Genomic DNA, 144,179 nt, shown 5'->3' with positions numbered 1-144,179 from the left:
GGAACAATCAAACAGCATGCGGTAGTCAAAATCTAGGGAGTTCTGTCTCCATGCGGCTGTCTCCCTGCCACAACCAATTAATGCCTTCCTATGAGCTGGCTTGGTGCATAGCAGCAACCATGGGAGTGCAGTAGGGTAAGCCCCTCACCAATGGGCACATGATGTTCACGTTGCCTCCATGATCAGTCGGCATTCAGGCAAGTGTATGTGTCAGGTTCAATTTCCAGGGGCCTTGCCCATGCCAAACCATCTGGCGGCGCAAGTTGACTGTACATACACTCCTGGAAATGGAAAAAAGAACACATTGACACCGGTGTGTCAGACCCACCATACTTGCTCCGGACACTGCGAGAGGGCTGTACAAGCAATGATCACACGCACGGCACAGCGGACACACCAGGAACCGCGGTGTTGGCCGTCGAATGGCGCTAGCTGCGCAGCATTTGTGCACCGCCGCCGTCAGTGTCAGCCAGTTTGCCGTGGCATACGGAGCTCCATCGCAGTCTTTAACACTGGTAGCATGCCGCGACAGCGTGGACGTGAACCGTATGTGCAGTTGACGGACTTTGAGCGAGGGCGTATAGTGGGCATGCGGGAGGCCGGGTGGGCGTACCGCCGAATTGCTCAACACGTGGGGCGTGAGGTCTCCACATTACATCGATGTTGTCGCCAGTGGTCGGCGGAAGGTGCACGTGCCCGTCGACCTGGGACCGGACCGCAGCGACGCACGGATGCACGCCAAGACTGTAGGATCCTACGCAGTGCCGTAGGGGACCGCACCGCCACTTCCCAGCAAATTAGGGACACTGTTGCTCCTGGGGTATCGGCGAGGACCATTCGCAACCGTCTCCATGAAGCTGGGCTACGGTCCCGCACACCGTTAGGCCGTCTTCCGCTCACGCCCCAACATCGTGCAGCCCGCCTCCAGTGGTGTCGCGACAGGCGTGAATGGAGGGACGAATGGAGACGTGTCGTCTTCAGCGATGAGAGTCGCTTCTGCCTTGGTGCCAATGATGGTCGTATGCGTGTTTGGCGCCGTGCAGGTGAGCGCCACAATCAGGACTGCATACGACCGAGGCACACAGGGCCAACACCCGACATCATGGTGTGGGGAGCGATCTCCTACACTGGCCGTACACCACTGGTGATCGTCGAGGGGACACTGAATAGTGCACGGTACATCCAAACCGTCATCGAACCCATCGTTCTACCATTCCTAGACCGGCAAGGGAACTTGCTGTTCCAACAGGAGAATGCACGTCCGCATGTATCCCGTGCCACCCAACGTGCTCTAGAAGGTGTAAGTCAACTACCCTGGCCAGCAAGATCTCCGGATCTGTCCCCCATTGAGCATGTTTGGGACTGGATGAAGCGTCGTCTCACGCGGTCTGCACGTCCAGCACGAACGCTGGTCCAACTGAGGCGCCAGGTGGAAATGGCATGGCAAGCCGTTCCACAGGACTACATCCAGCATCTCTACGATCGTCTCCATGGGAGAATAGCAGCCTGCATTGCTGCGAAAGGTGGATATACACTGTACTAGTGCCGACATTGTGCATGCTCTGTTGCCTGTGTCTATGTGCCTGTGGTTCTGTCAGTGTGATCATGTGATGTATCTGACCCCAGGAATGTGTCAATAAAGTTTCCCCTTCCTGGGACAATGAATTCACGGTGTTCTTATTACAATTTCCAGGAGTGTATATAGGCCATATGGTTGGAAACAGCAAGTAGCCATATTTCAGTGACCTGTCTGCCACGAACAATAGTGCACAAGAGATAGACATAGTGTATACGGCTGGAGCAGTGGATGGTATAGTGCGTGAAACTAACCTTTTGCCACGTACATCCTCCCACGTGTCCACGAGGTGAAGGTCAATTGATTGATGAATTGAGGTGGGTTATGAGACTAAACAGTGAAGTCATCAGTCCCACGATTACAAAGTTACACTCGGAAGACAGACGGTCTGCTAAAAGTGGAGAGGACTCAAACTATACAAAGAGGAAGCTAAAACACACACAGTAGAAGATATAAAAGTAAAGCCCAACTCAAAAAGCTGGGAAAACATAAGAATAAAAGAGGGATCTTTGCAAGGGAGAGTGGTCATGGGTTCCAGACTGAGAAAACATGGATAGAGGCCCCAACCACAACCATCCTGCTCTTGCTCCAGGTTTAAAGCAAAACCTTATATGCGAAAATAAAAACCACTTCCGTGGAGGAAACTGAGGACCAGTTCAACATCCATGAATCGTCTGCTAATATCAAATTTAAGGAATGTGGAAGACTAGACTTAGTACGAAGAGCCAAAAGAAGGGGACATTCCACCAATATATGGGTTACCATCAGTGTGGCTCCACAACCACATTGTGGAGGTGGTTTGTTTCACGAGAGGAAACAATGAGTGAGCCTAGTATCACCAATGCATAGATGGCATAGATAGTTGTCTCCTTTCGAAACGTGCAGAAGGAAGAGCGACAAAATGCAGCAGAGTTTGTTACTGAGAGCAGTAGCGCAACCACTTTTGAGCAAAGAGAGATTTGATATAAATCCGCATATCTGCAGCTGGAATCATGAAAGGAAATGGGGTAAGTACCTGCTCCTCTAGCCCAGTTCATTCCCCGGGATGCCCACATGACTTGGACTCAGAGAAAGACAACTGAGCAGATGGCACAGCCAAGGGCAGAGAGAAGGACATGGATAACAGAGACCAAAGAGTGAAGGAGTAGCATCACTCGATAGTCAGCAGGATGCTCATTGAGTCAGTATCTATTAAAACACTGCTGAGGGAGGCCTGAGAAACAAAATGGATGGTTCTTTGAATGGCTAGGAGATCTGCTGTAAACACACTACATGATCCTGGCAATAAATGGTGTTCTAAGCCAGTAGGAGACATGAAAATGTATACTGCATTATCGATTACCTTAGAACCATCAGTGTAGGAGATGGTAGCACTCTGGGACTCTGCAAGGATGGAACATACAAGACACCAGAAAATCATAAAAGCAACAGACAGGATCCTGGAATAGATCGGTTCTTATCCATGGTCTAGGAGGCACCATCCAATGGGGTGTGTGGGAGGAAATACTCGGGGCGCATTCCAATGAGTGGAGATCCTGACAGAGGGAAGTAAGATGCATTCCAACTGGCAGTCTCTCCCATGGATGGTTATCAGGAAGGAGACATATTTTGTTTGCAATGAGGATACAGTACACAGGATAGTCAAGGAATCAGCGTATGCCGATTGCTTAAGAAACCAGGAGTTAGCTCTGTCATATTTGTAGAGAGGAATCCAAGTTCTGTGAAGAGACTGTCAATGGGACTAGTATGAAAGGCACCAACAACGAGACATATCACACAATGGTGAACAGGATCAAGTATTTTTAGAGTAGAGAAATCTTTGAGCCACAAACCTGACTACCATAAACTAGTCTGGACAAGACCAGAGCACAGTGAAAATGCAGAAGAGTAGCAGAGTCTACACCCCAAGATGTGTGGGCCAGGAGGCAGACAGCATTTAGCTTCTGCAAACATATAGTCTTTAGGTGGCAGAATATGGGACAGCCATGTCAGCTTTTTATCAAAAATAAGGCCAAGAAACGGGACTATGCTACGATATCGAGGAGCTGGTCGTCTAAATAAAGTTCTGGATCTGGGTGTACTGTAAGTCGACGGCAAAAATGCATAACCTGCGTTTTGGAGGGAGAGAACTGGAAGCCATGGGAGGCGGCCTACACAGAGGACCATCAGATGGCGCCTTGGAACCTGCGCTCAGCAGATGCTACTGAGTGGCAGCTGCACCAGATGCAAAAATCGTCGATATACATCAGGGTAACCACAGGCCCAACACAGGTTACAAGCCCATTGATGGCTATGAGGAATAGTGTGACAGACACTTAACACAGAACCCTGTGGGATACCATCTTTTGAATCCAAGGGGCGCTGAGTAAAGTGCCAGTTCGAACCCGGATGAGCTGGTGGGATACAAACTTGTAAATAAAAATCGGAAGTGGGCCATGAAAGCCTCTGCCATGGAGGGTATCTAAAATGTGATGGGGCCAAGCCATGTCGTATAACTTATGTTGGTCAAAGAAGAGCACAACAAAGTGCTGGTGGTTGGTAAAATCCTGAGTAAATGGTCAGTTGGAGATCGCCCTTCTCAAAAGCTACACTAATACAAGGACAAAACCCCGAGATTTGAGTACCCAGCATAATCAGAAGCTTTCCATCCTCTCAAGCAGTTTACAAAGTTCATTCATCAGGCTAATTGGGCAGTAGTTGTCGAGAGACGTTGGGTTCTTCCAGGGCTTAAGGATGGGGATGATTATGCTGTGAGGGGAAGGCACCTGTGAGCCAAATGCAGTTGAAGACCCTGAGGAGATGTTGCCTCTGGGTAACGTCCAAGTGTTGGGTCATCTGGTTGTGGATGGAAACTGGGCCAGAAAGGATTCCCATTCAGTGAAGGATTCATTTTAGGGTTCAGTGTGGTGCAGGTTAAAACAGAGGGGGTCCTGTTCAACTCGGTGTTTCTGTTGGAGAAAGGTAGCGGGATAAGAAGAGGATGCCCATGTCACCACAAAGTGCATTGTGAGGGGTTTTGCAAGGACCAATGGATCAGTGCACAGAGTACCTTGGAGTCTAAGACCCTGAACAGTTGACTGTTGCTGGTGGCCCAGAAGGCTACAGAGCTTTGATCAAACCTGTGATGAAGCAGCCTACGTCCCCAGGGAGGAAACATAGCACTCCCAGTATTCCTTTTTACTCTGCTTAATAAAGTAATGAGCCTTAGCACAGAGATGCTTCAAATCGAAGAAGTTGGTCTGCAAAGGATGTCATTTAAATCGTTGCAGTGACCATTGGCGGTACTGGACAGTGACTGCTACGTCCTTGGTCCAGCACGCAGAGACTCCCTGCACGACTGCATCTATGCAATTCGAGAGGGAAGTGTTAAGGTGCATAGTAGATGTATATCAAGGGCAACTGGCACTGTGGAATGCCCAATGTGGGGGCCTGTCTGTCTGGCGACGGCAGGGAACGATAGAATCACCAAAAAGTGGTCACTGTCGCAAAGATCATCATGGAGTGACCAACGAAGGAATGCCACTAGAGCAGAGGAGGAGAATGTGAGATCAATAGCAGAAAAGGTGCTGTGGGTGGCACTGAAGTCGGTGGAGGAATCATCACTGAGGAGACACAAATCAAAGTCTGTAATAAGTTGGTCAATTAGGAGACGCCTACCCATTGAAGTGGAACTCCTCCACAGGGGGTGGTGGGCACTGAAGTCCCCAAGGAGGAGAAACAGGGGTGGGAGTGGCAGTATTAAGGTAGATTGTTCAACATAAGGAAGGGGTCTACCTGGAGGGAGGGATACAGTCACTAATGACATCAGAGCAAACTAAAGTGCAGACCTGTCTAGATTCTACCCTGGGGCTGGCACGGTTCTGACAGAATGCCCAATAACCACGAAACATTGGAGAGTTATCATCACAGAAGTGCGATTCTTGAAGAGCAAAGCAGAACTCAGAATGCAGAATAGGAGGAAAGAAGACGCACTATTTCCGATAGGTGACGATAGTCCATTGCAATCCCATTGTATTATCGTAAGGTGAGAGTTCAGGTTAGACATAAACAAGCCGAAGGTCAGCGATCAAAACCGACAAGGATAGGGTGACATCTGTAAATAAGACGTCAGACTCAGGTTGCGAGGGGGGAGATGGCACCTCCAGGGGGCACTAGGGGGGGGCTTATCTTTTGGAGGTGGATGAGGACAGGGCACAGAGGGAGTACAGGCATCTGCAAGATCTAGAACTGAAGAGAGCAGGTGACCTTGGGGGGGCACAGATGGTGCATCTCATGACTGAGTTGTAGGTAGCACACATCCAACCTGAGAGATGCCAGGTGCAGTGATCCTTGGGGATGGGGGGCAGCCTCTCATTTGCAGGTGCTGAAGAAGGGAGACACTTCTTCAGCCATGAAGGTGGAGTGGCTCCTGGAGAGGGGAGGTCGTGGGAAGGGGAGGGGGAGGGGCACAGGACTGGGGAAGGAAGAGGTAGGAGGGGGAAAGGATGCAACAGAGGCCAAAGCTGAAGAAAGAGACACTGGATGGAGTCGCTCATATTTTTGGCAAGCCTCAGCATAAGACAGGCGATCCATGGCCTTGTAATCTGGGATGTTCTTTTCCCTGTTGTAAGTTGCGCAATCTGCTGAGCGAGTGGAGTGGCGCTCATGACAATCGACACACATAGATGGCAGAACACATGGCCTTCCCTCATGGGGTGGGTGCCCACTGTCACCACACAGAGGGTTTGCTGTACAGCAGAAAGACACATACAGCTTGACGTCACATCTGTAGCACTAATAGTGAGCTGCTCTGGGAGGGTATGCCCCTCGAAAGCAGTTGTCTTTGCAACCCTTCTGCACATGTCGAACACAATGAACACTGCCTCACTCCAGATTAGCCCAGAGTTATTCATCAGTTTGCAGGACGAGGTCCCTATGAAAAATCACTCCCTGGACCATTTTCAGTGATTGGTGAGGTGTAATAGACACTGGGTCATTGCCAAGACAGTCACAAGCACAAAGAGATACAGATTTGGCAGCAGAAGAAGCTTTGGCCAACAGCAGGCCTGACCACATCTTACTGAGAGACTCCACTTCACCAAACTTGTCCTGGATATTCTCCACAAAAAACAATGCCTCTGTTGCAATGCATGTGTCCCCATCTGTCTTAGTATGGATGAGGTAGTGGGAAAAGTGTTTCATCCCAAGACAGCATGCCTGGCTCTCTTCCCATGGTGTAGACAGGGAAGGGAAGGCTCCCAGACCATGTGAAGCCAAATTTTTGCAGTTTGATATGCTTCAAGTGTTAAGCATCTGCCCCAATATCACCCACTCTGATCAGGGCGCCACCCAGCCACAGAAAGGGCCACCTAGCATGACAGCCGTTGCTGGGAGTTCCAGTGCTCCAGGAAGACAAGCAATCACTCCTTGGCATACATCAGGGGGGAACAGCTCAGGTGTCAGTAGTGTGTGCCCCGTGCTTTCAGGGGGCTCAGCCAGATAACAACCCCACCACACAGACTGACTATACATGCTCGTGATCTGTAAGGGTGGACAGGAGCTGTGATGAGGAAGGAAGGGGAGAGTGGAACCACACTGTTTATTCTAGGGAGGGAGTTCTGGCTCACACTAAGAACAGAAAATTTACAAGGGGAGGTCAAACCTATAGAGGGGACCTAAACAGCAAAAAGGATGAAAAATAACAGGCAGGAGGAACAAAATTGCAAGCAATTAGGGAACTAGGTAGATAGCCAGATTGACATAAATCAGAATGCCGAGGGAGGGGTAGGAGGGGGCAGCGGGGAAGGAGCAAGGATAGGGAGGGAGAGGCATGGTGGAGGAAATGCAACCAGAAAAGGAAGAATGGGCTACAGTAGCTTGGATACACCATTCTCGAACTAACGAAAGAATCCTGATCCCTGTGGAGGTAGGGGGGAGGGGAAACGAAGGTTTGTTATGATGGTGGAGAGCGTTGGACATGCAATTTAGTGTGGCAGTTGGTCCCTCAGCACTTGGGTGGAAGATTAGAGCCTTCTGGTGTCCCAAAAAAAGGAGTGCGACTGCATCTGCGAACAAAGCAGACCTTTCATGACGTCATCCCAATCCGGAGGGCGCATATATATTAACAATTCTGACTTCAAAGTGAGCACCAAGCCTCTCATGTTAGGGAGAAAAACAATGTCTTCAGCAATTAGGCCAACACAGAGGCAGATGCGTGTGGGACATAATAAATGTATCCAAAAGGACCTCTTGGAGGTGGACAATGTCCACAACCACTGCATTCATTGTCAGTTTATAATGTGCATGGATGTTATTGACATTGGAAGTCATCAGATTTCTATGAGGAGGGTATTCAAAAACTGGTACAACGTTATGACAAGTGCCTCAATATTGACGGAAATTATGTAGAAAAGTAGATTAAGGTACAGGCTTTCATGTAAAAATAAAATTATTGAGATATCTTAGCATGTCTTTTTTTAATTTCAAAAAGGTACTTACTTTAAAAACACGCCTCATATAATGTTTTCAGTCATGGAAAAGTGTATGCTAATGACATTCTGTGGATCCACGTAAAGATCATGCCATATAAAGTTCTCAATTTCATAAGAGCTTAGTCATGCATATTCTGCTTGGAATGCGATCTTGATCGTTGTCCAATGGTAAGAGTGTGCCATGGCTCTCTCAAAAGAGGGACTCAATACACAAAACGATGGCAAGAAGTAAACAACACACGCTCAAGCTCCACAAAAGTCAGAGCGCAGCGGATGTCTGCACATCACGGCTGCACAAGCCGAACTGTCACTTGGCCACAATGACTCGTATGCTTTGATTACATTATTCCTGTTTATTCTAATAGAGAAGGACACAGATTGATTTTATTGCTGAATGATGCAAGCGTAACCTGTTAATGCAAGAAAACTTTTGAAAGGTTTCCACTATCAAACTTCACAAAATTCCTTTCCATTGTTACTTAAAAGTTGTAAACGTGTTTCGATAGTTAATAACTAAACTATTTTCGGGAAAAAGTCACCAGTAATTTCAGCTACCACTCTTGTAATATACGTAAGCAGAGCTGACATTTTGAAATTTAATGATTTTTTAAACTCTTAATTACAAAAAAATAACAGATATTTTGTGAAAATATTGACTGAAAATGTTTTTTATAATCATTCACAGTAACAACACAAACCATATTTCTAACCAAGGAAAATGATCTAATATAAACTCACTTTCCACTCAGATGAGTACTGGTCATTCTTTAGTAAAATATAATCACTAAATCCGAAACTAAAACTACTTAATAATTCTAAAATAACAAATTCTAGCTGTAAATAAATCACACCAAACTGAACGAGTGGCCATACCACTGAAAACGACGTCACAACCGAGACTACCCTACCACACCAACCAGTATGGACAATACAGAATATGGCTCTGAGCACTATGGGTTGAACAATACAGAATAGGGCCACTGGTTGGCCCACCTAAAAATTATATGCCTTTATTTGTATATACATTACAAGAGGTACTGTGGCTTTGTACTTTTCGAAGATATACTTTGGCTAAAGCAGATCTGTGTGATGCCATACTGGATTTCATCAAGCGTGTATTTGGTGTGTTTTATATTATTACCACATTATAAACTTATGTCCTAAAAGTACAAATGCTGTTTCAAAAAACTAGTATACTGAGAATCCATCGAAAAGGTACAATCTACTGGTATTAAATATCAGATAATTAGTTATTGGCATTTAAAATTTCAGAAGATATATAAAACAGGTCAAAGTTTCAAATTGCTGCTGATCCACTGTGATGTAGTGGGTAACGTCTGTAATAGTAGAGAAAGTGGTTGAATTAGATGTTTGATTGTTTTAGTTGGAGTCCTGCCATCCACAAAAATTTTATTATTCACTCTTATGATTCGGAGATCTTCTGGGACTTGTCACTATCAAAAATTTACAAATTAATACTGAAACATGGAAATGCAAGTGAATATTCAAAACATGTAAATTTTTTGCTAAAAACAAACTACGGCCCATCATCAGAACAAAAAACATAAAAAAGACTGACACATGTGAGAAAGAATTAAAAGCTGACTTATTCTCACTGCCAGTCGCCTATGAAGTATAACTGAAAATTTACAAGCTAATTATTTTAGGTGACTTCTTTCCCAAACAAGAATGTCCTCCAATTAAGAACATAAGCAGACTAAATACATTCTGGTACTAGTTCAGGCATTTTTCTGCTGGCGTTTCAGTCACTTTCAAGAGCAAAGGAAGTTTACATTCCTGGCGATGAATTGTAATTTTTCGCACAAATCATAACATATTTCACACAACCAGCATATTTATTTAGCAGTGGAGGAGCTTCACCTTCAGTACTTTCCATAATACATACCACTATGTAAATAGCTAGAATGTAGTTGACAGTTTCTCACTTTCAAAGCAAGAAAAAACAGCAACAGTTATTTTTCGCACAAATTAGAACCAACTTCACACAACAAGCACACTTATATAGGCTTAAGGGAGACTCTTAAGTACTTTGCAAGCTATATACCGCTATGTAATTAACAAGTGTGAAGTAGGCAATGAATGAACCACCCGAACACATTAATATTTCCCTTTTTCATTCGCCTGTGAGAATGGCTGCCACAGTCACGACGATACCCTGACAACAGAGACATCTATTGATGTTTTTGAGAAAGTCAGAGTATATCTTTGAAAGGAGCGGAACCACAGTACTTGTAGTGTCATATACAAATAAAGGCACGTCACTTAATGTGGTTTCACACTTGTCAGAAAGCCACCGTCACGTTTTTGAGCGTTTATGGGCAAAGGAATTCCTGAGCTATCTCACTAAACGGTACACCAACGTTGTAAGAACGTTATGGAATTACAGCTGGTTCATAAAACATCCACCAGTGCACGTATAGATGCCTACTGAGTATAAAAATTTCTTATAGTTCGACAATTATCTACATAAGGAGAGAGTACCCTTAGTAGCCTATGCCGACTTTGAATGTCTTCCAGTTCCTGTGGTAGGCTGTGAGGGAGACCCAATGCCTCACATACTACCTTCACAGAACTATGCATACCAGTGTAGCAGCAAGCATATCAGGTTATGCATTCATGCGACTCAAGTCTAATTACTTTACACTGTACAATGAGGAAGACTCTGTGAAATGGTTGCTCACTGAAATGCAAGAACTTGTGAAAAAAGTGTGATTTATCACACCAACGTTTGTATAACAGGCACACAGGAAGAGAAGTCGTTGTATGAGAAAGCAGCTGATTGCTCTATTTGTGGGCTGCCATTAGCTAATAAAACTACAAAGCTACGTTGGAATCATCTGACCAGCAAATTCCGTGGCGTAGCTGACCTTAATTATAGGAGGAGGAGGAGATTAGTGTTTAACGTCCCGTCGACAACGAGGTCATTAGAGACGGAGCGCAAGCTCGGGTGAGGGAAGGATGGGGAAGGAAATCGGCCGTGCCCTTTCAAAGGAACCATCCCGGCATTTGCCTGAAGCGATTTAGGGAAATCACGGAAAACCTAAATCAGGATGGCCGGAGACGGGATTGAACCGTCGTCCTCCCGAATGCGAGTCCAGTGTGCTAACCACTGCGCCACCTCGCTCGGTCGACCTTAATTATAAAATATAATGTCATATACGTGTTTTTTCACAACTTAATAGGGTATGTTGTTCATTTCTTTATTGAGACCTTCGCTGGTTTTAGTTTGTAAAACGACTAGATTGGTATCCCAACTGAGAGCACAGAGAAATGCAGTTCATTTTCCAAGAGAGGTACCAAGAATATAACGCTGCGTTTCCTGGAGTCTTTACAGTTCATGCAAGCACCACTTCAGTAATTGTTGAGCCCATGTGTCAGGAGGATATGCATCTCACCCAAACCACATATGTTGCTGAAGTGATGACAGTTTCAGCTCATATGAAGAAATGAGTGTTAATGGTTCAAATGGCCCTGAGCACTATGGGACTTAACTTCTGAGGTCATCACTCCCCTAGAACTTAGAACTACTTAAACCTAACTAACCTAAGGACTTCACACACATCCATGCCCGAGGCAGAATTCGAACCTGCGAACGTAGCGGTCGCGTGGTTCCAGACTATAGCACCTAGAACCGCTCGACCACCCTGGCCGGCTGAGTGTTAATGTATGAATATCTGAATTCAACAGAAATATCTCTACATTCTCCAGTAACTTTACAGATGATGCCACAACGAATTTAATATATAGGCAAAGCAGTGTGTATTTGGTGGGACTTCACTATCTCTAATTTGGGGGATGTGCAAGTCTTCATATGGTCATGATTGTACGGCTCCATGCAGAAGTGTTAGAACAGTTCTGGAATGTTGCGACGGGGTGGTAAAATAATAAAGAAGTGCGGTTGCAGAGTTCCCACGAAATGTGCATATACAAATGTTGGTTAAAAAATGTTATTGCAAATTTTGGCTCTCACGTAAGTCTCAGTGGATGATTTCCACACTTGGTGCATTAGTACACTTCCACACCCGAGCATTTGTAATAGTTTTTGAATTAATTATTCACTCAGACATAAGTATAGTTTATGCTAGGGAACAAAATTTAGGCGATTATTAAAGCAAAATCAGTCTTTTCACGACACAGTTCAATCACTATTTATTGGCGTTGTCCTTTTCTTTCATTCAATGAAATTAGCCCTGGTGAGAGGGTTTACAGTTTTACTTTAATAATAATTTGACTCCAAGCCCCCACTAGCAGTAATGTAGGCTGCTATAAACGAAAGTTACTCAATCAATTCGAACAGAACCACAAGTCCCACTGTCCTCTTTGCTCTAACAGTTTTGGCGCGAAATCACAGTTCACCACATGTTCTCTTACGACGATGTATACCTCGTAAATCGTACTCACACAAATAATCGTAGCACTTCCAGTTCACCAAATAGATACTTGCACTATTAAACAATACTCTTTGTCGAAATAAATCGGCACGAAAAAGAATACTCAAACGACCACATAGGCCACCCTCCAGTGGGGCTCGCTCACCATCCACCCTCCAAAACGACTGACCCCTGGCCAAGATGGCCGCTCGCTTATATAGGCTCGGATGTCCAACCCATAGAGTAAATATCTCTGGAGTGAGCATTCACATGCGCAGAACAGATTTTGTGTTGTCAACTTACATTGCAGGCCTGGTCACGTGTTCTCGCGACGTCGTGTGTTTGTTCGTATAGCACTCTGTATGTTTTGAATGTCACTACATCCCTAGTACATACAGATTCTTTTTGCACGTGTCGTGGATTATTTATATATGTTGCGCAGACATTTTAACAGTATCCATTTGATACCGGGAATAAACCAGCTACGTAAATTTTAAGGGCAAGTGATATTGCATTCTGCTTCTTTGCGATAGGTGTCACAGTTTTCAGTTTGATGCGGCACTTTATAGTATTACAGAGCCTGACGTACATTTTTGCAGTGATAGTCTTGCAAACCGACTTGACAGTACGCTAGTACTTTTGCAAGTGTAAGAAACTTCAACATCGCAGCGCATCAGCAATCGTTGGTTAATATATTAGAAAACTAGAAACCCGCCTCGATTGCGAAAAAAGCACCTACTGTTAACCTAGGTTTCGGCGTAGATAACTACACCTTCTTCAGAACAATAAAACCCACAAGTGCCTAAGAAGACCATTGTCAATGATTAAAAGAACACCATAGCTATACATTTATAAACGAAAGAAAGGAAAACACAAACAGTACATATGTACGAAGTCAAAGCCACTACTTAACTTAATGGTGTACGCTCCACCTCACACAGGCCTATGTTCGATGGTCCATGACCCGCCATAAACTTTGTATATATGTACTGTTGGTGTTTTCCTTTTTTTCATTTATAAATGTATAGCTATGGTGTTCTTTTAATCATTGACAAAGGTCTTCTTATGCACTTGTGGGTTTTATTGTCCTGAAGAAGGTGTAGTTATCTACGCCAAAACCTAGGTTAACACTAGGTGCTTTTTCGCAATCGAGATGGGTTTCTACTTTTTTAATATTTTGCAAGTGTCCGAAAAACACCGAATTTGCCTCACATTAGCGATTATATCCCTGCTAATTCGTCCTTTTTTTCTGCTATTTCGCGTATTTATTTTCTCGTTTTTGCGACCTAAAGCACAATTTTTCTTACTGGTGACACTTTGAAGTGTTTATTTAACGCATTTCATGTGTTTGCTCCCAGTTTATTAAATAAATAGTAGACTGAGTAAGAAGGGGGAAAAACGGCTATCGGAGAATAAATGCACTGTAAAGCAAATACAGTTGGTCACGTAATAGTCAACCCATATAACACCATTAAGGGAAGTGGAAAGTGAGACAAATGAAAGAGTTTGGGGACATGTTTACTAATATTTTACGCTTCTTAATCAAATGGCGAAGAAAATAAATTAAAGGCAAAATACACCAAAGAAGATGAATGTGTACTTTGATTAGCTACACTATTGTGTTTTATTTGATTTGTGCAGAAAATGTATTTAAGCTGAATGCAGAAACTGGTAGTAGGTGCTGTGGAAAATTAAAAATAGTTGGTATAGCATCTACCTTCAGCCACACACATCCAAATTTTTCTCTATCTAAACATTCCTCTTCAAAGTGTTTTGAACATACTTGGGAATATTTTGTGGGGACAAAATTACTCCTCCTTATTTTCTGGAGCCACATCTTTACTCGCTGTTCATCCTTTGGGAAACTAAAATATAAAACACACATAATCATTCTCCATGTCCTAAACACACTTAACATGGTCTCCTACTGTAACTTTATAGTACACAAAAAGGTTTGGACACACATATTATACGAAGACAATTACATACCCCCACTCTATTGAATTTATCTGTCTCCCATCTTTCAAATCTATATACACAATCGACAAATCACTGATAAGATGGTTCAAATGGCTCTGAGCCATGGAGGTATGAGGGGGGAGATGCCATGACGTCACAAACTTGAAGCCGACAGAAACCGAGCTCCGCCATTGCAGTTTGGTCAGAAGACTCGTTTCCGATTGTGCTACTGTCTAGAGCTGCTGAAGGTTTTTTCATTTTAAAAAGCCGGTTTGCGTTGTTTACGGGTGTACTAACTGTTGGAATAGTGCTACCAAGTTAAAAGGAATCACGTTCCATGCGTAAGTGGCCCCGTTCGTAAAATATTGTCGTTTATATTCGTGAGATGTGCGGCCTTGTTTACGTTTTGTGAAACTGTTTTCTTCTTATATTTCAGATTTCCGACCAATGAAGCTCGTAGGGCTCTGTGGGTTCATATGCTTATTTTTCTTGACAAAGCACAAACGATGTTTGTATTTACAAATGAAATTTTGTATAAGTGTGTAAACGAGTAAGAAATATCATCCGGTATGTAAACTAGCATAGCTTTTGGGTTATGCTTTCAGTTTACATCGACACAAATACAGTGAAAGGTGATTTGAGTTTGAAAAGAGCTTTGTACACTGTTATTTTTCATCATTCGAAGTTCGTATCCAAAAGAAACACTTAAGTTAACGAGACCAAATCAGTTGTATTGCTGGGGCAGAAACGCATTAAAAACAAAACGAAAACACCTGAAAAAGCTATTCTGACGTTGTGTTATGCATGTAAACATTGTAACACTCATCATCTGAAATTATTTCGCAGACATAACGTTAAATATGAAGAACACGCAATTCTAACAAGAGCTCTGTCACTGTTTTGACCAATCAAACATGGCGGCCCACTGGCTTCAAACAGACGTACAGCAGACGGCCATAGTGCCATCTCCCCTCCTTATACCTCCATGCTCTGAGCACTATGGGACTTAACATCTATGGTCATCAGTCCCCTAGAACTTAGAACTACTTAAACCTAAATAACCTAAGGATATCACACACATCCATGCCCGAGGCAGGATTCGAACCTGCGACTGTAGCAGTCGCGCGGCTCCGGACTGAGCGCCTAGAACCGCTAGACCACCGCGGCCGGCAAATCACTGATAAATGAATGGAGGATAGTATTTGCTGAAACAACTAACCATTCCCTTTCCTGTTCCACTAGCAAATTTACGGGAGGAAGTGATTGTTTGTAAGCTTTTGTATGAACCATAATATCTATTATATAGTCATAAAATCGTAGAAAAATAGGTCTACGGAATCAAGCCTTAATTATAATGCGTCTCGAAATTACCCATGAAAAGTTACTATCCCTCCTTTCATATATTTTTCTTTGCATCTGTAGCAACAACAGTAATTCACCATCGCTATTACACTATCAACAGACGGTGAAAACACAACAAAAACTCTGGTGATTATAAACTTCAAACTTTGAGGGAAGCGCGCGCGCGCACACACACACACACACACACACACACACACACACACACACACACACAGCGAAGTCCCGAAAACACGTGACAATCCTGGTTTAATATTGACAACATGCGCAGAACGCAATGCTCACTCCAGAGATATTTACTCTATGGTCAAACCCCCTGGTTATTTAATTACCAATCTAACCAGTTAAAGTTACGAATTTTGATACATACATCCCTCGACATCATCGGAACCGCGCTAAAAAGTACATCTTATTTACTATCTTACATTAATTTCTAGAATTATTCTATCGCCCGTAAATCACGTTTTAGTTTCTGCAAAATTTCGCCACTTAGCGCAAATTTGTTTGTTGACATCTGTGCTGCAAAGTTTTAACATAGAACTGCATATAGCACCGTTTTTAGATATAATCTATAGCGATCTACACATTGCGCTGCTCAAAGTCTTCATATTTATAATAATTGATTAATTATGGGCGATAAATGTTAATAATAATTTGCAAACAATGAAAACTACTGCAAGTTAAGTGTGTAGTATAACTGAACTAGTTTAAAATACATGTGATGCCACCCAGAATATTATATAGTGTCGTTCTATACGTCATGAATTTTCTATTGAATTTTATAAACAATTTTCCCTCAAACTTTGTTTATTGCTCTTTACGGGCTTAATTATTTATGAATCTTAACTTATGACTATGACACTCGATCAGCTATGACGAAACGTTTTTAATGAGTGCTCGCTCCTCCCTGTAAGTTGTTATTTACTTTTTGTATTAATCTTTCAGTATTCGTGACATTAACCGATTTTGAGGTTACTATAACTGTTGCGTCTCGCGACTTGAAATAAAGATCGATCTTTCAGAAGGTGCATATTGCTGACCACAATCTACTGCCGCATCGCTCTTCACCGTAAGTTACGTAGTTTTCGCGTAATGTGCGAAAAACCAAACAATGTCCCAAGCTGCAGGCCATGTGGCCACCCGGCGACCACTGCGAATCTCACGCGGGCGCGCCACGCGCTTCCGCGAATCGCGCACCATGTAGCGCGCTCGCTCTCCACAAAGCAATCCTTTCATACTAGAAATATTAATCTAGTAACGGGGATTTGTACTGTCACAATGTACACTTGGCAACATGCTATATGGATCCCACATTTTATGATTCTGTACCTGGTTTAATGTGGGACACCATGCTTATAAGAACAGCTGTCGAAACTCTAACTTCTGACCACTGTAAACACGCTTTTTTTACAATGTAGAATTTGTGGAAGACTTTGCCAATGTGTCCATAAATGAGGCGTACAACAAAACATCTGCCAATCCAAGTTACATCATGTACTTCGGTGTTAATGATTTATACAGCCCATCTTGCAACACACTGAATCATTTAGCAATTAATTGATTACTTCCTCAAAAATGATATGAGTCCCAACATCTATGACACCATCGGCAATGCAGCCTACACATTTTGCCGAGCTCCTTCACGATGCTCTCAGAAGGATTTGACAGTGGGTGATGAGATGAAATAAAAATTGTTTGTATTCTTCTACTGTGCAAAGCTTGCTTCCAAACTACTGATCTGAATTGTGGATGATTGTCATATATCACCAACTTTGAATCGAAAATGGCACAGAAACGCTCATACAGCGTACAAACTGGTGGCTTTCCTTAGCAGTATTAGTGAAACAAATGCAGCAGATACTACTAAAAACTACAGAACTAGAAAAGAACAAAACGTAGGAATAACCTTGAGCAGTTCTTGGAAGAGGACCAGAGAGGTTAACTGCAGTGAACTCTTTCAATCTTGACAGAATAATTGGAAGTAAAGATGCATGATATGACACCACTGATGTCTTGTGAAAGGGATACATGAATCCAAAACCTTGTGAAAGTGCTCCACTGTATTAAGAAAGTAACATATTTCACAAAGTTTTCTTACACAAAATATCATCTTTCACCGAAATAAACCTGCTTAACTGCAATGTTGTCTCAATTGATCTGTTTCGCCTTAACCTCTATCTGGTCTGTATCTCTATCTTATTGTTTATTAACGTTTTCAAGTACATCCATAATGTAATGATTCAAATCAGACTCAGATGCAGTGGTTCATAAATGCTGCGCACAAACCAAAACCATTTCAACCAAACAGCCCTTCTCTTCAGAATGGTGCAATTTTATTGCATTCTCCTAACGAACAAACATGAGTCCTGATGCTCACATCTTCGCAACAACATGTACTGAAACTATAACACAGATGACACTGGTGAATTGCTAGAACTCAGCAGCTATATCACCAGAGCTGCACATGACCACGGCTAGATAAACAAATAGAAGTTATAACCACCTGTTGCATGCATAGCCATCCAGGCAGTGGCATGCCTAGCATTTTTCAACTTTCACTTGACAGTCCTTGGCAACACATTCATACTGATTTTGCTTGAGCTTTCTGAATCACAAGGTGACTAATTAACATTGAGACATACACCAAATACCTTATAGTCATTCCAGTACTTTCAACTACTAATGCTAACACTATCAAGGCACTGGTTTCTATCTTTTGCTTAGAAGGTTTGCCACATACAATTGTTTTGGACAATGGTCCACAATTTTGTCAGAATTTCAATAATTTTGCCAGAAAAATGGAATTCAACATATCTGAATGGCATCATTCTCTCTTTATTTGAACAGTGAGCTGCTATTGCACTATGCTTGCTCACTATGCTTTGGCAGCAGAACTCTTACACGATCACCACCACCAAACCACGCAGCACCTCTTTTTCTCTCAGCACTCTGTTTCCAATGCTAAGAGCACAGCAAAGTTTCACACAAAAGGAAAAGATTTCTTTCATGTCTCCAACAAGTCTCACAACTATGAATCCAGTGGTATCACTCACACATCTAGCCATGCTAGTTATACCACTCATAGCTCATCTGGCAGGTAAAACAAAATTTGTTTCCATGATTATTGTGGTCCTGTTGTATATTTCACGTTCTCAGGTGCATCGCCTGCAATCTGGCCTGCTGCCTCAGAGCAGCCACTGTTGGTCTGACCCCTGCGCACATGGCATTTTTCAATTAGTTTCTGACGCAAGTCGACCTCTGCCCACCTCCATAGCTGCCTCCACAGCTGCTGCCACCTCCACAGCCACTGCTGCAGCTGCCACACCAGTCACCATTCACAGTGATGGCAGTTACGGATATCGAGCCTGCACCTGCTGCCCAGCTTTTTGCGACCTTAAGAGCATCCTCCTGTACTATTGGATAGCTGTCCTACCTCTGCTTCTCGGCAGGTGTTCCCCGAATTTCACAAGACAAATGTGTTGTGGATTGACTGGTACCACTGCCATACTATCACATCTGACCCCATCAGCAGCACCATGGCACAGACCTCCCCCCAGTCACCTGCACACTCACTATGCGATGACAGTCCACAGTTTTGGTGGTGAGGAATATGGTATCAAAGGCATCTTCATCAGCAGTATCCGGCACGTCATGCACAGTTACGCAAGTGACAGCACCTTTGAACCCCTGCCAGTGCGCTGTTGGGCAAGCATCATTTATCTATGGCTCGCTGTTCTCTCTGTCAGGTGGAACCACACATACATGCCATCACAGGACATTAATATCGCGTGGCCACATTTCACACAACTCCGAGTGGCTGGTGCATCTTTGAAAACATCTGCAGTTCAGAGCTCACTCCTAGATCTAGTGCATCTATATTCTTATCCACATTAGTGTGAGACTGCAGTCAGGACAACACCGCTTCATAGCATGATGCTACATAAGCATTACTAATATTCAGAGATTTGTGTATTAGCTTTCAACATTATTTAGTTGTATAAAGAACATTACTATCATTTGTATGTAACTCGGCACCACAAGAATCTACAGCATTCAGAGTCATAATTCAATTATTAAGTGCGCATGGACTAAATAAATATACTATTATGTTACCTTTTTGTAGATGCCTGACCAAATTTATTGGTCACCTCAACTACCGATACAGTTTTTGTGAGCATGATTAGCTTTTTGCAATCAATAAAAGCTTCACAGTTTAACTGAGCATCTAAATTTATGGCTGGGCCTCATATCTATGAAACCAAAGGGGCAACAACTCTTCAGTGGCAAACAATCACCTTAACAGTCTTTGATATCTTCATTCTTTGGGACAATTTTGTAGATTTGGAGCTCTGATCTTCCATAGCCTAAAACTGTTTGTGACGTCTGCGAGAAGTCTCATCTGAGAATAACATCATACCTACATTCAGTTTGAACAGCAAATTCGAATTACTGCATTCTGTGACTACATGTTATTCTTGCAATACATGTCCCAGTTGGCTGGACATATTTCCCATTTGTGACCTTCAGTATAATCACTTATGTATCTTCTTTAGCTGGTGGCAATAAGCATTTGACATTACATAAAAAGAAGCCTCTGAGTTGACTAGTGCTGGGCAGTGTGGTTGTTGATGAGATTTCCTGACAGCCACCTGTGATGGCTTCACTCCAATAGATCGTTGCCTTCCACAGTTTTCCTGAATTCAGCAGCTACGCATGTGGCTAGCACCTCTGTACGATGGCAATCATGATGATTGGCTTCTTATGGTGTAGTAGTCATCGAACACTCATTTTCTTTCTGTGCAGTAATGTACATGTGCAAGGCATCCTCAGTGGAAACAGGCTGACAGATTGTACTCCATCCTCTAAATGTCTGTTCTTCTGTGTGGATTTATAATTGGCAGAGGAGGTAGTTGTACCTTTGCAGATCAGATGTTGGTTTGTCATTTGACAGCTGTGGCATAAATCTGTGTAGATCTTCTTGGCATGTTTAACTGGTGCTAAACATCAATATGCACCTTCATCGACATTCTCTTTTACTTCCTGATGTATGGTGTCAGCATTCATAGCCACTATCTCTGGTGTACTGTCTCACCTTTCTAGCTTCTGTAACTCTTCTCTTATTACCTGGTGTATGAGAGAGGCGAGGAAATAGTGGTCTTCCATAACTGCCATAAAGACCACTTTTGTGAATCAGTCACATCACTTTCATCTGACTCTTTATGCCCTGGCACCACTTCCTGAATTATTCTGATGTGGCATCTTTTACCACACGACCTTGGTACAACTTCTGCCACACTTTTAATCAGACTTGAGATTTTGTCGCGGATTTACAATGTTGCAGAGGGTCAAAACATTCTGAATGTAGAACTGTGTTGTTTCACTCTGATACTGGGCCATTCCTCATTTGTTCTTCTGTTACTTGCTGTAGATACTGAAAATTTTTTTTCTTCAGTTCAATCTAGAATTTGCCTCAATGATTGAACTTCTCTTTGTTGTGCTCAAACCTCTGTTGCGCTGCTGTGTCATCCAAGCAGAAGTACACATTTGCCAAAAACATCATATAACATTACCTGTGGTATTTGGTGAGTCAGGAAAATCCTTTCAGTAATTTTGTCAGGTCCTGACCAGCTTCTGCAGAAAACACCGATGGATGCCTGTATGCAGCTGACTTACTGCTGGTTTGGAATCCACTGGTCTCCTGGGCATACAGATCTGCTTTTACTCCAATTCCTGTCCCTGTAGGCAATGGCTTTTATGTTGAGAAGTATATGCTCTGAAGTAACTGGCATCTCTGCCAAACAATGTCACAGTACAGTTACAACAGAGTTCGAATCCGAAAGCAGGGTAGTAAATGAACTACAGCACTTCACACTGACAGCACATTTAATACAAACACCAACTTACAGCAAGAACACAACTGAATTCTTAGACACAGAGTGTTGCTATAAACCAACCATAGAATATTCCAAAATATGCAAATATTACAAAAAAATGAAGTTCTGAGGTTGTTTCACAAATAATAAATGCTCTATGGGTCAGGAGGATAATCCCTATGGTGGTGGGAGAATTATGTTGCTAGTGTAATAGCCAGGTTTGTCTGTCGTGGTTGTGTTGGCAGGCCCAAAGAAATTCCTTCATTCAAAACAGTTATAGTGATGGAATCAAATCTGTAAAGGCAATAATTGGCCTCCGTGACAGGCGGTCATAGCTGCTGAAACGTGATGGCATTAGTAGTTGTCTGCCAGGAGGGTGGCTTGTGGTGCAATGGTAACTGGCAACATTGTGCTGCAATCAGCACAGCAGCAGAGTGCTCATGCAAGGCATGGGTGACTACTGGTAATGAGCAACATGACGTGGCCTTGGCTGCTAGTCTGCTTTCATAGCATGGACAAAAACACATGGAAAAGCTAGGTTTAAGCTCTGGTGTGAGACATGGTTGAAAACAATGACGTGCACCTGCTCTGAGTGATGAACAGCAATGAAGCACGTCCGCATGGGGCAGTGGATGCCGAACAGCTGGATGGCATAAACTTGAGCCCACACACGAACAGAGAGACAGCCATCAGCAGGTGGTAGTCATCAAGCACGTGTCTTGAAGGCACGAAAGTGCCAAGTAGACTGCACACACACACTGCTCAGGCAGATACATGCAGCCAATGGCAGCAAAGTTTGATGACAGTAACTGGCTGCTTCACCTCATAATGGAAGCAGACTTCTTCTCATGACTAGTGACTGGCAATGACTGTATAATTCGGCGTACAGTGCTTAACTGAACACTATTGAGACTGAATTAAATGATTTATATACAAACCAGGCTTGTTAGTGTTTTTTCAAATGGCAGCACTCCTGGCCTTTGAGTCACAACAGGTTATGTTGGCCACACATAATCATTGGGAAATAAAACTTCATTTGCCCTGTTTTTTTCTGTCTGGTCAGCTCCTCAAATAGCCCTGTCAGAGCTGTGAGATGACACAACTTTGGCTTTCAGAGATGCTGGCTGGTGTTGTCTGCATTGTCAGTGTACTGAAAACATGTCCATACGTCAAACTGATGTGGACCTCCCTCCTCATGATGTCATCCTGCTGAGTTGATACAGATTCTGTTTGTTACACCAGGTGAATCCGTGGTGCTACACTTCTTTCCCCTTCGATAAGTCCAGTCTTCAGATTGTGATCAGTTTATAATTCTAAAGAAAATTTCAATACTTATTTCATATCTATAGAATATTCTCCACTACTCTCTTCTCTAGTTCAGCACAAACTCATTTTTAATTGGCTGTTTACTGACTTAAGCACTATTCCCTAATACACTGAAGAGCCTGCCTAATATTGTGTAGGACCCCCGTGAGCACCCAGAAGTGCTGCAACACAATGTGGCTAGGACTCAACTAATGTCTGAAGTAGTGGTGGAGGAAACTGACACCATGAATACTTCAGGGCTGTCCACAAATCCTTAAGAGTACAAGGAGGGGGTTGACATCTTTTCTGAACAGCATGTTGCAAGGCATCCTAGATAGGCTCAATAATGTTCATGTCTGGGGAGTCTGGTGGCCAGCGGAGATGTTTAAACTCAGAAGAGTGCTCCTGGAGACACTCTGTTACAATTCTGGACATGTCGAGTGTCACATTGTCCTGCTGGAATTGTACAAGTCTGTCAGAGTGCACAATAGGCATGAATGGATGCTTATGTATGAGTCACCTGTCAGAGTCATATCTACACATGTGAGAGGTCCTATATCACTCCAACTGCACACGCCTCACACTATTACAGAGCCTCCACCAGCTTTAACAGTCCCCTGCTGATATGTAGGCTCCATGAATTCATGTGTTTGTCTCCATACCCATACAAGTCCATCTGCTCTATACAATTTGAAATGATAATCGTCCGACCAAGCAACATGTTTCCAGTCATCTACAGTCCACTGTCGGTGTTGTCGGGCCCAAGCAAGGCATAAAGTTTTGTGTCATGCAGTCATCAAGGGTACATGAGTGGGCCTTCAACTCCAAAATCCCATATCGATGATGTATCATTGAATGGTTCACAAGCTGACACTTGATGATGGCCCAACATTGAAATTTGCATAAGGGTTGCACTTCTGTTACACTGAATGATTACCTTCAGTCGGCACTGGTCCCGTTCTTGCAGAATCTTTTTTCTGGCCGCAGCGATGTTGGAGATTTGATGTTTAATGGGATTCATGATATTCACAGTACACTTGTGAAATGGTCACATGGGAAAATCCGCACTTCATCATTAGCTCAGAGACGCTGTGTCCCATCGCTCCCTGTGCCAACTACAGCACCATGTTCAAATTCACTTAAATCTTGATAACCTACCACTGTAGCAGCAGTACTGATCTAACAACTGCACCAAACACTTGTCATCTTATACAGGTGATGCTGACAGCAGTACCTTATTTTCCTGTTTATGTATCTCTGTATCTGAATACACATGCCTATACCAGTTTGTTTGGTGCTTCAGTGTATGACCCAAATCTCTTGGTAACTGACATAGTAGGAGCTCAATCAATCAGGCAATTTTCAGCTACAGTATATACAGGTTACACAAAGCAGAGTCCAATCCATGATGGTACCAGAAACTGAGACATTCATTTTAATAATTTTTCTGCATCGCTCATCGTGGTATATTGTCCTACACATGCTGGAGCATCTGCTTAGCAGTCATGCATCCTACACGTGTAGCTATAAGTTCACCGATTTCTCCCATATCTCACCCAATGATATTACTTAATTGAATTATCACATAACAAATCAGTAACATAATGTTACAAAACTTTTTCCTCTTAACAGATTTTCTTAACAAATCATCCTCAACAGCAAATGGTTCCAGTCAATCATTCTCTCATGCTAGGCCTTTCTCCTCATTTATCAGGTGGATTCTTAACTCACTGATTTGGTATAGTGTCCGGAACTTTGTCTTTGCAACAAAAGTTTTCTTTACATTCTTCCAAAGAACACATCCCTAAAACTACACTTACACAAAAGCTATATGCAGTACTACTGCACAAAAGATATTAGTTGGTAATTCCACTTACGTCTCTTACTTCAATGCAAATTACAGACTAACTCCTTTTTGCAATGTTTCATTGTACCTTTGCTCACCCAATGCAATCTCCCTGTGTCCTATGGCACTTGATCCCATGAATTTAGTCTTGATTACTGTATACACATTTTACTTCATTTTACCCTCATCGCAGAACCGGGTGGCCGTGCATCGATGGCGGCCGTCTCTCTTGGATGAAACAATGTTTCCCCGCGTTCTGTTGTGCGCAGCAAAAGATAAATTTGCAGGCAATGTTTTCTCTTACTCTCAATACCTATCACATATTAAGTATCAACTTTATGATTCCCCAGATCCTGAGGCACACATTCGCATAATGATTCAGTCATGTCAGTCCAATCAATGAGTCTTACAAGCATCTTTCCTCTTTGTTCTCTTCTTCCCTCCCCCCTTTTGTAGCGCTGACACCTTCACAGTTGGCAATGAATCTGCTTCCCTCAGAAATAAATGCATCCTTGGCACTTCATTACCCACCACACCATTTACGGCATAACTAACATCATCAATACTTCCTATTCACTCTCACAACATCTATAACAAAATTATAACTTGCAGTTATACCATGCACACAGAAAACTCAGCGGTGCACTGCCCCGCACATCTGGCCTGCGCCCCATGACCTCTACACAACAGTGGAGTAGATACCACTTCATCAAAATCAATGTCACCCATGTTACTATTCACACACTCATTTACTTCAGTGCTGCACACATTTGTTTCACATGACACCACACATGATTCAGGCTCTGCATTTTGCACATGTTATTGGAACTGACAAACACACATCCTCCTCAACTTCTACAACATTACTACTTTGTGCATCACTTAAACTCATACTATTACCTTATTACTTTCTTTTCTAACCTCCTGAATCTCACCACATACTGGCTATTTCTTATCATTGTAGAAACATACTGGTCCTTGTTTTGAATCAGTCACTCATCATACTGTGTTTGCCTCTTCGCTGCATAATAAGGAGTAGCTGAACCAAGCAAAGCCCTGCTCCCTTTGACAGCCTTTATTTCCTCAGATACATTTGCACTGTTTTCGAGCTACTTAAGCTGCTAAAATTGGCACTATTTTGTCCAAGGTAGACCCCCCCCCCCCCCAAGATATTTATATATTCATACTAACATAGTTGACCTTCTGTCAATTACACAAAAAACAACAAATGACAGAGAATGTAACAGGAGAATGAGGACGACAATTCAACATGACATTAATATTATCTTAACATTTATTAATGTAACTTAATCTGGCTGCTCATGAATACTACTTACCCCTTGCTCACAACAAAACACTTTTCATAATCCAAACTGTACATCATCATACAATTTTCACAATCCTCAGAACACCATCTGACTAAACTTTCCCCAGACTGCACATATGAACACAGTTAAGTGTCTGGCAAAAGACACTGACCTACCATAACCATCATAGTAAAAATTAAATAAATAAAAATAAATAATTAAACATTGCCCTCACTATACAGTATGTTGTGATGTGAGTTGCACTGAGGTGGCAATGGCCACTTATGACACCAAAACGTAGGGATGCAGATCTGAACCCTGAGGCACTAGGTGAATTGGGCTGCTGGTATGTCATAATGTAGCACAGTTCCCCGCTGAGTCATACCTGTGGTGGTGGTGGTGGTGGTGGTGGAGGTGACGGTGGCGGCAGGTGTAGAACGGTGACTGGTCAGATAAAGTTTCCTGTTGAGAAACTCCTTTATTATGGTGACAGTGATGGAATCAGAAATGAAGAAGCATATTTGTCCTCTGTGATGTATACATATGGTGGGGGTCAGCAGATGTCTGCTGAGACATAGGCCTATTGTGGCATCAGCAATTGTCTGCCAAAAGGTGGTTGTGTGAAACGATGGCGGCTGACAGGACCATGCTGCAATCAGCATAGCAGCAGAACACTGATGCAAGGCAATGGAGGCTACTGACTAAGGACAGCATGATGCAGCCTCAGCTGCTGGTCCACTTTTGTAGCTCACCCGAAAACATTGCAGCAGGTGGGGTTTAACTGCAGACCACAGCATGACTTATGACAATGGCATGTGCCCACTCTGGGTGATGAACCAGCGATGAAATGTGTCTGCACAGGATGGTGACACATGATCAACTGGATGGCCCAGACTTGAACTCATGGCCCTCTGGGAAGGTGGCCATAAGGAGATAGCAGTCACCTATCTGGTGACTCGAAAGTGGGAATGCATCAGGCAAGCTCCATATGGACTCACATCAGTCACAGGCCTGCAGCTACTGGCAGAAAAGTCTGCTAGCATCTCCATCTCGGACTGCACTCAGACTTTGTCTTGTGACTAGCAGCTGGCACTTGTTGCATAGCTGGGCATATTGTGCACAACCGAACACTATTGAGCACAACTGTTCAGTAGACTGAGGCTCTAAATTGGGCTCTGGCATGTAAGTTACAACAAGCTGGGGTGGCCAGATGTGATCTTTGGCAGACTATGTCCTCATCTGTTCTGGTTTTACCATCTGGCCAGCTCTTCCAAAAGAGCTGCTGGGGCAGTGAGGTGTTACAACTTTCACTTTCAGCAAAGTTTACTGATGTCTTCTGTGTCACTAGCATTCTGAACACATGCCCTTGCATACTGAAGACACCATATTATGCCGTGGCGCTTACTTATCAAGAAGATGTGCTTCCATCCTCATGAAATCATTCTACTGTAGCAACACAATAACCTTTTGTTACTTGAGGCGATGCCATGGTGCAACAGTATTAAATAAGAAATGTCTGCCGGTAATACGATGTGAACTGACAACTCAACAGCATGCCAACCAGCAACGCCACTCCATGTGGCATTACTATTGGCGTTCAAGTGTTAGCAGTATACCCATGTAAATGGAAGACAAGAACTAGTAAATTAGCAACAACTAAAGAGTGGAACTAGCAAAGGAACTGTCTTTTTTTAAACATTTTAGTTCATTAACCATTCATCACTCATTCCAGAAAGATGTTCAAAAAAGGTCATCCTCATTTCCATCCTTGTGTTTGTGTTCTGACCTACTACTGCTTTTTCCCACTCTATTTGACCACTGAGTGACAACAGTTGGTATCAGAAATAGTCCTCTGATGATGTGACACACTTCAACTGATGTTCGAATTGATTGTCACGTCAAGAGTTTGGTGATAGTGGAGCCAAGCCTGCTGCCCTTCATGGGAAGATGGCTTGACTGTTGCAGAGTTGTAATTTCGTCAACAAGAGGCATGGGATGGCACTATTTATTTTTGAGTTTTTGTTTGACTGTGAGGTTTGTAGGGAGTTGATGAGTTTTTTTTACCAAGTGTTTTACTAATTGCTACAGGTTTCAGAGAATACTGTATTTTCTTGTGAGCCTAGTTCACTCATTGTTTCAAAGTATGTGGTAGTGATGTTCATTGATAGCCCTCCTGGCAGAATGCTAAGATGAAATAAGTGTATGACAGTATTGTATTTAAATGTCTGCATCATTGTTTTAGGTTTTTCTCTTGTGTTTAGTTTTGTATAATTCTTAGTAGGTCAAAAATGTCATCATTGATTCCAAAGGATGCTACTCTGGAGGAAACATTGAGAATTTTATCAGCTGCAAGAGCACTTTTAATGGAAGGTAGTGCAGAGTAATTTGCGAGCATTAGGAATATGCTTAGCAAAGTAAAGACTATAGGTACAGATTGTGCAGCTGTAGAGGAGGAAAACACGACCAAAGAAGAGAGAAAAATGAAAACAGTTTACTATAAGACTCCAGAGTTTGCAGAGAAATTGTGAGTACTGGTTGATCAAAAACAGACCTTGAAATGTAAGGAACACAAGGAGGGAAAGAAGGCATAGAGAGGAAGCAGAGAGCAGGAAGCAGGAATTACAGATGAAAAGTGCTAGTATTAGACAAGACATGTTTGGAAATTCTTGTAAGTTTACTTGTGATGCAAAGTACTACCATTGTGATGTAAGAGAGGGTAGTGAAAAGGTATCAGTGCCAATTTCTTGTGAAAATGCAGTGTCTGAAATATCTGATGCACCATATGGAAAAGTGTGTGCTGTATGGAAGTAAAAGATCCGTGAATAGCAATATAGGTGATACTGATTCAGGTGAAGTAATATCTACATTAATAGGTGATAATTGGGGCCACCGAGTTATAAGGGCTCTACAATGAACTTGTGATGTCACACTAGCTGGCTTGTCTGCCACAATTCTCGAATGTTCAGCTCCATGCAGGGCCCACAGGAAATCAATATTTAATTGAAACGGTACCTGATAAAGACCTTCACTTTGTCATGTGCTATCGAGAACATCCAAGCAGTTAAACACACAGTCAAGAATTACTAAATTATCTGAAATAGTTACTCACTCCCTGCCGGATACAGCTGCTGGCTCTCTTAAGACCTGTAGTGACACATGCTGTAAATTACTTGCCACGGTCTGTATTTCTTGTAAGCCTCAAATGGTTCTGAGCACTACTGGTGGTGGTAGTTAGTGTTTAACATCACGTCGACAACGAGGTCATTAGAGACGGAGTGCAAGCTCGGGTTAGGGAAGGATTGGGAAGGAAATCGAACGTGCCCTTTCAAAGGAACCATCCCGGCATTTGCCTGAAACGATTTAGGGAAATCACGGAAAACCTAAATCAGGATGGCCGGAGACGAGATTGAACCGTCGTCCTCCCGAATGCGAGTCCAGTGTGCTAACCACTGCGCCACCTCGCTCGGTCCTGAGCACTACTGGTCAATGTTGGCACCAACGTCATGCCACATCAATAACCTCCCCATCATTCATGTACTGCTTTCTGCAGAGTTCATTGGTCCAAACAAATGGAACTCGGAAGGTGTGAGATCGGGGCTGTTGGGTGGATGAGGAATGACAGTCCAATGAAGTTCTTTGAGCTCCTCTTGGGTGTGCAGACTTATGTGAGGCCTCACATTGCCACGGAGAAGGAGAAGTTCATTTGCATTTTTGTGCCAACAAACATGCCAAAGTTGTTTTTCAATTATCTGTGGATAGCACAACACACTTCCAAGTTGTTGCACCATGAGGGAGGACACGAACAGAATAATGCCTTCAGAGTTCCACAAGACCATCGCCACGATTTTAATAGCTGAGGATGCGGCTTTGAACTTTCTTTTGGAGGAGAGGTGGTGTGGCGCCACTCCATGGATTGCAGTTTTGTTTCCAGTTCAAAGTGATGAACCCATATTTCACTGCCTGTGATTACATTCAGCAAAAATTGTCACAGTCCACCTTGTAATGCACAAGCAATTCTGCGCAGATGGTCCTTCATTTCTCTTTATGGTCTTCTATTGGGCAGTTAGGAATCAAGTGGGCAAAAACCTTTGTTGAATGAGTGTGTCAGCACTACCAACAGAGATGCCCAGCTATGCAGTGAGATGTTTGACTGTGATTCAGGATCACATCAAATGAGAGTGTCTGCACATTCCAACATTGCTGGAGTCACAGTTGTCTGTGACCAGCTGGAATGCATGAGACTTGACAGGTTTGCATGACCTTGTTGCAATGATGACAAAATCATTGCCCAATGAATCGCCATGCTTTTGCTCAATGCCAGGCCTCTGTAGACATTTGGCAGGTGCCTATGAATATCTGTGATCCTCCAATTTTCCGTCAAAAGAAATTCAATCACAGCTTTCTACTTTGAACACACCTCTTTTACATGTGCCAATTTGAAGGCTATGTATAATGTCACCACCTATCAGAACTTCATGAACCTGTAGCGGCTGAAGCAGGAATATACCACAATGCTTCACAAAAAAGTCCACATTATTTCAACTGAAAGTGGCAGAGGAACAAAATGTGTTGCATTAATTATTTTATACCCCTCATACATGTGCCACTGATTTTTGTGTTGAGCAGAGAGAAACTGCTGATGGTTATTTTAAGGTAGATAATAAGGTGAATTCACAGGAAACTATTGATAATTTAATTGTATTGTGAATGTTATGGATAACGAAGTAGTACAGAGACATTTATTTCCAAAGTACACAGATTCATGACCACTTGTGGTGGCACCGCTGTCTCCAAAGAGGTGAAGGGAGATGAGAGGAAAAGGGGAAAAATGCTTGCAAGGCTGAAGACTGAGCTGACAAGACTGAATCTTTTCAGGAACGCGTGCCTGACGATCAGAGTAAATTTGATGATACTTGCAATTTTATATGAAAAATAGGTAAGAGAAATCATTATGCAATGTTCTTAAAAGCACAGTCAAAACTGGGGAGACATTTATTCAGCCAAAAGAGAAAGCTGAAAGTGCAGCACAGACGCGAGGCTCTATTATCATGGATGTCACATACATAACCGCTTATGGCATCACTAAGATTTAGTGCACATGGTAAAGTGCTGAAGAGCACAAGAAAGTTGGTTTCAAAAAAGAAAGGTATAGGAAAGCATAGAATGGCAAGGCATAGTCAATCTGCAAGTAACTGTAAAATAAGAGACGTAACTGGAGCTACCAGTCACTGTCATAGTATTGCAAGTAATTATTTTGTTCAGTTTGTTTTAAGGTTGTGTGTTTTCAGAAAATGTAAGGGAAACTTCTGTGTCCAAATGATTTAATAAACAGAGTGTTATGAAACCACTTCATAGGGTGTAAATTTATTATAGCTGGTAAGAAAGGGAATAAGGGACAGTGGGCTGCAACTGTAAAAAAAAAAAAGGCTCAGCAAGAAAAAGCTTCAGAATGATAATATGGAATTAGGAAACAATGGATGTAAGTCAGTTCCCACACACAACAAAGTTTTGCACAATTATATAAGTAGATCTAAAAAATAGTGTAGAAGATAAGCAGAGGCAAAATTCAGCGCGAATTTTTTGAAATAGAGAAGAATGTTGCACAGCAGAATAATTTTATTGGACAGAGTAGGTTATTAATGGGCTGGTGTGTCAATCGTTATGTCAACGCATCGTACCACCGATGCAACAGACCGTGTAACGCAGAAACATAAGCACGGCTATGCTACTTAATGAGGCACTGAGGTACCATCATGTAACTTCACCGGCCGAGGGCTGCTACAAAGTCAAATATAGACAGAAAGTACCAAACTCAGTGACCCTAATGAGTTATTGAAATTAACACAGTGAGGCATGGAGCACAGATGGGTCCGATAAATGGGGACAAATACACTCATACAAGCAGAGCTACTACGGCATAGTTGCAGGCTCAACCAATTAAACAGATAGGCTTTTGGAGCTCAAGAGCGCATTCTGTCATGCCTCCATTCCATCCGTGATGCTAGAACCAGAGAGACTGAGTTGAGTTTCAATGAAACCACAACACACTGATCAATGATGCCCAACCTGCTACTTGCTGGTTGACTTCAACACTGAGGGGCTACTAACCTGATACATACTACAGCTGTGGTCTGCCACTGCTGTCTACTAGGACATCGTGGATGAGGAGACTGGGTAGCAGCCAGCCCTCCTCCACTACTGGGCCATCACAGATGATCTGCAAGCTGCCATCCCCACACCAACTAAGTGAGAAGTGACCACACAGCCTCCTGGCCAACTCATGAGCATCTGTTACAGTCTTGGCCAATCCCTGATGGGTGACTAGATCCTAGTCTTCATGACAATTGGCATCCTAGACCACAGTCAGCAGTCTCCACCTTGGTGCATGACAAGCTGTTATTGAGAGCAATAAAGTGGATGCCGCACTGGGTCATTGCAGTATGTTTGTGCAGAACACATTCCTCACACAGCTACTGTTGCCAGTACAGGATACAGCTGTGGCACTGATCTGTAGCAGTGGCATCATGATTCACTAATGAGTCATCACCATTTCTTCACAGCATGTGTGCCTGCACCCATCCATCACTTGCAGTTCTGATGTCAGTTATACCTTTGTGAACTCTGTTTGACTAATAAATTTTGTTACAAATAATGCTGTATCGCTGACATCTCCAGGCAGGCACTGGACCATTCACTCTCTCTCCCTTCGCTTGAGCTCCTGATCACAAAGCAATACCAAACCCTAGGTCAGTACATTACATAAATATATAATATTTATTGTTAAAACTGTAGTTATTTGATTAATCCTTACATAAATACAAAATTCTACAGTTTATGATAGGAAGTCCACTGCTTGCTATGTCAATGGTATTATTAATGGCCAACAATAAGGATGTATATTGAGATAGAATTATTTCATAGGGTGCATAATTACACAAACAACATAGTTGTGGCATGCAGAATATGTACTGGAGCCAGTGATGTGTTTCTTATTTGTCTTAAGACTATACTTGTACTGCAATATTGGTTACACCAGTTTACAGCATAAGCTACTTACTGTGAAGGAAACAAATTACATTCAATTTGAAAAATGAACCGAAACCAAGAGATCTCCACCCACTGTACAAAACTGTACAAAACACAGAAATGTTTGTTGATCAAACTTAAACTGGCAATATCCTGTGAAAAAACTCCCACAGAGGCTCATTTCGGCATTTATCGCTCTGAGAATCATTTCCAAAGTATGCTCTTTAGAAGGTGCTATAATGGATACTTTGGACACTTCCAGCCCTTGTAGCTTATGGATTGTTTCTCTGGGTAAAAATAATAATCTATTACATGAAAATCTTACATTACAAAAAAAGTCTATTTTAACCTTGGTACAAAATTCTCAAGGGCAAATGGCAAGCACCTATTTAAAAAGTTGTGTTTCCTTACGTATAAAAATGTGTGTTGAAGACAAGGGATAAACATGAAGATCTGCAAACTAATTGTGACCACAATAGTTAAAACACATGCAACTCCATGTAGTGTGGGCACGAACACCTCATACTCGAAGACGTGTGAATCACATTAGTGTCATACTTTATAACACACTGCTAGCATACATAAAGAAGTTGGAAAAGAAATGGAAAAAGAGAAGAGCTGAAATACTTCTTGCTGAGGAGTGTTTAAGAGAGTATGTTAGCTTACAGACAGACTCATTTATTGTTGTGAACTTTTTAATCTGTTAACAGATGTACCATCTATGTAATGCACATCTTTACACGTGAATGTTTTGGTTGTTGGTTTCCTGTTTTCTGTTTCCAATGCAGTGGACTACACCACATTCGCGATGGGAAACTGTTGCAAGAATAGTTGTAAAGGACATAGTATTGGGACATGTCAAATGTGTACATTTTCAGAAGGATAATACAATATTTTAGTGTGTTTACATTATTCAGAAGTGTAATATAACAAAGTGTCATGTACTAATGATTATCGTTGATTATACTTCTTGTGCTTGATGCAAGCTACTTGTAGACTGGGCACATGTGTTTTTTTTTTCCAAATCATTTACCAAGTGAGTCTCTCCGGCAGTATTAGACACTGGACTCATATTTGGGAAGAGTGGGGTTCAAACACCCATCTGGCCATCCTGACTTTGGTTTTCCATTGTTTCCCCAAGTTGCTAAGGTGACTGCTGGGACAATACCATCAAAAAGACTACAGCTGACTTCCTAGCTTTTTCTCACCTAAACTGATACTAATATGTTTATGTTTTATATATGATATTATTTCTGCACTGTATTTGACAGGACCTATAGTGACAGGTGGTCAAAGAATGAGTGAACGAATAAAATAGAAATAGTAATTTTCAAATTATTTTTACAGAAAATATACAACAGTTTTTCAAAATATGTGAAGCCACAGTAAGTGAATCAAAATCTAATGAATTTGTGAAAAATATATTTATTGTTCGAAAATATGTAACTGTCAACCTATAAATAGTCTTTTTCTGTTTTGAAGTGACTTTATTGCTCAGTGGTTGCTACAAGATGACAGGCTTAATGAAGCTATTTTAATAACGAACTTCTAGCTACTGTGGTTGTTCTTAGTCTTGAGAAATTTTACTTCTGTCCGTGCAATTATAGTTCGAGACTGCAACGCACAACACTCAGTAATTTGGAAGTATTTGTTTTTTTAACAATAAAGCCCCTACAGTGATATTATTTTCATCACTTTGGGATGATTCGCTGCCACAGATCTAAATGAATGTTGTTTCCATTCACGTAGTCTGAACAGTGAAGACATGTTAATACGATGCTAGTTTTGTGAGAAAAATGGAGGACCTCACAAGAAGATGTGAAAAGATTTTTTTCTGTCAGTAGTAGATAATTTACTTCAGAACATTTCATTACTTATAGTTTCTAAGAGAGTGTTCCAAAACATAGTTTGATAAAATTCAACAACATTGTGCATCCTCAAAAGAATTTTTCAGAGTTATCAACTCTCTTAAAAACACATGTTCCAAAGCTTGCTACAAAACTAGTATGTCATGAATAAAATGCAGTACGGTACAGATCAAGCAGTCGTCGTGCTACACAGAGCTGAAATATTGTAACATAGTGGTGGAAGTTGCCGCTGGCTAGAGTCGTGTCCTTTGGAGACCTGGAAATCCTCCAAACACAATGCTGTTACAAAAATAATGGATTAGAAGAAACCAGAGCTGGCAGTATGTGACAAGGGGTAAGCTTCCATATGGAGGGACTATGTGACCGAATGAAGGTTGGAAGACATCAAGGGTGACAGGAGTTCCCCAGAGGATGCAGAAACCTCAGTAGGGATGCTAGGAAGCTTCTGGAAGGAGTTGAGGTCAGGTGGACAGCAAGTGATTGTGTCGGAGGCATGTCATGGAAGCCTATATAAATGACAGCTTAACTGGCCTGAGAGATTCTGTCTTAAGGCTCCGCCTTCGACGCCGTCTCTGTGCTACTCTGCCACCTGGATGGAACTTAGATTTTCGCGGCACCTAGTTGCACAGGGTAGCGATGCCTTACTCAGTTTTCTCAGTGACTCATTAATATTTGCAGTACCTCCCAATCTTGCAGTACATCATAAACCTTTACTTGTATTTCCTTTTTTAGAGATATATTTGCTCTGCATACCATCTTCCCTGGTCTGAAACCTTTTCAACTTGCAGCTCAAACTCCAGAGAACTATGAGTTGGAAGAGCCCATCTACTTTTGGAAACTTAACATCAACTCTCCCATTCCTGATCTGATCGCAGGAATTCGCAAGTGCAACAAGTAGTGAAACAATCAAATGGCAATCTGTTGAACTTTTTAATATAGAAAGTTATTTATGTAATTAACTTCTCATTGTGGTATTTACCAAGACAGATTTTTAAATACCTTTTGCCAAGCCACTTCACAGAAACATTAGTAAAAAATTACTGATCCACCTAATTACTGCTAGCATTTTCAAACAGTTTCAGGAATATAATGTACAACAGAAATTGAAGAAATTCAGCATAGTAAAATATCTTTGGTACTTTGGATTACACATTTGAACATTCTGGTCTAATCAGTTGTACAGTGCCTTCTCATTATATTTGCATGAATAAAATATACAGTTCAGCACGAAAGACGTTCATCCTCAATTTTGTTTTTAACACAAAGTTATCTGACGCTTTGTCTTGTGTGAATTTGTAAATGATGGTTCCACTGTTTAGCTGACAGTTAAAAAACTGATGTGGCAGGGTCTTCTTTTACTGAAACACCCCTGATATTCTGTACATGGGCTGTCTAGAGTTTTCTGACAATTTGGGCAGACTTTGGGTACAAAGTGACAATTCTTTGTAAATGCTGACCGTCTGCCATTTTATTTAGTGGGGGTTACATGGTTTTTATATTTTGATGGTGTATACTTCCTGTGAAAATGGAAAACTTTCATGGCACATCCCCAACCAAAAATAAACTGCATCAGGACATCAAAATGGGCAATCCAACGACTGTTAATGCATTGCCTGGTTCAACCAAGATCTAAGTAACTTGCAACAGAAATGTGCTTTTAGAGCTTAAGTAACAATGAAGCAATTTCTGCATCATCTGTTCTCAAAAAATTGAGATAGTGAATGTTAATTATGTATTTTGACTTAATAGTAATTGGAAAACTAAGTTTCATAGACATGATCCTCCCTGGTTCCTATTATTGAAAACAGATTATTGTATCTGAAATAGATTTCTGTTTAAAGTTCTGTGTCATACTGAATTTGTCAATAATGCAGTGAGTGTGATACATTATCATTCTACAGACTAGTGTGACACCCATTCTGTCATGCTATCAAACCACAGTGTCACATCTAAAAAAGTTACAGTTCCATATGAAAAATTTCTGACTATCCACAATATAGTTTTGTTTTAATTCTTTTAACTAAAAAATGCACTATCTTTCAGCAGAATTGGCACTAATCTCAGTTTCATTCACCTTTGCAGTGAATGAAACTCAATAAGTGGGAGTGCAGCTCAGTTTTCATTAGTCTGTATCACACTTTAGTATGAGTACTGCATGTCATGTGAAACAGTTGATGGATGGATGGATGGATGGATGGATGGATATGGTGTTATGGGCGCTCAACAGTGTAGTCTTTAGCGCCCTAACGGAAACAACAACGGACGAGTGTCACTAAAATGCAGCAAGTGCAGAAATAGGATTAAAATTATAGGTGAAAGTCTACAGAGGCAGTTTGCACGTCAACAGTAGCAAAGAGGAAAGCAGCACATAATGAGGAGAACTGCAAGAGAACGGAGGGGAAGGGGTAAAATAAAAGACATAGCGCATGTTTGGAACTGGCCTATTACAAGAATAAAAAAGGAGTGGTAAGCCACTCGGCAACACACTAAAAATTCCAACCCAAAATTCTTGGCTGAAGCCCAGAAACATCACAGTACCTTAAAACTTTCTTGACACTCGCCTCGTCATCGGCTAAAATCGAGGGCAGATCCCCACAAATATTAACTTCCGCCCTGACAAAACGATATAAATCACACTCAACTAAAATGTGGCGTACAGTGATTCGTACGCCACAGGCATCACACAGAGGGGGTTCCTCTCGCCGTAGTAAAAAGGCATGCGTAAGAGGACAGTGCCCTATGCGAAGACGTGTAAGGGTCACTTCGTCACGCCTAGGTGACCGGCAGGAGGAACACCACGGCTGGATGGTGGATTTCACCAACTGCAGCTTATTTTCCCTCACCGCCAGCCATTCCTTCTCCCACAACTGCATATACTTCCGCCGGAGCACAGAAACAACACCTTGCAAAGGAATAGAACATTGTGTCACATCCGGTAACCTGCAGGTGTCCTTGGCAGCTCTGTCAGCTTGTTCATTTCCCCGTATGCCCACATGCCCTGGCACCCAGCAAAAGGACACTTGCTTGCCCTGTCGTTGGAGGATGTACAGTTGGTCGTAAATCAGCTGTTCCAACTTCTCCGCTGGATACAGGTTTTGCAGTGACTGTAATGCGCTCAGTGAGTCAGAGCAAATTAGGAAGTGTTTGCCCTGAATAAACCGTATCTGCTCCAATGCCTTCAGGACCGCGTGAAGTTCTGCGGAAAAAACAGTGTATTCCTGGGGAAGGCGAATCCTGATGACACGGTCGGGGAACACGACTGACAGGCCAAGAAGATCCCCCTGTTGGGATCCATCAGTGTAGACTACTGTAAAATCATGATGCCTGTCTAAAATGTTAAAAAACAAAGATTTGAAAGTAAAATCTGATGTACTGTCTTTCTTAAAATTTGCCAAATCTAAAATCAGTGTGGGTCTCTGGAGGAGCCAAGGTGGATATCTGCTCCAACCTCGATGTGAAACATTAAAACTGGCCACACCCATCTCTAAAAGGCAATCCTTTGCACGAATCCCATAGGGCCTTGTTGCTCGTTGCCGGTTGCGAAAAAGCCTTTCCAGTGGAGGCCGAGCAACAGTGTGGTATGCAGGTGTGTATGGTGTGGATAATGTTTGGTAGGCCTGGCGCACCATTAGTAGACGCCGCCGGAGGTGAAGTGGCAGTTCACCTGCCTCTGCACAGAGGCTCGGTATGGGGCTTGTTCTGAACGCCCCAGTGGCCAACCGAATCCCCTCATGGTGCACCACATCCAACAGCTTCAAATAAGTGGGTGTTGCAGACCCATACACCGTGCATCAATAATCAAGCCGGGACCGCACGAAGGCTCTGTAAAACCGGAGCAGACAAGTCCTGTCTGCTCCCCATGTGTGGTGACTAAGACATTTTAAAATAGACAGCGCCTTAAGAGACCGTTTTTTCAGTTCCTTAACGTGTGGCAGCCACGTAAGCTTAGAATCAAAAGTGAGGCCCAGAAACTTCACCGTGTCTTTAAAATTCAGAACGGTGTCCCTCATCCTCAACTCAGGCAAGTCAAAAATGGAACGAGAACGGTTAAAAAGAACACACACCGACTTATCAGTTGAAAACTTAAAACCACTCTTCTGTGCCCATTCATCCAAACGTTGCAGAGTGAGTTGCAATTGACGAGTCGTCGTTGCAAGGCTTGAAGAAGAGCAAAATACAGAGAAATCGTCCACAAACAAGGAACACTGCACAGGACTTTTCACAACAGACGTAATATTGTTAATAGCAATAGCAAAGACCGTCACACTTAAAACACTACCTTGAGGGACACCGTTCCGAAACAGTTGAAAAGACTGAAAGAACGGAAATAGGTGTAAAAGGATGATTGATCATTTTTCTACAAAACTCTATTTTTTTCCACTTTAATAAGAGGTAAAATATACTGTATGCTAAAATAGATACAGGTAGGGCAATATTTCAGCGCCTACATGAATGACATAAAGAAGCTTCTGGGATGTTTGAACACGAGTCTTATGTGAGCAACGACAGATGAAGTTTGTCTGACTTGTGATTGTGGCCTGCCGTGTAGCCTATAATAGAAATAAAATTATAAATCAAGCAATCAATTAAGTCGTCACTAGTGCCCCAGCCACAAAGGGGTTGCAACTGCAGAACACGGTGAAAATAATGAAGCACAACAGAACTGAAGAACGCTTAGCTGTAGTTCGTATATTCCTTGCCCAATTTCGACAGGTGTCAGCAAAAATTAATCTCTTTTTCTCTGTCCTTGCTAAAATTGTCTTACATTCATTGCGATATGTTATATGGCTCACTTGATGAGTAGAAATAAACGCTCAATTTCATGTAACTTACGTCTTGCTACTCTCTACATGAATAAAACAACTCATTCTATTGCTAAACAGTTTTTAAAACACATAATCTGCACGTTTTCCACTGAGCATCAAAGACTGTCAACGTTTGTAAACAAAGACAATACATTTTTCGTGAACACTTTGAAAGGTTATACACAGCGCGCAAAATAATGGTGAAAATCAATACCCAAAACACGTCGTCAAACTCATCAGTACCATGTACCTAAAGCCACTATAATCAAAATACATTGTAGCTATGATGCAAAACAATGTATGTTAAAAAATATACACAAAACCATAACTTCAGAATTTCACAGTTATGGATTTTATTTTCGTCTGCTGGTTTTGCGCATTTCGATCAGCTGATTTTCGCGATACTCATTTGTTTATTTTTCAAAACGATGGAAAAAAATGTGGAGTCTGCGCAGTTTCGTGGCCGAGCGTATGTAGACACATTCAATCGGGGATGTGGTATCCCGAAGATATGACGCGATTTACGAAATTTTGAATGACATGTACCCAATGAAGAAGTCATTTCACATCTTCTGAAGGTTTTGGAAACCCTCGGATAGTTTTCTCATACCAACCTTCTCATTTATGTCGATACTTAAAAATTATACTTGTTTTTCGAGCGGAAGGACATGAAATTGGGCTCTGCTCATCGACTGTAGGATAGTGCGGCGGCCATCTTGCAAATGAACAAAGCCTCAGCTGTATAGAATTTATTAAAATATTTGTTGTACATTTTCGCCTTGTGTTATTCACTTGTATATTTAGACTATGCACGAATTATTGTCCCAGATGTTTACTTAGCTATGGCTGCTACAAGAAAGCTTCAAGGTAAGGGATAAACCTCCTTTATTGCTAAATATATGACCTCTTCCCGACCTGTTTACAGTTTCTTAACGTATGTATAGCGTTGTTTTCACCAGAAAAACTCATTAGGTTGTCGTACCAGGCTCACAAGACTCTTGTGACCGATAGCATCACATAATGTTTACAGGCGAATGTTTTACAGACGCCGGACTGTGGTTTGTTTTGATTGTTGTTTATGTGGGGTTCCCCGTGATGTTATTAATGTGTATGCTGTGAACGGGAGTTGGCGTCGTATTCTGTTGTGAAGTTTTAAGGAAATAAATGTGCTAAACGTGATACACGGTCAAACTGCGTGTTCCTGGCAGGTTGTTTGTTTATTCGCATGAGGTTATTGGAAGTGTTTATCTGTCATAGAATGTCATTACAACTATTGCATGAGATTTCATTATAAGTAAATGTTTTGATTGTGACAACAGCATGTGTACATACATTAAAGCTGAATAAAACATTTTTCAGGAGAAATTGATAGGTGTCTCAAAAAAGTGACAGAAGGAGTTGAAACCTTTGAAGACATTTGGCAGAAGGTTCACAATGCCACCAACAGCAATCAGAAGGAGAAGTATGAGGCAGATCTTAAGAAAGAGATTAAGAAGTTACAGCGGCTACGTGACCAGATTAAGAGTTGGATTGCCTCGGGAGAAATTAAGGATAAAAGCACACTTCTGGAGTTTCGCAAACTGATAGAAACGGTTAGTGATATCTGAGTGTAGTGGAAATTATTTAGTTATTTCACTAGCGTGCATTCACATCAAAGAGCTCTCCCAAGTTATCGATGAGTGATGGCTTTCAGTGGCTGAAATAATTGCAGTGTTTTGACAGCTGCATTTGTAAATTAAGAGGAATCAAAATGCTGTTTGGTGAGTTCCAACATTTTATTTCAAATTTTATTGTGGTGCAAAATTAGAGATTTTGTGTTGACAGAATAGCTTTTGTGAATCCTAAAGTAGATCCAGAAGGAATTGTTAAATAACAGTTCCTTATGTTCATATGTTAGTCAGTTGCATATAACTCTATTTCATACAATTTCGTTTTTCACCATCTATTCAATTACTTATAACAAATTTCGTAACTAAAGCATCTTCCCAAGTATATTATAAAGCATATGTATGCTACTGATTCTATCTCTCGTTCATCAACTTTCTTAAGCACATCCGTATATTCTTCATATCTCTGTATTCATCAAATAGTTTTTATAATCTTTGGCATTTTCATCATACACATGAAATATTATGCAATTTAAGCATAGCATTGATTTTTTCACATTGGTGTGAATTTTGTGTAATACAAACTGACCTTACAGGAATACACCAAAGCAGTTTCAAACAATTGGTTGAATTTGTCACAATTTTCAAATTCATTGAAAAATAGACTTAAAATTTGAAGTAAAACAGTCTTCATCTACTTATGATAAAATGTTATTGTTTACCTCACTAATACACACTTAAGAGGAAATGCCTTTACTTCACTTGCTGCAGTGACTTTCATTTATTTTTACTGTGGGCTACTTTATCGGACTGCTTATGATTGTTTCGCAGATCATAAATGTAACATCCAGTGAGCTTTGTGTTGTATAAGGAGAATATCATTAATGGGGCAGATTCTTTGTAGGCTAGTTGGAAGTTGTTCCTTTGCCTTATACTATTTCATCAAGAGATTTTTGTGTGTGTGTGAACAATATTTCAATTTGACAGCTCCTGATTTATAAATACGTTTGTTAGACAATTAGGTTGAACAACATGGTGCAGCAGTAAGACACTGGCCTCGTGTTCGGGAAGATCTAATTTTGATTTCCCATAATTTCTCTAAATCGCTCACAAGACGAATGCAAATCATGTGTAAGGCAAATGCTGGAACGATTCCTTTGAAAGGGGGCTGGAGATTTTCACAATTTCCCATGATTCTTGCTTGTACTTCATTGCTAATGAGTTCATCATTGTCAGGACATTGACCCCTTATCTTCCTTCTTCTTGGTAGGTGATGCATTTGGAATTCCTCTTGTTACCTATGTATTGCAGTCTTCTTTTCAAGGAAGAAATAAAGGCAATTTGCATGCATTTTTGAACATTCATTAAGTGGCCCTTGTCATTTGCAAGTTTATATGACAGTTTTATATTTTGGATGTCCATTTTGAGCTGAAATAACATTTTTACGTTTGGCTCTCACAGCAAATGGAAAGGTTCAAGGTTGTGGAACGAGAAACAAAGACCAAAGCGTATTCCAAAGAAGGTTTGGGAGCAGCACAGAAGTTGGATCCTGCACAAAAGGAACGGGATGAGACAGCTGCATGGTTAGCAACTTCAATTGCTGCTCTTAACCTTCAGGTAAACATATCAGTTACACATTCCAGTTACAAATAAAGAATACTTTTGTTCCCATATGGAAATTCTGACTTACCATTCATTTGTATAACTTTTTTTTCTAGTTGGATCAGTATGAATGTGAAATCGAGTCTCTCTTAGCTGGCAAAAAAAAGAGGCTTGACAAGGATAAACAAGATAGGGTAGAAGAGTTGAAAAGCAAAGTAGAAAAGCACCGGTATCATATCCGGAAACTTGAGACGTTGTTACGAATGCTTGATAATATGTCTGTGGAGGTTAATCAGGTAAACAGACTATCTGTGACACGTGTAAGTTTATTATAATTAAATTGTCATTCACATTGTGTCTTGTATAATTTCAGATAAGGAGAATAAAAGATGACATAGAATATTACATTGAATCTTCCCAGGAGCCAGATTTTGAAGAAAATGAATATATTTATGATGACATTAGTGGTCTAGATGAAGTTGAACTGACTGGAGTATGTATTTAAGAAATTCGCATTTCTTCCTTACTTTTCTTTCAAGTAATGTAGTGTCTCACATCTTTCAATTTGTTTGTTATAAAAGGCGGGACTGCCATCTTCCGCGACGACTGATAGCAACAACAGCAATGACACTGGAGGCACTCCAACTTCCACCACATCAGGCAATTCACCAGCACCTTCTCCTCCTCTTAGTACATTGCACAATCATTCCAGTGATAGTTCTAATGAAGACAAGAAAAGGGTTAAGGATGAGGTTTCTGCAAAGGTATTGCAACAACATATATATGTATTTATTTGTTTTGTGTGTGTGTGTGTATGTGTTCTTTATGATTGTAAACTGTGGATATCTGTCAATTTGAGTTCCTGAGTCACTGATGAATTTTTACAGCCTCTGAAACCAACAGCAGTTAGAGCCAGCAACAATAATTCCTTAATTAGTTCCAGCAACTGTTCACAAGTTGCATTAAAACCAGTCCTAAACTCTAGTACACCTAGTAAACCTGTATCAGGTATGCACAGTGCAATTAATATCGTCAAGTAAGGGCAGAATATTGAAAGGCAAATCATATTTTTGTTACTTTCTTTTTGTGTTCCAGGTTCAACACCTAACAACAGTTCTCCAAGTTCTGGGTTGAGTAATCATGTTAGCAACTTTGCTGCAGTGGCTGCAGCAAATACCCAGTCATCCTCCGGTACCAGCAAAGTTTCATGTAAGTTTTGCAATTATTTATGGGAATTTACCACATCTCTAAATGACTGGCTGCATATTGACACACAGTTCTGCTATTGTTCCTATGTAGCACTCACTTTGCTTGAATCTTTGGTTAATAATAAGCTGCCCTTTTGAAAAGTTCTGTTTATCACATCTTCTTTTGTAATGTATAAAAAAGCTATTAAAACTAGGAAACCTGAATTGTCAGTGGAAGTCGAGATCAGGGCCGGTGGAGGTGATGACGTTGCTTCTCTAGTGTTCAAAGTTTGATAATGTGTCAGTGTCATGTAGCCAATGGGACAATACTTTCACATAATGGTGAAAGGTGAGAAAATTAATTTCTAGCACCAAATTAGAAACCATTCTCTTCTTCACTGTTGTCTCAAAATATTTGACTTTTCCCCCCCAAATATGTCATGAATTGCAAGGTTGTGGTTAGTTTAGAGTGTGGAAGTTCACTACATGTGAAAGCTAATAATGTCGATTTTGGTGACAAACGAATCTGGGGATTAGCTCAAGGTCCAGGTTGAAACAATAATTTTAATTAGTTTCTTGTAATATGGGCCACAGCTTCTATAATTTTTTTAATGTCATCACCTTTTTTTCAGCATCAAGGAATCTTTGGAGGTACTACATAGGGTAGTAAAAGGCAGATTAATGGGTGCTTTAGAAGAAATTGAAATGTATAGTACCTGCAGAGAACAACTGCAGTATACACTTGATGAACAAGTAAATCTCACAAATAAAAATTTTCTCGGTTGTTTTAGACATTTACTCTACATATTGTAAGTGCACACTCTTAGAAGTGTGGTGTGTAGTCTACTCAGAATCACAGTACGTGCAATGGAACATTGACTAGTATCACTAACTAGTTGTTCTTTGATGTGCATATTATGTTGTTATCTCTGCCTAATGTAAACCTACATTTCAAAATTAGTAATTACAGTATACAGATGTCAAGAAACTACAAAATTGGTTGTGCATGCTGTTAATCCCACTTTAAATCATCCTCATTATGTTGTCTATGTTGAGTAGAAGCTTTAAAATGGCTTAATGCCAAAGTTTCTGCTAAAATTGCAATTGTAAAATAAAATTCTGAATGGTGGAAGCAAGATGATGACATTTTTTAAAAAATAAATGATAGGTTTACTCAGAGAAATTAAATTAATAATCTTTGTTGCCACCTATGTCTGTTTATCCCAAATATTTCATAAATTACAAGGTTGTGGTTAGGTTGGGAGCTAATAGTACAGTTTACATTAAGTGAATAATCTTTGTTGTCAAAATATTTGCCTGTTTCTTCTAAATGTGTTAAGATTTCGGAGGTTGCGATATGTTGATGTGAGTATGTGACAGGAGTCCTCCAAAACAACACATCACCTGTTCGCCGCTCTCTAATTGGCTGTGGAGACCCAGAAGCAAAAACATCCCGTATTTCCTTCCCATCATACATCATGGTGAGCACTGACAACATTGTTGCACAAAATGCTTGGTCCTGATCTAGACATGTATCCAAATGGCATTCAGAAAGCCATTTTGAAGTTCAGTCTGAATCTTCATATAGAGTTCCACATAGTCCGTCTCCTTCAAACATTTTTAGTTTTTCTCTTATTATTTCTGAATGTTCACGCCTTTTTCCTGTCCCTGAATCCAAGTGTCTTCTTTGTAGCTGCATATACATCGCTTACATCTCGTAAAAGCAAGGCAGTGAGCAAATTGAAAGTCAATTTGAATATAATAGTATTTAAGTAGGATTGATCTGTTGGAGGTGCTATGCCTGCGTGCAGTTCAACCAGCCAGTTCTTTCTGAAACACAATATATTCACTCTTTTGCATTAGCACAAAGCAGAGGGGGAAAAAGTGAAGTGCCAATGAAAGTTTTCAGTTCAGGATCAGTTATGTACCATTTGCCTGTATAATTTATCCCCCCCCCCCCCCCCCCCCGGCCCCCCAGGCTTCTTAACAATCGCACAGATGCATATTACAAATTAATTGAATGCTGTGCTAGAACTTTAAAGTGAATTCCACACTGGGCAAAGTGCAAGTTAAAGTATTGTTATCTGTACAGAAAATAAAAAAAAAGCTTATATTTGACTGCAGTAGCCTGTGTGCATTATGACCAGATACACTGCTTTACCCTCGGTGATTGTCAGTTGTCATTAATTAGATTGGTGAACTGGTCCATTGCAGTTCCCATATAGAATGTAGTACAGTATAATGGGAAAGTCATTGTCGATATTAGAAGCTGCTTACCTCTGGAGCCATTAGAGGTGCGTTCCATATGGAAACAGTGTTTGTCTTCAGGAACTGAGTCAAAAAACTGCATCATTCACATTGATTATTACCCATTGCCACCAGGAGGGGTGCTGGGATGGTTAAAAAATAACAGATTAGGCGAACAGATGAGTAATATTATGGGGGCCGGGCGGGGAGGGGGGGGGGGCAGCAGTGGCTAGTTTCCTTTCCTGCGAGTCCAGAGGTAGTGGTGACAAGTTCCTTTATTGAGTTCTACACCACACTGTTTTAAATCAGTTTACCAAGAGTCATTCACATTGTTGAAGCATCGGTTAAGTCTGAGTGCCTGTTTTTATAAATTTCTACATTTATGTGAAGCAAAAGTTATAAACATTGACACTCTAATCAGTCTGTTGCTTCTCTATCAATGATGACTGGTCACTTGATTCAAAACAGCATCTAGCCAAGGCATCTCATAAGATAAACTGTCAGTAATGTGCCTTTGCTTGCAGGAAGGCAGTTCCCTGTGATTACTTTTGTGTGTATCGTCTCAGTTTTGTAAGTGTGGGAATGATCTCGAGCAAATTATTTCTTATTTCAAGCACACCTTAAAGTCGGTCTTTCCTGTCACAGATAATATATTTATCTGCTAAACCAAACCTGTTTGTTGATCTGCTTTTTGTGACCTGGCTCGCACTCATGACACAGCTGGGAGCAGCTGGTGCAAACTAATAGTGGGGAAAGGAGGGGAGGGCAAATCAGAACAAGACATCTCAGCAAAAGAAACAGTTGTCAAGGAGTCAGATTCTACAGCCAGTAGTGTCACATTATATGGAGATGTATTGCTGCAAGGTGGCTCATTAATGCATGTTGTGGCAATTTGTAAGACAGTTGTATTAATAAGAAATGACAATGAAATTAATTTGCATCTCTCTTAATATTTTGATGAAATGGAGAACAAGGGGCAGCTAAGTACAAAACATGATATTCCATATGATTGATGCACCACATGATGAGTACCGTTTTAGGATGAAATTTACATTGACGTAAACTTGTATTTTGTGACAATTTTATGTGAACATTATACATAAAAACACAGGATGTCAATGGATATTACTTATTTTGATTAAGTAAAAAGCATCAGTGTCTGGTATCACTTTTTGAGCACTGCTATTTTGAGGACAAGCTTCTAAGTTGAATTCTACCAGTAGCCTCTGTGAGAATATTGTGTTCTCACTATTGCAGAAAAGCTTTCACATGTGTGTAGATCTGAACACTGACATAATCATAGCTGCAGACATGTAAAATAAAGGGCATTTATGTTCAGGAAACTTCTTGTACAACTTTGCGAGACCAAATTCATTACGAAACTTACACACTACAGATCTATAAGTTCTAATTGTAACTCTGTTTCCATTTTGTCAACTTCAGTTGAAAAAGTGAAAAGACATTTAACTTGTCAAAATCCTGGATGAGTCTCAGATTTGTGGAGATGATCAGCGAATTTCTGATCAGTGAATTTCTTTTGATACTGTTGAAAATTGGTGCTGTCCTTGGAGCAGTGGCATTGTCCATAACCTAGGTGGCTATTCTACACAGAGTGTTTCATCTCAAAGCCCTGAAGGCAGTCATACTTCTGTGAAACTAACAAGTTTTTATATTACAATGCTAAATTCAAAACATACATATGGTGCACAGTTTCGCTAAGGAAGATCACATCTGCTCTTCACCATTAATTTTTCAATTTTACAACAGGCTTACCACTCCATAAATATGTATATATCACTCTGTAGTTGGAAAAAAAAATCTGTCAAGGGCTTCACCTCAACTCGGCCAGTATGTTTCACTGTGATATTGCACATTTCCATAACTGCTTTCCAGTTTTTCCAAAAAGGCTCTGAATTTGTGTTGTTTGAGAGCATAACTATGGATGAAATTTTGTTGTGCGAATCATCACGCTCATCACTTTCTCATATTAACTGTCTTACACAATAATACTCTTGATGGAGACTGCAGTGTATTGCAGAAATGTCATGTGGAATGAGTAACAGCCTTAGCATCTCTCTTAAAAGGGCCACGAAACCAATGTTTCAGCCAACCACAAGGATGCTGTGCTTTTGGAGAAGCAAAATCCTTATGTTGCAGACCCATATTATCAACACTACCTTGTGATAATACCTGCCCCTGTTATAGTGTCTTTCCTGCAATCAAGTCCAGGTCCAGTAACTATTCTGTGATAGTGAGGATATTATGTACTCAGCAAATGCAAATTTCTAACTGAGCAGTATCAGAAACATCTGTGTGCTCATTTGAGTACTGAAGAAAACTCAATAAAATCTTTTGCAAGAACCATTACCTTACATTATTTGCTATTCCTTTAATTATACATCAAATCGGTGAATGAGAGACTAAGCACCCGAAACTCCTAAAGTCTCTCTAGGAGATGCTCAGCTTCAGATACTAAAGATGTCTTTATAAACTTGCCTTCAGATGAAACTACACAATTCTTTGGCAAAAGTAATATGGTAACTTGAATGAACTACAGATGCAATTTTTGAGTGTTTTTCCTGAAAACAAATGTATATTTTCATCATGCAAATGTTGGGGAAAATTCAGACATGTATTCCCCTGCTCCCATTGATGAATATTCACTTCAGTCACATTGCTTAACAGTACTTTCTTCAATTTTTGCACGTGCACTTCTCACTCTTTGCCGTCCAGATGTCCACAATCTTTTGTATGGAAGATATTGTAATGTCATTTTAAATTGAATTTTTTCATTGTGTTCAGAGGTTTGAAGCACACTAAGCATTTCAAGAAAGTGTTGTATATCATAAACATATGTAAAACTGACATGTTGTACATTGATGTTGGTGTGTTTGATCTTCTCTTTGAAGTTCCTGACTTGATCGTGTTACTTTGCTCCAACTTAAAAGGAGCTACCCTCCACTTTAGGAATTGCATCATAAGTATATACACTCACCTCTAATGCTACCACAGACATAACTGTTGTCATTTGTCTGAAGACAGCCCATTGCCTGTATTCCTCCTGTGCTAAACCTCATTTTTTATGTAAGTGCTCACTGTCTAAATGGTGAGCAAGTGTGGTTGCTCTTGCTCACATAATCATCTCCTCAATAGGCCTGTAAAACTGTGATGGCAATGTGTAATGCTGGATGCTGTTTATGGCTGGTTGACAATGGTGCTGCAAATATGATGGTGGAGGACCAGCTAAAGATGATACTGTCAGTAAAAACCTTTTTTAGATCTTCAGCATATATGAAAAGGAATTACTTTGTAGGTTGCAACACTCACGGGTATAAAAGTTGCAGGTATGGATGGGGTGAGAGTTGATATTGATACCAGTTTTAATGTGGAAACTTGATCTTTATGGAAATATTGGAAACATGAGAGATTTGTTTATCAGCCATGGGAAATCTGTGTGTGTTTTTTTTTTTTTTTTCCCCAAGGTATAACATACAGAAATGGATTTGGGAGAAGGTAGTAAGTCTCTCAAGGGATGAAGAGAGAGAGTCTGAGTCTGTACCAAGAGTCTAGATCTAGTTATTGATCATTGAATCTCCAGCAGGAATTTAGCTGGTTAACAATAATTCTTGTTAGCCCTCAAACAAGAGCACATATGTAGATATTGCACAAGAGTCTGGCTGTGCTGTTGAGTTTTTTTATACACATGGTGTGCAAAGAAAAAGTAATAATTAGTAGATAAGTAGTCTTGTTTATGTGAAGAGCTTAGGTTTGAAACTAAAAGGTTGTGTTCAGTGGCAGCAAAGATACAAATACCTTTGTGTCTGACAAGGGAGCCGCACAGTGGTGAACAGGTGATGAGATGGGCACTGTGGATTTGCTTGGGAGGGTGTGATTGGTGCCTTTAATATGAGATGGTAGGCAGCAGCAAATGGCTGAAGATTCTAGTCCACAAAGGCTGAAGTCCCTTGAGTGAGAGTGAACTGACTGATTGCAATTAGCTGTACTGGATTTTTCAATTTTAGGAAACTTGTGAAAGTTGGGGTGTGATGACTAGTGGGATTGAAGTGATTGGCAATTGTGGGTTAAAGGTTTTAGTATTGGTTGGTGAGATTTGGGAATTGTTTTGAGATAATTGATGTCTTTTATTGTGTGAGATCACTGTTGTAAGATTTGATGGTGGAGGTATCTGACACACGGCAAAGGCATTCTGCTACACTTAAGTGCCCCAGCTTCATTTATCCAGTAAAAAAATACTGAAAAAGGTAGGGATAGCAACTCACTATATAGTTGTCATCAGGAACATAAATAGCACTGAGAACTTTATTAGCTTTCAGGCGAATCATCCATCAGAACCAACAGAACAATGGTCAGGTGCACACACCTGGAGGACTTCATTGTCCTAGCCAACTACATTGTTCTGACACTACAGCTTGACCCTGTCCTGTAATGAACAGCCATGAGTGCTGCACCAGAACCCCAACAAATTTTAAATTTCTTCAACTGTTTATATTATGGCCACTTAAAAAGCTGTTCTCACTTTGCAGTACTTAACATTATTCATTTCTGTGAAATATGCACAGTTCAAACAATGGAAAATCCAGGATGGAATGTAACAATATTATTTGAAAAGAAAAGTTGCTACGCACCATATAGCGGAGATGCTGAGACTATGTATCTCCGCTCTGTGGTGAGTAGCAACTTTCCTTTTCATAAATATGCACAGTTAATTGATAGCTGCTGCTTCAAAGTATTACCAAATCTGCCATAAGAATTGCATCTACCAGTAACCATAGAAATTTACATGATGGATCAGCCCTCCTTTGTAGAGGTTTAGAGGGCCAAGAAATTACTACTGAAAGAACATGCTGTGATTAACAGTTACAAACTTGTAATGTGTCCACACTATTGTACTCCAATTTAGTGCCTTTAGCAACACCTATGAATTGAATACCAACTAGAACATTTATGACAGAGATGTTATGTTATCAAGTAAAGTGTTAATCAGTATTGTGACAAACTTAATGTGGAAACAGCTATTTAAACAGTTGATTAATTAACTTTTTTGGGAGTCTGCAACTGAGTTAGGTATCTGTGAGGCTGAATTAGTGACTGTAGAATACTACAGAGCTAGCTAACTGAAATCAATAGTAAAACATAAGATTTTAAGTTTACTTAATGCCAGTACATGATAACTATTTACTCTAGAGTAAAGTTTTAGATGCGTTTCAATTGACATTGGATTTCAACATCTGTTATGTAGCAGAAAAGCTATCATAAAATCAACGGCATAAAATCATCCTGGATTCAGGCTCTGACAGATTTCAAACAAAAATTTGAGGGGTAGTAGTGGCAATTAAAGGTGATAATTCTGGAACATATTGCTCTGTAGGCTTGTAAATAAACACACAGAAAACAGCTGAAAGTTCTCAAAAATTGTGTGGTGCAATTAAATTTTACAGTTGAGCAGGTGAGAAACATCTTTATTCACTTATCCACATTTTTAGATCTGTGTTTCTCTGTTGTAGTTCAGTCGTACTTAATAATTGAGGACTGCAGCTGTAAAAGCTTTACAAATAGGAAAAAATACCATTGACGGACAACAAGCAAGAATCATCTTCAGGGGATAAGTTATTCTAGTTCATGTTACCCCAGAATTTAACACCGAAACTACGAGAGTGTACTGAAAAGTAATGCCTCTTAATTTTTTATGTGAAAATTCTTAGAGCTTTTTAAGCAAAACAAATTTTAGTAACATTCTACGTCATTATTCTTCATGTCTGTATATTTATTTCTCAACATTGTCAACTTGGCAACAAACACATTTTTCCCAGTGATAAATTGGTATGTTGACACTAGCGCAAAGAATGTTTCGTTGATGTAGCCATAATTTCAGCTCTGCTTGCACTGCTTCAAATATATCAAAGTGAATCTTCCAAAGGTGTTCTTTAAGTTCTGGAAACCTTAGCTCTGTCATATAATTTGAGGTTAGCATGTTGTTTCCTTCATTACGAGCACGGACAACCCAGTGTTGAACATTACTGATGCTGATACAATTATCACTGTACACAACTTTCATTCGTCTATGGATTTCAGTTGGAGACACGTTTTCTGAGATTAGAACCTCAATTGCAGCACACTTTTCTCATGCGTTGACATAATTAGTTACGTGAAAGATGACCAAGTAATATGCGTGACAAGTAATACGTCAACTGCTATTGAGGACAGAGTAAAAAAATTTGGAAGCGTTAATTTCAGTGCATCTTCATGCCAATTGTATACCCAGCATGATATCACAGTTTTCATTGTCTTCCTTGTTGACATTAAACACTAGTACAGTTAGAGGAAAAGGGTTAGAGGAATACCATCTTAAGTACATTTGGTTCAGAATTAAAAAAAGTTACTGACAGCGTGTTGTTTACAGCTACCTTTGCAACAGCCAATCAGTGAGTGAGCTTCGGTGCCTTCTATTCTTTTCACTGTTATCATTCTCTCTCCTACATCGGGTACCTGTTGCCTAGCCAGTTGCACATTGTGCTTGCAACTGGTAACATAACAGTTGTGATTCATTTGCATTGTTTCTCTATGCAGATATTTATTTCATCGGAGAGAATCTCCTAAACTAGTTCCAAAAATGCACAGAACAGTGCTGCTTATTACCATCCTGCTAAGCAAATCCAGTGCAGCACATTAACTGACAGTGTTTGAATGTATCCACAACAGAAGCACCCAGCTGTTGTTGCCACAATCAGATTGTGCTCCCCCCTCCCGTGCTTGACTGGCAATCACTTTGTAGCTTTCCTAATAATGCGCACTACGGAAATGCTGCTGGTAGACCTTTACCACGTTGTATGCCCATTCACATACTTCAAAATGTGTGATGTTCTGACTGTACAATATGACTTTCATTGTGTGAGGCATGTATAAACTAATTCTAAAGAGCATTGTTAGTAGCAATCTAGTCGCCATGTTTGCCAAGTTTCTTCGCGGATTTACATCAATAAGTAGAATGAACACGGGTCACTATTTCTGCAAAAGTTGTCAGGTTTTTAGTTGATGATATGTCAAGTTCATGATATTTCCATAATATGACACACCTGTACCATGAATTGCCAGTGTAAAATGATAGCACATAAAGAAAGGAAAAGGTATACTGCTTTATCTCAGAGAAGTTTTATTTATTATTTAAAGCTACAAAATAAAATGTTGTTTTGCAGGAGAAACTACTGGCTATGTGCATATGGCATCCTGAATTATAGTTAGTTTTTTGTTACATTGACCCATTATTATCCTTATATGGACACATTCTGAATTTGGCCTCATTTGCCTCTTTGGTATCTTCTGACAAATTCTATTTTTTCTCCACTTATAGCGCATAATTCCGAAAATGGCAGTGTCAGCCAGTCTTCACTGGGCAGCTCTCCTCCAACACATCACCACCACCATCACCACCACCATCATCACAACCACACAGCAGGCGCGGCAAGCAGCAGTGGAGCTGTTGGGAGTCAGGCATCCCAGTCTGTCCCGCCGCCTACACTGCAGCAACAGCAGCAACCGTCCTCATCCTCGACAACTGTCACTAGTGGCAAGCAGTCACAGCAGCAACTGCCACAGCAACAGCAGCAGCAACCGCAGCAGCAACAACAACAGCCACCACAACAACAGCAACAACCACAGTCACAACAGCAGCAGCAGCAACAGCAGCAAGCTGTACAGCAGCAGCAGCAGCAGCAAAGCCTTGTTAACTCTCTGGACCAGCACCAGCACAATGTCAGCAGTTGTAGCAGTAACGTCAATAACAATAACTCATCATCCCCACCATCTTCGGTGAGCAGTGCTCCATCTCCGCTGCCAGCTCCAGGAACCTCGACTCCCTCCCCAGCACCATCGCATCAGGTGCCGACGCTCAATGGACCCATTTCTGCAAAGGTATGTTCAATGGATAAGCTATCTCTTGTTACTGTTTGGCAACTTTTCTAAGTGATCAGGTCTGTGGAATACAGGTAATCACTTCACCCTTCACCGGCACATGAAAAATTTTAAGTATATTCGTATATTCCAGATTTTCCGCAGGGTACTGTCACTGTTGTGTATATAGTGGTGACTTGAAAAGATAAATTAGAGACACTGTTAAGTCCATATTTATAGAAGATGGTTGCGGGGCCTTGGCTATTTAATATAAAATGTCAAATGAAAACACATTCAGCCATCTAAATTGCCAGTTTTATTTTATGTGTGCAACAAGTTTCAGCATTACATTACACCATCTTCGGGCCCCCTGACTGATGTGTAGGAAGAATCCTACCTTCAGTCACAGGTATCCGTAAATTTCTTTGTAGCACTACAATCCCTGTGATTGAAGAGATTGCTGTGCTTAGAAGAAATTTGCGGATACCAGTTACTGAATGCTGGCCCCTATTTCGACTGGACAAGTGGTGGGATTCCTCCTACGTGTCGGTCACGGAATCTGAAGATGGCATAATGTAATGCTGAAACTTGTTTTACAAATAAAATAAAACTGGAAATTTAGACATTTTATAAATTGGAGAATCCTTTAAAAGACATCAGTCATTTCTCACATACAACCACTGGATCAACTCTGAAATGAATCGTTGAATTACAGTGGTCAGTAGACTTCATTTAAACCTTCAATCTTGTTTTCTGTGGCAATTGTTTTTTCTAGTCTTCTTTAGATCCCGAAACAAAACTTACATCTGCCATCATCTCTCGCATACTTCCTGATTCTGCAGATTCTCTGTTACTATAGGTTACTTGAAATTACTCGTACATGTTAATTGATGTTGGCAAGTACAGTGTTGCGACTATCACGTGTCTTATGGCTGTAGACAACAAGATCAAAATGTAAGGAAATACTATTTAAATTAAAAGAAACATATGTTGTACACATACATACATTCATGAACATTGCCCTGAAATGGACACACACTACTCAACTCCGAATCACTTGGACTTGAAAAATTAGCTGAGCTGCTGGAAGCAATTGTAGTTCTATTATTCTGTCTTCAAGGAAACATTTGTAATTCTGTACTTTGTCAGCTGTTTCCTTTGTGTGCATTACAAAAGGCCTCCATTCCATTTCAGTAACAGTATTTTTTTCAGCTTTGCTCATAAAAAGGGTCAATCAATCAGACAGTGAGGTGCCTGCCATAGTTCTCAGTTCCACACTGTGGCATCATCCTGGTCAAATAAAAGGCAGGCACCGGTGATAGACTGCTCTTTTCTGTGGCGGGTAGTTGGCGTATTGCTTGCATGAACTTATAGCCAATAATTCTATATCATAGTTATTCCTATGCAGAGATTAGGCTTAAACATAGTAAGAATACAATACCATTCTGGAGGATCTTTTAATAAAATTCTTGGTTGTCTAATTATTTATCCTTTCTATCTTTTAACTAGATGCTTAATGATGCACTACTGAGTAGTCAAGATTTTTGTCCAGTGAGCTTGCGTAATGTTTTGGATTGTTCATGAGACATATGAAAGTAACTGGATAATAATGGGCAAAATCACATTCTGCTTGCATGAAAAGCTCACACACTATTTTACTGAGCTTTAAACTTTTTGTTTCACTTGCAACATATCCTTTCATTTGTGCCAAAGAGTACCGTTTTATTAAAGATTAATTAATAAGGAGACAGTTAGGCCTATATGACATATTGTATGTATTTATAAGCGGCATCACCAGAACTCTGCTTAAGGAATTATGACTTTGAAGTGACAAAGAGTTTAGTTAGTACCTCTACTCTTTTCAGTATGTTGTCAGCAGTTAGTCGGTGTTGTTATAGCTGAACAGCATTCCTCAGAAGAGATGAAACGTCATTAGGAATTGTGTAAATGTACATACACTTCACTGGTGTGTGCTTCTGATGCGAAGTGCTTGGGTTTCTGTCCAGATGACAATGTTGAGATACCACATTATTTTTTCTGGTTAGTGAACATTACAAATCAAAAAATCTTCTCGTAAAGATGATGAATACATCATTTGTCAAAATGTCTTCTGGTGAAGATGATGTTTCAAATTCATTAAAACATCATAGTATCTTAACACTGCCACCTGACTGGGAAGTTGAGGGCTTTTCATCAGCATCAAGAAATTCCTAAACTTGGTAGCAAAGAATTTATAAACTGATCTAAAAATTGTCAAGATTGACAGCAGGGAATAAAGTCATGAGACGTATCAAGATGCAAAAGAGTAATTCTACCACCTGTGCTACTGGGAAGTAGCATACTCTGTCATCAGTCCAACGTTTCTTCACATGTTGTCGTACTTTTACAAATGTATTGTTAATTCAGACTGTATCCTTCAAATTAATGTTTCGTGCTTCATTTAAGACTTTGCCTTGAGTGCAGTTAAAAGAACAACTCACTGTATTGACATTGTCTGGCCTTAAATACTTTGGTACTCTAAATAGAGACTAGTGAGAAACAGCCACAACAATTCTGTACTGACTTCAGAAAGTTCAGAATTTTACAATGTCATGTGGGCTTACCTGAAGTGAGTGCTCTCTTTGATGATTATTGAGCATAGTCTCTTGTGAGGAGGAATGCATATAAGCTTCTGAATAAATTTCTCTTATTAAGTAGCTTATCTAATAGCCAGGATATTATTATTATTATTATTTCTTTCTTTTCTCAGATGTTATGTCTGGTCAAAAATGGAAAGTGATGCGGACCTTGATCAAGTGTGACTTCCTTTTAACTGTTACATTGCAGACCCATACACATTCCCTGATACACTTACACAAGGAATAACTTATCTGAAACCTAAAGATCAAGCAGACACAGCAAACCCAGCTAAATATCGCCCCATAACATGCCTACCAACAATATACAAAATATTAACTTCAGTCATTACACAGAAATTAATGACACATACAACACAGAACAAAATTATAAATGAAGAACAAAAAGGCTGTTGCAAAGGAGCACGAGGATGTAAAGAGCAACTGATAATAGATGCAGAGGTGACATATCAAGCTAAAACTAAACAAAGGTCGCTACTCTATGCATACATTGATTACCAAAAAGCTTTTGATAGTGTACCCCACTCATGCTTACTACAAATATTGGAAATATACAAAGTAGATCTTAAATTGCTACAGTTCCTAAACATAGTAATGAAAAATTGGAAAACCACTATCAGCACAATCATACACAACAAAATAAATGAAAACACAACTATGGAAGAGTTACAACTACCGGTTTATATAGGAGCACTCACTACACTAAATATACACACTAGGCAGAGATCAGAACCAACCAACACACATAAGAAACCCACAAAACCAGCATGGCAACACAGGCTACAGATCAGAATAGAAAAACTGAGAAGACATCGGACAGCTAACACAATTTATAAGAAATGAAATGTCAGAAAAAAAACCTAAAAAGGTTAGGTAAAATCTCACAACAAGAAGCGATAGAGCAATTAGATGAAAAGAAGCAGAAATTATTATTATTATTATTATTATTATTATTATCATTATTATTATTTCCACCCTCCTACCTACCTCAGCTTTTTACACACATCAATTGTAAACACTGATTGCATGGCTAACTTGAGGGGTCCCACATGTTCTCTTTCTCTCTCAAAGTATTTGCACTCATTGCAGAATTGGTGCAACAGTTCCTGAAGGCCAATTCCTTGTCCAGCTTTCTTCCTTGTTATGTCTTGATGCAGAATCCTCACTCTTCCTCCTCTACAATTTTGTGTTACATCAGATGTAATAGACACACTACAAACAACATTAAAAATAAGGTACTGTATGAAAAGCAAACCAAATGATTAGAAGACAGTACCGGTGTGTACACCACACTAGAAAGCTGTGAACGTAAACTGATGCTTTGCTGTGAGGCGTTAACAGTGGTGAACCGTTCGTGATGGTGATGAGATTATTGACTGGAGAAAATCAGTTCCATGATGTGAATCATTACAGGCCAACTAATTTTAATCTTGGAAAAAAAAATTGGTAATAATAACGATGAGCTAAAATGTGAGAGAGAACTGATATGCTGTATAATTCTGCCGTGAGAGTTGATTTTTCAAATTTTTAATTGTTGTATAGAAGTAGTCATCAATTGATTATATAGATAAGTCTGTCAAAATAGCAAGTTCATAGAACTGACAGAGCACAGTTCTTAGTAGATAGCAGCTGAAATTTTGAGTGAGGCTGTGATGCATTTCATTGTGCCGCCACCCCCACCTATAAGTACTTTTCACAGTGGTGTAACTGACAATAATCAGAAAAATGTGCATCTTTTACTTCAGTGAATCATCACATTCCTGCAGAATAAAAATAGTCCATGAGAGGTAGTATAAAAGTCAACCTGTACTTATCTTTTAATGGCTTCAGTCATCCTGGGGCTAAAATACATTTATCAAAACTTTGGAATATGGGATCTGTGTTTTACTTTGTAACTAATTGAATGCTAAGTATTTGCTATTGCTGATTTATTTCACCATTTTCTAGATTGCAAACATATTTTTGTCACAATTTTTATCACATAGTAATTTTTGCATTTGCATAGCTCTTCATGTCTGCAACAGTCACAACCGACAATGTACGTATGCCATAACTTCACAAGACAGATACGATATGTGAGTTAATCAAGCAGTGCGATAACCACAACCACCTTTCTACACAGACTGCTTCACGTGGCATCAACAAATGACCAAAAATCATAATACACCACAAATAATTTTCAAAGAATCGATATTGATCTATACTGTGACAATTTTGTACATTAAAAAAAGTAGAGATTCATGCATTATTCTAAAATATAATTTGCATTAAATAATAATTTTTCACCAATTTCGTTGAAGTTAAATGTAAAATATCTGGATGACTAGTTTTTTTCTGAGTATATTGTTTATTTAAAAAAAATATCAAATGTTTTGTAAGAATCCATTAGTGTAAAGAAATGGGAATAATTGATAACTACAGTAAAAAAAAGGCTCTCCGGCAAACGCTGACAACTGCTCTGCTCAATTATCGATGAAAAGTGATATCGGGTGATTCATTAAGAGTGAGACTATCATCAGTAGAATCAATTTGGAAAAGAGAGAAGTACCCTTGGGTTGTTAAACATCCCGAAAAAGTTGCTTTTTCATTCAAGCAATTCCTCAGTAGACTTCACTAGAGTTTACAGATTTGTTCCAGGTACAACCATAAAAAATTGCAACCGCTGACTACCAAAACAGAAACTTACTTTGGATAGAAATAACACTTCACTAATTAAAGCTTCAGGCAGCACAGTAAATACCAACAAACAGAAAACTACTGAAGCATTCAAAGATTTCTTTAAATGTTTTGTGTAGTAGAACATAGAAAAGGGGTCATAATAAAATTAATGCCATGTGATGTATATTAAACCATTTGAGATGTGAAGAAAGAAAAGGTCTCAGGATATGGCACTGTTTCTGTAGAAATGATTAAAGCCAGAAGTAAATGGATGTAAAACGAACTTATAAAAACTGTTACAGAATATCTGCAGAGAAAGATAATTTACTTTAACTGTATCAATGCTGTAATTATTATACTTAACAAGAGAGGGTACATATGATGCAAGAAAACATAGGGCTATCAGCCTCTGATCCGTAATTTTCTAAATGTTCACTAAAATTAGCCCAACTGCATAGAAAAGAATGTTAGATTTTAATGAATGTAAGGCGTGAGCTGGATTTAGAAATAGATGATGGATAATTTGCAAGTCGTGAACAAAATAATAGAATGGAACAGTGAAAAGCCCAGGATGGAATGACAACAATATTATGGTAATAATACAGTGTTACCCACAATATACATGAAATGTTGACTTGCATATCTATGTATGTTTACTATTTTATAAGGAGGCCTTTTGACAAAAAGTTTAAATATGTAGCTATCTTTTCATTGTGCTTGCCTAATACTGAAATTGTAGCAAGGACCATAGAGTATGAAGTGCCCTTTTTCCTGGGATTTATAGATTTTGAAAAAGCTTTTGACTTAATTTCAACTAAATATGTGACAACAACCCGTGAAAAACAAGCTATCCATTCTTCATTGAAAAAGGAGAACAAGTTACTGTTAATGGCACAACACTTTGTTGATGTTGTGTTGTGTTTCTCTAGTACCGATAAGCTTAACAACTAATGAAAGAATGTGGCAGAACCAATTTGATGGTAGGTGTTTATATCGGTTATCTTTAGATGAAAATAATGTCTGATCAATGCATTGAAAAGAAAACTGTGCAAGTAAACAGTGATGTCACATAACAAGTTAATGAGTTTTGTTGTATATATGGCAGTTTAAGATAATGACTGGATGGAACAGCAAAATAAATAAATGGAGTGTAAAAAATTACCTAAGGTGCTTTCAGTAAACTAAACAGAGTTTTTTAAACCAAGCTTCATGCAGGTCTGAAATAGAAAGTTTACAGTCATTTGACTTGAAGCAGTAATATGTGGCCTTTAATAGACAACCTGAAAGGTTTTTCAGTGGGCAGTGAAAAGATGGATGTTAATAATTGGTAATAATGACAAGTAAATAAAAAAATGGAAGAGACTGCAGTGGAGGACATATCTGTGTTGTTGTTGTTGTTGTTGTTGTTGTTGTGGTGGTGGTGGTCTTCAGTCCTGAGACTGGTTTGATGCAGCTCTCCATGCTACTCTATCCTGTGCGAACTTCATCATCTCCCAGTACTTACTGCAACCTACATCCTTCTGAATCTGCTTAGTGTATTCATCTCTTGGTCTCCCTCTACGATTTTTACCCTCCACGCTGTCCTCCAATGCTAAATTTGTGATCCCTTGATGCCTCAGAGCATGTCCTACCAACCGGTCCCTTCTTCTTGTCAAGTTGTGCCACAAACTCCTATTCTCCCCAATTCTATTCAATACCTCCTCATTAGTTATGTGATCTACCCATCTAATCTTCAGCATTCTTCTGTAGCACCTCATTTCAAAAGCTTCTATTCTCTTCTTGTCCAAACTATTTATAGACCATGTTTCACTTCCATACATGGCTACACTCCATACAAATACTTTCAGAAACGACTTCCTGACCCTTAAATCTTTACTCAATGTAAACAAATTTATCTTCTTCAGAAACGCTTTTCTTGCCATTGCCAGTCTATATTTTATATCCTCTCTACTTCGACCATCATCAGTTATTTTACTCCCTAAATAGCAAAACTCCTTTACTACTTTGTCTCATTTCCTAATCGAATCCCCTCAGCATCACCCAATTTAATTTGACTGCATTCCATTATCCTCGTTTTGCTTTTGTTGATGTTCATCTTATATCCTCCTTTCAAGACACTGTCCATTCCGTTCAACTGCTCTTCCAAGTCCTTTGCTGTCTCTGACAGAATTACAATGTCATCGGTGACCCTCAAAGTTTTTACTTCTTCTCCATGAATTTTAATACCTACTCTGAATTTTTCTTTTGTTTCCTTTACTGCTTGCTCAATATACAGATTGAATAACATCGGGGAGAGGCTACAACCCTGTCTCACTCCTTTCCCAACCACTGCTTCCCTTTCATGCCCCTCGACTCTTATAACTGCCATCTGGTTTCTGTACAAATTGTAAATAGCCTTTCGCTCCCTGTATTTTACCCCTGCCATCTTTAGAATTTGAAAGAGAGTATTCCAGTCAACACTGTCAAAAGCTTTCTCTAAGTCTACAAATGCTAGAAATGTAGGTTGGCCTTTCTTTAATCTTTCTTCTAAGATAAGTCGTAAGGACAGTATTAATCCAAACTGGTCTTCCCCGAGGTCGGCTTCTACCAGTTTTTCCATTTGTCTGTAAAGAATTCGCGTTAGTATTTTGCAGCTGTGACTTATTAAACTGATAGTTCGGTAATTTTCACATCTGTCAACACCTGCTTTCTTTCGGATTGGAATCTGTAATGTATATTAACTGGAGATTGCTGGCCTATGAAGACATACCGTTAAATTTAATGTCAAGTATTATAACCAATAACATTAAATGGCAAAAATTCTCAATGGAGAAAGTATTCCATTAATTTTTTTTCCTTCATTCATAAAATTAATAGTGTGATATTTTCTAAAGGAGGTATTTGTGGTAACTTGAAGTGTCAGAGAATACATGGTGTTTATAAATGAATAACGGGGTTTTAACATTTTATAATATTTATTATATTAAACTTACAGTTATAAATGATATGTCAAATGAAAGAGCAACTCGAACAGTTTTACCATGACCCATATAAATGTTCAATGTGAGCACCATTTGTCACAGGCACACATAAAGTCTATAGTCAAGTTCTTCCCAAACGTTGGTAAGTGTGTCTTCAGTGATTGTAGCAACAGCTTTTTCAATCCAGTTTCTTAATTCAGGGAGGTCTGCTGGTAGCGGAGGCACGTACACACAATCCTTGATGAAACCCCAAAGGAAAAAAATCACATGGCGTTAGGTCGGGTGAACGTGGAGGCCATGCAAAACAAGCCGTGTCATCGGGCCCCTTGCGGCCTATCCAGTACTTGGATACAGTGAAGTCTAGTGGATTGCGGTGGAAACATTGTGCGCTGCACATGCGCACTGGTGCCAAACACAACTGTTTGAGTTGCTCTTTCATTTGACATATCATTTATAACTGTAAGTTTAATGTAATAAATATTATAAAGCATTAAACCCCGATATTCATTTATAAACACCCTGTAATTTTCTGATAGCTTCTTCCCGTAATATTTGAATATTTCTGTGATAATCCTGTCCATGTCATAGTAAAAGTATTTTTCCATCCATTCATTTTCCACAGATACTAAAGAATGTGGAGCATTCCTGTGGCTAGGTCAGAATGACAGAGTTCAAATCTTGCAAGTGTGTATCTCAAAGCTGCTGACTTATAAAATTCCCTGCTCCAAAAAAGAGAGAGATTGTTTTCCCCTTCAGTCACCAGAATGTTGTGCAACCTATGTTTCAGTTAGTGTTGTTGGTAAGGAAATTATAGAACTACAGTTTGAAAGTCCAAAATTCAGCCCCCACTCCCCCTCAGTTTCATCAAACTTGCTCATCATTTTATAAGCTAACGTACTTTTCTATAGCATGTAATTTCAAGCAAAGGAACTTGGGTATAAATGCATCCTAACCAAAAAATGCACTACTCCACTGCAATAAAAAAGTATGGAGGTCAAAGTTCCATTGTCATTGACATGTTTTTAAAGGATGCATCCACAAGATGTTTGTACTGCCTAGAGTATCAGTAATTATATCATTTAACATCCCAATACTTGATGTAGAACATTTCAAAACTTCCACAGACACCCTACTACTTGGACATGATTTGTCAAAATACTTTGTTTCATTCCTTGAAAACAAATGCCTGAAAAACCATTTGTGATCTGTAGATAATATCAAATTGATTGTGACAAAAAACTATGAACATTGTCTCTACTGAAGACTGCTAACATTGTTATGAAGAGTGCAGCAACATTAGATTCAGTGCATAAATTTCAGTGGGGTCCTCTTTGATAACTACCAAGTATGTTTGATCTTGATTTCTATTAAATATTTTTTCTGTGTTATTACTTTTGGAGCAGACACACTACATACAAACCTACATCTTCTTTCAACACGACTTCTATACATTAAAAGGATAGATTGCTACTTACCATATGGAGGCGATGTTGAGTCACTGACAGGTACAATAAAAAAAACTGCTAAATGTATGGGCTTCCAGCAAAAAGGCCTTCTTTTAAAGTAGACTAAACACATGTAGCAATGTATCCTTTTCATACTATTGCCTTTATTCCATCCTGTATTTTCCACTGTTCGACATCTATAAGTCATATATTATGTAGAGTTGGAGGTATTGACTGTTTGTAAACTATGAGGATCTTCATAAAAGGCAATCACCATAATGATTCATAACAAATCAGTGATATAAATGGGAATTATGGCAGAACACACAGTTTTGAGAGACTTCTGGGGTATGTTGCAGATATCAGTCTTAACAAGTCGTGTGAAGCTATTTCAGGGCAAGTAATTTGATTTCATAATTGCAAATGAGACAACAGAGACATCTCTGCAAAACAGTCAACGTCACAGTAAATGGTATGGGCACTTAGTGAATATGAACACCCACACCACCAAGAGACTGTAAAATTAATTAATATTAGATATGAGGATGGTAAAGATTGTAAATTATTGATAAGACGGCATCTGTTAAAAAAGAATAATTGTTTTTTGAACAGATATAACCTTGGAAAAGCTTCATTACTTTTACGTAAGGGGAAAAAGAAACTTAAATGACACTCCGCTGCAACATGCAGCTGCATCTGTGATGTAATTAGACAAACTCAGTGACAGCACTATGATAATTATGTCAACAGACTTGTTTCATTTAATGTTTATCATATGATGGTGGTACAGAAATAGAGGAAATCTGTCATTATGAGGTTTAATGCACAAGTCAGGATTGTTGAAGTAGGGCAATGCTACCCGAGTGTTAGATTTTACACTCGCAGTATAACTTGTGTTGCTTAAAGTGTCTACAGTTAGGCCTAGCTTAAACAGCCAAGATTGTGTAGTTTGTTCTGAACAAAATAGTAAAACTCTAACTGAAAAATATGTAGATCTTGAAACTTAGAAAATGTTAGTATTGCCATTTTTATTTGCTTCTTTTGTGAAAAAATAATTGTCATCTCATTCAGTCCGTAAGACAAACAACACTAAGAGTGCCACAGCAAGTGTTGCTGTCTTTTTACTTAATGCTTGCAAAGGCATTCCAAGAAATACTAACACTTCTCCACAAATAAAAGTAACAATTCCTGCATATTTAAAAATATACATGAAATAAAAATTGAAAGTAAATCCAAAAATTGAATTCATTACCTATAATTATAAACATACATGATTCGTGTATGACTTCTGCTAGAGAGCAACACTGCAAGGTTACCACCACACCTGATTTTTTTTAGTGGAATTTAAGCTAGAAAAAATGCAGCAGGAATTTTTGCAAGTGGCCCAGCTCCATAGAGCAGGAAGAACTGCTGGGCATTGGCAGTCATATAGCTTGGTACACATGCTGGAGAATCAACTTCTCAAGAACTGTGATGGTCAGCATTTTGTTAGGCAAAAATTCTGTTTTCACACTGTGTTTATTACCAGCATCGTTGAAGTCAAAGACAGCAGCAAAAATGGTGAGTCCACCATATAATTTAGGAACAGAAGGAATATCATGATATTTATTCTTTATTGTTGAATGTCAGTCCATTCGAAAAATTGTTATCTATAGTGTAAGCCTGAGTCTCTCAGGATGTTGGCACCAGTCCACATTCATGAGGTTATTTTTAAAGTTTCAGACTCAATTTAGGAGAGCTGTAATGTCTGCTAAAAATCCTAAATCAACTACCCATTCAGGGTAATCCAGAATGGCCCCAGACGTCCTTTGTCATACAAAAACTGAGCCTTGGCAGGGTGTAGTCAAAAAACTTTGGAAATCACTTTCCCTTTGCTTAACCAGCGTACCTGAGTGTGGTAGGGAATATCTGGATATTCCTCTTCAAATAAAATCAAAAACTCTTTGAAGTGACGATAAATGAGCCTGTGAGAATGAACGTATGTCACGTTACACACCACTGCATTCACGGCATTTTGGAGACCAGTAACTTTTGCACAGAGAGTCTCTTGGAATGCCAAACAGTGAACGGAAGGTAAATTTGGCACGTTAAGCTTTTTCCTTAGCGGACCAATAAAACCTTTCACCTTACCACTCCTTGCTGACACCCTTTGCGTGATTGTGCAAAACAACTTTTTCCAAGTGAGTTGTACTCCTTCAGCTACCATTTCAGCCACTTCTAAAATATCTGCCCCTGTAGCAGTGTACTTCATCGAAAGCATATACAGGAACTCTACCGTTATATGTAAATCATCGTCCCCACGATACAAAAGAATGGCTAACTGATCCATGTCATTAATATCCTTGAATTTCTCAAGTGCTACAGAGTACGCTAGGAAAATTTCAGTTTTGCATGCTAATTGTTCACACAAATTGCCGTCAGTTTCGCTGATTTGCAGAGAGAGTGTCATACTGGTAAAAGTGGTCTTCTGCTATATGCGGGAGCTAATGTGTGGTTTGTTGTCCAGCAAAGTCTTCTTTATTAATGGCTCTTCCATAAACGGCTTCCCAGCTCTTGCTAAATATAGGGGAACTTCATAACTAGCTCTAAGAGTCATTTTGCAGCATCCTTTATCTTCTTCACCCTAAAATGGAAATGATTGTATGGCATTGTTGGCCAGGAGGCCCCATTCAGGGGAGTTCGGCTGCCGTATTGCAAGTCCTTTTTAGTTGATACCACTTCAGCAACTTGCAATTCAATGATGATGGACCCACAACACCCAGTGCCCTGCCGGGACTCGAACCTGGGCCGCCTGCGTGGTAGGCGGTAACACTAGTGCTGTGCTACGGAGGCGGACTTCGTCACCCTAAATTAGTGAAGAAAGATTGTGTTTGAAATAATAAAAATGAAAACGAAAATGAATATACATTTGAGAGGAATGTAAATAAACTTCAGTTTGTTTTGCAGGTCTGTTAACCAAAATAAACATGCTACAGTACTGGTAGAAATCTCATTCCTGGCTACAGAAGTCTCTTCTGCAAGAGTTTGCAACTTCTGTAATTCCTTGTCTCTGGTGTCTTCTATAATAATGTGATGTAACATCGCTAAGCGGTTCTAAGGCTTCCATTCAGTTCCTTGTTGACCAGTCTGGTGTGCCAGTTGAAGATAGCAATACGAAAGACAGAGTTTTAAATTTCACGTTCACGAAAGTGTTTGCACAGGAGAATCGTGAGTATCCAACCCAGCACAGAGTTCCAAGCAAGTGGAAGAAATGCAGGTGACTCCAGTATATAAGAAGGGAAAAAGAACAGACCCACAAAGTTACAGACCAGTATGCCTAACTTCAATTTGCTGCAGAATCCTGCAACATATTCTCAGTTCGAATATAAATATAATGTTTATGAATCAGCCTTGTTTTAGAAAGCATTGCTCACGTGAAGCTCAGCTTGCCCTTTTCTCACCTGACATACTGAGAACTATGGATGAATGGCAACATGCAGGTTTCATATTTCTAGATTTCCGGAAAGCATTTGATATAGTGTCCCACTGCAGGCTGTTAACAAAAGTACAAGCATGTGGAAGAAGTTCACAGATATGCGAGTGGTTCGAAGACTTCTTAAATAATAGAACTCAGTATGTTGTCCTCGATGGCAAGTATTCATTAGAGACAAGGGTATCATCAGGAGTACTCCAGAGAAGTATGATAGGACCACTGTTGTTCTCTATATACATAAATTATTTGGTAGACAGGGTGAGCAGCAGTCTGTGGTTGTTTGCTGATATGCTGTGGTGTGCGGTAGGGTGTTGAATTTGAGTGACTGTAGGAGGATACAAGATGACTCAGACGAAATTTCCAGTTGGTCTGGTGAATGGCAACTAGCCCTAAATGTGGAAAAACGCAGATGAGTAGGAAGAACAAACCTGCAATGTTCAGATACAGTATTACTAATGTGCAGCTTCACACAGTCAAGTCATTTAAATATCTGGGTATAACACTGCACAGCAATACAAGGTGGAATGAGCATGTGAAAACTGTGGGAGGGAAGGCAGATGGTAGACTTCAGTTTATTGGGAGAATTTTAAGAAAGAGTTGTTCAGGAGACTGCTTATAGGACACTGGTGCAACCTGTTCTTCAATACTGCTCGAGTGTTTGGGGTCCTTACCAGGTTGGATTGAAGGAAGACACCGAAGCAATTCAGAGGAGGCCTGCTAGATTTGTTACTGGTAGGTTTGAACAAAACTTAAGTGTTACGGAAATGCTTTGGGAACTGAAATGAAATGTAAATCCCTGGAAGGAAGGCGGCATTCTTTTCAGGAAACACTATTACGAAAATTTAGTTCGCGCCTAAGGACCACGAAGATAAGACACTGAGGTGTACATAAAGTCGTTTTGCCCTCGCTCTGTTTACAAGTGGAACAGGAGGGGAAATGAAATTAGTGGTACAGTGTAACCTCTGCCATGCACTGTATTGTGGGTTGTGGAGTATCAGTGTAGATGGAGATGATTTCACTATACTTTTCTGAATGCAATTTGCTGTAGTGTTTTTCAGTAGATGATTTTCTTACACATGTAATTACTGTACTGCAGATTAGACATTTGGCTTTATTGTCACAACTAAAAAAAAATAAGAACATTCCCACTCCAATTTACATGGATGTTCAAAAATTTTTCTTTTTTCAGACTGGGTTGTTCCATTATTCTAGTAACTGTCTTGCAATTATCTATTTCAGCATCTAATAAGCCATCTATCAATGCACTCAACACTGCACCATAGTGAACAGGAATTGTTCTTTTCTTTTCTGCTGGTAGCTGTGACAAATAGCAATTACTGTGTGGAAAACTATGTGTGAATGAAATTCAAATTTATTCAAAGCAAGTGATTTAGACAAAGGAATTTTAGTAGAATTATTAAATTTTCCTTAATTCAAATCTCTTTCAAACTTTCCTACCCGTACAACTCTTCTGTGTGTATTTGTGACCAATGAAGCATTTGCCCTATGTTTCCATACAAAAGCTTCACACTTCCAAAAAAAGTTTTCAACCACAGATCATCAAGAGCTCGGTGTTCTGTTGAAGGTGTTTTAGCATTTTAGCAAGTAAATGGTGGATTTTGCAGCAGCTGATAAATATGATTGTTGAATTTATTGACATTGTAGTTACAATATGTTGTGTACTTCACAATTATGAGAGGATTGTGGACAGGTACAACCGACACTAACATGTCCGTAATAAATATGTTTTCATACTTAAACTAAAGGCAACACCAACAGGATCATTTTACCGACCCCCCCGACTCAGAAGATATAGTTGCTGAACAGTTCAAAGAAAACTTGAGTCTCATTTCAAATAAGTACCCCACTCATACAATTACAGTCGGTGGTGACTTTAATCTACCCTCGATATGCTGGAAAAATTATACGTTTAAAGCCGGCGGCAGGCATAAAATGCCTTCCGAAATTGTACTGAATACTTTCTCAGAAAATTATTTTAAACAATTAGTTCATGAGCCGACTCGAAGCGTAAATGGTTGCAAAAGCATACTTGACCTTTTAGCAACAAATAATCCTGGCCAAATAGTGAGTATTGTAACGAATACACGGATTAGCGACCACAAGGCAGTTGCTGCTAGGCTGAATACCGTAACACCTACAACCATAAAAAAGAAACGCAAAGTATATCTATTTAAAAAAAGCTGATAAAAGTGCTCTTAATGCCTTTTTAAGAGACAGTCTTCACTCCTTCCGATCTGGTCATGTAAGTGTAGAAAAGTTGTGGAATGTTTTCAAAGAGATAGTATTGACAGCAATTGAGAGATGTATATACCACATAAATTAATAAGTGATGGTACTGATTCCCTATGGCACACACAACGGGTCAGATTGTTGTTGCAGAAGCAACGAAAAAAGCATGCCAAATTTAAAAGAGCGCAAAATCCCCAAGATTGGTAAAGTTTTACATAAGTTCGAAATGTGGCGTGTACTTCAATGCAAGATGCTTGTAATAATTTCCACAATGAAATTCTGTCTCGAAATCTGGCAGAAAACCCAAAGAAATTTTGGTCATACATAAAGCACACCAGTGGCAAGACGCAATCAATACCTTCAATGCGAGATAACAATGGTGGAGTCACTGATGACAGTACCACTAAAGCAGAGTTATTAAACACGGTTTTCCGAAACTCCTTCACGAAAGAAGACTGTAAATATTCCTGAATTCCAATCAAGAATAACTGCCAAGATAAGAAACATAGAAGTAGATATCCTCAGAGTAACGACGCAGCTTAAATCACTTAATAAAGGCAAGGCCTCCGGTCCAGACTGTATACTAGTCAGGTTCCTCTCAGAGTATGCTGATAAAATAGCTCCATATTTAGCAGTTATATACAACCACTCACTCGCAGAAAGATCCGTACATAAAGACTGGAAAATTTCTGAAGTCGCACCAATACCCAAAAAGGGAGGTAGGAGTAATCTGCTGAATTACAGGCCTATATCACTAACGTCGATTTGCAGTAGTGTTTTGGAACACATACTGTATTCAAACATTATGAAGTACCTCGAAGAAAACGATTTGTTGACACATAGTCAGCACGGATTCAGAAAATATCGTTCTTGTGAAGCACAACTAGCTCTTTATACTCATGAAGTAATAAGTGTTATTGACAGGGGATGTCAAATTGATTCCATATATTTAGATTTCCAGAAGGCTTTCGACACCGTAGTAATAGACGGAAAGTCATTGAGTAAAACAGAAGTAATATCCGTCATTCCACAAGGAAGTGTTATAGGCCCTCTATTGTTCCTGATCTATATTAACAACATAGGAGACAATCTGAGTAGCTGTCTTAGATTGTTTGCAGATGATGCTGTCATTTACCGTCTAGTAAAGTCATCAGTTGATCAAAACTGCTTGCAAAATGATTTAGATAAGATATCTGTATGGTGCGAAAAGTGGCAGTTGACCCTGAATATGAAAAAGTGTGAAGTTATTCACGTGAGTACTAAAAGAAATCAGCTACATTTCGATTACGCGATAAGTCACACAAATCTGAAGGCTGTAAATTCAACTAAATACTTAGGGATTACAATTACAAATAACCTAAATTGGAATGATCACATAGATAATATTGTGTGTAGAGCAAACCAAAGACTGCAATTCATTGGCAGAACACTTGGAAGGTGCAACAGGTCTACTAAAGAGACTGCGTACACCATGTTTGTCCCCCTATTCTGGAGTATTGCTGTGCGGTGTGGGATCCGCATCAGGTGGGACTGACGGATGACATCAAAAAAGTACAAAGAAGGGCAGCTCGTTTTGTATTATCGTGAAATAGAGGAGATGGTGTCACAGGCATGATACGTCAGTTGGAGTGGCAATCATTAAAACAAGGGCGTTTTTCGTTGCGACGGGGTTTTCTCATCACCAGTTTTCTCCTCCGATTGTGAAAACATTCTGATGGCACCCACCTACATAGGGAGAAATGATCATCACGATAAAATAAGAGAAATCATGGCTCACACAGAAAAATTTTAAGTGCTCATTTTTCCCGCATGCCGTTCGAGAGGGGAGCGGTAGAGAGACAGCTTGAAAGTGGTTCATTGAACTCTCTGCCAGGCACTTTATTGTGAATAGCAGAGTAATCATGTAGATGTAGATGTAGAAAAGTACAGCTTTTCAATCTACTCTTATTCTAGCTATGCATCAGTGCCGTGGTAAAACTGCTGCAAGGAATAAACTTAAATCGTAGTTTCTAATTGCAGTATTAAGATAAACTTGCTTTTTAATATATGTGAGGTAAAATGTAAAACCTTTTATGGAGTCCGTATCTGTCAACTTTCTTTCTTTTTCCCAGTTCCATTCTCCCGCAATAAGTCTTGCAGTACTTGCTAGCCAATACTCGTTTTTGTACCCTTGTTTTTATAATTTGAGCACCTTATATTGTAAATAAACAGTTTTGTAGCCCCATAATTAACATCTCCCTGCCTACATAATCTGTATTGTACACCAACACTGAAATGTGATCGGAAGCATGCAATGCACTGAAATTTACGTGAAAAACTGCTTGTGTGGTTGCTTAGGCAACTAGAATTCCTGCACAGAAATAAGCCAGGCCACAGTGTACTGTGCACAACATTGAAGACATGCCCCGCTTGTGCTGCAGCTGTGGCACAAATTTTGGCTCCATGTGGGCACTTCCACTTATATGCCAAAGACCTATTTCTGCCACTTTTTTTAGGTCAAATCCTGCTGGAAAAAATTGTATTTTGACTGTATCCTAAAGTCTATTGGAAACTGTTTTGCTGCTTCTTGCTCACCACTTTCTCAGAAAGAAATTTGGGAAGATCAACATCACTATTAAAAGGTGGAAATGGAGGAACTAGAAATGTTAGTGTCACTGAAAGGAATTGACAAGAGAGCCTGATATTTAAAGTTCCTTCAATGCTGAGAGCCTGCACTGCCCACAATGGAGAAAATTGGTCGACAGTTTGGGTAATGGGAAGATATTTGTGATTCATTCCAATCCCCTTCAATATGTATCATCAATATTCTGTTCCTCCCATCACCCGCACTTACAATATATGATGAAACTGCTGTGCTTTGCCATTGTTATGAAAATGTGAAAAGCAAAGCTCTCAGGAACTTGTTAACCAACACTCACACCCTTTCCTTTTCCTTTACACTTTTTAATTTTTGTGTTGCGTTGGATTGCAACACTGCTCAACATTGTGAGGTAGATGAATTTAAAGCAAAATATAAATTATATTGTCTTAATATGTGCCATGTGACCAGGGCCAGTTTGAGAATGTTTTTTCACACAAGTGACTTATCATCTGGTGTTCTCTCTACACTTTTCGCAGAAATGTTGCATTTGAGCACCTCTCTCATCTTGGTGCCCCAAGGGCTCACTACTAGTTGTGATGTGTCCTGTATAGAGACTTACTGTTGTGGCACCTATGACATCCCTCTAGCTTATTAATTCAAGTGGCAGCTTGCATCAGTTGGGCCTTTAAATGACTGCATGTGAGACACATTGCAGAAATGTAAATACTTTAGGACTAAAGGAGGCCAATCATAAAAAATCAGATGCATTCAGTAATTGATGGACACACACAGAAAAGACAGGAAGCAGAGAGTGAGGTTTGGGGTGGGTGGCCAGCAGCTCAGAGCGAGGCAGTTGGTTCTCCGGCTAGGAATGCAGGAGGCAAGTATGGCAGGTACACAGACTGGACACGTGATCACAGGTGTTAGAGCAGTGCATGCTGACGGTAATGTGTGGCCGTGAATTGGGAGGAGGTGACAGGATGCAAGAGAGGGGAAATTATTGGGTGGACGATGTGGGGGCAGATTGAGACCAGGACGGTTACGGGAGCAGAGGATGTGTTGCAATGATAATTCCCATCGCCGTACTTCAGAGAAGTTGGTGGTGGAGGGAAGAATCGAGATGGCGTGGGTTATAACACAGCCATTGACATTGATCATGTTATGCTCAGTTTAATGGCGTGCCACCAGATGGTCAACTTTGTTCTTGGAAACAGTCTGGCAGTGGTCATTCATCCTGGTGGACAGCTAGTTGGTAGTCATATTAATATAAAAGGCTGTGCAGTGTTTGCAGCAGAGTTGGTATCTGACAAGATGGATAGTGTGGCCTCTGATGGGATAGGGTAACTTATGAGAGTATTGGATGTGTGTAGTGACATGTACCAGTCAGCCAATCTAGGGTTTAAAGTACTGAAGTAGGACAGTGGACTCTTATTATTAGAGAGGATGTCTATTGATGTAGATTTTCATGATTTCTTTAAGTAATTCAGTTGATTGTCAAACGGAGGAAGTAGAAAAATGTTCAGGACAAGACAAGAATACAGCAACATGTCACTTAAAAGTGAAATAAAAAGGAAGTGCAAAAAGAAATAGTTGTCAGAAGGATTCATTCTGCATATAAAAAAGTCGGAAGTCTTTGGTGAAATTAATAGCAAATGCCTCAGCATTAAGAGTGCAAGAGGAATTCCACTGTTAATTGCAAAAGAGAGAGTAGGTAGTTGGAAAGAGTTTATTGACAGCCTCTACAAAGGGGAGAAACTGTCTGATGAAGCGATAAAAGAAGAAAGAGGAGTCGATATGGAAGACATAGGGGATCCAGTATTAGAGTCTGAGTTTAAAAGAGTTTTAGAAGACTTGAGATCAAGAAAAGCAGGAAGTATAAATAACATTTCTTTGGGGAACTGGCAACCAAACGTTATAATTTGGGTTGTAGAAGTTATGGTTCTGGAGACTTACCATAAGACTTGAGAAAAAATATCATTCACAATCCCAAAAGTGGGAAGGACAGATAAGTGCAAAAACTATCATACAACCAACTTCACATCTGGTACCTCCAAGTTGCTAGCAAGAATAGTGTACAGAAGATTGGGAAAAAAAGTTGAGGATCTGTTACATGCTGATTACTTTGGCTTTGGGAAAGAGAGGAATAATTCTGATGTTGTGCTTCATAATGGAGGCAAGTCTTGAGAAAAATCTCAAATTCATAGAAGTTGTCAACATAGGAAAAGTGTCTGCAAATGTAAAATGATGCAAGATGTGCTTACGAAAATAGGTGCAATCTATTTTTTAACATTTGGTAATATACAATGTGTACAAGAACGAGCAGGGAACATTAAAAATGGAAGGGAAAGAACAATAAGAGTGTAAGACATGATTGACGCCATTTGCTCCTCCTGTTCAATCTACCTATATGTCAAATAAGCTACGATGGAAATAAAAGAAAGATTAGTGGTGAAAGGCTATCAGTGGTAAGATATGCTGATGACATTACTATCCTCATTGAAAGCAGGGAAAAGTTGCAGGACCTGTTCAGAGGAAGAAACAGTATAGTGGGCATACAACATGGATTGAAAGTAAACAAAAAAAAGATGAATCTAATGAGGAATAACAGAATTGAAATCAGCCATAAACTTTGCCTAAATATTGGGAACCACAAAGTAGACGTAGTCAACCTTGGAAGCAAAATAACACATGAGAAACAGAGCAAAGAAGGCATAAAAAAACAGGCCAAAAGATGTCTCCTAGTATCAGATGTCAGACTTAATTTAAGGAAGAAATTTCTGAGAATGAAATTTGGAGCACAGCATTGTACGGAAGTAAATTGTCAATTGTGGGTAAACCAGAAAAGAAGGAATTCAAAGTGTTGGGGATACGGTGCTTTAGAAGGATGTTGAAAATTAGGTAGACTGATAAGATGGGATAGGATAATTTTATTGAAACAATAATGTGATAAATGGTAGCTTGGACATTTTCTAACAAAATTACATAGAAAATAGGGTTTTTCTCTATTAATGGGTAAAAATGTCATATCAGTGATGACAGCTATTTAATGTCAGAATTGGATACTAACTTTTCAGCATGGATAACAGTGGCATACAACCTATTTTGAAGTAACAGCAAATTTTTCACATTAAGAAATGAGATCAGAGACGTTTTATGTCCACTCACTGCCAACCTTAATGATTAAACAGTATTGTGCACAGTAGCAGTGTGGTAGTCTTGGTTAATTGTGTTTTCCATTGCTGCTAATGGATATCTTTGTTAGAAAGGTACCATTATTGAACTTCTAAATATGTTATGTCATTTAAATTTTCATTGAACAAAATGTTTCAGCATTTGTCATGGGGGGAGCATTTGTCATGGGGGGTAGAAGCGGAACAAACTGTATCCATTGCAATTTAAACTCAGCATGTAAAGCATACTAACATACAAAAATATTATTAGTAGCGCTATAATTGTTTTGATATTTTTTTCAAAAGCCATTGGAAGATTTTCTGCAAGAAAAATCTATAAAATTATTTATCAAGTCACAGTTCATCTCACTATGGTGCCCCAGTGATGAACACGTGTGCTGTGAAAATGCTAAAGCCTGCAGTGACTGCTGCCAACAGGGCTTGGGAATTTGAAACTGAAGGATTTTACGGTTCCAAAAAATAAGTGTGTATGCGTGTGTGTGTCTGTGTTCCCCTTTTTTTCCTCCGCTGCAATAACAGACTTCATCATAGCATAAAGATACAATTTTGAAATGTGTGTGGAGTGAAAAAAGTAAGGGCAAAAAGGATGAAGCAGTGGAATTTGCCAATAAAGCGGCAGTCTCCAGTTAGCCGCAGCTTTTTAAAACTGCAAAAAAGTGACTGTGGATATCTGCCCGAGGGGATTATGGAACAAGTTTTGAAGCCCAACAGCACTCAGCGAATTGGAAAATAAAGATTTTCAGCAGTGGATGAACAAATTCATTGAAGGTGAGCAGCATTTTTTTAAACAGTAAAAATGTAGTTTGGTCTTCACGCTATTGAATGGTAAAACTTAATATTTAATAAAGTAATGTTTTACTCTAGTATGGTATCAAGTTGTTTTAAAAGATCAAATAACTAATTCCTTTTTAGGTGCTGGTGACATGCCAATACCACATGTGTAAACACGGGGAGACTATTGTGCCTTCAATACAACAATGGAGCAGCCGACTGAAAGAGAGTCATTATGTTAGCCAACAAGACCACTGACAGAAGAAGCTGTTGTGTTTTCGCGGTGTTGTTGAGACCATGCTGAAGCTTTTTGTTGCAAGTATATGGGTTCTCAGGCAAACTCAACGCAACATGCTCATGCAATTTTGGGGGCTCTTCAGGGATAGAAATACTGCACGATAATGTGAAAGCCATAGTGAGTGAATGACACCACTGGAGAAGATGGCGCCAAAAAGTGCACTTTGCATCCACTGATGGGCAGTCCACACAAAGTGGAAATGCAGGGTGCACCACCCGCCACAGTGGAGGCGAAACAAGAGGCACATGCCCTGCCCACAGCAGAGAAGAAGACCAGGTGGGACACAGACATTGTGGAAGGCAGTAACAGCAGTTACGCAACAACGCAGCTCCCAGCTACGGATTCAGCGAGAAGTTGCAACATCGGCAGCCCGATTGCCGTGCTCTCAAGAATTTTCGACCACGTGGTAGTCAAGATCAAACAGAGGACACACACACACACACACACACACACATGTGCGCGGAAGCTGCGTAATCAGTCGGCCTGCTGACTGCCACCTGCTGTGCCGGTGCTAGAAAAGAAACCACCCCAAAAGTTTCAAACCAGAGTACAGCCAGAGAGAGATGCTATAACTGCATCCAACAAGTGTGGGACTCACAAGACCTACGAGGCTGGCGGAGTGTTAGAACTCGAAGGCTGAAGGGAACTCCATGAAGACTAATGTGCAGTAGTGAATGACAGTGCCAGATACATGAATAAATGTATCAACTCTTTGGAAACAATCAAAGGTGGTAATTTAAACCATGTTTGTCCCAGGGTACATAAACTGAATCTTATTGTGAACTCTTTATTTATTCCTTCAAAGAAACTTACGAAGTTGAACACTGTGATAACCAATTTTGAAAAGTGCTTTGTTGAACTTCAGGAAGAGCATCAGTTGTATTTGCATCTTCTGAAAGAAAAGAACAGAATGCAAAGATTTCCTTCTTTCAGTTTTAACATGCTGAAACTCGTGGCTCTCCACAGCTACTTCTGTTTGTGGTACATTTTGAAGAACTGATGTAACTCTTCCTCAGAGGCAGTTTCTGGGAACAGTATAATGAAGACAATGAGCATGTCAAATCATTGTCAGATGATGAATTGAACTTGATTCTTGGTGGAGGCCACGTTCGTTAAAAACTTATGACTCCCTTCTTAGTGACATAAAAGTATCTCATTTTGCTCCAGCTTTATTGAAAGCTAAAACAGCTTAAAGAATGTTTCAGTGCAAGAAAATTTTTGGTGATGAAACAAATTTAATACTAAAAAATTTAAAGTGGCAAGTGCTTCATGCAGAAGATAAGGAGGGATTGATGCAAACTTGTTTCATATTAAGACGAGGTTGTCAAGTCCCATGGTCACACATCCAAGCAGATCAGACTTATAAGCTTTAGAGTCATGTTTAAACACATGGGCAACAAGCTTGAATCCCATTAATGTAAACATGACAAGGCTGTTGCAGTCTGTACCTGGAATGGCGTGTCTCACAAGGGAACCTCCCCATCGCACCCCCCTCAGATTTAGTTATAAGTTGGCACAGTGGATAGGCCTTGAAAAACTGAACACAGATCAATCGAGAAAACAGGAAGAAGTTGTGTGGAACTATGAAAAAAATAAGCAAAATATATAAACTGAGAAGTCCATGTGCAACATAGCCAACATCAAGGAGAGCATGAGCTCAGGAGTGCCGTGGTCCCGTGGTTAGCGTAAGCAGCTCCGGAACGAGAGGTCCATGGTTCAAGTCTTCCCTCGAATGAAAATTTTACTTTCTTTATTTTCGCAAAGTCATGATCTGTCCGTTCGTTCATTGACAACTCTGTTCACTGTAATAAGTTTAGTGTCTGTGTTTTGCGACCACACCGCAAAACCGTGCGATTAGTAGACGAAAGGACGTGCCTCTCCAATGGGAACCGAAAACATTTGATCGCAAGGTCATAGGTCAACCAATTCCTCCACAGGAAAACACGTCTGATATATTCTATACGACACTGGTGATGGCATGTGCGTCACATGACAGGAATATGTTGTCGACCCATCTAACTTGTACACGTGGCGAATGGGTAAAAAGATTCTTCTACCTTTCAATGTTTGTTTAGGTGTAGCGTCCCCATACTACAGCCCAGTTACCTCCCATTGGACGGACGGACAGATAATAATTGTCTGAAAATAAAAAATTAAACATTTCACTCGAAGGAAGTCTTGAACCAAGGACCTCTCGTTCCACAGTTGCTCACGCTAACCACGGGACCACGGCTCTCCTGAGCTTACACGTTCCTTGATGTCGCAGATCTTGCACATGGATTACTCAGTTTGTATATTTTGCTTATTATTTTCATAGTTCCACACAACTTCTTCCTGTTTTCTTGACTGATCTGTGTTCAGTTTTTCGACTATCCATTGTGCCAACTTATAACTAAATCTGAGGGGTGTGCGATGGGGAGATTCCCTTGTCAGTAGTACAGGTATTCTGAAGGGTTGTAAATCTCTTAATAATTTTGCTAAAAAGCAAATATCAATCCAGTCAGAAAATGTTGACATAGTTAAATGTCTGCGGACAGTAGGAATTGATTATCAGCAGTTTGCGGTTGTGACACTGAAGGTTATTTGGAGTCCGTGTCCCACTATAGTCAGTGAGAGGTTATTTCCTAACTACCGTGAAATGTTGACAGATCAGCCAGCAAAATCCATCAGAAGATACTCTGGAAATCAACAATGCTGTCATTTGAAGAACTTTCTGTAGTATTTGACTGTAAATATACTTGTCTTAAAGTTTTATATTTTACTGTAATTATAAAGTAATACATTTGTTTAAAATACCGAAACGTAAGATACCTGCAGTCAGCTTTGTACTAGACATCTTAAAGATGGAGGACACAGCCATATCACCTCAGTTCAGTATGGTGACTGTCACATACAATTAACAAATTAAAACAAATACAAAGTTTAATCTTAATAAATTGTAGAACAATATGACACCAACAGGACACCCATGGTCTTGGGTGGGGAGAAACTGAGCTACTGAATTGAATTGAATTGAATTTTATTTCATCCTGTAAGATTACATTGTGTACAGTAAATGTACGTGTAATATAGGACATGTCAAAGTATTAAAATTCTTTATCACTTATTTTCCTACACCTTTAGCTTACATTTTTACATCACTGATAATGAGTAACAATATATACAAATTTAATGGCATAAGTATTCTGCAACACTGTAAAACTCTTTTTCAATGAGATAGTCTTTAAGTTTCTTTGCAAAGTCATTGTGAAGTACACTGTCTTGCAGGGTTTTGGGCAGACTTCTTAGTAGTCTTATACCAGAGTACTGGGGTCCTTTTTCTAGCATTGCCAGTCGGTGGGGTATGCTCCGTACTTCATTCTTCTTTCTTGTATTGTGGGTGTGTACACTAGCATTTGTAATCCAGTCCTCACTACCTTTTGTGATGTACATTATTGTTTTGTATATATACATCGATGAAAAAGTTAAGATACCTAAATTCTTGAAACAGTTTCTGCATGTTTCAGAGGTCTTTCTTCTTAAAATGGTCCTAATTGCTTTTTTTTGTAATGTGAACACTCGTTTTGTCTCTTGTTTGTTTGAGTTTCCCCACACAGTCACTCCATACTGTAAGTATGGTTCGAAAAGTCCATGATACACTGTACACAGAAGGTTCTTGTCTGAATACTGTGATAGTTGCATCATTAAGAATATGACAGAGCTCAGTTTCTTACAGACATTATTAATATGTTTTTTCCATTTCAGTTCATTATCTACAAGAATACCTAAGAATCTAGCAGATTCTACTTCTTCCAGCCTTGTTCCATCAACCTCTAAATCCATGTCTACAGCCTTTTCCTTGTTTTTAAACACTGCATACATAGTCTTTTTTAGATTTATAACCAGTTCATTTTCCAACAGCCATTGAGCTGTGACATTTGCAGATATGTATGCTCTTCTCTCAAGCTGTTCCATATTTTGGTCACTATTTAGTATTGTCATGTCATCAGCATACAATATTTTCTTTTCTTCCTCCTCAACACCTATATCATTAACAAATACATTAAATAACAATGGCCCCATTACCGAACCCTGCGGCACTCCATATTTGATGGATTTGGTTTCTGATTGGTACGAGTTTCCTAATGATACATACTGCTTGCGGTTGCACAAGTATGATTTTATCCATTCACCTGGTTGCCCCCGAATGCCATAGTTGCTTAATTTTTGTATTAGCATTTCATGGTCAATGGTGTCAAATGCCTTTGAAAGATCCAGAAACATTGCAGAGACAACCTTTTTCTCATCTAAGGACTGTAAAATGTATTCTGTTAGATTGACAATTGCTGATTCTGTAGATTTACCCTTTCTGAAACCATGTTGTGAGGTCATGAGAATGTTATGTTTGTCCAAATAGTTAACTAATCTGGTATACATAAGCATTTCTAGGATTTTTGAGAAACCTGATATCAGTGAAACTGGTCTGTAGTTGTTGGGATCATCCTTACACCCTTTCCTGTACACTGGCACTACCTTCGTTATCTTCAGTTTTTCTGGAAAAATTGCATCTCTGAAAGAACAGTTTGCTATGTTCAGCAGTGGTGTTATTATCTCCTCGCATACCAGCTTTGTTACATGATTTGATATTTCATCATCACCAGCTGATTTCTTGGACTTCAGTTTCTGTATAGTTTTCCGCAATTCATCTTCCGTGACTGGTCTTAAGAACATAGTACTGCATGATCTTTTTGGTACCTTAATACCCTTTTGTTTTTGACTATTTCTTTCCAATTTTAGGTTTTCTACTACACTGATATAGTTATTATTCAGTATGTTTGCTATTTCCATACCATCTGTGACCACTGTGTTGTCTACTTTAATTGACCTAATACCTTCTTCTTTGTTTGACCCATCTTTTTCCTTTCTTTCAGCATTGATTGCATTCCAAGCTGCCTTTGCCTTGTTTTTGGAGTTCGCTATAGTGGTGTCAATTGCTCTTGCTTTCGCTTCTCTTATTGTTTTTCTATACTTCTTTTTTAACATTTTATAGTTTTCAGCTTCGCCCATCCATCTCACGTCCTGAAGCTTCCTTCGCTGTTCTAGTATTTCACTCGTAATCCACTGTGTTTGATCTTGATGCCTTTCTTGTCTCTTTACTTTGGGAAATGCTACATTAAAATGGTACTTAATTGTTGAAATAAATGCATCATATTTTTCATTTACACTCTGGGCCTGTAGGGTTTCATTCCAGGTTTCCTTACTTAACATTGTTCTAAAGATGTTGATATTTTGTTCACTGATGATCCTAATTTCTTTGGTTGTTTGTTTTGGTTCTGATACTGTGTCATTACTTCTGCAAAAGCTGATTAGTTGTCCATGATGATCAGATATTTCTGTCTGAACTACATGTGACTCATAGTTACACATATTAGTAATTATGTTGTCAATAATTGTCTCACTTTGTGAAGTCACTCTTGTTGGTGCAGTTATTGTCACTTTCATGTTATGCTGTATTAACAATTCTTCAAAATCCTGTCTTATTTTCGTGTCTTTTCCCATGTCAATGTTGATGTCTCCACATATAATAAGATTTCTCTTCATATTCATTCTCAATAAGCTAGCAACTTTTTTTAGAAAGATGCTAATATTGCCACATGGTGACCTGTACACACAAAACACTCTAAAATCCTGTGCCACTATACCAGTAACTTCAAAGTCTTTTTCTCTAGCTATGGGAAATGTAGCAGCTTCACTGTTTACATTCTTTGATAGAGTACCTGTTTTAATATATATACAAACGCCACCACCCTTATATTTAGATCTGCAGAAGTAACTAGCTAGTTTGTAGTCCTTTATTGCCACATTATGTATTTTACTTTCAGTTAGTCCATGTTCACTTATGCATAATATGTCTGGTCTTACTTCACTCAGGAGTACTTCTGCTTCTAATTTTTTGTTACCAAAGTATTGAATATTTTGATGAAGTACTTTTATGTAATTTTTCTTTTGTTGGTTTACATGTTGTGAGCTGTATTCTGGGGCAAATTCTTTAGTATCGTCTTTTTTTGTATGGTTCTTATAATTTTCTTTTCCAGCTGGAGTGTATGATTTTTCATCCCCTTCAGGCCATATTAGTTTCCCTTGCATCTAATGATTTTGCAGACATCTGCAAACATTCTGCTGAACGTTACAGACCCCAGTCTATTTAAATGCAAGCCATCCTTCGCTAGTGAGTTTTCACATAGGAATTTGTTTGGGTCTATAAAAATTGCCCCAAGACGATCACATTGTTCTTTAAGAGCACAGTTTATTTTGGCGATATATTTTTCACTCACCGACCTTCTGTTTATGATTCCGCTAAGTATCAGACGAGATCCTGCATACATATTTCTTGCAGAACGAATCATGTTTCTTGTTTTGCTTGCCATTTCTTCCTCACTGCTGCTCCTTAACGAATTCGTCCCAACATGTATAAACACCCCATCATAGTTATGTCTGGTTTCAGAATCTGGTTCTGTAGTATCTTGTCTTGCATTTACCATATTTTTAAAATGTTTACCGAGTTGATGCGTTCTAATACCAGGTCGTACGTCGATCTTGCAATTGGGGACAGCGATATTCTTCAGCAGCGAATCGCCAATTATTAAAAAGTCATTTTCCTTTTGATGCGTATCTGGCGCTTTGTTTTCCTTTTGCTGTATGTCACCACCTTCCATTTATATTTATCTTCCGGTTTTTGGCTTACTGAGTTTACCGAGACATCAACGGGAACACTTGAAATGTTGTTTTTAAAGTACGATAGGTCATTCGTATTTTCGCGATCTTCTTGCTTTTCCGTTTGATGGCTTTTACACACACAGGACTTCTTTTCTTGTATTAATGTATCGTTTTCTTTCTTGATGGTTGAAAGTTCGGTTTTTAATGCTTCAATGTCACTTCGTAGTAACTTTATAATTTCGTTTTTTGTATCAACTGCACTTACAAGATCGGTCGTTTTGTCACGTAAACAACCGTGACATGTCCACGGAAAATCATCACTGACGAACTTTAGATTTACTTTCGCGCACTTTTCGTGTAACCAGAAGTTGCATTTGATACACAGAATACCCTTCATCACACGCTTTTTACATTCTCTACACGAAGAACTGTTCATTTTTTGCCTTTTTAACGAGAGAGAAGCGTCACTACACTTTCCTATCGGCGCCATCTTGTGTGATACCAATGAATGAGTAAATCTGCAGAAAAGGTTATTGAAAAAGCCACTAACCAAAAACAAACTTTGCATCAAGCTGTGTTATCGAAAACTTCAATTGATCTACATAGCTATAACAAAGTGAGTAGTCTAAGACACAAAAACTCACTGCAAAATAACTAGTACCAAAGACTTCGCTTGTCCCATATAGCTAGAACATAGTCATCATTACCAAGAAACCAAAACACACTGCAAAAACTGGTATAAAAACTTCAATTGACCCATATAACTAGAACGAACTTCATGATACCCACCAACCATAAGTAAACATTACTAACTGACAGACCAAAGAAAGCAACCTACAAGTGCACAGATATTTTCTAACATTAATTTGTGTGTGCAGCTAAATCGCAAGCTGTGGCACCTTATAAACACAACATACTTCTTAATATAAACACAAAATTAAAAGTCAAAATCCAGCATCACACAAAGGAAATCTGGGCTAGTGAAACAAACAAACAAATCATATATATGTTACTAAAATATAGGTAAAAAGTACACCTGCTAATGTAAATAGTAAAAATTGCCATACAGTGCACTGAAAATTATATTTTAAGAGAACTACACAAAATATGGAGAGCTGTTTAAGCAACTGCTAGTGTCAACTGATCACCCAAGATGGTGGAGCCAGGGAGAAAATATAATTCAATAAATGCCATCATGACAAGTGACTTAAAATATGTGATGGCACAATGAAGTATAGTTGTGAAAAATGTTGTAATATAGAATTGAATGTTCTGTAAAATTTAATGTGTACTCACAGGTTCTCGCCTAAGCACGAGCTCAGAAACCAGAATTTTCTGAAAGTACCCTACCAGTTTTTTGAGCATTCTAACAGTTATTGCCGTGAGTTGATGCCCAGACTGTCACATTCAAACCTAATGTAGGCCTTGGGCTATTATTTGACAAACTGCTAACAATTCCGAACTTCAAAACAAAGCACTCACCGCTATCTACCTTTGGTTGCAACCACTCACCTAAAACTGTATGACAAACAAGTTTCAGAACATTGAAATTCAACACTAGGGTGTTCCACCACAATCTATGAAACACCCTTTTTAATTACTCTGCCCAGTCAACAAAACATTGTTGCATCATGAGTCAAAGCCAAGGCTCGGTACCATACGTTTCGGTTGGCCTACTTTTTTTTTTCCAAGTCAGTGTAATGTAAATAAGTGTGATGTGTATGGTGTAATAAATATAATGTTTATGAAAAATATGGTTTCATTTTCAGCATTCAAATATGGTTAAATAGAACAAAAATAAATAATCAAAAAATGAGAAACAATCCAGCAGTAAATCCCACCAAATACTGCAAAAGACAAGGCCAAAAGAGAAACATGTGGACTCAAAGGTTAAAATGCGTTCAGTCACCTTTTTGTTTTTCATATGAATAATTGAAAGTATAACAAAACTTATAAATTATAGAGTGCGGCAGTCAGTCGTCCTGTTTTAGATTTTGTTAAGCAAATCCAAATTTCGGCTGATTGCTGCTCTCTATAATTTATAAGCCGCATAAGTCGCCGAGTGCACCCACTTTCCGAATGGAAGTAACCGGATATGATAAACTGAAGATTAACTTCACTTTGTGCAATAATTAAAGGACGATATAATAATGTAGGTAATAATAACACAGTTGTAGGTAATAACAACACATTGTTTCACATTAATATCAAAGTACTCTTACCATTTACTGATTAGGCACAGGCACATCTTGATTAGTTTAATTGTCATTTCTTTTCTTGCAGCTACTAGGTGAAAGAAATGGGCGTGCACCAAAGTACCCTGTAATTCAATATGCTTGATGAATTATTTTATTTTTACCTGTGCTGCACTATTTATAATTGACTTTCTTAACCGTTTTTCATTTTCATCCATCAGTGATGAATGAAAAACAGTTAAGAAAGTCAATTATAAATAGTGCAGTGCAGGATAAAGCAAAATGACAAAAGCTGCAGATGTAAAATGAAACCTGTTGACATCAATCACTGCTAGCAATAGGGGAGGGTGCAGACTGTGTAAAGAAACACCAATACCACAGAAGATGCTTTGTGAATAAAAGTGAAATGCATATAGTGTAATTCTTTTTAATTACATTGCAGTCAGCTCAAGACAGATAACCTATAATAACTGATGAATAATAAGATTTTGATAATCTTCTTTTGGGCTATGGTATAATTAATTCATTACTACTACTAGTACTACTACTACTACTACTACTACTTCCTTCAAATAATGGAAAGTCTGGGATCGAAAAATAAAAATATGAAAAATATGGATTGCTGCTCACCACATGGAGGAACCATTGAGTCGCAAGCAGACACAGTGAAAAGACTGATAAAGTTTTGGGGGAAAAAAAACACACACACACACACACACACACACACACACACACACACACACTTGCTGTCTACCGCCTGAGTGGCTGTAGATAGTAACTCTGTGTGTGTGTGTGTGTGTGTGTGTGTGTGTGTGTGTGTGTGTGTGTGTGTGTGTGTGTGTTTTCTGAAGAAAAACTTTTCTGTATGAAAATTAAACATTTTGTAGTCTTTTCATTGTGTCTGTCTGCGACTCGGAGGCTCCTCTATGTGGTGAGTAGTGATACAGTATGCGTCTTTCATGACAAAAAAAAGTTGCAATTGGATCTGATAAATTTTTTTCCTGGATAATGTCTTTGCAGTGTATCTAAAAGATGTGAGGCACATTTTCTCTGTCTGGAGCCAGTCAAAACGAATAGCGCTCATGACTCTTTTCACACAATGCCCAGTGTCAGTGGAAAGCATCAGTTTATTTCCTTTTACAAATAAAATTATTTTTAAAGCAGAATTTTATGTGTGTATTAGATAGAGTGGTCCCAGATTAGTCTAGTGCAATATTTGTTTTTTCAATATGTGTTAAAAGGGACAATAACACTTGTAGACTAACCAGTACTTGAGCAGCGACACTGCCACTCTGGCCTGAGATGACTGCTACTGCCAAGCATGCAGCGCTGTTTGGTCACTGCTGGAATGCTATTTATTCTTCATGTTTTACTATCCCTGTTAATAGATACTGGTAAAACGAATATCGCACTAGACTAATTTGGAAGTGCTCTATATAATGGGAACGTAAAATTCTGATTTAAAATTAATTTTTCTTGTAAAGGGAAAAGGACTGATGTGGATGTTGCATGAAAGACATGGTGAGCAGTAATTGTTTGGGCCAACTCCAGCTACACAACACAAAAACTATATTCCAAATAACTGCTGAAACACCAGAGAAAATGCTCCCGATGACTCTTAAGAGAAACATCCTGTGTAACGAGTAAAGTGTATTTCATGTGGAAAAAAATTTCTGTATATTCTTAGAATATGTGGGTCTAAAAACTAGACAGTAACAGTTTTGAGTAACATTTCAAGTATTAATCCCTCTTCTGTGTGTTCTCAACATAACCCAGAAAAATAGCTTGTTGCGATTAGTTTCGGTCAGTAGTGTATTGCAAAATCGCTGTCACTCTCTGTGCTGTCAATTACCCAAATATATTCTGCAAGACGCCCTACGGTATGCGACGGAAGATACTTTGTGTACTACTACGTGTCCCAGTTGCTAACCAAGCAAGCTTCAGTGTGAACTCAATCTCTAATTTTACCTTCATGTTCTTTTTGTGAGAGGTATTTAGAAGGAAACGAGATGGTGGTTGACTCTTCTACACTGTACAGTGTTGGAATTTAATAGTAAAACATACCTTGGGAGACAACAGCTCTTCCCTAACGTCTGCCACAGGAGTTGGACGATCATCTTGGCGACTAAATGAACCAAGTCAAAATGTGTTAATCATCTTTGGATCTTCTCTATTTCCTGTGAGCAAACCAACCTGATAAGGGTCCCACGCTGAGGGGTGACACTAAAGTATTGGTCGAACAAGGGAAGTGGCTAAATATGGAGATGGAAAAAAATATGGAAACACCATGCCTAATATGGTTTTGTATAACCGTTGCCATTAAAATCCATTTCCACTCATGTCATAATGGATGAATGCAGATCCTGTATGGTTTTCTAGGGACTTTTACACCATTCTTCCTACAAAATAGTGGCAAATGCAGGTAATTATGATGGAGGTGGTAGCTTACCACCCACCTTTCCCATCAAAGGATCAATAACATTGAGATCTGGTGACTATGATAGTCAGGGCAAATACAACAATTCATCTTCATGCCTTCAAAACTTAGTCTTACTGATGTGAGCTCTGTGGACAGGGCCCTTGTTGTCTTGGAACACAACGTCACCATTGGCAACAAACATTGTACCAAGGGATGGTCCTGATCAGCCAAAATTATCACCTAATCTTGCAATAATGCGACCCTGTAGAGTACCCATGGAATACCACAATACTGTTGCTCAAATCATTACCGAACCCCCTACATGTTTCACTGTTGTGACATAAATATGGTCAGAAGTTGGAAACAATGTGCATCAAGACTCGCCCAACCAAATGACTTTTATCCACTGCTGCGTAGTCCGGGTTTTATGGCTTCGGCAGCACATTTTCCTGTTATGGTCATTAGCATAACAAATAAGTGGGTTTGAAATTACGGCTCACCGTGCAGTACGCTGCTTATGGAGCTCCCTTTGTTGTATTTTAGTTCTGATAAGGTTTGCGAGTGCGAAATTCTATTCTACAGTGACTTTTGCTACTGTTATCCTCTAATTTTTGTCGCAGTCCTCTTAAGTGACTGTCACGATCATTCAGTTCACACTTTTGTTCACATTGTGCATTAGTGGACGATATTCCCTGTAAGTGATATTTAGTATCTGCAGAAGGCGTGACAATGCTGCTATTCAACAATTGTCGGCATGAGTACTTCACGAGCCAACAGTGGCTCAGTAACAACTGAGAAATAGTACCCTGTGAGAGGAACAAACTCGGTGTGTGAATTGATAAACTGGTAGAAGTGTGTCCAAATCTGCCTAGATATGCCCATGGCAATATACTCGGCACACAGCTGGTGTGGACGGCTAGCAACTGAGCACATAACAACACTCTGCATGAAGAACAAAGTGATGTCCATGGTGGGTTAGCTCCACATGAGAACTTACTTGCTCTGCTTACTGCTTGTAGCAAGTAAACACTTACACCGGCATGTCTGCCCATACAATACTATGCATGCACCTTCTGTGTCAGGTGTCCAAACTACTTCACTGCTCTACCCAAGCAAAATTTCTGGACTACTGCACAGTTCTACCCACGCGAGCACATCTGCCTCAATTATGATGTCCACTGGCAGGGATACTAAATGTCTTTCCCCTGAAGAGGCAATGTAAAGCTGAAAGCGGCCAGGTGTGGGCCGCAGTCTCAAGTGCAGAACCAGAGCAGGCGTCGTAGAACCATCAGACAGACCGACAAAATGGTTCCTGAAAGTAGTAGGCCTAACTGTTAACAGATCACTAAAAAATTGACCTACTGATATAGACTGATGGGCTTGAACCTTACTATACATATGAAAAACTATTGCTTGTACCGTGTTCCGAGCCTTATTGTTACATACCTTCTCAATTTCTAAATTTATGTGAACACCAAGAGAATTCTTCTCAGTGAACTTGAGCCTAGCTTCCTTTCACGAAAGATTGACCTCTCTGTGGGATGTTCGTTTCGACTTGTCAGCAGGTCAGTTAACACACAGTTGGCAAAAATTCATTTCAAACACAATAACATACATTTGTCAGTTGCAGATTATCATGACTCTTTCTCAACTGACATGCTTGAACTCGGCCTCTCTGGTAGGGAACTTCGCAAATGAAATCTGGCACTTGTGTGGCACTCCTTTCAGATTGGGGAATCCTGGCATACACACACATAATGCATTCAGTTCAAATCACAGTCTCCATAGGAAGACCGGTGTGTACTTTAATATTGTCTATGCTCGGGATTAATTTTATAGAACAAAATGTTATCTTTTATAATAATGGAGGTTTTCTGAATTAAAAAGTCAACATGAGATTGTAATTGACTTCCCCGTTTTAAATGATAATTGGTGAGGTTTTGCCAGACTAATTTCCTCCATTTTGGACCCATGTAATTAATGGAAGTGCCCTAAATCAGTAATTAAACATGCCAGTACTAATTATTAGACAGGAGAATCTAGGCATATCACATATAATGGTATTCAATTTAACTTGTTCAGATCATTCTTCTGTAGGCTTACCCATGGCTACTTCACATGGGAACTATATTCATGATGAAAATGGGATACACGCACATGAGGAAACAACATTTGATATGAAAAGCATTCTCCAGGACACTTTGAATATACTGCTGCAAGAAAATGACATTAAATGAGTCAAAGAAAAGCAGAGAAAAAAGAGTGTTAACTATCGTCAACTAAGAAAATGCATTATTATTGAAGTTGATGGAAAAGAAAAACTTATTGCTACAGTAACAGGAGACAAAATCACCATTTTGTACTTGTCCATGCAGAAGAACTGTTTGAAGTACAGCACGATAATCACTTGAAAATAAGACACGGACGTCGCACATGGATGGAAAAGGACCTGCAGTTTATGTACAAAAATGTCACCAATAAGGTCATTACTTTCTATGTTTGCTTATGCAAACCTTGTCAGACTAGAATAAAAGTCTCTCGGTGTACATGCCGTGTCGATTTAGGATAAAACTCCAAGCTTTTGACCACTACCTCCATGATGGTCATCAGGGCTAAAACTGACTGTCGTAAACTGGCGAGGCTCCCACTTTCATATGCGAAGGACGGCTTCTGATTGGCTGGAATAAGTCATAGCGACAGCGATATGGCGCGTAGTGAAGTGGTGCCCTCTACTTCCATAGATGTAGTTTCTATCACGCGTTGCTTGCAGCACCATCCCTTGAATCAGGAGGTAAAGTGCGGGAAGTTTTCCTCTGCGATTTTTCTTTATCCAGTGCACTCTTCCAGGTGTTGCTAAGTGCATAACTGTTGTCTCTGTTAAAGTTACTATCGCTAAGTCTAATTTCGACTGCTTCCCGGATCACAGAGTCCCAGTAATTCGATGCATGGGCTATATTACTCTCGTTTCTTCAAATAAAATCTTATGCTTGTTAAGCAGGCTATGCTCAGCCACTGCTGATTTTTACAAATACCTGTATTTCAGGTGGCGCTGGTGCTCGATGCAACGGTCGGCAACGGTTCTTACCGACTGGCCCACGTAATTCTTGCCGCATTCGCAAGGAATACTATAAATTCCCTGCACCCTTAAGCCAAGACTGTCTTTGACTGGTCTCAACATTTCTTTCATTTTCCTAGGTGGTCGGAAAACTGGTTTTATTCCTTGCCTCTATAGGACTCTGCCTATCCTGCTTGTTGTAGCACTGCAAAATGGAAGCCGTGCTATGTGTTGGTCCTCTTCTTGTTTATGGATGGCTTCGTGTCTTACTTTCTTGGACAATACTGATTTAATTTCACCAGCAGAATAACCATTCCTCTTGAAAACAGCCATCAAATGGTTAATCTTGGGACTGATGTGGTCCTTGTCAGAAATAGTCCTGGCTCTGTGTACTAAAGTATTCAGCATAGCTCTCTGCTGAGACAGATGATGGAAGCTGTGGCTATGCAGATATGTCTGTATGTGTGGGCTTCCTGTACACAGAATGGCCCAGTCATCCATCCGGTTTTCGCTGCACCAACACATCTAAAAAAGGTGACTTCCCTTCCTTCTCTACCTCCATTGTAAATTTTATGTTTAGATGTACACCATTCAAATGTTCGACGAACTGCTGCAGCGTGTCATTGCCATGTGGCCAGATTAAAAAGGTGTCGTCGACGTATCTGTTGAAGCATGATGGGCGGAAGTGAGCACTGGTCAACGCTCGTTCTTCAAAATCCACCATGAAAAAATTCGCTATTTCTGGTGATAGTGGTGAACCCAGGCTGTTCCATCTGTTTGCCACTATCAACCCAAGCATAGCCAAGGTCCCATCAAACGGGCCAGTCAGGTATACAGAATACCACATTGTCATGGATGCATACAAATAATTCAGCACATTGGGCTGAGTCTTCAATTCATCCAGTTCATGAAAAACCATTCTTTTCATCAAGAATTCAGCAATCGCCATATGAGGCAATATTTGGCTGTAAAGAAAAAGTGGCTGAGTACTTCAAATCTGTCTGAAGAAATGATTGACAACATAGTGACAGGGGAAGACCTTGAGAGACTTAAACAAGAAATGGAGGATGCTATAAATGTAAGTACTGCTCCAGCAATGAAATTGCTGCTGTGTAAGTCGAACCATGGGAAAGTCGAGACCAGTTACCTGACAATAATAAGCTGAAAATATTTTATGGGGTTTATGAAGAAGAATGTAATTTATCTCATTGTTGTATATACTGCAGCAAAGATGTGTGTGGAAGAAGTAATGAAGCACAGGAAGGATATGGAGGGAAAATTATTTGCAAATTATGTTATAATAAACAGTAAATCAGGAAGAAGAGGGCAGGAGCTCACAACAATCTGCGAGCACAAGGTGCAAAGATTCTTAAAAATTCAGATGCAAAATTCACAACTGCAAAAGTTGTAGACAATATACGCCTCTGTATACCAGATTTTGACAGAGGTCACAGAGATCCTAGAAGTGTTCTTGCAGTTGTCATGAACATCGAAGGCACTTCCTACAAGCTCGGAACAGAACATGGTATTTGCAAGCAACTGTACTCCAGAAATGAATTCTCTATTTTGCACGAGAAACTGCTAATGTTGGAATTCGTGGCCAAAGAAGAAAAATTACGATCCATATCGTCTTTGCAGCCACTGACCAGAGGCCAAGGATACAATCAATGCAGTTGCTCTACTAAAGGTGCCAGAAGTCACTGCAAATGCAGAAATAAGAAAATATTGTGTAATTCCAAATGTCTGAAACCAGTTAACTTGTAATAAGTGAATGCCAATTGCATTAAAAAATATTTATAAAGTTAATAGATTTTATAAAGTTTATGTTTTTATAAGTGAGTTTGATAAAATAAATAGATTACATACAACTTGAAATTATAGACATTCATCCACACTCTATTTATCTTCCGACTCTGGCTGATCCCTTTATTTATCTTCAGACTCTGACCAATCTGTCTGCGCCACTTTGCAAACTGGCCGGCTAGATCACGAATTCAAGAAAAGGTCAGACACTCGCAGGTCAATTTACAGCGATGTTGGCCATTTCCTGACTTATACAATTTGAAGTTGTTCAATCATATCAGCTTTGCTTCTTTTGTCAGAGTTTGGCCGATCGGTCCCAGCCCCTTCACGAACTGGTTGGCCAATTTAAAGCAACATTGGCCTCTTCATGACTTAGCCGGCCAGTTCCCGCGTTGGCTGTAACATATGTAATGAACAATGATGTTACTTTAATGCTCCTTTGAGTGTTGCGGACGTTAACATTGATGGCTAAAGATTTTTCTTCATTAAAAATAGCACAATGTTTTATTTGCTAGGAACTGTTTAGTCCAATCTTAAAGCTGGTCTCCTGTTCTGAACACCCGTTCATTAGGAGACACTGTGGAACCGTGAAGTGCCTTCTAGAAGGCGAGGAACACTGCATCAACTTTAACCTCTGGATGTTTGGGTTTTTGTGGACAGAGTGAGCTGGGTTTAGCAAGAATTTTGTGTGGAATCCATTTTGATTCCTCCAGAGGAGATTTTTGGTCTTCAGAAAGGTCGTAATACAAGAGTGTAAAACATGTTCCAAGACTCTACAATAGATTGATGTCAGCAGTGTAGACCTTGTAGTTGTCTGTATCTGTTAGATGACCAGCACTGTCTACTACATAAATTGTGTTGTGTTATTCTATTTATGTCCTTGTTTTTTTAATTTAGCCTAGCATTCAACATGAAATACCTCAAAATACAGCCTTGTGCGCTAGTGCTTTACAAGTAAACTCCCAGTTCTTTATAGAGTTGAACATCCATTTATAAATCAGCTTCAAACATCTGTTTACTTTACAAATGAGTCAATGTGTTAAATATTTGACATTAACCATGTAAATGAGGGAAAGGTTCAAAATTATGTTTAATTTTTTCTGGAACTCACAAAGTACTCTCATTCTCAAGTAGTGAATGAATGTACTTAGTGTAATTTGCGTGCCGTCATTCCTCAAGACAGACCGATAGTCTCCAACTGTAATGCTTGCCTTAGTGTGTTAAAGATTTAACACAAGATTATACCTCTTAATGAGTAGGTTATGACTGTGATTTAAGTTTTTAAATTCAATCAATAATTACATTAAATATTGATTTCATTTGTGTGTTGTGTGTGTGGGGGGGGGGGGGGGGGGTGCGTGGACAGGAGGGGGGTCCTGGAAGCTGTTAGAAAGGTAACCTGCAACTGGTTCCAGATTAGTGCTTTCATAATATACATTCTACAAACACCTTCAATTGGAATGCTCTGTTTTTCTGTCAACATGTGATAGACTGCTGCTAGAATTGGAGCAAATTCTTCCACATTCTCTATATTGAATCATACAGGTATCCCATAATACCCAGTTTCCTTCGTTCTGTTGAGCAGTTTCAGTTAATTTTTATCCTGGGGCAGTCATCTCAAATATGTTGTTTTGGTGTTTGTGTGACAATTGTGAGGAGAAATTTAGTATATCGGCCTTCTCTCTATCACCGTCTGTTTTGGCATCTAAGAAACTGGATTAATGACTTTGATCCATTTAATTAATTAATGTTAAGAACAAAATTTCATAGGATTTTCTATCAGTTTGGTAAATAGAATTTTGCTTTTGAATTCATTGACCACCACCTGCATTGCTCTCCTTGTGCTCTTTTTGGCTTATTCAGCTTTTGTCTGTGAAGAAAGTTTTTGCTGTATTTAAGTCTGGATTAAGTTCTGTTTGTTTTCAGAGCAACTTTCTAATATTGTTGTTTAATCATGACAGGTCTTTCACCCGTTTTAGAACTTTACTCAGCACATATCCTCTAAGGCATATCGTACAAAATTCTTAAATTTTGTTCATATTTACTCAAATTTTTGAGTCTCCAAAATGAATGTTTCATGTTACCTGCTCAGAAAATGGGAAATCAGCTTCTTATCACACTTACTAAGCAAAAAAATTTCCTACCTTTCTTTTAGCTCTCCACTTGACACCTGTAAGCAAGCAATGTCATAACAACCTTATGATATTGATTACCTGCTCTACATTTAGTGAATAAAATAGTTTGGGTCACTTTGTAACCAGGTCTGCGAGGTTATGCTCATGAATTAGTTCTCTGATTAACTGCTAATAGTATATTTTGGTCAAGACACTTGAAACAGTCCTCACTTGATGACACCACCACTACTGACAGTCAGCCTAGCTATCTGATATACATTTCATTTCCTTTTGTTCTCTTGTTCTTCTAAGGCCATGTCTTGTTGCTGAAACTATTCTCCCCTATTTTGTGCTGTATTCTTCATTTCTTGATAATTTTGGCAATTTCTATTATTTTCCATTTATATATATATATATATATATATATATATATATATATATATATATATATATATATATATTTGCTGAGAGGATTCTCTGCCCAGTGTTATCTTTTTGAACATCTTCATTGGTTTTTCTTTCTGTCCAGTTGGTCCGTGTTGGACTTCTCTAATATACATACCAGTTGGACTGAAAGTTTCATTGCTGTTCCCTTCTGGTTGCATACAGCTTCCTGTTTCTAGTACTATGTGGACATTATTACTGTTTATAAGTGATACTAGTTCTGTGACCTTACCATGGACAGTCGTGCAATTAAACAATACTATATTAACATTTTCTTTCTCTGATCTAACGTGATGAATGCTATCTTTTGTAAATAACAGTGCTGATATTCTCCCCACTTCTTTCTCTCAGTACATAATTTATCAGACCAGTTGACAAACTTTCTTTAACCTATAAAAAATATGTGCATGCCGTTTTTACTTCACTACCCTAGTAGCTGCTTCCTGCATAGAGTTCATATCCATTATAGTAGGGTACATCCTATAAATGTCCACCCAGCAGCAGCAGATGAGAAATCTGTACCAAAGATCATCACAGAATCATCTGAGCCTTTGATTTAACCCTCCGAACCATAGAACTAGGATCAGTTCTCAAAATGATACTGCAGAAACATTAGCTCAGGTTCCACCCCCACATGCAAGGCAGCCTGTAGGAACCAATGATGGCCTTTGAACCCAGGCAGCAGGCATCGTTTGTACCAACATGAGCCATGACTGGCGCTCCCCAGGACCCACTTTCTCCTTCTTCCCTGTGAGATGCAATCACACCATTATTCACCATTCCCTCTTATGTGTGTGAACATTTCCCAGGCCAAGTCAGCTTGAGTGTATTTGGAAGGTGCAATGGCTATAGGGATGTGCCACAACTTTCGCCATAGGTGCCTGCACCCTACCAACAGCCCGAAACCTGCCAACACGGCTTCCGTCTGTTTCCGAAAATGGCATCTGCACACAACATGTGCAGTCGCCATCATTGTTAATCCACACTGAGCAATAAATCGAGATTTATATACTATTAACAGTGTACCTACTAAATACAATCTAAGTACAGTAGTACTTAGATTACACTATGAAGTCAGATCATGCGCCACTAACAATAACGAAATACACAAACTCTTGGAACAAAATTAATAACACTACTGAAAAGAGATCAACAAACCATTGCTATTCAGTTCTGAGAACCGTATAACAAAACTACTAAACTGCTGCTGGAGGCTACTCTTTTCGAAGTGACAGGCACTGTTGTCTTTCAGCTTATGAATTTCTCCCAACTAATGTCATTGCACTATTCTTGAACAGGGATTTATATGTCTGGTAGCATAGCTTCCCTTGTAAATAAACTATATATATATATATATAAAGCACAGATGATGTGACTTACCGAACGAAAGTGCTGGCAGGTCGACAAACACACAAACATACACACGAAATTCAAGCTTTCGCAACAAACTGTTGCTTCATCGGGAAAGAGGAGAGGAGAGGAGAGGGAAAGACGAAAGGATGTGGGTTTTAAGGGAGAGGGTAAGGAGTCATTCCAATCCCGGGAGCGGAAAGACTTACCTTTGGGGGACAAAAGGACAGGTATACACTCGCACGCGCACACACACACATATCCATCCGCACATACACAGACACAAGCAGACATTTGTAAAGGCAAAGAGTTTGGGCAGAGATGTCAGTCGAGGCAGAAGTAGAGGCAAAGTTGTTGTTGAAATACAGGTGAGGTATGAGTGGCGGCAAATTGAAATTAGCGGAGATTGAGGCCTGACGGATAATGAGAAGAGAGGATATACTGAAGGGCAAGTTCCCATCTCCGGAGTTCTGACAGGTTGGTGTTAGTGGGAAGTATCCAGATAACCCAGACAGCGTAACACTGTGCCAAGATGTGCTGGCCGTGCACCAAGGCATGTTTAGCCACAGGGTGATCCTCATTACCAACAAACACTGTCTGCCTGTGTCCATTCATGCGAATGGACAGTTTGTTGCTGGTCATTCCCACATAGAAAGCTTCACAGTGTAGACAGGTCAGTTGGTAAATCACGTGGATGCTTTCACACGTGGCTCTGCCTTTGATCGTGTACACCTTCTGGGTTACAGGGCTGGAGTAGGTGGTGGTGGGAGGGTGCATGGGACAGGTTTTACACCGGGGGCAGTTACAAGGGTAGGAGCCAGAGGGTAGGGAAGGTGATTTGGGGATTTCATAGGGATGAACTAAGAGGTTACGAAGGTTAGGTGGACGGCGGAAAGACACTCTTGGTGGAGTGGGGAGGATTTCATGAAGGATGGATCTCATTTCAGGGCAGGATTTGAGGAAGTCGTATCCCTGCTGGAGAGCCACATTCAGAGTCTGATCCAGTCCCGGAAAGTATCCTGTCACAAGTGGGGCACTTTTGTGGTTATTCTGTGGGAAGTTCTGGGTTTGAGGGGATGAGGAAGTGGCTCTGGTTATTTGCTTCTGTACCAGGTCGGGAGGGTAGTTGCGGGATGCGAAAGCTGTTGTCAGGTTGTTGGTGTAATGGTTCAGGGATTCCGGACTGGAGCAGATTCGTTTGTCACGAAGACCTAGGCTGTAGGGAAGGGACTGTTTGATGTGGAATGGGTGGCAGCTGTCATAATGGAGGTACTGTTGCTTGTTGGTGGGTTTGATGTGGACGGACGTGTGAAGCTGGCCATTGGACAGATGGAGGTCAACGTCAAGGAAAGTGGCGTGGGATTTGGAGTAGGACCAGGTGAATCTGATGGAACCAAAGGAGTTGAGGTTGGAGAGGAAATTCTGGAGTTCTTCTTCACTGTGAGCCCAGATCATGAAGATGTCATCAATAAATCTGTACCAAACTTTGTGTTGGCCGGCCTGGGTAACCAAGAAGGCTTCCTCTAAGCGACCCATGAATAGGTTGGCGTACGAGGGGGCCATCCTGGTACCCATGGCTGTTCCCTTTAATTGTTGGTATGTCTGGCCTTCAAAGGTGAAGTAGTTGTGGGTCAGGATGAAGCTGGCTAAAGTAATGAGGAAAAAGGTTTTAGGTAGGGTGGCAGGTGATCGGCGTGAAAGGAAGTGCTCCACCGCAGCGAGGCCCTGGACGTGCGGAATATTTGTGTATAAGGAAGTAGCATCAGTGGTTACAAGGACGGTTTCCGGGGGTAACAGATTGGGTAAGGATCCCAGGCGTTCGAGAAAGTGGTTGGTGTCTTTGATGAAGGATGGGAGACTGCATGTAATGGGTTGAAGGTGTTGATCTGTGTAGGCAGAGACACGTTCTGTGGGGGCTTGGTAACCAGCTACAATGGGGCGGCCGGGATGATTGGGTTTGTGAATTTTAGGAAGAAGGTAGAAGGTAGGGATGCGGGGTGTCGGTGGGGTCAGGAGGTTGATGGAGTCGGTGAAAGGTTTTGCAGGGGGCCTAAGGTTCTGAGGATTCCTTGAAGCTCCGCCTGGACATCAGGAATGGGATTACCTTGGCAAATTTTGTATGTGGTGTTGTCTGAAAGCTGACGCAGTCCCTCAGCCACATACTCCCGACGATCAAGTACCACGGTCGTGGAACCCTTGTCCGCCGGAAGAATGACGATGGATCGGTCAGCCTTCAGATCGCGAATACCCTGGGCTTCAGCATTGGTGATGTTGGGAGTAGGATTAAGGTTTTTTTTAATGCATGGGTGTAGTGGATGGGATAAAGAAGACAAATTTTTGTATTTTGAGGTTCATTGGTTTGGAATGGTCCAGATCCCCCAAGTCTGTGTATGGTATCCACTCATCTATCTTCATCATTTAAATTGTCTCCTGTCTCTACTATCTCCATCCATCTTTCTCTTTCTCTTTTAGTGTCACTATCTCTCAGTAACCATCACTATCTCCTGTCTCTTTGGCTCTCATTGCTATTGTCTTCGCCCATCTCTCTCTCTCTTTCTCCTTCATTGTCACCTCGTCATTCCCGTCATCACTGTCTCCTCTGTCTTTCTCTCTCACTGGCTCAGTCACCTCTCTTCCACTATCAGTGTGTCTCTGCTAATCTCTCTCAAGACAAAAAACTCTGAATATGTTTGGATGCCAAAATTTTGGTGAGGATGGTGGAATGAGGATTAAGGCAACCAGTTCCCCATTTTTCTGACAGTCTTTTAGAGAGAAGCGTATTTGTCTTTTTTGTGCTCAGACAGGTGCATTTTTCAGTTGGTTCCCTTCATTTCCATGTTACAGCAGGGTGTGCTGCTCAAACAAAATGAATTCTGTAGGTTTGTAAAGTTTTGTCAGTTTATTTATATACTTTGACACATTTACATACTGCATGAATAAGTATGCGTAATGTAAGTTAACACAAAATTTTCTCCCATCCAATGCATGTTCACTTTACACTACTTTACATAAAAATACACAATATTTTTAGGCTACATCTACAGTAGATAAAAAAAGTGGCATATGCTTGCAAGTACAAAGAATTTTGTATGACAAAATAAATTTTTGTAAGGTGCTTATGCCGCCAGGTGGCACTACCAAATTATTTCCAGGCCGAGACATCCATTATAGCAATGAGGTGCCCATTATACAGAGACAGCGCATTATAAAAGTTTTATTGGTGAAAACATGGCAAATAAAAATGTAGTTTGATGACTCAGAACCCATGCGATTACCCCAGAACCCTTGCCATTTGTTCACTGCACCAGTTAAAAATTACATATATTCCCCAGACCAGCTACTATGTGCATAAGTACGGTAACTTAAAAAATATTGTAAAAATGTCAACAATTTACGGTGAATACAAATTCTAAAAGTGACCATCCCCACAATTGATGCTATTGGTATCCAAAAATCCTGGTTTTTGGGGTCTTCTCAGGAACTACCCATGAACAAATGGTGCTTTGGTAAGCCCTCTAATGTCCACCCTAGACCACACCTGAAGCGAAAGAACCAACCAATTCACTTAATTTGCCTGGGCTGACAGAAGTGTGTAATGGTTAAAGTTTGACCCTGTGCTGTAGGATAGCTAACAGTATACCTGTTCTTCCGAATGGCTAAGGACTAAGTAAAACATTTGACTGCTTATCTCTGTGGTCAATAGAACCAAGGTAGGCTATAAAAATCACATTTTTGCGTGCAGCTTTCTGGAACATATTGGTACTTTGCTCTGTCATGCATTGACTAGTACACGACTATGAATCTTCTTTCCATAATATTAAGGGTATAATTTAGGCAGAAGCAGTGAGGGAAACGGAGCAACATTCAGACTTAAATAACTGGTAGTCAAGGGTTTTTCTACATTACCAATACTGTGGTAAAACCACTCTGTTTTATCTAAAAAAGAAGACCCATACAGTGTAGGTAAAAATATGAAATACTCCAAGAAGGTAGTAGAAACATTTTGGAGCATTATTAAACAGAGAACAAATGACACCATTGAGGAAACTAATCACTGCCCCATAAATTCAGTGATTACTTTATTAGTATGGCAGTAAACATAAGAATTAATTATAAATAATGAAATGGAGAATGTGATGGCCTGCGTACTCCCCTTATTTCAACAGGGATATTTCTATTCAGATATGTATTGTAAATTATTTTATTTTGAGAGCAGTTATAGATCCTTTTTAAATATATGTTTCTATGGTTTTCATTCAGCTGCTGCATAGTAGGACACACACACTTCACTCAATTTATGTCTGGTCATTACTAACAAATGGAAATGTTAGACAAAGGCTTCTGTTTTGTGATTGTGAATTTTCAATTATAATTACACCAATTGACTATTCATTTCAATCTTTCAATTTTTAAGTTAATTCCTGTTGTAGCTTTCCTCACATTCAAATTATTTTAAGAAAGAGGGGGGGGGGGGGGAGGTTTGGATTTAGTACATGTATTGAAGCCAGAGCATTCATTTAATGAACAAAAGAGTAAGATTACAAGATGCATTAAATTTACTCTGGCTGAAATTAAATGTATCATGAAAGGGCATTATCTCAAAACAAACAAGAGAGACAAAAATCATAAGATTGCTAAATAAGTATTTATTTATTTAACCTGATCTGAGTAGGACCACTAGGCGCCCCTCTTACATTGGACCAGAATTTCACATATACAGTACCTTTTCTACGTCATAGTTAGCAAAATAACAGTTTTAATATGATAAATAATGTTAAAATGATTCAAGTGGCAATGTAAGTAAATAATACTGCCTATGAACTACTAACGTTAATACTGGCAGTACTTGTACTACTACTACTGCTGCTGTCACTAATACAAAAATGATGATGATGATGATGATGATGATGATAATAATAATAATAAAAGAATAGGCCTCCGGTATGTTCTGCCAGTCGTAAAAGGCGACAAAAAGAACAAACCACTAATAGGGCTAACCCCCCTTTTAGTGTGATTACTTGGTTCAGGACAGAACTAAAGAAGCCTCGGACAAGCGCCGTCATGGTCGGGGACGGCGCTTGAACCCTATGCCCGCCCACAATGGTAATGACACTGCTAGCCAACTGGAAAATGATTTAAATCCAAATAGAGGTGTTTTGCAGGATATGCTTCCTGCAACCACCCTAGAAGGAAAACAAAGACAGAGGATGAGATGGTCAGATGAAGTTAATCGACACCTCATGTTCTGTTATTACCAAGCAACAAACCTAGGAACCAACACAACTGGATACAGATCACAAGTATACACAACATTTATTACCAGATACCCAGAATTAAAGTTTTTAACAGAACAACGTCTAGCTGATCAGATTCGTGTAATAATAAAAAATAACAGGATACCCCAGTCAGAATTAGAAAACCTCAAACAACAAGTACAACAAATACTGGAACAAAATAATGTGCAATTAGAAGAAGAAGAAAATACAGTAATGGACTCAAACATCCCAGAGCAAACAAACAAAGAACAACACGCATCAATTAAACAATCAGAGGAAAATGAAATCTTAAGACAGCCACCAGCATAAGCACAAATAGAACATGAAGTGACACACATGTTAGATATAGAAGAAAAATTTCAGTTGACATATATAGAATACAAAGACACAAATACAGACATTATACCGTTCTTGCATAGACCACCAAATAGCCCACAAGTCGAAACAACAATAAAAACTATCAACACAATCATACACAACAAAATAAATGAATACACAACTATGGAAGAGTTACAACTACTGGTTTATGTAGGAGCACTCACTACACTAAATATACACACTAGGCAGAGATCAGAACCAACCAACACACAGAAGAAACCCACAAAACCAGCATGGCAACACAGGCTACAGATCAGAATAGAAAAACTGAGAAAAGACATCGGACAGCTAACACAATTTATAAGAAATGAAATATCAGACAAAAAACGAAAAAGGTTAGGTAAAATCTCACAACAAGAAGCAATAGAGCAATTAGATGAAAAGAAGCAAAAATTACAAGCTTTGGCGAAACGACTTAGAAGATACAAAAAAAGTGAAAATAGAAGGAAACAAAACCAAACATTCAACACAAACCAAAAGAAATTTTACCAAACAATAGATAACACACACATAAAAATAGACAATCCACCAAACATAAGAGACATGGAACACTTCTGGGGCAGCATATGGTCAAACCCGGTACAACATAACAGGCATGCACGGTGGATACAAGCAGAAACAGATACATACAAGATGATACCACAAATGCCTGAAGTGATAATTTTGCAACATGAAGTCACCCGAGCAATTAATTCTACGCACAATTGGAAAGCCCCTGGAAATGATAAAATAGCAAATTTCTGGCTAAAGAAGTTCACCTCAACACATTCACATCTAACTAAATTATTTAACAGTTACATTGCAGACCCATACATATTCCCTGATACACTTACACATGGAATAACTTATCTGAAACCTAAAGATCAAGCAGACACAGCAAACCCAGCTAAATATCGCCCCATAACATGCCTACCAACAATCTACAAAATATTAACTTCAGTCATTACACAGAAATTAATGACACATACAACACAGAACAAAATTATAAATGAAGAACAAAAAGGCTGCTGCAAAGGAGCGCGAGGATGTAAAGAGCAACTGATAATAGATGCAGAGGTGACATATCAAGCTAAAACTAAACAAAGGTCTCTACACTACGCATACATTGATTACCAAAAAGCTTTTGATAGTGTACCCCACTCATGGTTACTACAGATATTGGAAATATACAAAGTAGATCCTAAATTGGTACAGTATCTAAACATAGTAATGAAAAACTGGAAAACCACACTTAATATCCAAACAAATTCAGATAATATCACATCACAGCCAATACAGATTAAGCGTGGAATATACCAAGGAGACTCATTAAGTCCTTTCTGGTTCTGTCTTGCTCTGAACCCACTATCCAACATGCTAAATAATTCAAATTATGGATATAATATTACTGGAACATACCCACACAAAATCACACATTTGCTATACATGGATGATCTAAAACTACTGGCAGCAACCAATCAACAACTCAACCAATTATTAAAGATAACAGAAGTATTCAGCAATGATATAAATATGGCTTTTGGAACAGACAAATGTAAGAAAAATAGCATAGTCAAGGGAAAACACACTAAACAAGAAGATTACATACTTGATAACCACAGCGACTGCATAGAAGCGATGGAAAAGACAGATGCCTATAAATACCTAGGATACAGACAAAAAATAGGAATAGATAATACAAATATTAGGGAAGAACTAAAAGAAAAATATAGACAGAGACTAACAAAAATACTGAAAACAGAATTGACAGCAAGAAACAAGACAAAAGCTATAAATAATTATGCTATACCAATATTGACCTACTCATTTGGAGTAGTGAAATGGAGTAACACAGACCTAGAAGCACTAAATACACTTACACGTTCACAATGCCACAAATATAGAATACATCACATACATTCAGCAACAGAAAGATTCACATTAAGCAGAAAGGAAGGAGGAAGGGGATTCATCGACATAAAAAACCTACATTATGGACAGGTAGACAATTTAAGAAAATTCTTTCTAGAACGCGCAGAAACTAGCAAAATACACAAAGCAATTACTCATATAAATACATCGGCTACACCACTGCAATTTCATAACCACTTCTACAACCCTTTAGATCACATAACATCAACAGATACGAAGAAAGTAAATTGGAAAAAGAAAACACTTCATGGCAAGCACCCGTATCATCTAACACAGCCACACATCGATCAAGACGCATCCAACACATGGCTAAGAAAAGGCAATATATACAGTGAGACAGAAGGATTCATGATTGCAATACAGGATCAAACAATAAACACCAGGTATTACAGCAAGCATATTATTAAAGATCCCAATACCACAACAGATAAATGCAGACTTTGTAAACAACAAATAGAAACAGTAGATCACATCACAAGCGGATGTACAATACTAGCAAATACAGAATACCCCAGAAGACATGACAATGTCGCAAAAATAATACATCAACAGCTTGCCTTACAACATAAACTTATAAAACAACACGTTCCTACATACAAGTATGCACCACAAAATGTACTGGAGAATGATGAATACAAATTATACTGGAACAGAACCATTATAACAGATAAAACAACGCCACATAACAAACCTGACATCATACTCACCAATAAAAAGAAGAAATTAACACAACTAATCGAAATATCCATACCCAATACAACAAATATACAAAAGAAAACAGGAGAAAAAATTTAAAAATACATCCAACTGGCTGAGGAAGTCAAAGACATGTGGCATCAGGATAAAGTTGACATCATACCAATTATACTATCAACTACAGGAGTCATACCACACAATATCCACCAGTACATCAATGCAATAGCGCTACATCCAAACGTATATATACAACTACAAAAATCAGTAATTATTGATACATGTTCAATTACCCGAAAGTTCCTAAATGCAATATAACACATACCATACAGTTAAAAGGAAGTGACGCCTGATCAAGGTCCGCGTCACTTTCCATTTTTAACCAGACTTAACGTCTGAGAAAGTAAAGAATAATAATAATAATAGAAGAAAGGACCAATGCCTGGAAAAACTTCAATAGTCACAAAACATCAGAAAAATGGCAACAATTTCTAGTAATCCGAAAACAAACATCGAAAACTATTCGGAGGGAAAAAAGAAATTATGACAAACGGCGACTAGATGAGATAGAACAAGACTTAAAGTAGAACAACACCAGGAATTTTTATAAGATGTTTAAAGAACATATTGCAGGATACCAGCCACCCAATCTTTGCTTCAAGAAACTGGATGGTTCACTAGAAACTAACATGAAGAATAACTGCCAAATCCTCGCAGACTATTTCAACAAACTTCTCAACTGTGAAAGACCTACAGAGGATATTCACTACGAGACGTCTACACCAAATCCTGACCCTAAACCGCCAACCATCAACGAAATAGTAGAAATTATCAAGACACTGAAAAACAATAGAGCCCCAGGAGAAGATGGAATTATTGCAGAACTATGGAAACTAAATGATGAAAGATTAACAGGAAAAATTCACAAAATCATATTAAACATTTGGGAAACAGAACAGATCCCTTCTGAATGGAAATGCGCACTCATCCATCCACTCCACAAAAAAGTGGACAAAACTGAACCAAATAATTACAGGGGTATCTCACTCGTACCAGTCACATATAAAATCCTATCAAAAGTTCTCATGAATAGATTAGAAGAACAAGCTGAACCACAAATAGGAGAATACCAGGCTGGTTTTTGCAAGAGACGATCATGCATAGAGCAGATCTGGAATCTGAAAATGATTCTCCAGATGAGAAACACCCGAAACACAGTGGTTACTTTTGTAGATTTTAAAAAGTCCTATGACTCAATAGACAGAGTAGCGCTCTGCAAGACGCTGGAAGAATTCAGCATTGACAGAAAGACAAGAGCAATCATTCGGGAAACATTAACTGACACAGTCTCCAAAGTTAAATTTATGGGGGATATCTCGGAACCATTTGAAATCCAAACTGGAGTGCGACAGGGTGATGGACTTTCACCATTACTCTTTAATATCATTCTTGAAAAAATTATCAGGACATGGGAAAAAGAAGTCAAAGGAATCCAAATTGGCATTAGAAAAGATAATAGATTCAATGTGAAGTGTTTAGCTTTTGCGGATGACCTTCCAATCCTCACAAATAATAGAAAAGAAGCCACTAACGCCATAGAGAAGTTACATGAAATTGCACAAAGAACTGGCCTGCAAATCTCATATGAGAAAACGCAGTACATAGAAAGAGTGCCACAAGACAAATTGCCTATTGTGACAACCCATGGGAAAATCGTACAAGTACCACATTTTAAGTACCTGGGAGAAATCATCCAGCCATCAGGGATCAACCTAAAGGCCAATGAGGAAAGAATAAAAAAACTACACAAAGCATATAGACTCACGTGGAACTATTATAACAAAAAGTCCATATCCATTAACGCAAATTGAGGCACTACAACACTGTCGTACTTCCGGAGGCACTGTATGCATCTGAAACAACACTAATAGGTGGGCAAACTAAAATCAAAGAAATAGAGAAACAAGAAAGGAAAATTCTCAGGAAAATTTTTGGCCCGATACAAGAGCAAGGAATCTGGAAGAAGAGACCAACATCAGAATTATATAAATACACAGACAAGATTACGGATACAATAAGGAAAAGAAGAATGCAGTTCTATGGACATATCCACAGGATGAATGAAAACAGAATTTCAAAGCGAATTCTTAAAGTCATCAACTCAGGCAGGGGAAAAACAAAATGGATAAAAGAAGTTGAAGAGGACCTCAGACAAGCACACATAACAGTAAACGATGCAGAAAATAGAACTGAATTCAGGAACATCATCAAAAAACATAAATTTGACACCACAACACAGAAGAGACCAGGATGCAAATGGACAGCGGAGCGAAAGAAACAACACAGTGAACACATGAAGAAAATTTGGGCTCAGAAAAAACATAAACAATCATCATAAAGGAATTCAAGTTCAAACGCTCTCTTAAATGGGAATAATTGAAAATAATAATAATAATAATGGTAATAATAATATGACGACAATAATAACAATAGTGATAGTGGCAGATATAGAAAGACTTTATAGGTGTACAAAATAGTTGTTTTCTGCTATAGTGAGTTTTGGGGAAAGGAAATTTAAGGAGACAGTGCCAGCAAAGAATACAGAAAAAGAAAGATGTAAAGGGACAATGGTAATCATTATTGTTGCTTTAGTAGGTATGTCATTCTCTGTCTACTGAAGCTGCAGATGTTATTCAGTTCTGTAATATAATGTGTGAGATTATAGCAGAGTCAAAGGACTTCGAGAAAGTGACTGAGTCATGGAATGGTGCAGAAAGGATTTTGCTCTGATGGGAACAGGAGTTTCAGCCATGTTGTTCAGCCAAGTGTGTTAAGGTCGAGGAGAGATGTGAGGGACAGTGTACATTGATAAAACGGTAGAGAAGATAGAGGGTATGAAAATCTCTGCATTTGTCTGCACTCAGCCAGAGTAGCTGTGCGTATGATGGCGAAATATGATCAAAGAGTCGAACAACACAGATATACTGAACACAGAATCAAACCGTGGAAACTCCAGGTAGAAATATAAACAGTGTAGAAAAGATAGGTTGTTACTTATGGTAAAGATGACACTTTAAGATGCGAACAAGGCTGTGGCCAAAAGCTTTGTGTGTCTTTTAATTGTGGCTGTCTGCAGTTGAATGCATCATCTGTATGGTAAGTAGCAATCCGTCTTTTCCTACATTGTTGATTACACTGAACACAAACATTCATAACCAGTTCCAGGAGTGCCATGAGCTCTCCTGAGAAAGGTCTTGGAGGAGAACATCAGTGTAATCAATAATTGGAAATATAAGTGTTTGTAGAACTTTCTTTTTGGGTCAAGAGGGAAGAACTTTACATATTTTTGTAGGGCACAGAGAGATATTGATGCCTTCTTGCACATTGCAGTTACATGCTCAATCCAATTTTTATTTTCATCCAATATTACTCCCACAATCTTTGCTGAAAGAGAGAAGCTGATATTTGTCCAATTTAGGGTTAAAGATGGTAGGGATTCCTAATATTTTGGGCTAATGAGCCTCGAGTGACCAACGAGTACTGCTTAGGGTACTGGATGGGTTGAGCTTTAACCCTATATCCTGCACTGATTTTGATAGTGGACACAGGTCTGTATTGAGAGTCTCAGTAGTTGTCTTCAGGTTTATTGGTTTTGCATTTACATACAACTGGAGGTCATCAGCGTACATGTGGTATTTTTGGCAGTAAAAAACTGAGGACACTTCATTGACGTACAATGAAAGAGTATAGCATATGATATCGAAGCCTGGGGAGCACCTGTCTCCACTGTGACATGATGGTGCCAGACATGACATATTGCTGGTAAGACGTCAGGTATGAGCAAAATCATTGCATTGCACTTGGCAAGAAAATTAGGCTGCAAAGTGTGGCAAGTAAAATGTCAAAGTCAACAGTGTCAAAGGCTTTGCTGCAGGCTATGAAGCACATGATAGTCCCCTCTAATGCATCCATGGCAAGCTTCAGGTCATCTGATACCTCTTTATTAAGGCAGATGTTGTGCTTCGGTATTAACACAAACATGATTGGTATTCCTCTAGTAGGTTGTTTGTAGTTGGGTAGTTTGTTAGTTGGTCATGAACTATATATTCTTAGTCCATGGACAGTGAAGGAAGAATACAAATAGGTCCATAATCTGAGACTGCTGTGACAGCATCCTTTTTAGGTAGTGGTTTAACTAGCCCGTTTCCAAGCCTCAGGGAAAATACTTGTGGTTAAGGAGTGGTTGAAGATATCTGTTACAGCAGGTAGTAGTATCTCAGTAATAAGCTTCATCATTTGGATTGTGATACCACCTTGTTGACCAATACACATGATGGCTTTTTTGGCAATATTGCAAGTAACATGCTGTAGATAGAATTTTTCATGGCTACAGTCATTTACCTCCTTGAAATAGTTAGTGAGTCTCTTGTTTCATTTGTGGTTGTAGGTAATGTGAAGTACCAGTTCATTTCTTTGGCTAGGACAATGAGAACAGCTGCAGCTTTTACTTTACTTATACCAAGACCATGCCGGTTTTTCCATAGGACAGCTAGTCTATTTTTGTTGCCATTTAGAGTATGGGAACGCGTAAGTTTTGCATTTCTCATGGCTTGAATGACTCTGTTTTGCTTCTGCATGCAAGCAGTGTGCTTTTCAGGTGTGCGACACAGTTTGTATGTCTGATGTGTAGTGTGTCTCAGATTCTTGAGTTGTTGTAGATCTTCAGTTAGGTCTGTGTCAGTGTGCAGTTATAACACCATTAGTGGAAATAATAGGAAGCAGGCGATATCTAGTAACAGAACCATTTCACGTTTCCTAGCTGTGGTACTTTCAGATCATAAATTTCAATAACAATTTACAATTATTGACAAGACAGACTTCAGCATTTAATCACAGTAGTTGCATGCTGCTGTAACCATATTGAAACAAAGTCATGTCCAATTTCTTGACACGGTCTTCTCAGGATGAAACTAATGATCTGTAGTTCGATGTGAAAATATGGTTGTACTTCCAGTGACAAGTCTTATTACATAAAAATGTCTTTATACTGTATTTTGTTATATACCACTGTGTACAAGATGTGCAATGTAGTATTTCTCTAGTAGCCTAGTTTGTTTCTGGTCTTGGGAATGCTATCTTATCTAAATTAAAAACAGTTCTTTGGAATGCTTTGGCATTATGTTGAATCCAGAAGACAGCTGCATTGGCAGGTTACGTTTCTCTACTAATGCCAATTTCTGTTCCCAATATTCTTCGAAGGTGATAAAATTCTTATTACAGAGAAATTGCTTTCTTGGCAACCAACAGCTGAGCATCGAGATGGAAAATATGATACATTTTAACCTATTTATAATTTATAGTGTGTTGGTGAAGTTTCTACAAATACATGTAGGCCTACACTCTGTAAGACACCTTATGGTATGTGGCATTGCACATGGCAAGAATTAAATGCTTATGAGCTGTAATTTATCGTATTTTCTAGATGTGATATTTAGTAAGACATGTGTGGGAGGAAGTATTATGTTGTTCACATCTTCTTGGTGCGTGCACTTTCTTGAAGCATAGCACCTCACTTGTAACACCTTCCACTGCAGCATATTGAGCGTCTCCATAACACTTTCAAACTGAGTGAACGATCCCATGACGAAACATGCAGCTCTTCATTGGGTCTTCTCTATCCTTTCTATTAATCCAACTCGTGGTTTTGCAAGAATAGGTTTAGTTCATTCATTTGCACTTCCGAGGTGTTAATCACACAAACCAACTGTAGGGCTAGCAGATTAGAATGAAGAAAGGGTACTAATGAACTGTATTTAAGAACTGGTCAAACAAATGTTTCTTAGGTGACTTCTTTCATAACTGAATTACATTTCCTTAAGATTTTCCAAATGAATCACAGACTCACATATGCTTTTCTACTATTTATTTTATGTGGTGTGTAATGTTTTCTCCTTGTGTTTTATGTTAATTTTTGTTTCTAGTGATTTGTTTCTAGTAGTACGAGGGTCATTCAATAATTAAAGAGACAAATTGGTCTGGAGAAAAAAGTGTTTATTTTTACAAAACAATGCTTTTTCTACTATTCAACATAATCCCCTTGAACATATATGCACTTATTCCAATGGACTGCAAGCTTTTTTATTCTGGCTGCAAAGAACTCTTTATCTTTATGTTTGAACCAATTTCCCACAAACTTTTTCACGTACTCCTTGTCCTGGAACCTCTTCCCACACAATGCCTCCTTCAGTGCACCAAACAAATGGAAATCACTAGGTGCTAAATCAGGACTGTAAGGAGGATGAGGCAGTACTTCCCAGCCCATTTATCATTGGTTTCATTGGTTAGTTGAGCAATATGAGGATGTGCGTTGTCTTGCTGGAGAATCTCACCATTCCTCTGAGATCCATGATGTCACTCTCTCATGGCTGGCTTTACCTTGTTTAAAAGCAAATCTGAGTAGTATTGGCTGTTCGTTGTACACTGCTCTTTGAAATAATCACAAAAAACTGGACCTTCAGCATCCCAAAACACCGCCAACATTACTTTTTCTGCTGATGCTTGTGTTTGACTTTTTTCTTGACATGAGAGTTGGTGTGCTTCCACTCCATGCTTTGTCTTTTTGATTCTGGCTCATAATAGTGAACCCAAGTTTCGTAACAAGTTAAAATTTTGTTGAGGAAGTGCACACCTTCAGTTTCATAACATTCCTTTAGCTCTGTGCACACTCTCAACCTTATTTCTTTGTGTAGCCGTGTCAACTCCTTTGGGACCCATCTTGCACATGTTTTGCAGTACTTCAGCTTGTTACTGGTAATGTTATGAACTGTACCAGTACTAACTTGAACCTTATCAATTATCATTTCCACAGTTATACAGCGGTCGGCACAAATAATGTCATCAATTCAACTTTCAAGTGAGGGAGTTGAAACTGCAACTGGTCGGCCAGTCACTGAGTCGCGACCATTTTTGAAGTGCTCTACCCACTTGTAAAAATTTCCACGATTCATACAAGCTTCACCATAAACTTTATAGACATTCTGCAGTAAATGGAGTGTACATAAAGTTCGGGAACACTTTCAATGATATATTGCGCTAGAACCAAACATTATACAGATATCCTACATACGTCATTTTGAAGAGAAACACTGAAAGTTTCTTTCCATTTTATACCGCCACAACGTAGTTTGGTAATTTGCCGATAGTCAGCGCTAGTCACAAACATTGCAAGTTCAGGTGCGGAGCGAGCTTTCTGTGTGTTGGAGTTCGATAAAAACAAGTGTGCTACAGCTGTTCAGTGGATGTTTAGAACCAAGTACAGAAAGAATCCACCACTGGCACAACAAATTTGTTAAGACGGGTTACTTGTGCCTGGCAAAGAGAAGCAGACGTCCCAGTGTGAGTGAAGTGAATGTGGAGTGCATATGAGACACATGTATAAGGAGTCCAAAGAAATTGGTGCATCGTGCGTTCTGTGAACTCGAAATGGCTCCAATGACAGTGTGGAAAGTCCTGTGACAGAAGCTGTCTATGAAACCATTCAAATTGGAGCCGCATCAATGGATCTGCCGTGCCACAGAAGGTAACAGCATGTTTCATGAAATGGCCTCCCCGATCACCAGATCTCACTCCGTGTGACTTTTTTCTGTGGAGACACATTAAAGATCTGGTGTATGAACTGCCTCTACCACGTGGCATAACAGAGCTCCAGGAGAGAATATGGGAAGTGACTGCCACAGTCGACGATGCCATGCTGGGACGGGTGTGTCAAGAATTCGATTACCATGTTGATGTCTGCCGGGTCACTCATGGTTCGCATATCGAATGTTTCTAAAAAAACTTTCAGAGTTTCTCTTCAAAATGAAATATGTATGACATCTGTACAATGTTTAGTTCTTGTGCAATAAATAAATGGAAGTGTTCCCGGACTTTATGTACACCCTGTATATTCACTGGTTTCTCGCCTTCAGCAAGTAAAAAATAAATAACAGAACATTGTTCTACTAATGTGGACATTTCAAGTGGACCCGCCATCTTCAAATGTATTTTTTGAGGTTATAAACAAAACAATGTTGATACATCAGCTGACCAGAGCTCCTCCCAGTGATGCCAATTTACAGCCATAAAAGTACCAAACTTGCCCTACTAGCAGTTTTTTCCCCAGACCAATTTGTCTCTTCAATTATTGAATGACCCTCATACAATCAAAGAGTTGTGGACCTCATTGCCAATTTATTCACATTATATTATATTTATTTATGTTACATTCAAAGTTAATCACCAGTCTGCCATTTTACTACGCTCTTCTGGCATTTCGTTCTTCCTGTAGACAATAGCATCATCTTTGAATAGGCTCAAAGAGTCTCTAGTGTTACCCTGTAGACCATGATTATAAGCTGTAAACAGTAACAGTGTTACTACACTCTCATAAGATATGACTGTGCTATAACAAATATCTCAATGGTATCTTAATGTAGGAAGATTAATTACTTACTTATAAGACCATTGGCATTGAAATTCCAACTACTGTTTATACATGATGTCACACATTGCAGATTATTTATTGCTGGCCTTTTACCCACAGCTTCACCTACAGACAGCACATATATTGCAAACGTCTCCTCCCCCTCCCCCCCCATCTCTCTCTCTCTCTCTCTCTCTCTCTCTCTCTCTCTCTCTCTCTGTCTGTCTTATCCTGTCCCCTCTCTGTGTCCATCTCTTACGACCCCATTTTCTTTCCATCTCGTCCTCCTCCCTCACTACCCATCTCCTCCTCCCGCCTCTTTCTGTTCATCCATTCCTATCTGCAAGTATTCCCTGCAACACATTCTGATACTGCCTGCCGGCCGTGGTGGCCGTGCGGTTCTAGGCGCTCCAGTCCGGAGCCGCGCTGCTGCTACTGTCGTAGGTTCGAATCCTGCCTCGGGCATGGGTGTGTGTGATGTCCTTAGGTTAGTTAGGTTTAAATAGTTCTAAGTTCTAGGGGACTGATGACCACAGCAGTTGAGTCCCATAGTGCTCAGAGCCATTTGAACCATTTGATACTGCCTTCACAACATGCCAGTCATACAGGGCACTGTTAATGTCTGACATTACCAACTATTTTTAACCTCAGCTCTACCCCATGGGAACTAGGTGGTAGTTACCCCCTTAGTTCTTCTTTCCGTATAATGAGTAATAAGTGTACAAAATTAGGTTGAAATCAGTTTAGACGTTTATGCGACCCCCCCCCCCCCACACACACACACGTTTTGTGTGTGTGTGTGTGTGTGTGGATGGGTGGGCGCGCATGCGCGCTAGCCTTATACACATGGGCTGTCACGTGCTGATGCAAACAGCACATACATAGCACACATTTACCACCCTCTCTGTTTTCTCCTCCTTCCTATCTTTCTCCATCTCCTCCCACCTCTCTCTGTCCATCTCCTCCTCCTACATCACTCTCCGTCCGTCTCTTCCTCCCACCCCACATTGCCAGACTCTTCCTGCCACCACTCCCTCCCCATCACCCCCTGCCACCCCTCTCTGCCCATCTCCTCCCCATGGTCACTTAATCCTCCCCCTTCCCCTGTCTCCCTATTCACCCTGTCTCTCTCCTTCCATCTAGTCCCTCTGCCTCCATCCAGACCCTCACCCGCCCAACCTGCCACCCAGCTGACACTGACCCCCACCCACCCAGCCAACCCCACCCCCCCACTGAGCTGGCTTCTCCTCCCTGCCTCTCCCCCCCCCCTCCAACTGTCTGATTGCCCTTCTGGCTCTTCCTCTGTCCCCCCTGCCCATGTTCATTTAGCCCCCCCCCCCCCCCCCGACTCTCGCAGCCTGACTGGGGCCCCCCACTCTTCCAGACTGCCCCACTCCCCCTTCCGGTCTGGTCGTCCCCCTGCTGGCCTGGCCCTCACCCAGCCAGCCTGGTCCTCATCCCACCGACCTGGCCCTCACCCCCTGCCCCTGCCCGTCTTACCCCTCCTCTTCCCCCTCTCTGCCGCCTCACCTTTCCCTCCCCCCTAGCCCATTTCCTCCACCCTTTTCCTTTTCCACCTACTCACTACACCTCTCCACTTTCTACCTGCCTGCTACCCCTACCCCCGCTTCTCACTCAATCTCTTTCTGACCATGTCTCTCTCCCCCTGTCTCTCTGTCCACCTCATCCTCCCGCCTTGTCCCTTGTCTGCTCATCTATGTCCAACCACATATATACCCCCTGGAACGCAATCTGACACTACTCACATAAAATGCTTGTAGTGTGGGGAAATCCTAGATGTTGGGGGAACCAGTTGTTGTGTTTCAGCCTTATGGGAGCTAACTGGATTTTATTAATTCCAAAATAGTAAGTAGTATGTACACCAAACATGGCTGAAATCAATCCAGTGTCTCAGTAGGAGACGGGAACACTCTCTCTCCCTCTCTCTCTCTCCCTCTCTCTCTCTCCCTCTCTCTTTCTTTCTTCCTTTTTCATGTATGTATGTGGTTACTCGAAAACCATTACAGGCAGCATTTATAGTCACAATGTTTGAGGTGTAGTCACAAAGATTTTTCTCCCAGGTAAACGTCTTCAATCATGGTATGCATTGAAATCCTTACACCGTTTCTCTGTAGCATGCCACCAGAGGAGCCAAAACAAAATGGCACACTCCACTCCATTGTATCAGTGGGCTTTCCCTCTAGTGGCATGCTGTGCGTTAGTGTGGCATGGGGTTTTCAGTGTGTGCCAGGACTGCAGACATGCACCAGAAAACAAACAAAATACAGTTCACATAATTTTATCTTTTGGTGGTGATAATTCAAATGTTACGGCTGTCCCCCATGCCTAAATTTAATGTTTCTTCTGTTTGTGTTCTAATTAATATAAACAGTAATTTGTTTTAGGAACATAGCATAGTATATTAGTCTGCAATTAAAACGGGGATACCTACATAGTTAATGTTTGTGGGCTGTGACCTGCGTGCTTTGCATTATTGTTCTTCAGTTGCTCGTAACTTTCTGGTACACAATAAAAATGTTATTCTCCATGTTGAAACTTCATGCCAGATTTAAACTGTATGTCGACTATGACTCAAAACTGGATACTGGATGTTATTGTACAGGATACACTGCACTAAAATTTGGTACATGTAATTTCAAGTTTACAGACAGACACTCTCTCTCTCTCTCTCTCTCTCTCTCTCTCTCTCTCTCTCTCTCTCTCTCTCTCTCTCTCTCCCCCCTCCCTCTCTCCCTCTCCCACTCCCACCCCCTCCCCTCCCACATTACTCCAGTCCTGTAGACTGGTTAAGGTGAGGGGTTGTTTTGGGAGCAGTAATTGAGAGGAACAAGGGAAGAGGAAGGGAATGGACAGTGACAGCTACAGAGAACCAGCAAGGGAATAGGATAAGGATGTAGCCCCAGTAAGATTGTTAGGGTGCAGGCTGAGGAAGCTGTGTGTGACATGCAATGTAGTAGAAAAATGGACTGAAAGTATAGTGGTGCAAGATAGAATATAGGAAGAGGTAGAACACAGAGAGCACAATGTGACAGAAAGTTAATGGATAGTAGGATCAAAATAGAGTGGGAAGGGGGGGTGGTCTATGGGACAGGGGTGGATGGAGGTGGTGGTTTAACAATGATTAACGGAGGATGAGGCCAGTAGGGTTAACGGAGGATGAGGCCAGTAGGTTTGTGGAATTGAAGGTTATGTTGTAAAGACAGTCTCGTCTGTATAGTTCAGAGACCAGTGCTCCCCCATCAGAGGCAGGTACATGCGAAATCAGAATTGTTGACCCAAATCAATGGCCACAGCCAAACTATGGCGAGAAGCAAAGTTGATCACTCTGTGGCAGTGTGGCAGTGGAAGCCTCTAGTGTGCTTGGCGACAGTGGCTACTGCACAACTGAGACCATTTGTATCCTAGCCCCCGCCCCTCTGTACCAACACAATATTATATTTTAATTATTTAAGTCAGCACTGAACTCTCCTGTTTTGTGTTAAATATTTAGTCTATTCATATATCCTAAAAATGAATATGCCTGTGTGTCTATTATTATTGATAATTTTTGCTAGTCAGATAAGGGCAATGATGTCATTTGAAAAAGAGGAGAGGAGAGGAGATACATTCCTTATTTCACTGTGCTTCACTTACTATGTAGTTTAGATTGAAGTTTATACTGCTGCCAAGAGAACTTCAGTCTAGGAAGTTGACTGTGACTCAAATATACCAAACAGGAATTTCTCTTCCTTTCGTATATGCAATGAGTGGTGTTCTTTTCACTTATTGTATGTATTAGACTCAAAATATTTCATTCACCTGTTAAACTATAATTTATGTATGACATAATAATACACTGAATTTTCTCCTGTTGAGAAATTTGGAGCAGCAATCATACACTGAATTTTCTCCTGTTGAGAAATTTGGAGCAGTGATCTGTTTTACTTGATAAAAACTTTCCATAGCAGAGATGACATATATTCAGCCTTATCTTTGACAACCGGTTTCGACATACAGAATGATGGTAACATAAATTTTTTTGAAGACTAGAAGATGACTGTTATGTCTCTCAAAACCGGTTGTCGAAAATAAAGACTAATTTATGCAATCTTGGGTGTTGAAAGTTTTTTACCATAATATAACTGATACATAGTTTTAAATAAAATCATTGAGACCATTTTGGTTTGTAAAATCAACCAAGCAACAGTTGACGAAAGAGGTAGCACCATTGACCAAACTTGCTTCTGTTGAAAGATGAACATTTGCCATGTGACACGAAGAAAATGTGTATCCTTGTGTTTTGAACATCCATTATAGCGAAATCATTATGCAGTTGGATTGAAACCAACAAGCTAAGACTCTATCCATTCAGTCTTATTCGTGAATTTAATAAATTTTTCCATCACTGTTGTGTTGTGTGTGATCAAATATGTATGTATTCATTATTATACTGTTTTAATGTATTCTAGGTTCCTGAAGGTATGTCATCCCTAAAGTCAATTGCGCAGCAGGTGATTGATCGAGCAGGTCTGGAAATTCCACCATCTGAACCTAGCAGGGGATTGTTTGATAGTAAATCGCAAGTTTCGGAAACATCTGAGGCCCACATACCACCATTGCTGGGTGTCGCTCCTCTTGGTCCAGTACCTTTGCAGAAAGAACACCAGTGCCAGTTCCAGATGATGGAAGCTGCATATTACCATATGCCTCATCCATCAGATTCAGAGCGGTTAAGGCCATATTTGCCAAGAAATCCATGCCCAACACCTGCGTATTACAACCAGGTATGAGAACTGCAGTTAGACATATTGATAAACTTGTTAAGCTATTTGATGTCACCTAAATGAGACACATCTTCATTCATTAACATTAATACATCTGTTGGTGAAAGTATTGAAAGAAGTTATCCAAACTTGAATGTTAAAACTGATACATGTTTATTAGGGTAGTGGATCACAGATGGGACTGTTAAAGTACCACCTGATAATTGTAAATGTTGTACAAGAAAGTTGTTCATTATTTAATTATGAAGTTTGTTTATTTGTCTTTTTCATTAAGAAGGAAAAGGAAGAGAGAGAGAGAAAACATCAATGTGAGAACTGTTTATAGCATGGCCAATTTGTTGAATCGTTTTAGTTATTTTGAATTTGGCTTGATAATCATAAAGAAATTTCCAGAAAGTTTCATAAAGAAATTTGTTTGAGGTAAAGAACGAAAGACAGCTGAGACATCTATACAATTTTCCAACAACTCGGCCATGCAGTGTATGCATCCTGGACACTGTTGACAGAAATAAATTTTGTAGCTGGTGTGTTGTGCTGACTGTATTTCGTGGTCACTAAATGGACACCCTTCAGGCTTGACTTGTAGAAGCAGAAAAAAAAGCTGCAGGAGCCACATGATGACTGTAGGAGGCAGAGTAGGTTGCTAACTTGGGTTTCACCAGAAACTCCTGAAAGCAGAGATATGTGGCTAGGATTGTTGTTGAGGTGTGACTGGCAGATATCAACCATTTCCTTCTTTGTCCATGCAATGTACAAAATCATGTAAACCACACTCTTGGTGTTGAATAGGTCAGTTAGTGTGGTTTTCATTTTCAACTTTCTCATTCTTGCTGTCTGATGGACAATGGAACTCCAAAATGTTCTTGTCAGAACATTAGAGTTCCTTCTTAGGTTTGTAACCATACACCCGTATTGTGTGTGTTGTGTCACTGGTAATGATATTATCCAAAAAAAGTGAGGTTTGGTTTGCGTGCATCTGAAAGTTCTCTCATGATCACGACTCGGTTGTTCTTGTAGTCAGCAGTCATCAGTTTTGGAACCAGCTCAGCTTGCACTTTCCACATTGTCAAATTGTCACTAATGGTGTTGTATACAGTTGTTTTTGGAACATGGAGACACTCTGTTAGCACCTGCATATATATTCCATTGTCAGTGTTCGCAAGATCCCAAATATGACACACAGTTTCATAACTTTTACTGGTTGATGGCCATCCTGAATGGAATTCATTGTCCATCTTTTCCCAGTCCTCCTTAAATGACGTCAGCCATCTTGAAACTTGAGAAAATGACAAAGCAGAGTCCCCTTAGGCTTGCTGACTCTTCAACTACTTGTCAACATAACATTTTATGAGTATGGCACAAAAATTAATCATGTACCGTGTCATAGTGTTGACTGCATTGTGCATCATACTATGTGCACTATCGAAAAGTTCACAGCAACAGCGGTGCAGATACTTCCGGAGCTTGTATCAAACTGATGTAGGCAGGGATGTAAAGTTAGTGTCTGCCCCATATACCTCAAGTAATGTGAAACTGGTACGAATAGGAATGCTTGGGAAAAACTGCATTGCGTTCCAAACGCACCTTGTAAAAAGTTAAGAAAGGGAGTCATAAATAATAAATGAGAGAAAAAAATAAGAAAGAGGTGTCTATGAATTGAAAGGTGAGAATAATGAAGTAATTCAGTCATGTTAACGAAGATTGTGAGCATGTTTACCACAGTTGTTTGGCAGTCAAGGAGTAGCAGATAGCTCTCAAAGTTTCAGACCAAGTGACTTATTTTGCTTGAAATGCATTTAAAAAAGGTGAAGTGACATTGCACTCATAATTAAGATCCCACTACAACACTATTTGTCAATCAGTACACATATGACACATCCCAGTCTTGCGGTTTTCGTTATCATCTGTAAGCATACATTTCCAGGTATAAGAATTTAGGTGTCAGTCTGATATGTTTGACAACTGTGTTCACGTTGGAGACTGATACATGTAGTATTGGACTAACAAGGAACACAGGGGGAATATAGATTTGGAAGGCAATGTAATTACTGGAAGGAAGTAAAAAACGCATGTGCACAGATTAATTTGGATATCTTCAACGTAAAACCTTGGTCTGATAGCTTTGTTTAATATTACTGTATGTCAGATTATTAACAACAAAAGAAAATAAGTGAAACGTTAAATAACATCAAATTTACAAGAGCACCCATTGACCTACTAGGCTCAACTATTTCAGAAGTGACAGTAATCTGAATGTATCACATTAATTTTAATAAAACTGTGATTCCTACTGCAGAGCGTTTTGGAAATGTAATCTAAGTAGTGAGTATTGTACATGGGAAAATATTTCATACATCCAAATCCAATGGTAGCGGTAACATGAGTAGGGCCCCCTCCCCCCCTTGAAACTGTGTGTGGGGACATTGGGAAGGCATGATGTGCCCCTCCAACACATTCAGCATTATGCGCATTATAGTACTGCTTTCTTCACAAGAAGATGCTTCTATCATTTTCCAACTACGATAGGCATAGTATTTACTAAAGGGCACATACACAAGAATGAGATAATTATTTTGTTTTCATTAAGTGCTTGCAAAGGACACTCTTGGGAGTTATAAATGCTACCATGACTGCAATTACAGTGCAGAAAAGCCACTTTCATAAATTACACTTGAAATTTGGTGTGTGTTGCGGTCTTCTCACTTGGTAGATGATAATGTGAGGAACAGTAGTGTGCATAATCTTCTCCAAACAGGTTACACTTCAGTTCAGTTCTATAAAATATCATTTTTAGTCATGTTTACCTGAATATTTTCAACGTAGTGACAATGATCTTATGGTGATGGCAACAAAAGTGGTATCGAGGTCTCAATCAGTGTGAAACTGATGACAGTAATAAGAAAAACTGGAAAAACATACAGATTATTCAAATCACAAAATATGTATACTGTGGAAGATTTTTCTGCTACATAGTTTTTTCACTTGCTTCAAAAAGAAGAAATGGTGTTCCACAAGCAATAGATTATATAAATTTAATTCACAATTGTTCAAAGTTGAATAAAATTGACAGCCTATTGCCAACAATCCCAGCCTCTTATGCAGTAAGAACTCATTTTGCTAGTTCCTTGCATGCAACTGACCGTTTAAGTTTCAGCTTTGAGTTTTGATCGTGAAACCTCTCACAGTTTGTGTGATTGGTACATTGGTTATTTATACAATATTAACTTTAGCAGAATGTAATTTCTTTTTTCCTATGTAAAAAAAACCCTATCATTTTACCAAAAACATTTCATTATATTGTACTTGTAGAGCATATTTGAAGATACAGTGTCAGGAATGGGTTGTTGCCCATCAGCCCAGATTTCACTGTATCTTGAGAGCCAGTGTGCCCTTATTAGCCATTTAGCTTGGTTTGTTCTGCCTGTCAAAGAAAGAAAAAACATATATTGCCTTCATAATCTTGTGGATTAATGTAAGATTAAACTGCTGTTCATTAATTTGTGTGTGTATAGCAAGTAATTCTTTAAAATTTGTATGTATCATTGCAAAAATGTTAAATTAAGGTGTAATTTTGTTGATAAACTCCGTAAAAATTTCAACATTGAAATTCACAGTTTCATGCACCCACTGTTTCATTAATATTTACTTCATTGTCATCATTTGATTCTGTCTTGAGTAATAACTGGTTGAGCACTCTTTTGAGTAATTTATTTAAAGACCAGTTTCATAACCTATTCTGTGTTAGGCCAAGGGCAAGTAGATGCACTTTTCAATATACTGTACACAAAAACAACTACTAACAATACTGTTTTTGATTACTGCAGACTCCGTTGCCACATTCGGACACTGTGGAATTCTTCCAGCGACTGTCGACGGAAACGCTCTTCTTTATTTTTTATTATATGGAGGGAACAAAGGCACAGTACCTAGCAGCGAAGGCCCTTAAAAAACAGAGCTGGAGGTTCCATACAAAGTACATGATGTGGTTCCAGCGACATGAAGAGCCCAAGATAATCAATGAAGAGTATGAACAGGTATGACTGAAGCTCTCGTCTGTATGAAATATTAAAATGTGTTGACAACACTTGTTTTGTTTCAATATACAAATTATTTAGTAAAAAATTAGTATTCATTAATAATATCACTTCTAACTTGTGTCGCCGCACGGGATTAGCTGAGCGGTCTAAGGCGCTGCAGTCATGGACTGTGTGGCTGGTCCTGGCGGAGGTTCAAGTCCTCCCTCGGGCATGGGGTGTGTGTGTGTGTGTGTGTGTGTGTGTGTGTGTGTGTGTGTGTGTGTGTGTGTGTGTGTCATTAGGATAATTTAGGTTAAGTAGTGTGTAAGCTTAGGGACTGATGACCTTAGCAGTTAAGTCCCATAAGATTTCACACACATTTGAACTTTTTTCCCCTCTCTAACTTGTGTCAGGCAGTTTCTTTTTTCTATGTGGCTTTCTGTAACCAGTCTTTCTTTTTCATCTTTTAAATGAAAATCAAATGACAAATGATGATGTGAAATTGTAACAGTAAATCTAATTTTTTTATTTGTGTCAGTAGAATCAGATTACAAATTCAGAGAAAGAAAACGAAGAATAGTGTATCAGACAGAAAATTTATAACAGAAATTACAAATTACAAAACACAGAGTGTAACTTGAACTAGTTTTGCCCTGAAGTGTGGAACATCAATTGCTTTATGAGTTTATGACATGAGGTCATCTAGGCTGCACTTGGTGAGGCAATAAGGACAGGAATGTGTTTTGGCTTGCTTGGACCTCACTAAAATTGTATGCGGTAGATAATATTGTACATCACCATTTCACAAGATTTGCTTTGCATCTTGTTATTCCTATTCCAAAGCCTTTTAATGGATTCTGAGACTTCCCAATTTTCATGATGGCCAAGGGCTAATTCTTCTAATGGTTCAATCCAATTTTCATCCTTAAAAGGCAACCACATATCCTCTTTATGCTGACTTTGGTGTTCACAGTCCTCCATTGCTATGAGGAAACTAGTTCTTGATTTGATGATGTGAAATTGTAACTATGCGTAACTCATGTGTCAGATGCCAGATAGTGGGTTTTGTTTGTAGGTAGTTGTCCTCTATCAAATTGTAAATGCAGTTATCCCAGCCATATGGTAGATCTTATCTCTCGGAGTAGTTTTCAGACAGACTGTACAGGGCAGCAGGATTTGGTGAATGTGACATAGCTTGCTTAATGGGTGCATGGTTTAGCAGCCCAGAGTGAGGCTACCGGTTTCCGCTGATTTTCATTTCTGTGTTGATGTAGTGCTGTTTGTATGTCAGGCCCCTGTCTAGGGTAATACCCAAATATCTGACATGAGGTCAGTGCTCCAACAGTGTTTGCCTTCACGTAACCTGGAGTGCTCTTGACACTTGCTTGATGTAGAGATGCAGTGTGCAGACTGAAGTGTGGGTTAGGCTCAAGTTGGTTCCAGATATACTATTCTTCAAGCCTGTCGGTGTTATAGTAAGTATCGCTTCAGCCTTATGAACCACACCGCTTTGGATACCCAAAGCTTGGTCATTAATGTATATTAAGTTTGTGGTGTCATTCAGTAGTGGTTGTTATTTGGTATAAATATTAAAAAGTGTTGGGCCAGTACACTGCCCTGATCTAGGTTATTTTTCTGTCTTCAAGGGAATTCACAAATACCACATGGTTTTCTCAAGCTGGACTCCAGTAGCCACAGTCAAATTGTAATCTTTTGTTGCAATATAGATAGATATTGTGCGTCAGGAGTGTGAGGGTACAGTATCATAGGTAGTGGAGAGCTCTATGAATGCCACACCCATTATTTTACAATATTCAATGTCATTCTTGATTAACTATGTGAAATGTCATATTTGTAAAGTGGTCATTTTTCCTGTGCGTGTTGTGTGTCTTTTGGCACTTTGGATAAGTCAATAAAATTTGATACAGGATTGTGGCAAGTACAGTCCAATTAAAATTTTAAAAAAAATGAAAATGAGCGAATGGCATCGTTGGCCAGGAGGCCCCATCTGGGGAAGTTCGGCCACCAAGTAGAAGTCTTATTTTAGTCGACACCACATTGGGCAACTTGTGCGCCGATGATAAGGATGAAATGATGATGAAAATTAATTGATAGTTGACAGTTCACTCATCGTAGCTGGTTTCGTCTAATCATAATGCTTATGTCATGACTAAATTGTTTGCCATTGCCAAACTGCTACAATCAATATGTCAGTTCACTTTCACTTTCTTGATGTGTTTCGATTCCAAATCCTGGGTTGGGCTTTGTTACTTCATACTTCATCACACATGACAGCCACATCAAAACACATACACACAAACAAACTACTGAATCCTTTCACACAGGATGCGATTCAGCATGACGTATACAGTTATTCTAATCCCAGAAATCAGCTGACACTAGATAAGTTTTGCATGACATAGTGTGAAGCCAAATTTTCGCAAAGGTGCAATGAATTGTTGCAACTGGGTCTCCAGAGTCGTAAATACCGCAATTTTCTGCAGTGCGCTGGCATAGGAAAGTGGTTAGTGTATCAACCAGATTTGTGGAAGGTCATATTTCTGACATTTTTCCACATCATTTTCATCATTGTATTGACTGTTTTATTCACCTTTATGTTTCTTCCTATCATTATTTTTCCATTTGGAACCTGCTTGTGTCAAGTATAATCTGCAACCATGTGCCAAGCAGACCTGCTCATTGGTTGGTAATGCAGCAGCCTGGATAGCCATTGTGTGCCAGGTAACTATTGGCAGTGATAAATTTCAGTTTGCTTTTACAACTGAAACTGGAAGTTTTCTGTTTTGAGTTTGGTCATAGAGGTTAGCTTTAAGTGCTGTGGACAAAGCAATTGTGATTCTTGTTCTCCTGCAGGTTGGTGCTCACCATTTTCTCGAATACATTACACTTCACGAGTTTGTGGTTAAGTCATTAATCACTTAAAATCAGCTGTTGGCATTTCTGTTTCCATTGTACCTTGTGGTGGTCACTTCCAACATTGCTCCTTCTTACACATTAGCAGCATTTGTGAAGTGACCTGCGATGTTTATGTGACAGATGTAAACTGTCAAGTAATTTTAATCAGTCTATAGTTATCCTTTCCCATACTGCCATCAAATGTTTCTGCCATTTGGAATCTTCACGTCGGACATAAACTGAAGCTGCAGCCAACTTTATATTACTGGTCTGCCTCAAATCATCTGCTTCCATAGGACTCAAACAAGTGGTGCCAAACAGTCAAGTGGAACCACTATATCCGACATCTCTGCAAGCATCAACTTAAGGGAGCACACTAAGTTGTCATGTATTGGTGTACCACGTATGCCTGTTGTTTCGTGTTCAAAACACTTTAATATGCACAAAGTTGTTACATTCAGCCATTTTTAATTGATTCCGAGTGTATCTTAGCTTATGGACGTGAATTGTATGCCATGAATCTATTTTTTGGTTAGTTTTTATCGCTACTGTTACTAAGATGGAAGAGTGTCTCCTGTATAAAATGTTTTTATAGAGGTCACTGCTTGCATTTCGAAAATTGTACTTGGCTTCACTCACAGTTATGGTACCTTAAAATTTGTCCTCAATGTGACATCATTCCACACTCCATAAACCACCATTTGAACCACATCAATCAGTTCGTAATGTACAAATATCACATTACTACCTTCTTATTCTATTTACAAGTGGTGCTTGGGAGCAGTTTTACTGTCATCGTTGTTGAAGTAGTTAGCATGTTCCTTCAGTCGTTTTTGAAAATGTGTTCTTCAGACTTTAAAAACAAGCCTTTATGTGACATGCATTTCTTTTTCATAGCATTTCCTTAAGTAGATTGTTTTGATATTTCTATTACGCTATGGCACTAGCTAAAGAATGCTATGATTGCCTTCCCACCCCCACCCCAAAACAAAAAAAAAGAGAGAGAGAGAGAGAGAGAGAGGTGAAAAACCTGTGCACCATAAGACTTCCCCTGCGGATTAATTAGAACTAATTATATTTGCACAGTTATAACCTTCTTTCCTTTTCTACTGACCCTGAAACGTGCCTGTTCACTTTGATAAGTTTAATCAAATTGATCACTTCAGTGTCAATGAACGTCCTTGCAGTCCATCAGAAAATGTTAAGTACATGGTATGACACAAAAAAGGAGATAGATGCTACACATTTCTGTACTTGCCAAATATATCTACAACTCTACCGTGCAAATCACCATATATGTGCGTATATTTGGTCAGTGGTAGTACCCGTTGAAGTCGGATTCCACTGCTCATAATAAGGAAAGAAATAAAGGAGGAGGAAAAAAGAAACTAGTGGCTGTGTTGGCTACCTGCCCCATTTCTTGCTCCCACTCCAGCACTACACAGCCTTCTATCTCACCAATGCAGTGATTAATCTTGTTGTATGTGTGTGTCACTTGACATGGTACCCAATGAGCCCATTTTTCCAATAGTGTAAAGATTCTACATCTTTATTCTGCAAGTCATCTTGTGGTGTGTGGCAGAGTTTCGTGGACAATTGCAGATTCTAAACTGCGGCTAGTGTTCAACTAATGCGCAATATCATCAGTTGTAGGATTACAATTATCACCAATTGTTTTGCTCACCTCTCTGTTTCCAATAGTGAGTAGCTTACTTGAGTGCTCTTCTTTGCAGACTTGTCCACTTATTAAGTAATTTATCCACCCATAAATTTTTATTGACCAAGGCAGCTATCACCATACTGCAGCTGCATTCTCTGAATAGACTGCACAGCTTTAGTCCCTCCAGAATACAGAAAGCAGAAGTTCCCTTTTGTGCCAGAGAGCAGGGCACTCTAATGAAATGCTTTGAAATCACTATGAATAGAACTATTCAGTGAACCAAAACATCTAACGCACAAGAATGACAATAAAAATAAGGCATGTCATTGGTGAGTCAGCCCTATAAACATGTGGAGCAGCAGAAAATGGCATTCCACTTATTTACTTTCCCTAATAATATGTCAAAGGTCCAGTTTTATGACAAACTATCTAATAACAAAGATGATGTGACTTACCGAACGAAAGTGCTGGCAGGTCGACAGACACACAAACAAACACAAACATACACACGAAATTCAAGCTTTCGCAACAAACTGTTGCTTCATCGGGAAAGAGGAAAGGAGAGGGAAAGACGAAAGGATGTGGGTTTTAAGGGAGAGGGTAAGGAGTCATTCCAATCCCGGGAGCAGAAAGACTTACCTTGGGGGAAAAAAGGACAGGTATACACGCGTGCGCGCGCGCGCCCACACACACACACACACACACACACACACACACACACACACACACACACACACACACACATATCCATCCGCACATACACAGACACAAGCAGACGTGTCTGTGTATGTGTGGATGGATATGTGTGTGTGCGCGAGTGTATACCTGTCCTTTTTCCCCCAAGGTAAGTCTTTCCGCTCCCGGGATTGGAATGACTCCTTACCCTCTCCCTTAAAACCCACATCCTTTCATCTTTCCCTCTCCTTTCCTCTTTCCCGATGAAGCAACAGTTTGTTGCGAAAGCTTGAATTTCGTGTGTATGTTTTTTGTTTGTTTGTGTGTCTGTCGACCTGCCAACACTTTCGTTCGGTAAGTCACATCATCTTTGTTTTTAGATATATTTTTCCCACGTGGAATGTTTCCCTCTATTATAAACTATCTAATAAAGTATATGTGGCAGCACTGTGGAATGGGACCATGGTTAAATTACACCTCACAGCTACAAAACATCTTGAAGTTGTGGTTCCTACTGCCTTGAGCTGGAACCTTGTTAGTTTCATGAAAAATATTGATTAATGTTTTTTTATATAAGTTTAGCTGATACTACACTAGCATTGTTTTTGGCATTGAACTTTACCCAACTATACCTCACTTTTTATTCATGACAAATAAATAAACAGTACCACACAAAGTTTGAAGGAGTTATAACTATAACAATAAGCACATCACAGCACAGTAAAACCCAATGAAAGTAGTTGCATTAATTTGTTAGTGATATGCAAAACAGTTTGTTGGTTTCAGTACAAGCTTCTGAAGGCTGTCTAATACAAGTTTCAATATTTTGTCATGTGTCAGCACTAGTTGTAGTTCTGGTTGCATAGGAGACTGTTGTTAACTTCATTGGCTCCACGGGAAGTAATCTGTGTGATTGAAATCAGAAGTGTTGTTGGTCACTTAATAGATCAGTGGCTCTCAATTCACCAATCTCGCCACTCATAATTCAAGTAACATCACACTACCAGCTGCAAATGTACCACACATCATTTGTTTGGATCCATAGTATTGTTAATGGATAACATGCCTGTCTTTCTTTGTACTATTTTATTGCTTGGTTTTTAGAATGATTATCTTCGTTGTACATAGCTGCCAACCAAGTGTGGGCATGTGAAACACTTCATCTGTTGTTTTCTCACAAAAGATGAATCGTGTAATATTTTAACAGGCTATTGTTTTTACTTCAGATTTCAGTACTTTACTACTTTGTGAATTGCTTCAGTGAAATAAGATGTGTTCAACCTATAGAAAATGTGTCTCTCTCTCATTTGTGGTGAATCTTAATTCCTCCCAGCCATTTTTAAACTATTGGAAAATTTGGGCTCATTGTATAACTCTCTGGAATTAGCATTTAAACAGTTAAAATCTGCCTCGCGTGTTATTTGTTTGAATGTGTGTTTAGTAGACAGTTAACTGATGCAGTAACATTCTAACAGAAAGCTATGTCATACCCAAAACTTCACATTAAACATGATAGACACGGCCTGTCAAGATCGTTGTTGGGTCAGCGAGCCCCCTTGCCTCCAATTAACAATAGTTAATTAATATTATTACCATTAACCCCCTTCTTAACAGTACATGAAAATCTTAACACATGATAGTTTACATATTTGCAGCAAGCAAGCAGCTACATATTTAACCCTAAAACTTAACATTGCACCATCTAGAGAACCATATTTTTAAATGTCTTAGTATTTTGGCTACATTCATGCCTTCTCGATATTAAAACCATGTAGATTGACATAAGTTCTGTCAAGTAGTCTTTTGTCATTAAGCGAACCACTCTTTTTCTTCTGTCCTTATTGTTCTCTTATTTATCTAAATGAATTCTGTCTCAGCTCCTGTCATTTTTTATGCCTCCTCATTACCATATTGCCACAGACTTGTTGTAATGTTAAAATCTTTTAGTAATCATTTCTTTCTCATGTCCATGATGCTTCACCAACAGCCCCACCCCCCCTCCCCGCCCCTCACTTTGATAGAAGTGTCTTTCGAAATCAACCCATTTTGTGCAAATTCATCTTTCATTTATCCTGCAAGCTTTTTAATAAGAAAAGCAAAATCATTTTTCTTTCCAATTTATGTTGATGTGTGTGAATTCTGTAATTCAACTATTCATATAAAAATGAAGACTCACCCACTCCTTTTTTAAGACTATTTACTTGCTGTAAAACTCAATTTAGTACTAAGCTGATTCTGCATGATTTCTTCAGACACCTGTAAGAATTGTGTTGTGATCTTCAGTCCAAGGACTGGTTAGTTGCAGCACTCCATGCTACTCTATCCTGTGCAAGCCTCTTCATCTCAGAGTAACTACTGCAACCTACATCTTCTTAATCTGCTTACTGTATTCATCTCTTGGTCTCCCTGTACGATTTTTACCCCCCACGCTTCCCTCCAGTACTAAATTGGTGATTCCTTGATGCCTCAGAATGTGTCGTACCTACCAATCCCGTCTTCTAGGCACGTTGTACCAAAAATTTCTTTTCTCCCTGATTCTGCTCAGTACATACTCATTAGTTATGTGGTCTACCCATCTAATATACAACACATTTCAAAAGCTTCTATCCTCTTTTTGTCTAAACTATCGTCCATGTTTCACTTCCATACATGGCTACACTCAATACAAATACTTTCAGAAAGGACTTCCTGACACTTAAATCTATACTCGATGTTAACAAATTTCTCTTCTTCAGAAACACTTTTCTTGTAATTGCCAGTCTACATTTTATATCCTCTCTACTTCAACCATCATCAATTTTATTTTGCCTGCCAAATAGCAGAACTCATTTGCTACTTTAAGTGTCTCGTTTCGTAATCTGTTTCACTCAGCATCATCTGGTTTAATTCAATCACATTCCATTAACCTCGTTTTGCTTTTCTTTGATGTTCATCTTATATCCTCTTTTAAGACACTGTCCATTCCATTCAACTGCTCTTCCAAGTCCTTTGCTGTCTCTGACAGAATTACAAAGTCATTGGCAAACCTCATAGTTTTTGTTTCTTCTCTCTGAACTTTAATTCATACTCCAAATTTTTATTTTGTTGTCTTTACTGCATGCTCAATATACAGATTGAATAACCTTATCTCACACTTCTCTCAACCACTGCCTCCATTTCGTGCTCCTCGACTTGCATAACTGCTGTGTGGATGGTTTCTGTACATATTGTAAATAGCCTTTTGCTCCATGTGTTATACCCCTGCTTACCTTTAGAACTCTCTTTCGAGTATTCCAGTCAACATTGTTAAAAGCTTTCTCTAAGTCTACAAATGCTAAAAATGTAGCTTTCCCTTTCCTTAACCTATCTTCTATGAGACCGAGCGAGGTGGCGCAGTGGTTAGCACACTGGACTCGCATTCGGGAGGACGACGGTTCAATCCCGTCTCCGGCCATCCTGATTTAGGTTTTCCGTGATTTCCCTAAATCGCTTCAGGCAAATGCCGGGATGGATCCTTGGAAAGGGCACGGCCGATTTCCTTCCCCATCCTTCTCTAACCCGAGCTTGCGCTCCGTCTCTAATGACCTCGTTGTCAACGGGACGATAAACACTAAATCTCCTCCTCCTTCTATGAGAAGTTGTAGGATCAGTATTGCCTCCCGCACTCCTGCATTTCTCCTAAACCCAAAGTGCTCTTCCTCAAGGTCAGCTTCTACCAGTTTTTCCACTCTTCTGTAAAGGACTCGTGTTAGTTTATTACAACTGTGGCTTACTAAACTGATAATTTGGTAATTTTCACAATTTCCAGCGCCTGCTTTCTTTGGAATTGGAATTATAATATTTTTCTTGAAGTAAGAGGGTATCTTTTGCCATGGCTGGCTCTTCCAAGGCTATCAGTAGCTCCAACAGAATGTTGTCTACTGTCGGGGGTGCACGTGTATGCGTGCGCATTTTAGCTCATAATAGGATTAGTCTGAAAGCCAGCAAGTTTCCTTTCTTTATGTGTGTGCGTGATTGAATGCTTCTACTTTTTGGTGAGCTGTCGCCTTTATTTCAAAGTATTAACTCCGATGAAATATTTGTTTGAATTTGTGTAACAATACAGCCCAGTGTTCCTTAAAGTTTCTTATTTCATGTTAAAATTCCAACACATGTTTATCCATGGAAATTACCCTGTTGTCAACAGTGCCATTCATAGTAAACATTGAGTGAATGAGATGAGATGTTGTGGTGTTTAAGATTCCATACATGTATTCAGTTATGGAGGAATATGGATGAAAACACTGTCTTTATTTATGTTTTCTATGATTCCCCTATATCAACTTGGGAAAATGTCAAGTTACCCTCTCAGCAAGGCAATGGCTGATTTTCTTCTCCATCTTTGTCCTTATTGTTCTCTTATTTATCTAAATGAATTCTGTCTCAGCTCCTGTCATTTTTTATGCCTCCTCATTACCATATTGCCACAAACTTGTTGTAATGTTAAAATCTTTTAGTAATCATTTCTTTCTCCTCTAGAATTACTTTAGTAGTGTGTGTTACTTTTAAAATTGTGATTCGTCTATAGGTACAGGTAGGGTTACGTCTCAACCTTTCATCATACTGCTGTCATTTGATTTCAGTGGTCATTTAGATTTGTGGTGTGAAATCTGGCTGGCTATGTCATGAATTGTAGTGCAGAATTATGAGTAGTGATACAGTTTTGTTTTAAAGCTATTTTTAGTGTTACAGAAACTACATGAATAAACTGGTTCCTGTAACACAAGAAAAAAATCAAGAGGAATTATTAAAAAGTTACTTCACAATTATCAGTTTTCTTCTCAAAGCAGTGCTGAGTATGAGAGAAACTATAAAAGTACCAGGTCCCTGTAACCCAAGGAAAAATAAAAAATGCAACTAATAAGGCTACTAAAAAGTTACTTCACAAATGTGATGAAACACATTTGTGAAACAACTGTGCCAAATTTTGAATACATGTTAGTTGGAGGCAGATAATTTATATTTGAAGTTAAAATATTTGAGCAATGTTGGTATATAAAAAATAATACTTATGTGAAATATGAGTACTGTGAGAAAACAATACAACACATGCGGTGATGAGGAATTCTGTTAATGACCTCCAAAGGAAAAAATTGTCATTCTTCTCACAAAGTTGCTGTCATCTAAAGACTATGAGCAGTAATACAACTCCCAGGAGCATCCCACCCACCTGGTATTTGGATGGGAGATCGTCTGGGAAAAATTGGTGCCATTTGGTTTTAAGGACACGCAATTCGTCCTAGTGGCATCCAATTGAAAGACTTGCCCCAGGCTGTTGTGCTACACAGTATATTTATTTATCTATTTATTTTTATCCCACAGTTGTACTGTTTGATTCGGGTTGGTGGGTCAAGCTGACTGCTCCATGCATTGAATTGTTTGCTGGTAAAGGTTTTTCATTCATAAGCATTGTGTTGTTGTTTGCTGGTGTAGTGTAAGTGTTGTTGATTGTTGACATAGTGTAAGATGAAAACACCATCCATTACACCTGCATAAGGCTCTAAATAATCATGCAACTATATAGCCTCTGCAGACCTGAGCAATCACAATTCCACATTTCTCTTGTATCCAAATAAACATATGATATACCAGCTCACAGATAATCATCCAAAATCATCCTTTTTACTGACGTTTGGTGAATTATAACATGTGCAACTTCCTGCAGATAAAAAAAACTGTGCCTTCAATTTACAGTCTAAAATGAGAATCATCCATGAAGGGGATAGTTTTCCATTGACGTGCAATCTGGTATGCATGATGGCCTGCTCACTACAAATACATCTTTCTCTGATGAGCAGTGCACCTGTGGTTGATCACCTTCATGAATTTGCTGCTTCACACTTTCTATTTTTCTTTGAGAATGTTACCAAATGAGGCAAAAGAAGTGTGATTTTAACATTGTGTGAGGGATCATTTTAGTGGTTTAATTGTATCAGGGAAATAATCCCCAGGGAATCAGTTCTGGCTCTCGAACTGTGAAACGTGTTAAATGTATTGAAGAACAATAAGTGAATTATATAAACATAAAACACAGGTTGCTAAAATTGTTCATTCTGTGTGTCCACAGGGACAACTTTCCACAACATTATTCATTGTGGAGATTTTGATTTAAAATAATGTGACTGTATACTCACCAGATTTTGAATCTGCTGAAATCATCTTATTTTTAGAAGTGAAATCCTACTCAATTATTTATATGTTTTGAATTTGTTTTGCACATGTAGAAAGCAATGTGTGGCATAGGCTAACTTCTACAGGAGCATCCGTATGCAGTACAGATACAGAATCAATGTCCAAAGTCAGAAGGATTATATATAAGAGACCAAGTATATATATATCTAAAAACAAAGATGATGTGACTTACCGAACGAAAGTGCTGGCAGGTCGACAGACACACAAACAAACACAAACATACACACGAAATTCAAGCTTTCGCAACAAACTGTTGCTTCATCGGGAAAGAGGAAAGGAGAGGGAAAGATGAAAGGATGTGGGTTTTAAGGGAGAGGGTAAGGAGTCATTCCAATCCCGGGATCAGAAAGACTTACCTTGGGGGAAAAAAGGACAGGTATACACTCGCACACACATATATCCATCCGCACATACACAGACACAAGCAGACATTTGTAAAGGCCTTTACAAATGTCTGCTTGTGTGTGTGTGTGTGTGTGTGTGTGTGTGTGTGTGTGCGTGTGCGCGTGTGCGCGCGCGCGCGCGAGTGTATACCTGTCCTTCTTTCCCCCAAGGTAAGTCTTTCCGCTCCCGTGATTGGAATGACTCCTTACCCTCTCCCTTAAAACCCACATCCTTTCATCTTTCCCTCTCCTTTCCTCTTTCCCGATGAAGCAACAGTTTGTTGCGAAAGCTTGAATTTCGTGTGTATGTTTCTGTTTGTTTGTGTGTCTATCGACCTGCCAGCACTTTCGTTCGGTAAGTCACATCATCTTTGTTTTTAGATATATTTTTCCCACGTGGAATGTTTCCCTCTATTATATTCTGACCAAATATAAAGCTGCATTATTGCTTAGATAGATTTTCTGTATAACCCGAGTTCTAAATCATCCAAAATACAGTATGTAAGTGTTCACCGTCAATCTTTCTCATCTATTTTGCAGGAGGTGTATTGTATTTTCTGGTATAAAATAGTCTCCTGTAGCCATCAGATTCTAACTAGGCACTCTAGTGGAAAACTATATGTATTTTTTTTAATTCTTTTTTACTGCACTATATGTTGCTGTCTCTGTGTTCTATTCTGACCCACACTATCTTTCAAAATAGCACTAAACAGCCATTTTGACAGTTACCAACTCCCCCTCCTCCCTCTCTCAGATGAGGTTTTCCACAGCCGCTCTTTCACCTTTGTGACCTGCTTACAGTGATCTCAATACTGCCCTAAAGTTCCACAGTAATAATCAATTACTTTAGAATATGTGGGCACTTATACAGTATAGCCCTTATTTTACTTTCCTGGAATTAACATTCTCCCACTGTTTACGACATTTTTTTACGGTTCCCGTCAAATTTCGTACGTCCACAATGTTAATTTGCGCCCGATTTTGCATCAACATATGTATAATTTTCCTGCAATTTATGCATTACGAAAAAGTGTTTGTGGAGAAAGAAATGTTGCTGGCATGATGTTGGCCGTCCAGTAGTGTTTATGAATAGTACATGATTAAGTTTCTTTACACCAGAGCACCTTACTCAATGGATTTGAACCGGTAAACATGTAACAATTCGTGCCAAATCTCCTACCACTGCCAAGCTCTACTTGGCAATGTGGTTGATGGAAGCAATTAGGATTGTTCGAATAAATATATTATGACCAATCACAAAAACCATTTCCAAACTGTCTCTACTGTGCAAACTCATTTTTGTGATTGTTTTGATCATCGTGTCACCTTTGTTGAATCATATTTAGCATGTTTCGGCGTTTGGCCACTTGTAGTGCTAGTTGACACAGTCATTCACTTTTGCGTTGCTCAAATGTTTGTACGTTTTAGTATAACACAGCTCTGGTTATGCAAGTTTTTCATGCAGAGCAAAGTGTGTTTCGAGAATATATTATTGTTGTCAAGTGGCGTATTTATGTATGTATATTTATTTATTTTGCATAAACAATGTGAGTGGTAGTTTGCGAGTGTGTGGTTTTCTACACAACTGAGGAGGCACACTACCTGATAACCTCAGAAAGATGACTACAGGAGAGACGCGAAACAACACATGCAAACGCAACACAAAATACTTTTTTGCCCTTGATAACAAGAAAAAATTCTTGAAACGCACCTTCCTAAGCATGAAAAAATACATAACTAGTGCAGTATTTCAGTATTTAAATAGCAAATGACAGCTGCAGGCTTTCAAAAACATCGATTGTGTTGTATGAAATTGAGTCAGACGTTCCTACTTCCCAGACAGTTATCAGTTCCACTTCAATCAGCAGTTTTTATTTGATAATAAGCCTTGATTAGATGATAAACAAGTCCCTGACAAGTCTCTTGAAGCCTGTTACATATACCACACATAAAGTGCGAAAAAGCAAGGGGGGTATCCTGTACATAACTTTTACAGCTTAAAATGTTATTTCCCACATTTTATATTTTTTGCATTTTAAACCGGTTTTTGAAGTCCCTTGAAAAGTGTAGAAGCGGGGTTTCACTGTATTCCCTTCCCTCCCTCATACACCCATTCTCACCATTCTCTGTTTCTCATTCTCTCATTATTTGTCACTTTATTTCTATTCCACATGCTTTTTAGTAATATTTTTCTTTCTTCCATTCTTTGCATTCCATTAATTGTTTCTAAATGTCTCAGAACTTCAACAAAACTGCAGTTCAATTCAGCGTTTAAAATTGCAAGTTATTGACATAGTTTGATAAGACAAAGAAGTGGTAAACTTGGATAGAGGGTGCCACTTTTGAATTGTTTCGAATAGTATTGTGTAGTACAATGTCTTGTTTTCATAGCTGCGTGATTTTTTTTATTATTACCAATATTGTAGTGTATTTAGTACGGCATTGATTAGTTACAGCATTAATTATGGCAGTAAGTTAACCAAATTTTAGAAAACATATTTTTTGTCGTGTATGCTTTATTCAGCGATTACTAAGTTTGCATTGTCTTTTGTTTCAGGGCACTTACATTTACTTCGATTATGAGAAATGGGGCCAAAGGAAGAAAGAGGGTTTTACTTTTGAATACAAGTACTTAGAAGATCGTGACCTGAACTGAAACATCAGACTCCACCGGATATGGATGCCGGTTTTTACCCCAGTGGAACCATCCACAGTGATATTGTATAGAACAACTTTTTTTTCTCACTTTTGGCTGGAATTGGATTTGTGAATACACTCATGAATCTTTTGTGGAGAGAAAAGACATTGTTTTTTGGTACAGGTTATCGTTATTTTAAGTTCTTTCAGCTGTTCTTGGCATCCAGTCGGAAGTGCATTTTCCGGTGATGCTATGAAGATCTCTCAGTGTGTTGTTGAAATATTCCTAAGTGGAAAAAAGTGACTGTGAAACTGTGTTTTAGTTCGTGATTCTTTTCCTAAGATCTTGTGATGGTGCATCTTAAACAGTATCACTTTCCAAGTTATGAATCCCCAGTACAAATAAATGACTAGAATGGAGTATTATGTGGAGCATATGGCCTCAGCATTCTGCATGGAGCCTTCATATCCGTGCAAAGTACTTGTTGTGTTGATCTTAACTTTTGTAAAAAGTACATGAAATGATATAAAATACTTATGTACAGAACATTTTGTGTAGAATATTGAATAATAATTATTACAAATGAAAATATGTTACATTTATTGTTTTGCACGTCTATAGCTACTTGAAGCTGAGTAGAATGCAAGAGGCCATGGCTTGTGGTTAGAAGGTGCTTGCTCAGTAAAAGTGGTTATCAGTCTATATGCAGCTGGATGTTCAGGGAATTTCGTATAGGAGGTTATTGTTAATAAAATTAAAATACCACAAAAAAAGTCTGTACAGCATATGCCTATACTACAGACAAGAAGGAACCCAGAACTACAAAAATTGAGGTATTTTGTTTGCTGCTGCCTGGGGCCCAAATCCTAGAATTATTTTCAGAAATGATTTACTTTCAAATCACTTTCATGTGTACATGCCTATCATCAAATTATAACTGTACCCCTCCAAATTTTTTGGGTCTCTGAAAATTATGTGCAAGCAATGTTAGGTGGATTTGAGTGTATTCTAGTTCTGCAGTATAAGTAGACAACTCCAGTTTGATTTTCTACCTTACAGCCTATACCCACTGCTGTCACAATGTCAGTTGCATTTACTTTTGTACTTTAATTTGAGGCATTTTCCCCAGTAGATGTCATCTGCTGCCAAATAGCATTTATGTTTCTGCAGTATACATTTCTGTGAAATGCTTGTTTATACAAACTGGTATAGATAATGGTCGAGTTGTAATAGTATGTCTAGTTTCTATGTGTGTTGTTTCATTGTACTAGCAGTTGCCATGCTCTCAATTCTGGCCAAACCCCAGTGCGCAGTCCATAAAACAATACTGTTTTTTCTGTGTCCTTGTAGTTCTTCAAGAGACAGATAAAATTTTAATGAAAATTTTCAACTATAAGCTTTGAAACGTATTTTCAGAATGCATCTGGGGTTTGTGCCAGGAGATACTGCCAATTAGAAGAGAATGGCATGATCTCAGGCTGCTTTCTTGGTTCCACTTCAACACATTTAGTTTCATTTTATTTATGTCGACCTGCTATATCAGATTAAATGTTTCACAGCTTTTTGCAGTTTTAAAAATCTTACTCGGATCTTCAAACACTGTAATATAAAAGCCAATGTGATGTATGCAGATGTCTTGTATATGTATATATACATATATATATATGAAATGTTTTTATTTGTTAAAAGTAAAAATCCTACTGAAAAAAATATTACAATGCTGATGACGGCATTTCTGTGCAAGTATTAAATTATATTTTTAATTTCAAAGCAGACTAATATCACAGTGGGTTTATTACCTTCTAAAGCTTCCCTTTCTTTTACAATGTTCCATTCACCACTTTTTTATGGGATCCCAGGGTACTGAACTCTTTCATAGCTGCAATGTGGAACAAGACATAACTACATTACTGTTGGAGGAGCCAGTTGTTGTTAAATATTTATAAAGAGTATTCTAAAAGTTGTTCTTACATTACTTTGTCTCTATGTATTGTGTTGCAAAGAGATACACAACAGTTCATATATATGCAGTATATATTCGTATATAAAACCACTGTGTCTTAATAGAATTTGAAAGACTTTTAACTGGATAAAAAAATATGTTTGCCCATACTTGTAGTTCATAAAATCTGATGTCAGTCATTCTACTTTGGAAAGATACGTGTTATTGTGTTGTGAACATGTTTAATGTTTGCTGGCTGCTCCAGCAGTAAACTGCAAAAGAAGTACTGCTCTTGCAGTGCAATAATTCAGAAATTATTTTTGTATATTGTGATTTAATCTGATGTTAGCTGTCATTTCATAATATCCCTGAAATGATTATTTTTGAATACTAATTCATCAAGGCTGTTTATTTTGGGAGCTATCCTTACATGCTCAGAATTGTTAAGACTATTTTGAACTTGAAATATCAATGGTGTGTTAGAAGACCAGTATTTGAATATCACTTTTGAACAGAATATCAAAAATTTGACTGTAAGGTTATGTCCCAAATGACCTTGGTAGAATTGTGGTTGTAATACGGTGGTCATTAGATCTCATTATTTGTCTGTAGGTGAAAGACTGAGTTTCACTTTCAAGACTGATACAGTATGTGAAATTATTACAGTTTACAGTAACATTAAACCCAGTGATGTCATTCTTTTATATATAGATAATGCCAAAGACTGTAAAGAGCAGAGCTTCTTTTGGTCATAATAACAATGAACTTTCAAAATAAGTCTGCTACAAAAAGTGACAAGACAAGAAATCATTGAGAGAGAAAACTGAAGGAATACAAGAAAATGATAACCTGATACAAAATACAGTGATTTTTTGTCAGTGTACTAAGAGCTTTCATTGTAAAGTGATACTCCCATTTGTTCCTTATACCTGTTAATTGTACATAGTTTTCTTAATAGACCCTCCCTCTCTCTCTCTCTCTCTATCTCTCTCTCTCTCTCTCTCTCTCTCTCTCTCTCTCTCTCTGTTTCACTTTCATTCCTCTCTGCTTGCCTGACTTTGGTAAATAATGTGTTGGTCAGTGACACTCAGGGTAAATATTGGAGCTTCCTATAACCTAGTTTGGAATTCTCGCTTTATCAGTGGGTAAAAATATTCTCGCACTCTGTTTTGTTGTTGCTAATTAAAATACTCATCAGTTGTGTGTAAACAAATCTTGAAATGAGATTTCTGCACACTTAGGGAGATTCATCTTTGGTGGCATAATATTAATATCTAATTATGTCAAAAGTGACATGTAGGTACCCAGAAACTAACTATTTGAGCACTGCCTTACATCTTTGGTTGTGGAATATGCAAGAATACTGAATGAGTACAAATAAAAGTCCGAGAGGAGAGGAGAAGCTATTCTAAACATTACATTCATGTACATTTCAGAAGGTTCTTTCTTTTTCTGCACTGCAGAAATTTTGGATTATTGTAGTAGTTGCTGGTGCTTTTGTGCTTAGAATTATGATTTAAATTTTGTCTAACATACCATTTGCATAAATATATAATTATATGAAATGACTTGGTTGTTCCATTAGTAATGAAAGTATGGGAACAACTACACACAAAAAAAGGTTGTATGAAGCAGATTAAATGAGTCACAACCTACAAAAATAAGTCACGAAAATGGATGATTTAGTTAGTCACATTAAGTGAAGTTTGCTGTGTATGATAAATAAGAATGCTATTGGCATTGTGTAACCTTCCATAGTAGGGAAAATAGCTTCTAGATTTTTTTGTGGAGGATAACACGTTTTGATCTCATCTGCTGTTCCAGTAAAATTTTTATGAAAATGTTATCTGCTTTGCCCCACACAATATATAAATGTGCAGGGGACCCGTGAAGTTTGTATAGATGGCATATCCATCTGGAAAACAAAACTACAGACAAGGTTCCGCAGCATCTGAGTAATCTAGAGCCAAAATGGGTAGATTATACCCATGTTTTCGAGTGAGAAATGAGTAAGTATAGTTAACATGCAGAACAGAACAATCCGCGAAAATGCCAAACATTTTATGAAAAAGAAGTTTGTGACAATACAAATAGGATTAGGTGAAAGAGAAGTAGGCTGAGATATAAGTCTCTGAAATTACGAAAATAAATGCTACACCTGAAGGGTTAAATGGGAAATGATGGTAAAGCCAACAGTTCCTTGCAAGTGCATTGTACATACATGGAAATAGTTACAGTCCAAATAAATCAATTGGGTTATTTCAACTAGCAAGTAGGTTCAGTGTCAAACAACTTCTGAATTATTCTGTCATCTTGCTGGCCTCACATCATATTCAATTACAGGTGTGCTTTTCAGCAAGTATGTGGCAGTGAAAGAAAATCCTATGGTCTGTGCTTCAGCTGGCCATGAGAGCAGCTTTGGTAAAGGAGTACGTCTTGAAGGGAAATTGTGTGTGTTCTTCCAGCAACAGGACGCATAGGGGGGAGGGGGAAAGAGAAATTATTGTGAGTCTATGAACACTTTTGTGTAAGGGCTGTGTCATGTGGTTGTCATTATTGCACAGTGTTTAAAATAAAGAATGAGAAGGCACTTGCCACAAATGAGAATGGTATGGAAGACCCAGAGTGTCCTAAGAGAAATTGGGAGGACTGTCAGATGGGTTCTGAATGATCTACCATGCTTAATGTGGGGTTCCACAAAGCAGTGAACCGTACCACAGCCAGCCACCAACAAATTCACCATGCTGGATTTATTCCTCTATATTGTTGCCATTGAATTGTTCTCCCTCAACAAAAGCAAACAATTGAAAATCCCGGATGGAATAATGACAGTATTATAAAAGGTTAGATTGCTACTCATCATGTAGTAGAGATGCTGAGTCACATCCTCAGCAGCCAGAGACTGTGGTCACATGTGTGCGAGTTGCTTTTGCATTTTGTGTGTGTGTGTGTGTGTGTGTGTGTGTGTGTGTGTGTGTGTGTGTGTGTGTGTGTTTTGTCTAATATCGATGAAGGCATTCTTGGCTGTGAGCTTACTTGTTTGACGATCTTTTTGTTGTAATTATTTGCGAATCAACATCTTCACTATATGGCGAGTAGAAATTTGTCCTATTCGTAATATTGTCACCCTGAACAAAGTGCGAGAAGTTTTGATGTCAGACTTGGATGAGCATAGTGTATGATTGCCAGAAATGGATCATGATTCTGAATAGATGAGGAGGACCATTGGCCCTGTATGTGCAAGAACCCAGTGACATTATTGTGATTGTTACAATACCAAATCACCCCTAGTATTAATTTCAGAAAGTGTAAAATACTGCTGTTTAAGCTTAGAAGATTATCTAGTCATTTGTCCAGTTTTTTTTGTATTATTATTATTATTATTATTATTATTATTATCCCCCCCCCCTATCAATTGAACAATGCCCCAGCAAGATGTCAACTAACCTCACAAAGTTGCACAGTACCATGAATGTATAGATATGATGTGGCACCGTGTCACCTGGTCTCTCCCCAACAAAAATGTGTGGAATAACTGCACACAACATTCAGATTTTGTGCCCAGCAGAAATATGAGCTGTAACTGCACACAACATTCAGGTGGTGTTTGCAGTTATTCAAGCTCCCAGGAATGCATTATTACCTACTGTAGTTGACTTCTTGATTAGTGCTTGCTGCAATATCTAGCACCCTGTTAGTGAAATGGGTGGACGACAGCATCTACATATTGATCTGCAGGTTGTTGCAGTTATTTTTAATGTCTTTCTTACAACTGGTTTTGTTATTCTTTGATATTAAACATTTTGAAACTACACAATATAGTGGACTTTCAGATACAAAGCTACATAAACTTATAAAAGTTCATATTTTCAGTGCAGTATTTAACATAAAGAGAGGATGAGATGATGAACAGCAAATAGTGTACCAGAGCATTCTAATTGGCAGTACAAAACACACACACACACACACACACACACACAGCTTCATTCCATCTCTGTCAACATTAAACACATATTATACACACCCATAATACGGAAACAAATACTTTGATTCTCAGTCTAAAGGTATTACAAATGTTGAAGGTGCAGTACAAGTTCTACTAGTTTAACAGCTCAATTTTCTATAGTGAGAAGTTTGTTTGATTAAAACCTTGTACAGCAGTTTGTGTTGCTGTGTCGTTAGTAGCTAACAGGGTCTGGAAACTCATTGGGAACTAATGACCTACTTCCTTAAGATACATTAAATTATTTTTACGTTCTCCATATTCTAACATATTGTCAAAAAATGTGATTTGACTCGTCTTTAGTGCAGGTCAAGTGGTGTGGCACTCAAGTTAGTACGGTGGAAATGTTTCTTAATGTTTTTGTCTAATCAAACTATGGTAAAGCTGAAAGCCTTGGATAAATTCATATGACTATCTTTTGTTTGAGATGGTCTCAGCCATGCATCTTGCCAGTTCTCTGTCAACTATTTTCAGATTACGGGTAAATCTGCATTCTTACTCTGCAAACCACTGTGAAGTATGTGGCAGATCCACATACCAAAGTTTTCTTGAATTTTGTAAGTAAACTTTCATGTGATAGTTGACATCTATCATCAAGCTGCTTCCAGTTACGGTTCCTCAGCCTTTCTGTGACAACCTCCCACTTGTTAAACAAACCTGAGATAGTTTGTGCTGCTCTTCTTCCTATTTATTCAATGTCCTTGTTAGTCCTATTTAGTACAGGTCCCACACACTAGAGCATTTATGTAAGACAATTCACAGTGAATGTTCCATAAACAATCTCTGTTGTTGCCCTGCATTTTCTCAGTATCCTGCCAGTGAACAGAAGTCTGCCACTTGCGTATGTGATAATTTCAAATGTCCTCCAATTGTTACAGACAGTATTCATATGGGATAACTGATTCCAACAGTGACCCACTAATACTGTAGTAATGGGATACTACATTTTTACATTTTGTGAAGTGCCCAGTTTAGCACTTCTGGACATCTGAAACAAGTTCCCAATCCTTTCATCAGTTCAAAACATATGAACAACATACTGAATATTTGTGCAGCTGTTTTCAGATAGTACTTCATCATAGATAACTACATCATGTGCAAGTTGTCTGAGGTTAGCGTTTTTACTGTCTGATAGGTCATTAATATACAACCTGAACAGCACAGGTTCCAACTAACTTCACAGAGTCCCATTTGCAGACACTTGCTTAGCAGAGGCATCTACCTTTCTATTTTGTGGTATTTCGGTAATTACAATTTTGAGATGTTTTCTCTTCATCCCATACATTATGTCAGTGTTTGTTTTAGCTGTTGTATCTGTGCAACTCTTAGGGCAGTTTTTATGAGGGTAATCCCAAACGTAAGATCTCCAAAGTGCTGGTGCCACAGGGAAACTCCGTGGCTGTTAGCGACATTGTTTTTTTCCTTGCTACCTCCACACACTACAGAAACCACCACACATTGACTGGAGCTTTTGGTCTTAGCTTAGCAGCCAGTTGTAATGGAGTTCCCATTAGTCACCACCGCCATGTGTGAAGTTATTTGGTTTCTGAGTACAAAAG

At 39.4% G+C, this 144,179-nt stretch overlaps 1 protein-coding gene across 1 annotated transcript; it reads left to right on the top strand.

Annotated features, from left to right (window-relative positions):
* The first annotated feature begins 40,253 nt into the window (after positions 1 to 40,253).
* LOC126194761 (CCR4-NOT transcription complex subunit 3) lies at positions 40,254 to 139,500 on the top strand. Its single transcript, XM_049933046.1, has 12 exons — positions 40,254 to 40,652; positions 41,145 to 41,377; positions 42,854 to 43,009; positions 43,111 to 43,290; positions 43,368 to 43,487; positions 43,576 to 43,758; positions 43,882 to 44,002; positions 44,090 to 44,203; positions 53,798 to 54,357; positions 117,863 to 118,177; positions 122,002 to 122,211; positions 136,595 to 139,500. The coding sequence occupies exons 1-12, from the start codon at positions 40,628 to 40,630 to the stop codon at positions 136,691 to 136,693; spliced, it is 2,316 nt and encodes a 771-aa protein (XP_049789003.1). The 5' UTR covers positions 40,254 to 40,627; the 3' UTR covers positions 136,694 to 139,500.
* The last annotated feature ends 4,679 nt before the right edge of the window (positions 139,501 to 144,179 follow it).

Source organism: Schistocerca nitens, chromosome 1, assembly GCF_023898315.1.
Source record: "Schistocerca nitens isolate TAMUIC-IGC-003100 chromosome 1, iqSchNite1.1, whole genome shotgun sequence".
Lineage (NCBI taxonomy): Eukaryota > Metazoa > Arthropoda > Insecta > Orthoptera > Acrididae > Schistocerca > Schistocerca nitens.
This window is presented reverse-complemented; position numbering and strand designations above follow the sequence as displayed.

Bases quoted from the DNA above. Each gene is read 5' to 3' on its own strand.
- LOC126194761 (XM_049933046.1), top strand. From the start codon at position 40,628: ATGGCTGCTACAAGAAAGCTTCAAG. The intron at 44,003-44,089 runs GTATGCACAGTG...TTTGTGTTCCAG, and splicing joins ACCTAGTAAACCTGTATCAG to GTTCAACACCTAACAACAGT. The intron at 122,212-136,594 runs GTATGACTGAAG...CTTTTGTTTCAG, and splicing joins TCAATGAAGAGTATGAACAG to GGCACTTACATTTACTTCGA.